Raw genomic sequence first — 144,179 nt, 5'->3', positions numbered from 1 at the left:
TAGGAGACTGTAAATTCTTTGAGGAAAAGAACTAGATTTATTTTTTTTTCTTTGAACTCCCAGTGCCTTGCACATAGTAAGTGTTTAATAAGTGCTTATTTAATTAAATGTTTGCCATTCTGTCATCTACACCTTCAACTTGCATCTACATGATCTGATGATCTAGAGATCATCACCTAATTTTTTAGATAGAGAAGGTCTAAAAATGAACAAAATTTCCTGATGCTTCCTAAGAGCCAAATAGCCAAATCTGATTTAACAATGATGGCTTCTGGCAAGAAAGAATCCTAAACAGAAAAGCCTTGTGAAAATGAACACTAGGCAGATGTAATGGGCCATCATCCCCACTTGTTACAAGGTTTCAGGAATACTTTTAAAGTGAAGTGGCATGTAACTGATTAGCATCTGACACATATTAGTTTAAGACTTTATGATACTGGCGTTTATGTAACAACATTGGTTACTACTGTTTCTGTTTAAGTAAAAGGTTAAAAAACAAAAATCAAAAAACAAAAAAAACTAAGAGAATGAGCCCCAGTTTTCAAAGTGAAATCTGAGGGCCCCTGCTGGTCTGTTGGTATATCCTTGGAAGATAATCATAAGGGTCCAGGAGAAAACAGCAACAGAACTAGAGCATCAGAAGATTTAGAGTTGGAAATACCTTAGACACTATCTAGTTAAAATACTTCAATTTACAAAGGATAAATGGGAATTGAAGTAAAATGACTTACTCAAAGTCACATAGGTAGTAAGCAGCAAAGCTCAAATAATTCACAGTCTTTTTACAAACAATGATGCCTTACAAATTTGTACAGTTAGTCTAGCTTGACAGATAGAAAACAAAGAATACCTAGGTTCCAAAGAGATCATAAAAAGGAGGTGGAGGGATCCACGTGAACAAAAATATTTGCAGCAGCTTTTTTTGTGTGGTGGCAAAGAATTGGAAATACAGGGATATCTATCCATTGGGGGATAGCTTAATAAGTTATAGAATATGAATATAATGGGATATTATTGTTCCATAAGAAATGATGAGTAGGATGCTTTCAGAAACATCTAAAAAGACGTTCATGAACTGAAAGTGAATAAAGTGAGCAGAACCAGGAGAACATTGTATACAGGAGCGGCAACAGTGTTCTAAGATCAACTATGATGGACCTAGCTCTTCTCAGCAATACAATGATACTAGATAATTCCAAAAGATTCATGATGGAACATTTATCCACATCTAGAGAAAGAACTATGGAATCTGAATGCAAATCAAAGCCTATTATTCTCACTTTTTGTTTTTTATTTTTTTCTTTTTCATGGTTTTTCCTTTTCTGATTCTTTTTTTTTTACATGATGAAATATGGAAATATGTTTAACATGATTGTTCATGTATAAACTATTGTATTACTTTACTGCCTTGAGGAAGGGGAAGGAAAAGGTGGAACAGTAAAATCTGGACATCAAAATCTTATAAAAATAAATGTTCATATTTAACCTATAACGGATTTCTTGCTATCTTAGGGAAGGGGGAGGCAAGGGAGGGAAAGGGAGAGTTTGGAACACAAAGTCTTAAAAAAATGAATGTTGAAAATCTATATCTACATGCATTTGGAAAAATAAAATACCATTAACATGATGCTAGGGAGAACACCTGGATTTGAATCCCAACTTAGACTATTCCAAATTGTGTTATTCCAAATTTGTGTTTCAACTGTATGATGAGATTAACAGTATTTATCTCCTAGTTGTTGAGAGAGTTAACTAAGCTAATTTAAGTAAAGCTCTTTAAAATCTTACATTTCTTTTATTCCAGTTTGAAGAAGACCTTTTCCCAACTTAGTACAAAGCCTAAAAATGAACTGATTTATTGGCATATAGTAATACTTACTTGGGACTGGGCAAATCAAACCACGCACCCTTACAGGTTGCAGCTATTAGACAACTACTGGAGCTATGATAAGAAGCAAAGCAAAGGGAAAGAAACCTATTGTGCAGAGGTAGAGAAGTTGCAAGAACAAGCTTTAAGGCAAAGAAATTTAAGATTAGACCTAATATACCTTCTATAAACAAATGTAAAAACTCCATTTAAAGAGAGCTCAGAAAATCTCATTTCTCACCTGAATGCACTACTCTTGACATTTCTTATTTACCCAACTTCCCTAATTACGTGAACCACTCATTCTCCCCCCCCCCCCATCCCCACCTTTTCAGCTTTCTTTTGTGTGCTGTCTTCCTCCTTAGAATATAAGCCCACTAAGGGAAGTGATTGTCTTTCTTTTTTCATATTTTTATCTCCAGTGCCTGGATTGAAAAATATTTGTTTGATGACTATATTAAGGTATGTCAAAGAAAAATCGGAAAGCCTTAATCCCTATTGTTTACTTCATAAAGTAACCTAAATCAAACTATAGCTAGTGCATCTGGAATCAAAAGAAAAACCTGTTTGAACTCCCTTTCTACTATGTGTGATGTTGGGGAAATCAGTTTCCCTCTCTGGGCCTATTTTTCTTTACCCATAATACTGTTCTCTAAATTCCAGACTCTAGTCTCTTCTTCACCTGTTCCTCTTGGAAGTAAATCTCTAGTTTCCTTCAAAATTCAATTTAAGTACCACCTTCTATTAGAAGTTCTCAATCTAAGGTGCATGAATTTGTTTTGAAAAATATTTTAGTATAATTAGTTTTTCTTATCTCTCTATATTTTATCTATTTAAAAATATCACCCCAATTCTATCTAAAGCATATCCAGCTCCTTCCAATTACTGTACCCTCCCTCCCCCCAAATATTATGTATTTTTAAAAATACTTATACTGCACATGTAATGTCTGAATTGTTAGGAGAGGACTAAAACCCCTTGTGTGAGGGCATGCTGAGCCCTTTTAAGGACTGTCCATTCACCTTTGGTGTCCACCTAAGCTATAGCATCCCATCCCAGTAAAATTGTCATGGCAGATAAGTTAAACCAGATTCATGTTAAGCAACAGGCCTCAAACTTAATGGTGAATTAAGGGGATATCTACCCTAAGCCTGTGAAGAGTTCTCTCTCTCTCTCTCTCTCTCTCTCTCTCTCTCTCTCTCTCTCTCTCTCTCTCTCTCTCTCTCTCTCTCTCACACACACACACACACACACACACACACACACACACACACAGAGTGAGAGAGAGATAAAAACAATTTGTCTGAATGTCCAATGATTAGAACTTGGTTGGACATCTAGTCACAAACATCATCCACTGCCTCCTCAGCCATGGCCATTCATCTTTATTTTTGGCCTTCCAACTATACTTTGATGATGCACTAAAAAAAAAAAATTGATTGAGTCTGAGGATTCTGGTAGAAGTCTATCTCACTTAAATCCCATTTGGATGCAAGTCAAGACATTCTTGGTCTTCTTTGAAAACAAGGATGAACAACTTTCTGCATCTACTTAATATGAGTACTTTATTATCTCCTCCATTAGAATGTAAACTCCACGGAGGAAGGAATTTATGACCAGAGGAGAATTAGAGATCATTATTGATCACAAAATAGAAGATTTTGATTACATCAAACTAAAAAGTTTCTGTACAAACAATACTAATGCAAACAAGATTAGAAGGGAAGTAACAAATTGGGAAAATATTTTTAAAAGTAAAGGTTCTGACAAAGGTCTCATTTCCAAAAATATATAGAGAACTGACCCTGATTTATAGGAAACCAAACCATTCTCCAATTGATAAATGGTCAAAGGATATGAACAGACAATTCTCAGATGATGAAATTGAAACTATTTCCACTCATATGAAAGAGTGTTCCAAATCACTACTGATCAGAGAAATGCAAATTAAAACAACTCTGAGATACCACTACACACCTGTCAGATTGGCTAAAATGACAGGAACAAATAATGATGAATGTTGGAGGGGATGTGGGAAAACTGGGACACTGATACATTGTTGGTGGAGTTGTGAAAGAATCCAGCCATTCTGGAGAGCAATTTGGAACTATGCCCAAAAAGTTGTCAAACTGTGCATACCCTTTGACCCAGCATTGCTGTTATTGGGATTATATCCCAAAGAAATAATAAAGAGTGGAAAGGGACCTGTATGTGCCAAAATGTTTGTGGCAGCTCTTTTTGTTGTAGCTAGAAACTGGAAGTTGAATGGATGTCCATCAGTGGGAGAATGGTTGGGTAAATTGTAGTATATGAAGGTTATGGAATATTATTGCTCTGTAAGAAATGACCAGCAGGAGGAATACAGAGAGGCTTGGAGAGACTTAAATCAACTGATGCTGAGGGAAATGAGCAGAACCAGAAGATCACTATACACTTCAACAACAATACTGTATGAGGATGTATTCTGATGGAAGTGGAAATCTTCAACATAAAGAAGAGCCAACTCACTTCCAGTTGATCAATGATGGACAGAAATAACTATACCCAGAGAAGGAACACTGGGAAGCGAATGTAAATTGTTAGCACTACTGTCTATCTACCCAGGTTACTTATATAACTAATATTTAATGTGCAACAAGAAAATGGTATTTACACACATATATTGTATCTAGGTTATATTGTAACACATGTAAAATGTATGGGATTACCTGCCATGGGGGGAGGGAGTGGAGGGAGGGAGGGAATAATTTGGAAAAATGAATAAAAAAAAAAAAAAAAAGAATGTAAACTCCACTAAGCAGGTTCTGTTCAGTTCCTTGTATCCCTAGAGCACACAATAGTTGCATAATAAGTGCCTTTTGTTTGAATTTTCTTCCCAAATGGGAGGAACTCTTAGTAATCTATCCTTTCTCTTCATTATAATGGAATGAGATCACAATTTTATGTTTTAATGATCGATCAAGTAATATTTTTAAAAATTTTTTATTTTATTAATTCTGAATTTTTCCCCTCCTTCCCTCCACCTCCTCCCCTAGATGGCAGGCATTCCCATACATATTAAGTATGTTATAGTATATTCTAGGTACAATATATATGTGCAGAACCAATTTTTTTTTGTTGTTGTTGCAAAGGAAGAATTGGATTCAAAAGGTAAAAATAACCTGGGGAGAAAAACAAAAAATGCTAACAGTTTACACTCATTTATTTCCCAGTGTTCCTTCTCTGGGTGTAGCTGATTCTGTCCATCATTGATCAATTGGAATTGGATTAGCTCTTCTCTATGTTGAAGATATCCACTTCCATCAGAATACATCCTCATGCAGTATTGTTGTTGAAGTGTATAATGATCTTCTGGGTTCTGCTCATTTCACTCAGCATCAGTTCATGTAAGTCTCTCCAGGCCTCTCTGTATTCCTCCAGTTGGTCATTTCTTACAGAGCAATAATATTCCATAGCATTCATATACCATAATTTACCCAACCATTCTCCAATTGATGGACATCCATTCATCTTCCAGTTTCTAGCTACTACAAAAAGAGCTGCTACAAACATTTTGGCACATACAGGTCTCAATCAAGTAATATTAAGAGAGCTTGGTTAACTTCTGAAGGCCCATCTATTTAATCACAGATCCACTGCCCAGAGGGAAGTTCTCTAGGGCCTAGACTTTGGGTATAAATTAATTAGACCTTAAACTTGAAAATAATTCAAGGGTTCTATCTCCTTGACAAAGAATTAAGTTAACCTACACCTATAAAGTGCTCTAACAATGTTGTTATTATGGACAAATATTACTACCTTCACCTATCTTCTAGGATTGTTGTGAATATCAAATGAGATAGTAACTAGAAAGCACCAATAAGTATTCTATAAATGTTAGCTATTTGCTATTATTTTGCAGATGGGGAAACTGAGGCTGGAGGACATTATAAACCTGACACCTAATAAGTGTCAAAGCCAGAATTCTAACCCATGTGTCCTAGCTATAAAACTCAAGCTCTCTATACCTGCAACCACCAAGAACCTTATAGTCCTAGGTATTCTAAATCTCAGAAATGAAACTTCCCAATTAAAACTGAAAAACAAAACAAAACTGGGTTAAGGGAACAAGATAGAGAGAATTGGAGGTAAGTTCCTATCTGTATACAGTCTTTTCCTAATCCAAAGAAAGATCTGTAGGTATAACATGTGTCCAACAAGAGCTTTATAAAAAAGGTCTTATTGAATCCCTCAAAAGAGGTGTGAGTATCCTGATAAAAGGAATGATAAATAAGTTAACTGTTAATAAGACTTTTTAAATTACCTAAGATGGTATTGTTGCTAAATAAGTGGATGATTAAGCAATTATAAATTGTACTAAGCTCTTTGCACCCACAGATGGTCTTAGGACAATTGGGAGTTGAAATATGGGAAGCAGCAAGGGCCAAAGCCAGAGGAGAACAATATACTCTATGACTTCAACAATGCAGTTGTTTTTTTTGTGTGTGTGTGTGTCTAAAAGGAAGCTGAACTCTTGAGCAACAGAAATACCACTGAACTTCCTAGAGAAAAGAATTTGAAAGAAATTGAAAATATCTCCTCCCACAGGTCATAGAGATAGGGAACTACTATGGCAGAGTATGGCATTCATTAGCAAAAAAGGTTTCTGTATGTTTCCATGTTTCTATTCATTCTTTTTCTTTGTCGGAAAGTAAGATTCATTTGTGAGAGGTGAGTGAGAAATGCCCAAAAGGACAAAAGGTATGAACAAAACATCTAAGTATGTCTATCCATACAGGAAAAAATATCCTTTGCTGGTGCTACAAATTACCTGGACTGTGCAGGTAAGAGGGTGGTAGCTAGGTGGCACAGTAGAGTGCCAGGCCTAGGATAAGGAAGATGAATCTTCCCGACTTCAAATCTAGCCTCAAACACTTATTAGCTCTATGACTCTGGACAAGTCACTTAACTCTTTGTGCCTCATTTTTCTCCTTTGTAAAACAAGCCAGAGAAGGAAATGGCAAACCAATGCAAGAAAACCCCAAATGGGATCATAGTGATTGAGATATGACTGAACAAAAAAATTAATAACAAAGCAGATGAAAAGAAGAGAAATCAACAGCTTGATAAAGCACTGGAAACGAAATTAGTAATATGTGAATTCAAATTCAGTCACAGATACCTGTGTGAATCTAGTCAAGTCACTAATTTCTTTCATTTTCCTTCATCTTCTCATCTAGAAAATGAAGATAATTATAGCATACATTTTGTAGGGTTCTTGGGGGTTAAAATGATTTGAAATTGAAAAATTGAAAATTTTAAATGTTATATAAGTGATAGATATTATTATTAATATTATTATTATGGAAACCCTAAGTGCTTTTTACTTGGGAGTGGCAGTCAGGATAATAAAAGCTTAAAGAGCTGAATAGGTTCCTGGAGAGGTGAGACAAAGAAACCAATTCTATACCTAAAATTTATGCATCTTGGGACTTCATTTATCCAGTTACAATGGATCATCCTTTATGACAATACTTTTTCTATTTTCCCAAGTGATAAAAAATGCCGGATTCCGGATTTTTTGCACTAAGAGTGAAAAATCAGCAATAATTAGTTAAATTGGACTGTGCCTTGTTCTGTGGATTAATACCATAACATTCTATCACCATGCTGTAATTTTCTCCTCCCTCCACTCAAATCCTTAAACAGCTCAATCATACCCTCTAGCAAACCTACCTAAATTCCTATATTACTCTACCAACTAACAGCATATCACAGGAAAGGAGCCAGGAAATAAGGAGGAAAGAGATGGGAAGGGATGTGGATGACATCTCCTTCCTCTTGTTTCAGTAAATTCAGATCTTTTATTTCACTTTAGAGAACACATATGCTTTTAAGCAATATATTCATTATAACAAAATTCCACTATAACCATGTAGCTTATACTCCTGTGGACTAATGTTCAAAATTGCTACCTCACACTATGTTCCATGTTCAGCCAATAAGGTAAAAAGAAGCAGCTATGTGGTAAAGTGAACAGAGTTGTGGACCTGGAGCCAAGAAGGCTTGGGCAAATGACTTAACTTCTTTGTTTGTCTCAATTTTCTCATCTATTAAATGGAGATAATGATAACAACTACCTCCCAAGGTTATTGTAAAAATAAAATGAGATTTTTTCCTTTCTTTTTAAAAAAATTTATTGAAGTTTTTTATTTCAAAACATATGCAAGGATGATTTTTCAACATTGACACTTTAAAAACCTTGTATTCCAATTTTTCCCTCCTCCCCCCACTCCTTCTCCTAGATGGCAAGTAATCCAATATATGTTACACATAGTAAAAATTATATGTTAAATCTAATATAGGCATATATATTTATATAGTTATCTTACTACACAAAAAAAATCAGGTAAAAAAGGAAAAAAATGAAAAAAAAATCCAAGCAAACCACAACAAAAAGAATAAAAATGCGATGTCGTGATTCACCCTCAGTTCCCACAGTCTTTTCTCTGGGTATAGATGGCTCTCATCATCACAAAATCATTGGAACTGGCTTGAATCATCTCATAAAATGAGATTTTAAAAACGCTTACAACTACCCTAAGACTTTTGGGACACCTGACATTTTGCACAGTGCTTTGTACTTTGATCCACTTTCCAACAGAAAGGTGGTGGACTGGGGTTACTGATCAGATATAGCTTTTTGATGTTGGCTAAAGTGGACATTTATTTTAATTGACTATGCATATTGTTTACAGTCTCTCTCTCTCTCTCTTTCTTTCTCTCTCTCTTTTTTTCTCTCTCTCTTTCTTTCTCTCTTTGAGCAAAAGAAATACCACTGAACTTCCTAGAGAAAAGAATTTGAAAGAAATTGAAAATATCTCCTCCCACAGGTCATAGAGATAGGGAACTACTATTGCTCCCTCCCTTTCTCTCTCCCTTTCTTTCTCCCTTTCTCTCCAAAAAAAAATAAAAAACACTATATAAATGTTGGTTCAATTTTTGCTATCATTCAAATGTTGCTATCATTAATTCTTTTTATCATTTCAATGATAGTCAACTCTAATCTTTTCTGAAATGAAGGGCACTTTCTAGCTCGGAAATATAGTCATTGATGATCAGGAATTGGTAATACAGAATCAGCAGGTTAACTGCCTCTCTTTCTTGACAGCAACCTTCTGACATAGGCACTACAAATATTAGCATCGGTGTTAACCTTTTCTGTGATGTTATTTTTTGCTTCAAGTTTATCCTCAAATAACAAATAAATAGACTATAATAAAGCTCCCTGAAAAGGCCACAGGAGAGCTTTCCTTACCCATAGGAAAAAAAAGAGGAAAGAATTTAGCATATAAGACTCAAACTAGTTTCTAGACTGCCCTAGTCTACCCCTGTAACAGTGTTAAGTATCCCCATAGTCTGCCACAGTCTCTTCTGTGGTATTTTTTGCCTCCCTTCCTCCCTCTGCTGGATTCTTCTCTCTTTAAAAAGAAAAAAAAGAAAAACAACAACCACAAAAACAAAACTGAACTGGATTCATCTCCTCTGGTCACAGGACAGCATCATTAACTATCAGTACAGCTTAGCTGACCAGCTCTTTTGCTTTGAGCTCATTGGCTTCACTAACTGATGGGTCAAAGCATAAGTACCCTGGTAATTTCTAGAACAGTAGTCTCTTGCCTGACAGCAAAGGGACTGTGTATTGTGGGCCCCACAGAGGATTGGGCTCCTTTCCAGTGCCATGAGAATGCTATTTAAACTAGGCATTTTAAAACTGGCTCCATTCTTTTCTAATTCTTTCTGATCACTAACCCTCTGAACAATACCCACTGATCATCTTACAGGCATCCTACTAGAAACAGTTACAAGATGGTGACAAATTCAAAATTCAAGTAGGGGAAAAAGAAGGGCACAGATATGTTTGTTTGCCCAGTGTTTTCGAATACAGGAGTTGAAGTAATGATGTGCCATTTGGGGGATGTCAATTTAACATTTGGAAAGTGTTAAGAATCTGATCAATTCAATAATCAGTCACAGTTCCAGAGGATGGGTAATGATTCATGTGACCTACTTCCTTACAGAAAAATGGTAGATTCGGGTTTAAGATATAACTCTCTGTCTGTCTCTATCTGTGTCTCTGTGTCTCTGTGTCTGTCTCTGTCTATCTCTGTCTCTGTCTCTGTCTCTCTCATTCTGTCTCTTTCCATCACAATGAGAACAGGAAAGAAGATAGCTTTTTGGTAATTAAAAATTTTTAATTTTTAAAAAAGAAAACTAATTTATAACCAAACTACCTGTCTTATATAGCTAGGTCATATTTACCTTGTCTATTGGAATAAAAAAAATAGGAGAAATAATGTCCCTCCAAGTTTTAAAGCCTCTTGATATCTGTAATCTATAAAGCTCTTTGTAATCTATACACAAGATATTTGAATGAATGATTGATTAGCCCTAGATTTTCTCACTTTACAGTGGTACATGAAGTATAGAATCCAGCTGTAGAGCTATTCTTTAGGTTTAGAAAGGTAGTATTTTCTCTTTCTTATTAATCAAATGATTTCCCTTTGGATAAGAAATCACAGCAAGTTAGTTAATTCATCCTTTCAAAGTCTTCCTCTAATCCTTTTGCTAAAAGACTTACTTGAGCAAAAGAATCTCCTTAGACTAAAAATTCGAACAGGCATCTACCATTTCAAATCTTTCTCTGCACTGTAACTTTACCACCATCATCAGCACCTTGGCAAGTGCAAACCCAGGTGTGAGACAAAAAGGGAACCAAAAGTTTTAATAGCTGACCTAGACAAAGGCTAAAAGAGAGAGTAGGGAGCCCTCTTGTGGCTCTGTAAAGTAATAAGCACTCATCCTACACTAGACAAATAAATGTTTAGGTTTTAGGATGATGGATTTTCAACCTGAAGACCCCTTACAGAGTATCAAGTCTAATCCCTTCATTTTACAAAAGAGGAAACTGAGGTCTAGGGATTAAGGAACTTGCTGAAAGTCACATAGGCTTCATTGGTAATAAGTGTTAGAAAGAATCTGTCTTCAGAACATATGTACTTTCTAGTTCAGTTTATCTTGCTTAAAATCAGAGTTCTACTAATCCTAGATAGAAATTCAGGAGGCATCTAGTACAACCCTTCTTTTGATTATGTATCAGTGGCCCCCTCTTGTTGTTGGGTTAAAATAAATCCTTAGTTTATCATTTAAAACTAGAATGACTCCCACATAACTTTCTATTCCTATTTGTTCGTATCTTGTACACAAACAGGATGTACATAGATACATATATACAGACATTTTATATGTATTTATATATGTGTGTGTATTATATATATTTATTTGTTGTATGTATCTGTTGTTTATGCTTATTATTTATGTTATTTGCATCAATTTTATGTACTTTATATGTACCTATTGTATATACCTATTTATATGCTTATATATATATATATACCTATGTTGTTGTTCTTTAGTCATGTCTGACTCGGTCATCCCATTTGGCATTTTCTTAGCAAAAATACTGGGAACTCCTCCAGTTCATTTTGCAGATAAAGACACTGAGGCAAATAGGATTAAGAGACTTGCCTAGAGTCACACAGCTAGTAGATTTGAACTCTGGAAGATTTGATTCCAAATCCAGTGCTCTATAAACTGCTCCACCTAGTTGACTCAAGCAGCTAATGTATGTAGCTATTGTGTTATTTCCCCTTAAGCAATTTGAGAGTAAGGACTATTTTTGCTTTTCTTTATATTTCCAAACATTTAACATAGTGCTTGGAACTTAAAGTTTGTTGCTGATGAGCAGGCTTATTTCAGAAAATCCTGGAAAGACTTACATGAATTGGTGCTGAATGAAGTGAGCAGAACCAGAACATAGTATACAGTACAAAGGATTTGATGATCAACTGTGATAGTCTTGGCTCTTCCCAGCAATACAGGAATCCAAGATAATTCCAATAGATTTGATCAAAATGCCATCTGCTCCAGAGAGAGAACTATGGTGACTCAATGCAGATAGAAGCATACTAATTTTTTTTATTTGGTTGGGGCTGAGACAATTGGGGTTAAGTGACTTGCCCAGAGTCACACAACTAGGAAGTGTTAAGTGATGAGGTCATATTTGAACTCAGGTCCTTGTGACTTCAGGGCTGGTGCTCTATCCACTGCACCACCTAGCTGCTCCTTTTTTTTTTTTTTTTACCTTTTTGTTTGCTTCTTTCTTGTGTTTTTTTCCCCTTTGTTCTGAATTTTCTTTCATAAAATGACTAACATGGAAACATGTTACATATTATTGTATATATATAACCTATATCCAAATTGCTTGCTGTCTTGGGGGGGAGGTAAGGGAAGAAGAAAGAAAAAAATTTTGGAATTGAAAATCTTACAAAACTTAATATTGAAAACTATTAATGTAATTGGAACAATAAAATACTATTGATTTAAAGGGAAAAAAGAAATGTTTGTTGCTTGCTTGATTATATTATATTCCTCCCCTTTGTGTTCTTTCTGCTTTAGTTAAACTTGCCTGCTGGTTATTATCAATAGAGAACATTCTGTCCTTCTCCTCCCTTCTAAGGTTCCTTCATTTCTGCAATGTATCCCTCCTTACCTTCTCATCTTGGCCTCTTAGAATTCCAGGTTTACTCTACAATATAGCTCAAGTGCTATCTTTTACATAAAACCTTTCCTACCTATTTGTTTATGCTCTCTCCTTCTTGAAATTACTTTACATTACTTCTCTCTTTCTCTTCTCTGTCTGTCTGTCTCTCTGTCTTTCTGTCTCTTTTCTCTGTCTCTGCCTTTGTGTGATATATATATATGCATATATATATATATATATATATATATATGCACACATATCTATCTATATATCTATTTAAACATATAGAAAGAGAGATATACATATGTACATACTGTATGCATATATTTTATGTTGTTCAATCATTTCAGTCATATTTCTTTGTGATGCCATTTGGGGTTTTTTGGGACTGGTTTGCCGTTTCCTTCTCTAGTTCTTTTTACAGATGAGGAAACTGAGACAAATAGGGTTAAGTGACTAGTCTCGGGTCACACAACTAGTGAGTGTCTTGAGGCTGAATTTTCACTCAGGTCCTCTGTCTATAGGCCTGGAGCTCTATTTACTATGTCACCTAATTATCTCATGTATGTACACACACACACACACACACACACACACACACACACATATACTTTGTATTTATTCATCTGTGTACAAGAAATCAAATAAAACCTCCTTAAAGTCAGGCATTGTTTCATTTCTTTCTTGGTATATTCAATACCATAGTAAGTGCCTAGTAAATGTTTATTGAGGTACAGAGGAGGCAGCAAAGTGGCACAGTGGCCAGAACTCCAGGCTTAGAATCAGAAAGACCCAAATTTAAATCTTGTCTTAGATACTTGCTATCTGTGTGAACCTAGGCAAATCATATAATCTATTTTAGCCTCAGTCTTCTGTGAAATAAGGGAGTTGAACTTCATGGTAACTTATTGCTCTGCCAAAAGTATTCTCTCTTGCTTCTAGAGAGTAGAACCTGGAGCAACGGCTATCAGTTGCACAGAGCCATATTTCTAATTATTAGAATTATCCAAAAGGGGAACAAACTGACTTAAGAGGTGGCAGGTTACCCATAACTGGAGCTCTTCAAGCAGAAGGTTGGATGATTATTTGTCAGGGATGCTCAAGGGAACCTCCTCTGTCCACAGGTCAGACTAGAGGCCTCTGTGGTTCGATAATTCTGTAAACTCAAAGGTTATTGACTTGCGCTAGGATACACAGAAACAGAGAGTGTTCATTTTTTCAGTCATCTCCAACCTTTTATGACCCCATTTGAGGTTTTCTTGGCAAAGATACTAGTATGGGTGGCCATTTCCTTCTCCAGTTCATTTCACAGATGAGGGAACTGAGGTAAGCAGGGTTAAGTGACTTGTCCAGGGTCACACAGCTAGTAAATATCTGAGGCTTGATTTGAACTAGAAAAATGAGCCTTCCTGACTCCAGACCTGGCACTCTAACCCATTGTACCATCTAGCTGCCTGATATACAATGGCCAAGATGAAATCATTTAACCCTATTCAGTACCACAAACAGCTCCTATGCATTATATATAATGCTAAGTATTTGGGGCTCAAAAATGAAAAATAATAAAGTCCTTGGTCTCAAAGAACTACGACAAGCAGGTCTCTTTCTGTTCTTCCAAACCAAATCTCCCAATCTCCATTGCTCACCAGGTGGCTATTCAATCACTATTTAATGATGGACAATAACAGAGGCAAATTTTCTCTCATCACAACCTAAGTAATAGAAATGAATACAATCCACCTTTTAACTGTCACTCTGGGGAAATGAAAAGAAAGAAGTGGATGGTGAGTGGAAAATTGTTCTAAGAAAGGACATAGTGGGAAGGAGCAGGCATTTAAAGCAAGGTTTTGAGAAGAGGGTACATGTACATGAATAACCACTGACAGCTATTATTTCATAATCATATTAATGCACAGAAAGAACCGCTGCCAAAGTTCCTTTTTAGTTGTTTTTAATTAGATTTTAAAAGAGGCCTTTTATTTTGTTATTATTCCTATTTGATAGGAAACAATATTGGGAAATAAATGACTATTAAGCAGTAACTGTGGGCCAAACTCATAAAAAAAAGAAGTAAGGAAAAAAGTGAGGAAGAAAGGAAGGAAGGAAAGGAGGAAAAAAAGAGAGAAAAGAAGGTAAGTAGGAATAAAAGGTAAGTAGGTAGTAAGTAGGAAGGGAGGCAGGTAAATAGGATGGAAGGAAGGAAGGTAGAAAGAAATGGAGGAAAGGATAGAGGGAGGAAGAAAGGGAGGAAGAGAGGAAGGGAGGGAGGGAGGGAAAGGAAGGAAAGAAAAAGAAGGAAGGAAGTGAGAGAATAAAGAAAAGAGGATAGAAGAAGGAAGGAAGGAAAAACTAAGAAATAGGGAGAGAAGGATAGAGAGAGGGAAGAGGAGAAACAGTAAGAAAAAGCAGTTCCGCAAAACTAATCAACACATCAAACAAGTACAAAAGTATATTCAATTTTCCAAGTCTCCCTGAAGAAGAAGGAAAAAAAAAAACTATTGCAATTTCTCTCATCTCTTCTTTGGACTAAACATGATCATTACAATTACAGTCTTCAGTTTTGTAGGGGGTTTTCTTTCCATTTAAATTTGTTGCTGCTATTGCTTATATTGTTTTTCTGGTTTTTGCTTTCTTCACTTTGCATTAGTTCATGTAAATCTTCACCATGTTTCTCTTTTTCCTCATAGTCATCATTTCTTAAAGCATAGTCAGATTTCACCATATTCTTGAACCACAATTTGTTTTTTATTGGAGGTGGTCTTCATTTGCATGGCAGCTATTGAAAATCAGTGTAGTTAGATTAAGAACAGGCAGTCCTGTGATCCCTAGCAGAATAATTAATGTTACTTCCACACTTTCTATCAACCCTTCCCTCTTCTCTCCTCTTTCTTTTTTTCCCACTCTTTCCATCCCCTCTTCCCTTCATTTTTCCTCTTTTTTTCTTCTCTCTTGCTCAGGTCTCAAAGTTGACACAGACTGAAACTAGACACAGACTAAAAAGCAGCAAGATCTAGTGGATAAACTGCTGGACAAAGAGTCAGATAAACCTAGCTGATCACAATCTCTCCTAGCCTCAGATTTTTCACTTTGTGTTATTCAGTCATTTTCTAGCTATGCCTGACTCTTCGTGACCCCATTTGAGGTTTTCTTGACAAAGATACTAAAGTGATTTGTCATTTCCTTCTTCAGTTCATTTAAAAAATGTTTTCAATAGTATTTTATTTTTTCAATTACATATAGAGATATTTTTCAACATTAATTTTTGTAATATTTTGAATTCCAAAATTTTTTTCTCCCTCTCTCCCTTACCTCTGCTCTCCCCAAGACAGCAAGCAATCCTGTATAGGTTATACATGTATAATCATTTATATATCATTATGTTAGTCATTTTGGGAAAGAAAAATCTGAACAAAAGGTAAAAATCATGAGAAAAAAAAAAAAACAAAAAATGGTGAAAATAATATGCTTTAATCCATGTTCACTCTCCATAGTTTTGTCTCTGAATGTGGATAACATTTTCTTTCTCAAGCCCATCAAATTGTCTTGGATCATCACATTGTTGAAAAGAGCTAAGTCTATCATAGGTGATCATCACATAATCTGGCTGTTACAGTGTACAGTGTTCTTCTGGTTCTGCTTACTTCACTCAGCATCAGTTCATGTAAGTCTTTCTGGGCTTTTATGAAATTAGCCTTCGTATCATTTATTTTATATATATATATATGTGTGTATGTATATGTGTATGTGTGTGTATCTTTTTATTTACAAGATATATTTATGGGTAATTTTTCAGAATTGACAATTGCAAAACCTTTTGTTCCAGTTTTTCCCCTCCTTCCCCCCACCCCTCCTCCAGCTTCTCATCATTTCTTATAGGATAATAGTATTCCATTACATTATATACCATAACTTATTCAGCATTCATTCAATTTCCAATTCCTGCAAAAAATTGTTACTACAAGCATTTTTGTACATGTGGGTCCTTTCCCCCCTTTTATCTCTTTGAGATATAGACCTAGTAGAGATATTGCTGGTCAAAGGGTACACATAGTATTATAGTCCTTTGGGCATAGTTCCAAATTTGTTGTCCAGAATGACCTTCAATTCTTTTTTTTCCTTTTTTTTTTTAATAGATGAAAAAACTAAGGCAGGATTAAATGACTTCTCAAAGGTCCCACAGCTACTAAGTATCTGATGCCAAATTTAAATTTAGATTTTCCTGACTCCAGGATTGGTGTTTTATCTATTGTATCATCTAACTGCAAAATAGTAATAATAATATTATACAATTTACTGACCAAGTTTATATGAAGAAGTATTTTTCAGCTCTTATATCACTATATAAGTTTAAGTAGATACAGATCAATCCTTTAATTTTCTTGATAAAGAAACCATTACAATAAATAAATACATATCCATATGTCTGTTGATTTTCTTCATATTTAAACATTTCCCTTTATTTCTTTTTGTTTTTGTTTTTTAGTGTTTTGTTTTGTTTTGTAAAAATATCTAGTGGCCCACATCTTATAAACTTCCTCTTCTTAGGCTACTTTTTATTCCTTTATTCTCCTGCTTTCCATCTTTTCTTTTCAATAAATTTAAGTTATAATGCTTTAAATTGCCTTTTAAACCATCATACATGTTAATATGGCAAGGAGCTCTGATTTCATGAGGAAATGTTCTCTGTGGTATACTGAAACCCATGAATAACTTAGTAAAGGTATAAAATGTTTTCCATACCTCAGAGAAGTTAAGTGATTACACAGAAGATGTCAATCAACAGGATTTATTAATTGTTTATTCTAGGCTACACATTCAAAAACAAAACAAGCTTCCATTCTGAAAGGCAACATGTACTTAGAGAGTTAGGAGACACACAGCCTGGGGAGGTAAAGTACTCTGTTCTCACTAAGGAACACCAATTCTGATCTAATGCAGACAAGGCTCAATCCTAAAAGAACCTGATCTATAAAAACTGGAAATCAGAATTTTTTCTCCAACTTTTCCATCTCATTCTCCCCATAGCACAGCTCTGTTCTCCAATGATTCTGGAAGTAAGAGTAAAGGTACTTTTACTACTTTGTTTCACTTAAATTACTCAGATTACCCTGAGTCAAGACTTTATCTCATGATGTCAGTGATCTTGGAATACAGAGGGTGAAGAACAACTCTGTGCAAAATCTCTTGAAGTTCATGTTGAGGGACTTTCCCAAAGTGGTTAATAGAATCCCTTTTAGAAAGTACTCTATGTACAAAATAGATCAGATATAGATAAGTACTTATTTCCTTCACCACAAAAGAAATGCTTCAAACCAACACAAAAGACTTATAAGCAGTCATTGGCACTTAAAACATGATACAGTAACCCATCACTCATTATGATCTTCCAGGAGAAAGTCTTCCAACCAGGAGGTGATACTAATGAGGAGTAATTTGGGGCTCTAAGCCGAGATGGATCAGCTCTTCTCCTCGTGGTCTGATTATCTCTCTCTCTTTCCCCAAAGTAGCCAAGGGTAGGTCCGGATAGCAAATGAATTTGCTACACAATGCTGTATCAAAACAAAGTCTTTATTGATAGTAAAGGGATAGACAGGCATTTGGCTTCCAGAAAGGCCAAACTCTTAATCATTTGTATCTCAAATTATCTCCTTTTAACCTTTTAACCTCTCCCAAGACAAGAATTTTTCTGTTATTATTTTTACCTTGAACTATCTCTTTTTTCACCTTATCAGTACTAATACTTAAAATTCCACATAGCATTGCTGAATGGTCATTTTACTTTCACCTAGGATCTGCACTCTGCAAAGCAAGTCATTCAAGCTCCATATTTACTCCTAAGCCAAGGAATGAGGTAGGTTTTCGCAATCCTTTTTTGTAATGTTCTCTCTAAAATGTATTGTTTGTTATCTGTTGAGATTTTCTTGGGGTCTCTGGGAGCAGCCTTCGTTTCAGTTCAGTAATCACCACACAAGTAGCCAGGGGTTAAAGTCCAAATCCTTTCTTATCTCCTTCAAAGTCTTCTCTCCTTCACTTGGGGCTAGGCTAGTTTTTCTGGAGGCCTATCTCTCTCCTTGGTTCCTAGAGCTTGAGCTCCCACATGCATTATCTGGCTTCTGAATCTTCCTGACTCTGCAAAAGTTTGTGCTTCAGCCTCCAGCCACCACAAAGGTGAAGGATGGAATGAATCTGTCTCAGATTCCAAGTGCTCCTAATAGGCTTATCCTTCTGGCCCAGAGAACTTCTAGTTTATATGCTACACACCAATCATTATATTACTAGGAAACCATTATTTGTTGTAAAATTAAATCAATGCTAAACTAGATTTAACCATTGTCTCCTCAATTCCACTTAGTATCTTGTTTCAAGTTCTAGCCCATAACATCTCCTTGTAGGATCAGATCAATCATAGTGAACCATGCTAAATTAGATAACTATTGTCTCTATCAATTCCACTGACTTAGTACCTTGTAAGAATCCTTTTTTTCAAGTTCAGAGTTCTGGCCCATAACACTTTTTTTCTATAGATTCTCCTAGAAGTGGTCTTTTGCTCTCCTATAAGAACTTGTTTCAGAGATCCCTTCCACTGGGCAACTTCTTTACCTAGACCCAGAAGTACCTAAAGTCTTGAACTTATAAAGTAGTCATCAAGGCCAGGGACATCCATTTCAAGATGATTGTTTAGTCATTTGTGTTCAAGGAAAAAAAAACCACAGAAGAAGCAAATTAGGATTTGAACTCCAGTCTTAGGTTCACCTAGACAAGCTTATATTCTCTCTGCCTTGTGTAAGCAGCAGTCACAGTTGCCAATAGGGGTAAGGGAGAGATAGTTTCTACACCTAAAAATCTAAGGAGATTTCAAAGCAAGCTGACAGGTTCAATAGATGGAAAGAGAAAGAACTTAATAGGACAGAGTAACTTCTTTTAAAGTGAGTTGAGTGAATGAATGCCTCTTCCTGGCTCAGTGGCCAATTTTCTTTAGCACAGAATTACCCTTCCCAGAATTACCTAGGGCACTAATGAAGGGTCTCTGTAACATCCTAAAGTACAATTCCTTCAGTGTTGAGCCAAAGCACATTTTCTAAGGAAGTGGATAGGCCACAGCTTCAAGAAAAGTGCATGCTTGGAATGCATTCCCTATCTCTTGGAATCCCTGATTACTTGAATGATTCAAGTGTCCCAAGAAGTCTTTCTTACCTACCTCTTCCCAGCTTCTTTTGCATTTCCTCTTCTAACTACCCTATATTTATTCTGTATACAATTTGCACATAACTGTAGATAAACATTGTCTCTCCCAGTAGAATATAAGCTTCTTGAGGGCACTTTAGTCTCTGTATTCTCACAATTTAGCCCAATCAGTAACTGGAAGATAGTAAGTGCTTAATGCTTGATTGATCTGGAAATCATCTTCATGTTGATGATAACTAAATACATAAGAACTAATATGGTTACTAAGAAAGAAAATATGGAGAAAAAAGAGGATCCAGGAAATGGCCTAGATCAGAGGTAGAATTTGAACCTAGGTTTTCCTCACTCCAAACTATGACTTTCTCCACTATACAACACTACTTTTATCATGCACAAGAAGAGTAAATTAAATAATGAAAGCAACCTTCTTTATTTTTGCTCTATTATGAAGCCATACTACTGAAAAAGTGTGAGTATAATATAGGAGGTGCATCTCTTTGAAATTTGAAGAAGTGAAGGTAACAAAAACAGACATATGAGATCTGAATATCAAAAATATCAAAAAGCCTAATAATGCAGCCTAAAGAGAAAAGGATTTGCCCAATGTAATCATATGCATATGGTGTTCCGCTTTCTAGCATCTAAATCCTCATATGACCAGCAGGAGAACTTTGGAGATGAAAGGTGGGGAACCCCAATTTGTACAAATGTATATTGCCTAATTGTTGCTTAGCCAACAGAAATGAGTATTTAGTTTAAAAGCATGAACTATCTAGAAGTAAAGTCTTTCATTAAAGGAAATCTGCTTTGGACTAGGAAGGTTGGTCTAAAAACATACCTCAGCAGAGGTGGAAAGAAGACATTACCATCTGGAGCTGAATGGCAAAAGAAACTTTTTACTTTGCATTTTCTTTGACTAAATGATACCACTACAAGAATTATATCCTCAAAGAGATCAAAGAAAGAAAAAATAACTCAAGTATTAAAATGTTTGTAGCAGCCCTTTTTGTAGTTGTAAAGAGCTGGAAACTAAGGGGGTATACATCAAATGGGAAACTGATGAATAAATTATCACAACTGTGTCATCAAAAATTATAAAAAACAGTTTCAGACCATAGGGAAATTTTATGAACTGATATACAGTGAAGTAAATAGAATCAAGTAAGCAATTTAGATAATAACATCAACATAAAGAAAAACAATTCTGAAAGATTTAAGAACTTTGACCAATTCAGGGAACACCCATGATTCCAGAAAAGTAATGATGAAGCTTATTATCTACCTCCTACCAGAGAGGTGATAGATTCAAGACACAGAATTAGACAGGTTTTTAATAAATGCTTATTAATTGAAAAGAAAAATAAAAAGAAAATAGAATTTGAACTGGCTTGAAGAGCTAACTGGCAAGAAGCTGCCACTGGTAGTTTAGTGAAGTATTGACTTGTAAAAGGGAAGTTTTACCTCTCTCTCTCTCTCTCTCTCTCTCTCTCTCTCTCTCTCTCTCTCTCTCTCTCTCTCTCTCTCTCTCTCTCTCTCTCTTTCTCTGTCTCTCTGTCTCTCTCTCTCTCCCTATTACCACTTGCTCCCTGGGAGACAGAAATCACTGAGTTCAATCAAAAGAGCAGAGTTGGAAAAATTTAGCAAATCCTATACTCAGGTTCTCTGCCCCTTCTTTTTTTTTTCTTTTTTTTTTTTTTCTCATTCTCAATAGTATTTTATTTTCCAATTACATGTAAAGATAGTTTTCAACATTCATTTTTGAAAGATTTTGAGTTCCAAATTTTTTCTCCCTCTTTCTGTTACTCTCTTCTCTCCAAGACACCAAGCAATATGATATTTCAGTCATTTTAGACATATTTCCATATTAGCCATATAGCCATTAGCCAAGGAAAAATCTGAACAAAAGGGGAAAAAACATGAGAAAGAAAAACCAAGCAAACAAACTAAAGGTGAAAGTAATATTCTTAGATCTGAATTCAGTCTCCGTAGTTCTTCCTCTGGATGCAGATGGCATTTTCCATCCCAAGTCTATTGGAAGTGTCTTGGATTATAGAAGATTGTAGTGGAACTAAATCTATCAAAGTTGATCACTATACAATATTGCTATTACTGTGCACAATGTTGTCTTGGTTTTGTTCACTTCAGTCAGCATCAGTTCATGTAAGTCTTTCCAGGTGACCCTTCTGAAAAAGTCCAGCACTACTATTTCAGCAGTAAAGAGAAATGGTCCAGTTCAAAACAGGAGCAGAGAAATAGCAGAGAATTAGTCTTGCTCAGCAACAAGGTCAGGACGAGTGATAGAGTAGTTCCTATCCAACAATGATGCTTCAACTACTGATGAACTTTTGTGTAGTTCATTCTTTTTTTTTTTTTTTAATTTTATAATTATAATTTTTTTTGACAGTACATATGCATGGGTAATTTTTTTTTTTAACAACATTATCTCTTGTACTCACTTCTGTTCCTAATTTTCCCCTCCTTTCCTCTACTCCCTCCCCTAGATGACAGGTATAAATGTTAAATGACATGTTAAATGTGTTATAGTATATCCTAAGTATGTGTACAAAACCGAATTTCTTATTGCACAGTATGTGTAGTTCATTCTTAAGGAAAAGAAAGGAAATCAAGGTTTAAAATTTCAAAATTGTGGATCATGTTTATATATTTTTTACACATATGCTTTGCTACAATGGTACTTTTACATTTGTATCCCCCAATCTCCCCCCACAGACAGTAATATGTTCTTTAATGGGAGAATTAATTGTAATAGCTGCCATTTCTTTAGGAATCTTGCAGGTAGTCCAGCAGTTTTCAGACAAAGTAATCAAAGCCATCTATAATCATATGACAAATGCTCTATTTTGAGCTATTAATGAGAGAAATGCAAATTAAAGTAACTCTGAGATACTACCTCAAATTTGTCAGATTGGCTAATATGACAGAAAAGGAAAATGATAAATGTTGGAGGGGATGTTGGGAAACTAAAACTACGATTGGTGAAGTTGTATGCTGATTCAACTATTCTGGAGAGCAATTTGTAATTATGCCCAAAGAGCTTTAAAACCATGCATACCTTTTGACCAAGCAATACCACTACTAGGTCTAAATCCCAAAGAGATGAAAAACAAAAAGGACCTATGTGAACAAAAATATTTATAGCAGCTCTTTTAGTGGTGGCAAAGAATTGGAAATTGAGGGAATGTCCATCAGTTGGGAAATGGCTGAACAAGTTGTTGTATATGATTGTGACAGATTAGTATTTTGCTATACAGAGTAACTAGGTGAGGCACCAGCCATACCCAATTGATGGGCATCTACTCATTTTCCAATTCTTTGCTACCACAAAAAGAGCTGCTACAAACATGACCTGCTGGGTCAAAGAGTATGCACAGTTTTATAGCCCTTTGGGCATGTTATGCCACAGTTCTCTTTTATTGTCCTAACTCAGTTTCCCTAATTATCCTGACTCAGTCCTGCCTGGGTTTCCCTGCTTCTCAGTTCTGTAAAACCTCCCTTCCTTCTTTATCAGAATATTTGATAAGGATAAAAGATCTTATGGTTTAGAATATCAGAATGCCTCTCCCCATCCCAAGCTATTAGAATGTCTGATACCATCTTATCAAGATGCCTTTCCCCATGTCCGGGGTGCCTCCCCCTGACTATGTCATCCCATCTCCTGTGGCTCACCTCACCCTGTCAGAGTCCTGTTCCACTCTCAGTAACCCCTCTCCGTCCCTGCCTCAGTTTACCCCCTGTATCTGAGCCACATGTATATATGTCTTTGAGAACTCTCATTGTTGGCCGGATTCTTAGAGACGATTGTCTCATTCAGCTCTGGGATCAAACCATGGATCCATTGGCCCCAGTAAATCTCTCCCTTTCAAATAATATATTAAATACTCTCTAATCTCTATCTTGCTCAGTTTCTCCAGCATTACAGGCATAGGTCCAGATTTCTCCCCTGAATTGTTGGATCATTTCACAACCTCACCAACAATGCATTAGTGTCCCAAATTACTTGCCTTCTCAATGGAGGGGGATGGAAAGAGACAGAATTTGGAACTCAAACTTCGAAGAAAAAAAAAAGAATGTTAAAATTGCTTTTACAAGTATTTTGGAAAAAACAAAATATTAAATAATATTTTTAAATGGTCTTCTTGCTTGCTACTTATCATGCTGAGTCTATCTCCCATAACATACCTCAGCACAGATCATTCTCCATTCCTAGAATGCTTCCCTTTCTTATCTGATTCCTTGAGGTCATTCATTGAGAAACCTCCTTTCTTCCCTCTTACTCATCTCACATAATTCAAGTGACTCTTTTTACTATCTCCTCCTTTATTTTTCTATCACATGAAAAGGGTGGCCCTTCTGGTCAAGACAAACACCCTCTATGTGTGCTGTTTATTCCTCCTCCTTCTGACTTCTCTAGCAAATTGCTGCAACTATCATCCTCACTCTTCTTCAATTTCTGTGTGTTTTTTGGCTCCTTCTTTAGCCTACAAACATGTTCATGCTCAAATCCCCTTCTTCTGAAAAGCACTCACACTACATCCAAACTTCTTGTGGTAGCACTCTACATCTCTCCTTCCTTCTCAGTCAAACTTTTGTTAATTTGTTTTTTGCTTTTGGAGGCAACTGAGGTTGAATGACTTGCCTGGGTTCACCCAGCTAGTATCTGAGATCAGATTTAAACTCTGGTCCTCTTGACTCCAGGATTGGTGCTCTGTCCACTGTGTGGACCTAGCTGTCCCTAACTCAACCAAACTTCCTGAATTTTTTTTTCCTCTTTTGCAGCCTCCCCTTCCTTTCCTCTCATTTTTTTCTAACCTCTCTTCACTTTGGCTCCCAATCTCATCATTCAACAAACCATATTTATATAAAACCATTTCTGAATTGCTTCCCCCTGATGTGGGTTGTCCTCCCTTTAAGAAACTAATCCTTTCAGAGAATGATGGGTTGTGCTCCCTTTGGGAAACTAATCCTTTCAATCTGATTTATTCCTCTCTGAATCAGCCCCTCCTAGCTAATGAATTATTAATTCAAGAAGCTAGGACCTTTGATTCACAAATCCTGTCAAAAGCACCCTTTTGAATTCTAATAGGAGATCTGGGCCTGTCCCAGCCCCCACTAGATCTGAGCCAACTTGGGATACCACCTACAAGCCCCTTTAGCTATAAAAGAGCCAAGCTGGAGCTCTCTCTTTGCAGAGGTTCCTAACACGGCAGCCTTATGCCTAGCTGCCAAGGATCTCTGTCCACTGGAATCCTATTTACAGTGCCCCTTTGTCTCTACCTTCACCTTTTCTAACTAGACTAACTTTACTTCCAAACCTCATAATAAACCTTTTTATCAATCTAGGTTTTCGGGCCTGTAAATTCCTTTACAGGAGACACTAGACTGCATTTAATTATGTATCCTTGCGCCAAACCAAAAGGGGTAACCATCCCTCACCTAACTCTCATCACCCCCATTAGGTCATCCCCATCTAGGTACCTCCCCCATATGTCTTTGTTCTTGTTTACCTATACAAAATCCTGTATCCACTATTCACTGCTGGATTCTTTGAGAGGAGAGTCTCGTTCAGCCCTGGGACCAAACTATAGATCCATTTGGTCCCAGTAAATCTCTCCATTTAATAGATACTGTATTGAATACTCTCCAATCTCTGTCTTGCTCAGTTTCTCCAGCATTACAATATCTCTAATATATATCGTCTTCTACTCATAAAGTTCAAGGTCCTTATCACTTCTCATTTGTACTGCTACAATAGGCTTCCAATTGGTCTCCCAGTCTCAAGTCTCTCCTTAATCAAATCCAGCCTCCACTCAGCTGCCTAGGTGTTGGTGGTTTTTTTCCCCTCTAAATTGTAGGTTTGAACATGAGCTTCAATGAGCTTCAGTGACTCCCTATTACTTCTAGAGTTAAATAGAAAGTATTGGATTTGGCATTTAAAGCTCTCAATGATCCTCCCTCCATTTACCATCTTTTCAACTTTCCATACTCTCCTCCACACATTCTAGAACTAAGTCACACTGGCCAATTAGAAGTCTTTCAAAAACACTCCATCTTTTGCCTTTTTATTGGTTGTCCACTAGGCTTAGTCTGGGTCTGCTCTAACCCCCAATTCTGAATTTTAGTTTCTTTACCTTCCTTCAGTACTCAGACTGCTGTGCCACAATTCTCTTTTATTGTCCTGACTCAATTTCCCTAAATTGTCCTGCCTCAGTTTCCTGAATTGTTCAGCCTCAGTTCTTAATTGTTCTGGTCAATCCTACAAAACCACCCTTCCCTCCTAATCATGATGATCCAGATAAGGAGAAAGACTTTCTATCTTAGACATCAGAATATCTGGTGCCTCTCCCCATTCTGTAGTCCCAATTTATCAGAATGCCTCCCCCCACCTTATCAGAACCAGATGTTCCCCTTCTTAGTGCTGTAACTCCTCCCCTGCCTTAGTCTACCCCTGTAGTTGAGCCACATATATACATATATCCTAGTCTTCCAAACTTCTAATGACTTCTTCTCTATCCTGTGATTATCATATATGTACTTGGTTATTGACATGTTGTTTCATTCATTAAAATGTACTCTCCTTGAGGGCAGGGTCTCTCTATAGACCCATCACTTAGAACATTCTTCAAGGATTATAAGCATACAAAGACAAGTATAGTTTTCGCCAAGAGATACAAGTATGCAAAGACAAGGAAAATTGAGCAAGGAGAGTCCATTGTTGCTTGAGAATATCTGAGAAGGGTTGCAGGAGGAAGAGAGTTGCAGAGAACGGAGGAAGAATTAAATTCTGACATAAGACAAGGATCCTCAGTGACTATGATGGAGGAAGAGCTCGTGCTAAGCTTGGAGAAAGGTTGTTCAAATACAAGAAATGGGGTATTAAATTCAGAGAATGACTAGTAGTCTGGTTTGACTTGAATATAGGTTTTGTAGAAGGGAAGATTGTGAAATAAATTTGGAAAGATAGGTTAAAGCCAGGTACATTGGAAGCAAAGCAGCTATATAGCTATATTAATTTGCTATGTGACTCTGGAAAAGTCACTACACTGTTGCCTGCCTCAGTTTCCTCATTTGTATAATGGAAATAATAGTAACATTTACCTCCCAGCATTGTTGTGAGGATAAGGATAGGAGGAAGGAAATTAGGAGACAAGGAAAAGAGAGAATAAACAAGTACTTACTAAGCATTTTGTTCAGACATCACAGTCCTGTCTTTTTCATGACCCCATTTGGGGTTTTCCTAGCAAAGATACTGGAGCAGTTTTGCCATTTCCTTCTCTAGATCATTTTTCAGATGGGGAAACCAATATTGGATATTGGATATCTGTGCCTACATGTTCCACTGTTGTACTGCTGAGTCATTTCAATCATGTCTGACTCTTTATGACCCCTTTTGGATTTTCTTGGTACCGGAGTGCTAATTGCTATTTGATACTGGATCACTTAGCCCTGTTTGCTTCAGTTTCCTATAATGTTCTGGAAAAGGAAATGGCAAACCATTCTAGTATCTTTGCAAAACAACAACAGCATCCAAATGAGGTTATGAAGAGTAGCACACAACTGAAAAATAACTCAACTACAAAAACAATGGGACACGAAGGTACAGGTATCCAATAAGGAATCAATGGTGCATGACTAGAGATATTAGGGTTGGGAATGCTGATTAAGAAGTCATCTATGAGGGGCAGCTAGGTGGCGCAGTGGATAGAGCACCAGCCCTGAAGTCAGGAGTACCCGAGTTCAAATCTGATCTCAGACACTTAACACTTCCATCTGTGTGACCCTGGGCAAGTCACTTGACCCCAATTGTCTCAGGAAAAAAAGAAAAAGAAGTTATCTTTGTAGGGATAGTATTTCAACTCATAGAAATTAGTGAGATCTTCCGGAAGAGAAGGCCCAGGATACACTTCTAGTATAGACTTACACTAAGAAGTAGAGGAATAATGATGGAGCAAAGGAAACTAAGAAAGATCCATCAGACTTGTAAGAAGAGAAGCAGAAGGCCTGGTATCATTGAAGCCAAGATGGAAGAAGCATCCATTAAGAAGAAGAGATCAACAGTATTTTATTTCTACTTAATAATATTTTATCTTTTTCAATTACATGTAAAAATAGTTTTCAACATATATTTTTGTACTTTTATAATTTTTTTTTACTCCTTCCTTCCTCCCTAACCTTCTCCCTCCCCAAGACAGCAATTAATCTGATATAGATTATACATGTACAATCATTTTAAACATATTCTTATATTAGTCATATGGTTAAAAAAAAATCAGAACTAAAGGGGAAAACAAAGAGAAAGAAAAAAAAGGAGGGGGATAGAATGCTTTGATCTGCATTTAGTCTCCATAGTTCTTTATCTGGTTGTGGATAGCATTTTCCATCACAAGTCTATTGGAATTCTCTTGAATCACTGTATTTCTAAGAAAAGCTAAGTTTAGCTTAATGGATCATCACATAATCTTGCTGTTACTGTGTACAGTGTTCTCCTGGTTCTTCTCAGTTCACTGAGCATCAGTTCATGTAAGTATTTCCAAATTTTTCTGAAATCTGCCTACTCATCATTTCTTCTTACCATAATATTCCATTATGTTCATGTACAGCTTATGCAGCTATTCCCCTATTGATGGGCATCCCCTCAGTTTCCAATTTCTTGCTATGACAAAAAGAGCTGCTACAAACATTTTTGCACATGTGGGTCCTTTCCCCTTTTTTATAATCTTTGTACTCAATAGTAGCACAAGATATTAAAAATATCAATGTTAACAAGTTCATTAAATAAGAAATCAAAACAGATGAGGACTAAAAAAAAGCTGTTAAGTTGATCAAATTGCTTGTCAACAAATTTGGAGAGAATAGTTTCAACAGAGTGGGTACTGTTGGAAGACAAATTGTATGGAGTTTCAGATTATAAGTTCAGAGAATGGTTAATCAATAGGGAAGAAATAGAGGCAGAAAATGCAGATAATTTTAGAACTGGCATCAAAATTGAAACTGAAACAAGATGATAACTCCAGAGGGTGGCCCAGTCAAAGTGAAAGTTTTTTTAAGGCTTATGTAAACCGGAACTTTTTTTTTTTTTTTGGAGGGGGGGAATTAGAGAAACTTGATGACATGAGAGGAAAGTGAGAGAAGGGGAAGAAGACATACAAACAGATAGAAACAGACTGAGAGTACTCTCCTGGAGGAGTTGGGGTACCAGTGGAAGGGTTGGCCTTAGCAAGAAGGGCCACCTTTTCCTCATACTAGAGGGAAGATGGGTAATGCATTTTGAGATGAGGAAAAAGAGCTCGTAATTGATAGCCAATTTGACAAGCATTTTATTTGCCTACTCTGTGAAGAACATTTTACAAGGCAATGGTGAAGAAACAAATCTTAGAAAAGACATAGTTGTAACCCCCACAATTCCTTTGAACTTATTTTTTGGTAGAAAATTTAAAAAACATTCACAGGTCTGGAGATGTAAGGAGCCCTGGAGGTCTTTGAAAATAACCCCTTCCTTTTACAAATGAAGAAACAGATCCAGAGAGGTTGCACAGTTAGTAAGCATCTGAGCCAGAATGCAAACCCAAATCTTCTAGTCAATAAGTCTATTTTTTATCCGTCTACATGACTAAAGCAATAGCACTTTAGTTTGTGGCATTATCTGTCTCTGACACTCTCTGCTTCCTCCCCACCCCATCTCATTATGAATCTAAAAAAAATGTCAGGAGTGAAATCATTAGACTTTTTACATTGCTGCTATTCTTCCTTTAAAAAAAATAATATTTTATTTTTTCTCAATTACATATAAAAACAATTTTAAGGTTTTTTAAATAAAATTTTGAGTTTCAAATTTCTCTTCCTCCCTTCTGTTCCCCCTCTCATTGAGAAGGCAAACAATTTGACTTAGATTATACAGGTGTAATCATGCAAAACACATTTCCTGCTGCGAAAAAAATATATACCAAAAAAATCAAGAAAGTAAAGAAAAAGTATCTTTCATTGACATTCAGTCTCCATCAGCTCTTTCTCTGGAGATGGACAAATGTTATTCTTCAAAAACACTTCCCAAAGATTGATACTGACAGCCAGATCCTGGAAATACAATATATGGAACTCGCTGATAACCAGTTTCCCAAATCTAGCAACCCTTCACAGATTCCACATGTTCACCTCAAAACAAAGCCATCTCAGAGATAGAAGGCTACCTATCCTATCACTGCAGAACACATTGTGAGAATTGTGAGAACTGGGCCAAAGGCAGTGAAAGGATTTGGGTAAAGAAAACTGAAGCCTTCTATTACAGGGAGAGCCTACAAAATCTAGGTTAATAGAATGGGGCAGCTAGATAGCACAATGAATAGAGAGTCAGACTTGGGATCAGAAAAACTCAAAATCTTGAATTCAAATCAGGCCTCAGAAACGTTCTAACTCAGTGGCCCTGGACAAATCACTAAATCCTATTTACCTGAGTTTCCTCATCTATAAAATGAGAAGGAAATTGCAAACTATTCAAGTATCTCTGCCAAGAAAATTCTAAAAGGGGTTGTGGAAAGTTGTTCATGACTGATGAACAACTAAACAACTGGGTAAATAGAATTCTAGGTCTCTTAGAAATACCTCTAAACCACTTGAACAAGAAATATAAGATATTCCTCCCATTTCTCACTGTAACATCATATGTGGCATGGAAAGAGTACTGCACCTAGAAGCAGAGATTTTTTAAATTGGGATGGAAATGGGGGATGGTCTGTAACTCAACTAAATCTATATATTTTTAATTTATGCATTTAAAAACTTTTTTTTTTCAAAAAGGGACTTTACCAGTTAGCCAAATATACCCAAGACACAAAAAAATTAATTCTGCTCTTGAGTCAGAGCACCTGGGTTCAAATTCTACCTGATTGCTCTACTTGTATAACATGGGATAAGTCATTTAATCTCTCTAGGTCTTGATTTTGTTACTTGTAAAATCAGTCAATTGGACTACTTGATCTCTGACTGCCTTCCAGCTGTCTATGTTCTCAAAGAGCTCATAGTCTAACAAGAGAGGCTACATGCAAATAACTATATACAAACAGGTTACACCTAGGTTATATTGGAGAGGACAGAAGTGCCATGAAAATTAAGGGAGATCAGGGTCACACCATAATTGGCTGACTCTGAGCTCTGCAGCTGTATAATGTGCCATCAAAGTAAAGAAAGATTTTCTATATATTTCCTTACTAGCATTTAAGGTTTTAAAAAAGCACATGAATACTTGATCACCCATTCAATGAAGAAAAACAGTAAAGACTGAATTATGGGTGAAAAAATCATCCATCTTTGTTGACTGGCTAAGTCAGACATAAAAACAGGTGATAATACTTTTTCTGGCCTTCCTGGTGACTGAGTATCTTCACTGATAGGGGGATTGGTCAGTCTGCACTGTGAAGGTGCAAATTCACATAGAACTAAATCCATAGTCTTCACTTCACAGGCAGGGCTTTCTCACCCACTGGACTTACCAGGACCGGAGAAACCATATCCTCAACATAGAAAAGTCAGAAATATGGTCTGAAAGAAAACAAAGAGTGAATTTATTTTGCCCAAAAACCCTGAGTGGCATTAAATTAACTAGATGGTCATGGAGAAAAATGGTTTAAAATATCATTAATTTCTGATTCATTATATCTAGTTTTTATGTACATTAAGGCCATATTGCACATTGCTCTATAAATTCATGTCATTTCTTGTTACCTCTAGAAAAGGGATTCTTAACCTGGGGTTCATTGACCCCCAAACAGTTTGTGGATAGATTTCAGTGGTCCATGAACTTTGATGGGAAAAAAATTTTAATTTCAGAATAATTGGTTTCCTTTCTTAATTTATATATATATATATATATATAAAATTATATCTAAGAAGTTCTTAGAGTTCACCAGACTATCAAAGTGGTCCATGATACATAAAAGGTTAAAGATTCCACCTCTTAGGGGGCAGCTAGGTGGCGCAGTGGATAGAGCACCAGCCCTGGTTCAGGAGGACCCGAGTTCAAATGTGGTCTCAAGACACTTAACACCTCCTAGCTGTGTGACTCTGGGCAAGTCACTTAACCCCAGCCTCAGAAAAAGAAAAAAAAAAAAAAAGATTCCACCTCTTGATTCAATATAAACCCTCTATTTGGCATTTTAAATACTCTACAATTTGGCCCTTTATTATCTTTCTAGTTTTCTTATATATTACTCTCCTCCACTCATTCAGCCATTCAGGTCTATTTGCTGTTTCTTACATATGTTGTTCCATCTTCTTCTTTAGATCTTTGTACTGGCTGTTCCCATGAATGCAATGCTTTGTGTCTCATTTCTGTTTTTTAGAAGTTGTGGCTTCTCTCAGGATACCTCAATTCCCATTAATTTAACTTATTGACAGCTGTGTGGAGGATGGAAGGTAATGGGAACAGAGAGTCAGGGAGACCAATTATAATGTAACTATAATAATTTAGGCAGGAGGTAATGAAAGTCCTAAATAAGATGATGGCTATATGAATGGATAAAATCCCCAAACACAAAGGACAGGAGAAAATTAAAAATGAAACCAATTCTTTGAGTGACTAGAAAGTTGGTGATATCCTTGCCCAAAAAGGGGATATTAGAATGATGAATAAATTTTGAGAAAAGGATGATGAATTTTATTTTCGACAGATTATGTCAGAAGTATTAAAGGAATATTCAGATTGGAAGGTATAAAATCAGATGAGATGTCAAGTTGTAAATAGAGATTTGGGAGTTGACTGCATAAATGATTGTAAATAAGCCTACTCAATGAGAATGCCAAGGGAAAGAGTAGAAAGAGAAGGGTAGAACAAAAAGCCTGAGGAACATCTAGGAAAGAGGAATAGTTGCTAAGGAAGAGAAGTCAGAGAAGAAGGAGGATTGTCTTGGAAGAAGCCAAGAGGAGTATGCAGCCAGAGATGTCATTTGATATTATCCAATGCTACAGAGAGATCAAGAAAAATGAAAGGAGGGAGCAGCTAGGTGGCGCAGTGGATAGAGTACCAGCCCTGAAGTCAGGACGACACGAGTTCAAATGTGGTCTCAGACACTTAACACTTCCTGGATGTGTGATTCTGGGCAAGTCACTTAACCCCAATTGCCTCAAAAAAAAAAAAAAAAAAAAAAAAAAAAAAAAAAGAAAAGAAAAATGAAAGGAAGGAGGAGAGAAGGAGGGAGAGGAGGAGAGGAGAAGATAATTGGATTTGGGCACAGAAACCATAAATTAGATAATAGACTATAAGGGAAGGGTGATGACACATTCAAAGAATATTCAGAATATTAGAAGTGGAAAGTGATAAGGTCAAAAGAGATAGCCCAAGATAAAAATAATTAATTAACCAGAAAATACTTGTCTTGAGAGAGGTTAAAGGAGATAATTTGAGATACAAATGATTAAGAGAAATTCCTGTCTTATTTACAAATATCTCCGAAACCTCTTGGATAACATCTCTGTGCAAACGTTGTTTTATGACTTTAGTTATGTATAAAAGGAATTTCTAAAAATGGAATCCTTGCACTTGGTTTATACCTGCCTTGTGCCCGCCAACTGGCGTCCCCTTGCCAGGCAGTTTGGCCTTTCTGGAGGCCAAATGCCTGTCTATCCCTTTACTATCAATAAAGACTTTGTTTTGATATAGCATTGAGTACCATTTGCTACTGGACCTGCCCTTGGTTACTTTGGGGAAAGAGAGAGGTCAATCAGATCTGGAGGAGAAGAGCTGATCCATCTCGGCTTAGAGCCCCAATTTCTCCTCATCAGAAAGGACCTTAGAAATCATGTAGTCCATCTCTCATTTGACAGATAGGAAAACTGAGATCTAGAGAAGAAAAATGAGTGAAATAGTTGATCAGAAAGAAAAGAAATTTTCAAATGAATTTGATGTAAAAACCAAAGGATATCAATTTTAAAATTTAAGCATTTATTTTTTTTTTGTTTTTTGTTTGTTTTTTAAATTCTCTTTTGATTGTTTTTAATTTTTTTTAGTAAATTTATTTATTTTTAATACACATTACTATGGAATCACATTGAGAGAAAAATCAAGCAAAAAGGGAAAAACTATGGGAGAGATAAAAAACCAGAAAAAAAGAAGACCACAGCAAGTGTTGATTTACATTAAGTCTCCTTGGTTCTTTTTCTGGACGCATATGGCATTTTCTGTCCAAAGTCTATTGAGATTGATTTGGATCAGTCTTTCATAGTTGATCATCACACATTTGCATTCAATTTTTTTAAAAAGATGTTCAAATAATACACAGTCTTAATCATCATGTTCTTTATCTCTGGACTTCTGCCTTAGACTCCAGAATAAAGGAGAAATCAACAGCTCTCTTTGCTCAAGCTGTGAATTTGGTCACTGGCCATTCAGAGCCCCAAATTAAGGTTTATTTTAGGCTCTAGTCAGGCTTTATAAGAGAGGCTCGAGCCATTGTGGGCAGACTTATTCTAAACCTTTGGAGTAGCATGAGCCTTTCACTATACCTCATTCCCATTTCCCTCTTTCTGAGTCATGAGGCCCTTCTGTCTTTACCATAGCTTTTCCCCTACTCTGGTTCTAAAGCCTACTTACTGCAGAGAAAAAAAGGGTCAGATAAATATATCAAGATAATGGTCATGATTATTTCACACAAAAGAAAACATTTTACTCATGCTGAGCAGCATAAGAGGTTTACAACCATCTTAACTCTTTGTGAAGCAGGTTTTATTTAGCTAATCCCAAATCTGGGATTAATGACACCATCTGAAATGTTTAAACCCAGAGGACTGTAGTGGTTTTTTTTTCCCCCCTAAGAAAATGGGCCAAATAATAGGATTCCATATTTCACAATGGTTATTCCTTTTTTACAGCTCTTTCTCTCTGTATGTGTATTTAAATATTATGGCATTATAAAGGAAACTAGAATTGATTGAGTCCACTCTGTATTTTGGAGGAAAACATGAGTTCCAGAAGGCAATGCATAGAAGCAGAGATATGGGCCATCTCCAGTCATACTGACTGGACACAAATGGCTCTGGAAAGGGTGAGGGTGGTGACTGCACAGCTCTGCCTCCCTTAAATCCAATTCATTTGCAGGTCGTAGTGTCACCTGCAAACAACAATAACAATTTCTGAGATCTAGGGATGGAAGGAAAGGCAGAGGTCTTCCACCCTCTTGTTTCATAGAAACCCAAGATGAGGTGATTTGCCTAAAGCCATATTGATGTAATCACCTCAGTGGGGATTTGAACACAGAGCTTCTGATTCTAGAACACACATACACACATAATTTATATATTTATGTATGTATATGTATATATATATATATATATATATATATATATATATATATATATATATATATATATATATATATATATTCCACTATTCCACTGTACTGTGTTGGTTTACAATAAAAACCTCCAGTATATCAAAGTCTTGTTACAAGTAGTATTATCTCAGTCTCATGTAAGCATTTACTTGGTGGCAGGAAGCAATGGAAAAAACAGCAGATTGTACCAAGAAATGAAATATCTTTAAATGAGTCATGAAACTCCCCAAGAACATCCCCCAATAATATCAATATTCTATAATTATGAGGTATCACAAGAGATTGACCAGAGTGGGTCCCGTTTCCCATTGCAGTTGTTATGTCTCACTGTTGTTTGGAGTAACAAGGTAGCACACTACATAGAGCACAGGGTCTGCAGTCAGGAAAACCCCTCTTCTTGAGTTTAAATTTGATACTTAATAGCTGTGTGACCCTGGAAAAGTCACTTAACCCTGTTTGTCTCAGTTTCCTTATCTGTAAAATGAGCTGGAGAAGAAAATGGTAAACCACACCAGTATCTTTGACAAGAAAATCCCAAATGAAGTTACAAAGAGTGAAATGACTGAATAACACTATTATTTGAGCATCAAAAGTGTGGTGAAAAGAACTTTAAATTTGGAAGCAGAAGCAGATTTGAATCCCTTTTCTACTAGTTACTGCTTATATTGCCTTGGACAACTAATCTCACTCTAAGCCTCAGTTTCCTTACCTGCAAAATGAAAGGATTAGATCAGAAAATATCTAAAGTTCCTTTTAGTGCTAAATACTATATTCTTCCTGGTATGTTAATAATGGAATCATTTCCATGGAGAACCAGAGGTTCAACAAAATCCTGACCTTTGGACTTTTAATAACATTTTACATTTAATTTAATTTTAATCACAACAGGCAGAAAGGACCTGCATGTAGGGAAGACAAACACTCTAAAATTGATATTGAACTACGTTTATTCAAGTCAACTAGCATCTATTAAGTGCCTACTGTATATAGATAAACTTGTTAAGTGTTGAGAGAAAGATACAAATTTTGGTGCATTAACTTTCTTCTGTGCTGAGAAAACTGGAAATTAGTATGGCAGAAACTAGGCAGGGACCCACACTTAACACCACATACTAAGATAAGATCAAAATGGGTCCATGATTTAGGCATGAAGAACGAGATCATAAATAGATTAGAGGAAATCGTCTACCTCTCAGACCTGTGGAGGAGGAAGGAATTTATGACCAAAGGAGAACTAGAGAACATTATTGATCACAAAATAGAAGATTTTGATTACATCAAACTAAAAAGGTTTTGTACAAACAAAACTAATGCAAACAAGATTAGAAGGGAAGTAACAAATTGGGAAAACATTTTTACAGTTAAAGATTCTGATAAAGGCCTCATCTCCAAAACATACAGAGAATTGACCCTAATTTGTAAGAAATCAAGCCATTCTCCAATTGATAAATGGTCAAAGGATATGAACAATTTTCAAATGATGAAATTGAAACTATTTCTACTCATATGAAAGAGTGTTCCAAATCACTATTGATCAGAGAAATGCAAATTAAGACAACTCTGAGATACCACTACACACCTGTCAGATTGGCTAAGATGACAGGAACAAATAACTATGAATGTTGGAGGGACTGTAGGAAAACTGGGACACTGATGCATTGTTGGTGGAGTTGTGAAAGAATCCAGCCATTCTGGAGAGCAATCTGGAACTGTGCCCAAAAAGTTATCAAACTGTGCATACCCTTTGATCCAGCAATGCTACTACTGGGCTTATATCCCAAGGAAATACTAAAGAAGGGAAAGGGACCTGTAAGTGCCAAAATGTTTGTGGCAGCCCTTTTCATAGTGGCTAGAAGCTGGAAGATGAATGGATGTCCATCAATTGGAGAATGGTTGGGTCAATTATGATATACGAATGTTATGGAATATTATTGTTCTGTAAGAAATGACCAACAGGAGGAATACAGAGAGGCTTGGAGAGAATTACATGAACTGATGCTGAATGAAATGAGCAGAACTAGAAGATCATTATACACTTCAACAATGATATGTATGAGGATGTATTCTGATGGAAGTGGATATCTTCGACAATGAGAAGAGCTAATCCAATTCCAATTGATCAATGATGGACAGAATCAGCTACACCCAGAGAAGGAACACTGGGAAATGAGTGTAAACTGTTAGCATCTTTTGTTTTTCTCCCCAGGTTATTTTTACCTTTTGAATCCAATTCTTCCTTTGCAACAACAACAACAACAAGATTCGGTTCTGCACATATATATTGTACCTAGAATATACTATAACATATTTAATATGTATGGGAATGCCTGCCATCTAGGGGAGGGGGTGGAGGGAAGGAGGGGGAAAATTCGGAAAAGAAGGGAATATAAGGGATAATGTTGTTAAAAAAAATACCTATGCATATATACTGTCAAAAATGTTATAATTATAAAATTAATAAAAAAAAAACCCAACTTTCTTCTGCTGTGAAATGGAGGAATGTAGACAATGATATCTCGGTTTTTTCCAGCTCTAATAACCTCTGCATCTATGATTCTAGTATCAGTAGAAGAGTTATAGGAGATAGTCTTTTTTGATAGGGTTAATGGGTTTGAATTGTGCCATCCATGCAATTATTTAGTTTCTCCAGAGCCCTAAGGTAGCTAGCCAGGGTTCAAAAGCCTGTGACTGTGAAAAGAATCTTCATGGGAAGCTAATAGGTTCCTGTAGGGTCTAAGCCCACAAAGTTGATGCTCCACAGTAGTATGTTCTAACTCACTGACCTAATCAGCCCACACTGTAATTATAATCTTGTCAATTAGCTTTTCTGCCTGATATGTCCAAGTAGATTCTTTAAAAGCAGGAACTGTCTGTTCTTATGTGCATCCCAAACATCCAGTTCTCTTCTGGGAACTCAATGAAATAAATACTTGACTGACTGATTTGCAAGTGCTCAGGGAATGCTAATAAGGCATGACAATTGAACATGAATGCATTACTTTCTTCCTCCCTTTCCCCTTTAGTATTTTATTTTTCCTGAATTACATATAAAATAATATTTAATATTTGTGTTTAAAACTCTGAGTTTCAGATTTTCTCCCTCCCTCCTTTACCTCTCATCGAGAAAACATGATGAAATCAATGCATCATTTAGTTCCTTTTAAGGTATAAATAAGTTTCTTCCTTTGCTTTACATTCCCTCAACACTTGTGTATATGTCCTCATCTCTTGCCTTTGCTTACTCTTTCTATTGGTTTTGTGTGTGTATGTATCTTGTTTCTCCATTTTGATCAAAAACTTCACGAAGCTAGAGACTATATCTTTTTCTTCTTTTGTGTCTCCTTTTTTACTTTATTTTTATCTCCCACCCATTTAAAAATATTTCATCCTGGGCCATTGTCAGTCATCTTGACTTTAGTCTTGCCACTGGAAGAAAGAGTGAGACTGATGAATTCGTGCAATGCTGTCTCACTTAAATCCAATTAATGGCATATCAAAACAGCAAGAATGAACAGCAACATTGACATATAAGGTTGCCTATAGATCATAGGTCTGGGGAAAGATGATTGGGTTGGATACATAAAAAGTACTCAGTAGATTTGTTGAATGGATGAATGAAAGAATGCCAGACTTGCAAAATCCAAATTGAAGAAAAACTACTAGGACAAACATTAGAATTATAATTTAAATGTTTGACTTAACAGCCACTGACAAAAGACAGATTCTAAAAGAGAATACTGATAATTAAAAAGGGAGATGAAAAAAGATTATCTCCCCCCAGACCTATTCCATGATATATCAAATTCTAGGATTTTTTTTTTTTCATCATGAATTCTTTGAAATGACTTGGACAGCTATTTATAATTTTAATGGGTTCCAATTTTTTACCTGTGAAATAAAGAATTCTAGTAGTATTCTGGAATTAGCTCAGGAAATCCAATGCTACAAATTAGGGCTGACTTTAATGTTTATTTTGGATGATTCAATTTAAGAAAATGATTGAGAAACTGATAATAGTAAATATTAAATTTATTTATTTTTATTTTTTATTAAAGCTTTTTATTTTCATAACATATGCATGGATAATTTTTCAATATTGTCCCTTGCAAAACCTTGTGTTCCAAATTCCTTTCCCCTTCCTTCACCCCCTCCCTTAGATGGCAAGTAATACAATATATATTAAACATGTTAAATCTAATATATATACACATTTATACAATTATTGTGCTGCACACACACTCAAAAAAAACCCTACCAGATGAAAAAGGAAAAAAAAATGAGAAAGAAATGAGAAAATGTAAGCAACAACAACAAAAAGAGTAAAAATACTATATTGTGATCCACACTCAGTTCCCATAATCCTCTCTCTGGGTGTAGATTGCTCTCTTCATTACTGAACTGGAATTGGTTTGAATCATTTCATTGTTGCAGAGGGCCACGTCCATCAGAATTGATCATTATACAGTATTGTTGTTGGAATATATAATGATCTCCTGGTCCTGCTCATTTCACTCAGCATCAGCTCATGTAAGTCTCTCTAAGCCTCTCTGTATTCCTCCTGTTGGTCATTTCTTACAGAACAATAATATTCCATAATATTCATATACCACAACTTATTCAGCCATTCTCCAATTGATGGGCATCTACTCAGTTTCTGGTTTCTAGTCACTACAAAAAGGGGTGCCACAAACATTCTTGCACATACAGGTCCCTTTCCCTTCTTTATTATTTCTTTGGGATATAAGCCCAGTAGTAGCACTGCTGGATCAAAGGGTATGCACAGTTTGATAACTTTTTGGGCATAATTCCATATTGCTCTCCAGAATGGTTGGATTCTTTCACAACTCCACCAACAATGTATCAGTGTCCCAGTTTTCCCACATCCCCTCCAACATTTGTCATTATTTGTTCCTGTCATCTTAACCAATCTGAGAGATGTCTAGTGATACCTCAGAGTTGTCTTAATTTGCATTTCTCTGAGCAATAGTGATTTAGAGCACCTTTTCATATGACTAGAAAGAGTTTCAATTTCTTCATTTGAAAATTGTCTGCTTGCAAAATGACTGTTTGGACATGTATACATATATTGTGTTTAACATATACTTTAACATATTTAACATGTATTGGTCAACCTGCCATTTAGGGGAAAGGAGGGAAAAAGTTGGAACAGAAGGTTTTGCAAGGACCAATGTTGAAAAATTACCCATGCTATATCTTGTAAATAAAAAGCTATAATAATTTTTTTAATTGCTCATATTCTTTGACCATTTATCAAATGGTTTAAATGCTTATAAATTTTTTTTTTTAAAGAATTACACATGTTTATTTTATTTCAGGTTGCTTGCTGTCTTAGGGAGGGAAGAGGAGGAAATAGGGAGAAAAATTTGGAACACAAGGTTTTGCAAAAATAAATAGTGAAAATTATTTTTGCATGTATATAAAAATACAATACTATTTTTAAAATAATATAAAATATTAAATACTGTGCTTCAACTTTTCCTCAATTTCTTTTTAGTTTTATTTACCTAATATTAAGTTATGAACTCTTTTTAAAAAATCTAAAGTTCTCTAAAACACTTTTAATTTTCCTTTTCATTACGAATCCTTCTTTCTTGCTATTCCTTTTATTGAAAACTGTGGAGTAGTACTTAAAGTGACAGTATAGTTTCTATAAACTGACACCATGTATTTTGATCCAGTGTCCCAGCACTATCCCTATTTTTTAAAAATTAAGTTTATAATTATAATTTTTTGACAGTACATATGCATGAGTAATTTTTTTTACAACATTATCCCTTATATTCATTTTTCCAATTTTTCCCCTCCCTCTCTCTACTCCCTCCCCTAAATGACAAGCAATCCCATAAATATTGACCTGGAAATTATCTTAAAAAAACCTGTTAGTTACAAATCCTTATTAAAGATTTCCCTTTCGAAATTGGGACACTAATACATTGCTGGTGGAGTTGTGAAAGAATCCAGCCATTCTGGAGAGCAATCTGGAATTATGCCCAAAAAGTTATCAAACTGTGCATACCCTTTGATCCAGCAGCGCTACTACTGGGATTATATCCCAAAGAAATAATAAAGAAGGGAAAGAGACATATATGTGCCAAAATGTTTGTGGCAGCTCTTTTTGTTGTAGCTAGAAACTGGAAGATGAATGGATGTCCATCAGTTGGAGAATGGTTGGGTAAATTGTGGTATATGAAGGTTATGGAATATTATTGCTCGGTAAGAAATGACCAGCAGGAGGAATATAGAGAGGCCTGGAGAGACTTAAATCAACTGATGCTGAGTGAAATGAGCAGAACCAGAAGATCACTGTACACTTCAACAACAATACTGTATGAGGATGTATTCTGATGGAAGTGGAAATCTTCAACATAAAGAAGATCCAACTCACTTCCAGTTGATCAATGATGGACAGAGGTAGCTACACCCAGAGAAGAAACACTGGGAGGGGAATGAAAATTGTTAGCACTAATATCTGTCTGCCCAGGTTGCATGTACCTTTGGATTCTAATGTTTATTGTGCAACAAGAAAATGATATTCACACACATGTATTGTATCTAGACTATATTGTAACACATGTAAAATGTATGGTATTGCCTGTCGTCGGGGGGAGGGAATAGAGGGAGGGGGGGTAATTTGGAAAAATGAATACAAGGGATAATATTATAAATATATATATATATATATATATATATATATATATATATATATATATATATATAATAAAAAAAAATAAAAAAAAAATAAAAAAATAAAAAAATAAAAAGATTTCCCTTTCTTTCCAGAATAAAATAAAAATTCCCTTCCCCAAATCCCTACTCTTCCCATCCTCCCCATAAAAATCCTATTAAATGGAACTGAAAGCTGCTGAACTTTAAGGAATTTGTTCTCTTCTTTTTTTTGTTTATGAGAAGCTATTGAAAACGCCAAAACAAAAGAAAATATTAACATTATTGGTAAAAAGAACAAAGCTATGACATTTCTTGGACTTTGAGTCCTCCTCAACATTATGCATATATTGGAAGAAGGCATTTTCTTTTTTAATTTATTATTTATTTTTAAAACTCATATAAAAAAATGTTTTGAGTTCTAGATTATCTCCCTTCCTCTTACTCCTCTTCCATGCATCAAGAAGACAACAAAATTTGACATCAATTATACATGTGAAATTATGTAAAACATTTCTATATTAACCATGTTGCAAAAAATAAAAAACAAAACAAGAAAAATAAAGAAGGTGAAAAAATTTTGCTTTGATCTTCATTCAGACTCCAGTGTTTTTTTCCCTGGGGGTGTATAGCATTTTTCATCACAAATCCTTCAGAACTGTTTTGGATCTGTCAATTAGAATAGCTATCATTCATACAATTGATCATCCACAATATTGTTGTTACTTTGAAATCTCTTAGTTCTGCTCATTTCACTTTGCATTGGTTCACATAAGTCTTCCCAGGTTTGTCTGAAACTATCCTTATTCATCTTTTCTTTTAGCACAATAGGATTCCATTACAATCATATACCTACAACTAGTTCAGCCAATTAATGAGGATCCCATAATTTCCAACTCTTTGCTACCATAAAAAGAGCTGCTAGAAATATTTTTTTTGCCAAGAAAATTCCAAATGGAGTCACAAAGAATCAGAAATGAATGAAACAACTGAACTACAACATGTACTATACATTGTGTTCAGTGCTTTTTACAGAGCAACCCTGAGAGATGGGTGCTATTATTATGCCCATTTTACAGCTGAAGAAACTGAGGCACAGTGGATAAGTGAATTGCTTAAGGTCACACAGCTAAGGCACTGAGGATTAGTCTTCCTGACTTTGTCACCCATATGATACACTGCATCTGTACTCTTTTATTCCCTTGTTATTCCCTTACCTCCTCCCTCCCCAAGACAGCAAGCAATCTGATACAGATTAAATATGTTGATGGAGGAGACTGGAATTGTTGTCATTGGAGTCTTCTGGACACTTGGGTTCTTTATTTTTAATCAATGGCCTTTGATATATAAGATCATGGAAGGCATAAAAGGCCAAGTGCTTCTGTAATAATTTTTGAAATCTTTTCCCTATTTCCTCACTCACCATGAATAATCCTCAAACTTTGAATTCCAGGTCCTGCCTTCCAATCTCTCCCTTCAATGTCTGGTCCTCTTTGACCCAGATAAGAAATCTTTAAAAGAGGCAGCTGGGTGGTACAGTACATAGAGCACCAGCCCTGAAGTCTTGGAGGACCTGAGTTATTAAAATCTGTTCCCAGCTATGTGACCCTGGGCAAGTTACTTAACCCCAAATGCCTTAGCAAAAAAAAAAAAAAAAAAAAAAAAAAAAAAAAAAATCATTAAAAATCCATGGTGTTTTACTAGCACCCCTTTCCTTTGGGAACTCCAATGCTTCTATTTATCTGACTGCTCCTTTTTATTGTGAGTATTTCCCTTCAGTAGATCTGCCTTGGGGACTCTGGGGGCCACCATCTTGTGCTGTGCTTTGTTTGAGGTACCCTGTCCTTTCTTGTTCCACAACTAGGAATGAGTAGAACCTCACTCAGACACTACATTAAAACATGAGCACCTCTTCTGTATTTTAAAATCAAATCCAAGACTCTTCTTCAACTTCTTCTGTGAACTCCTTGAACACCAGAGCTGATTTGTTTTAATTTTTTAATTTTTGGGGGCCTTCCTTTTTATTTTCAGCATTTAATAGTGTCTGGCACATAGTTGGCACTTAATGAATGTCAGCTGTTTGACTGACTCCTGGAAGGCTTTCTTGATCTTAGCCACCAGTGCCCTTCCTTATATTAATTTTATATTTTCTTTTGCATATAATTATATATATGTGTGTGTGTATGTATATATATGCTATGTATGGTTACATACATTACATATGTATATTTATATTGTATATGTATATGCTATCTCAATAGGATTGTAAATCCTTGATTCCAATTCTTTTTAAGTCTTTTTATCCCCACAGTCTAGCATAGAATAGATGATGATGTTCTGACTAGAGGGTATGGTTGGAGTGCTGATGGAATTGTTCCCTGAGACAAGCAGGAAAGGGCACTGATGGGGATCAGTTTGTTCTTACAGTCCCTCTCTCTAAAGAAGTCTATCATAGTTGATCATCATCCAATCTTATTGTTGCTATGTACAACGTTTTCTTGCTTCTGCTTGCTTCACTCAGCATCAAGCCCAATTTCTTTCTAAGCAAACTGTTAGAATAAGAAGTGGGGAGACTACCACTAAATGATTTTTGGAAGAGGGATCTTCTACACATTTTCAGGTAAAAAGTAATCTTACCCAGAGTGGGGAATGGGGCAGTAGGGAATATTGTCAATGACCCATGAGTCCGTTTGACCACAAACTTTCCCTGCTCTTTCCCAAGGGAGCATCAAAAGATTCCGATTGTGAGCTTCTAGTCAGTGGCTGAAATTTCTCCCCATGTAAACTCTCAGCACCCTGTACCAAGAAGCTCTCCAAATCCACCTTGCTTTGGCTTGGGAGAATGAGCTTTGCAGCCTCTAATTAAGAGGAAGAACAACGATGAGAACACATATAAATCCCTGGAATAGGCTTATAGGAAAAGCCAGGTCAGCCTCAGTGGAAGATGACTGAATCTTGTATATATTGAAGGATCTGTGATTTCACCAGGATGGGTCCTGCCTTTCCACACCCTCTATGAGTCTCGTCCCTATTTCCTCATAAACTTCCTTGTGCTGGGGGTGGATCAGACATGTACTGAGTCACCTTATTGACTGGTTCCCAATGAATGGGTCTGTCTCCAAGATAGTTGGTGACTGGGAGTCAGAGAGGACAGGCTCTTATCAGAAAAGTTGCCATTCCTTGTGGCTTATAGGCAAGCTGAGACTTATCCTTGCTTTGTCTCTCTCTGTCTCTTTCTCTCCATTGCTGTCTATCTCTCTCTCTCCTACTCTCCCACCATCATAACTGTAGCCTTTCAAAACAAAGTGCAACATGTTTAACCTTTATCAGACTGCTTGTTGTCTTGAGAAGGAGAAAGGGAAGAAGAGAAGGAGAAAATTTGGAACATAATGTTTTGCAAAGGTAAATGTTGAAAACTATCTTTGTATATATTTGAAAAAATAAAATGTTATTAAAATAAAGTGCAAAAGAGAAAGGAGATAGTTTTTCTCCTTCTTGCCCCACTCTTTCAGGAACAGAAAATGCCAAATGGCAGAAGTATTTGACAAATTACCTGTATTTGCCCAGGTGGCCTCAGAGTGCTGTTCAGTTGCATTTTTTTTGAACAAAAGTTCCTGAGAGCAGTCTTTTCACGGAAGTTGGAAAAGTTCCAAGAGATAAAGAGTTCCTGATTATTTCAGCCCCTGCCTTCTAGAGGGAGAAGATACTTTCAGGAATCTAAAATACTAAAGTCATGTCACAATAGGGCTAATTTTAGCATTGTTTAGCCCCTTGGATGTTGCAGATTTAACATGAAGGGAGAATTGTTCAATAACTTTACAAAGTATGACTACCTTCAAGGACTAGGGGGAAGAAATTTAATAAGTCTTAAAGGGCTATGTGACTGTTTCATAATTCTGTTTTTATGCTCTTCTAAGAATCCTCTGAATCATGTGTTTTCTGTAGGAAGTGAAATTAAGGTTAACCCTTCCATAATACCAATGTTGTATACTAAGTACTTATGCAGATTTTATAGGCTTTTGGGGAAAACTAGTTGCAAGCTACACTTAACTTTTTATTCAAGAGATTTCCTCCAGAGTTTCTAAGATAGAATCAAGTTACAGAAAAGAGCTGACTACTTGGGGTCAGCACACAGGATCAAATTTGTGCTTGGGGAGCTCTGGGTTTATTCTGATACATTGAGGACTCCATGACTTCATCACCATGAATACTTTTCTTTCATACTCTCAGCCTATGTAATCTTGTGTCTTTCCTCCTAAGGGGAATGCTCTGAGGATATGCTTAACATATAGATAGAGATGTTCTGGCTCTTTTAACATCTTGGAAATATCATCATATTTTGATGAGTTTGCCTCATTCTTGATACCATGTCTCAGAACACCTTTTTTTTTTTTTTTTTTTTTTTGATCATTGCAATCTTACTCTGCTATCCTGGGTGAAAGAGAAACAACACAGATATAGAATATTGTATTTCGACTTCAAGACTGTTAGGGGAAATAAATGGGTATTGTTGACTAAGGACCGGGAAAACATGGCAGAAGTTTGAGGTAACGGGTCTTGGGTAAGAGTCCTTTAAATGGGCAGACACAGTGCAACAGGAGATTTGAGTGGCCCAGAAGTAATCTCTATGAGTATAGGACTGCCTTGTGGGTGGGATCCTGCCCATATTGAGATAGCTTCATAATGGGTGACAATTCTCTCGCTGGTTGGCTGTGTGGGTGACCTCATAGGACCTTTATAAGCCCACTGCAGGCAGCAAGTCGCTCTCTTTAACCTGGCACTCTTTAACCTGGCTCCCTAACCTGAGGTAGCCAAGCCAAGCTTATGGATAGCCGAGAGGTAAGGAGTTTGGTAGAGAACACATGGGTCTTCAGACCAGGTGTTCACTAGGGAGCTGGCAAGTCAGGGCATTATGTGATTAGGTATATTAAAGGCTTTTAAGATTACATGTGGCTGTCCTTGAGTGCGCTACTGGTTATTAAACTATAGATTCAAGAGATCGTGGCCAGAGATCTTTGAAGACCTCAGAGGAGGCGAGCCGGGTAGAGTTGACACTGCAAAGGTCAGTGATCAAAGGTACTCTGTTGGGCCTAGGGCAGACTAGTAATTGTAACTGCCAGGAGGGCATGTTACAAATGGCGCCCAATGTGGGGCGCCAAAATGCTGGAACTCTATCTTCCCAGAAATCAGCTGGAGTCAGGATCACTAAATGTCTTTATTCTTGATCTTTTACGGTCAAGGTCAGGGGCTTAGGCCTAGCAACCTCACACACACCTTCCTTCCTCAAACGCCCGGAGAGACTGACCCCTCGTCTGTGTCACAATTCCTCTTCCTCCTCCTACTCCTCCCACACACGTCACTTCCCCCTCTTTGTCCCACCAATCAAGTCAGCACAGAACGGCTGGGGAGGGTCAACCTTCAAACAAGTTAATAGGAAACTGTCCAATTGGCAATTAGTCTCATGTGCTTCATTATCCATGTGCATTGCTCAGTTCTAGCCCTTTACAGGTTTCAATCTCAGTTCTGTTACTTACAACATATATGATGTTAGACAAGTCATTTTGTCTCTATAATCTTTAGTTTCCTCATGTACAAAATGAGGGGAGAGAGCTGAAGGACCTTAAGTTCTTTCTAGCCCTAAACTTAATTCTTTCCAATTACATGTAAAGATACTTTTTAACATTCATTTTTGTAAGACTTTGTGTTTCATATTTTTTCCCTCTCTTCCTTACCTTCCCCCTCCCCAAGACAGCAAGCAATCCGATATAGGTTAAACATGTTGATGGATGAGGCAAAATTATGATATCCTTCACCTAGAATTGTCTTGTGAGATGATCCATTTTAAAAGTTAGATATGGTGCAGGAGGCTTCCATTATTAAATAGAAATGGCACATTCAAGGATTGATTGCCATTCATGAAGAGATTCCTAATCTTGCCAGAGGCTGAACAGGCTCCAGTCCCAGCTCTGATGTCTCACCTTCTTGGCTAGTGCAATGGGCTCAAATACAAGAACTTGGCTTTTGAAGAATGACATTCTGTCTGGTTCACCTGCCTATTAATCTTTTTTTTTTTTTTTTCCCCCCCTGTGGCTGGGGTTAAGTGACTTGCCCAGGGTCACACAGCTAGGAAGTGTTAAGTGTCTGAGACCAGATTTGAACTCAGGTCCTTCTGAATTCAAGGCTGGTGCTCTATCCACTGTGCCACCTAGCTGCCCCACCAGCAGGGACTTTCCAAAGACCAGAAGACTCTTTTCAATAACAACTCAGGACCTTCCAACATGTCAGAAGACTAGTGTTTGACCAACAGTTTCCTAGGGTCCAAGAAAGTTATGGAAGACAATTAGGCAGTAGTGATTCTTGGTAGTGAGGGGTATTGCACCAGCAAATGAATCTTATTGCAGCACATTACAGATTGGAGTTGGGGGGAGGAAGGAAGTGGAGCAATTACATTCTTATTACCTTTCTAACAATATGAATCTAGCTGATAATCATCAATACATGGTGGATTAATTATTCATACATTATCTTAACAGCATTAATTTACATGACTTAAATTTAATTCCTATTTAATTCACTAATACAATCTTGATATCCATCAAAATCACCATAAATTAAATAAATACTTATTAATTTGAGTAATTAATTTGATCAACATTATCACAGGATTAAAAATTTGAAATTGGAGGAAACGGGGAATGTTATATCTTATTTTCTAATGATATGGGGATGGTGAAAATATCTTTGTAAAACTACAGCAAATGTCACTTTACCTGGAAAAAAAGGGTGATCTTTTGTCAACTTGGTAGCAATCTTGAATTCATGGGAGAAGGTGAGGGAATGTCTTTAAAAAGCCCCTGCAGAAGGTAGAAGCCCTTTGCCTCTAAAGGGGCAAAGAATTAGCATCATTCCCTGGTGGGACTCTCAAGGGAGGGGAGGTTCAGGTTGGTGATCAAGTAGGTGATAATAGTGTGTCTAAGTAGTGACTCAAGCCTCAGGATTGATTACATGTAAGGGTCATATGACTTCTTGCCTACTTTGTTATCAATGATCTTGACACTATGGGGATTAGGGACTGGGTAAAAATGTCATTTGCAGGGTAACCCTTATAATCATAGTAATATTCCTGCTCATAGTCAGTGCTTGGTATCAGGATATCCTCTGTGAATTGCTTCAATATCATGCCCACTACATAGACTACATTTCTTCAGAGGGCTATTTCATTATCTTTTAATCTTTTTTTCCTTTTATTTGCTCTAAGTTCCTTCTCCAGTGCTTCCTATATGGGGTCCCTTCAAACCCCCAAAATAGTTTTAAAGCCTTTAACTAATGGAAAGTCCCCTAGATTTTTAAGACATTGTCTCCAAGAGGTGGGGTGTGGAAGGAGAAATGTTTGTTTCATGTAGGCTGGGCTACTTTCTCTTTACATTAATGATTGAAATTATCAATAAGATTTCACCCTTCTGAGAGATTTCTGTTAAAATGACTGTTGTAGGTTCTTGGTCACTTGAGGTATAAAAAAGGCCAAACCTTTGAGGATCACATTCCTCAGACTTAATGGAATCCCCACTGATACTTGAACTAGAATATTGTTCAGACCAGGTGTTGCTTGCCATGACAAATGTGGAAGAAGGCATTTCTGTTCACTTCGGTCATTATTGTGTCTCTGTTGAATTTTCTCTTATTAATAAGTAAACTACTTTTACTGGATGTTACATGGCTTTTGCCTGGGCTAAAGCATCCCTAAAATCTATTCAGACCTCCTTCTAGACAAATTTGAGGATTTCTGGTCTTTATTTTCCATCATATCTATACCAGACAGTATTGAAAACCTTTTAAAAATTCTCTATTCTCTGTCTCTGTGGAATGGTATTTTCTTTTTGGTTCTTCTGACTCAAACACTTTGTGTTTTCTCTTCTTCTTCCTCTGGTCCTTCAACATGTTAATTTTCTGACTTACATGAAATATGCTGAGTGAAATGAGCAGAAACAAGAGAACATTGTACATAGTAACAGCAAGATTATGTGGAGATCAATTGTGAAGGACTTGGCTATTCTCAGCAATGCAATGATTCAAGGCAATTCCAATAGACTTGGGATGGAAAATGTCATCTGCATCTAGAAAGAGAACTGTGAAGACTGGATGTGGATCAAAGCACAGCATTTTCACCTTTGTTTGCTTGTTTTTTCTAATGCTTGTTTGTTGTTTTTTTCCCTCTTAGTCTGCTTTTTCTTGTGCAACATGACAAATATGGAAATATGCTTAAAAGGATGACACATTTAACCTATATTAGATTGCTTACTGCCTTGGGGAGGGGGGAAATAAGAAAGGGAGGGAGAAAAATTAGGAACTCAAAATCTTACAAAAGTAAATATTGAAAACTATCTTTACACATATTTGGAAAAAATAAAAAAAAACTATTGAGGAAAAAATGTTAATTTTCTTAGGCTCAATCCACTTCTTTCCCATAAGGCTCATCAATTCTCATATCTCTGATTATCTTTAAGATGAGTATTTGGAAAAACTAGTTTATGGTTTTCTAGAAAGTCTTTATAATATATGTGTACATATATGTTTATATATACATACAAAAATAACACATAGAGAGGAGTCATTTTTTTACTCCTCTCTATTACTTCATTCCTCATCCCTTCCCATTCAATCTGTTGCCAAGGCCTGCCAGCACCTCAAACCTGAATTATTGAAATAGCTTGCAATGGGACTTCCTATCTTAAATCTCTTTCCACTCCAATTTATCCTCCATATTTTAGCTGTCAAAATGATATTTCTATAACTCAGGACTGAGCAAGTTACTCCTCCTATTCAATAAACTCTAGTTGATAAATTCCCTATTGCCTCCATTTAAAGCTCTTCACAACCCAGTGCCTTCCTCCCTTTTCAGTCTTCTTATAGCCAACTTTTTAATATGTACTCTGAAGTAACCTTTTTCCATGAACCTCCCCTTCACTTGGCTCTGGCTGTCTCCCATGCCTGGAATGCTTTCCCTAATCATTTTCACCAGTTTCTCTGGTTTTAAGTCTCATCTTCTAAAGAAGCTTGTCCCAACCCCTTTTAATTTTAGAGCCTTCCCTTTGTTATATATTTTTCCCATACATAGTTTGAGCATCTTCACTTGCTTGTTGTCTCCATTAGATTGTGAGCACTCTGAGAACAAGAATTATCCTTTACTTCTTTTTTTATACAATTCCTGCTATATAGTAGACACTTAATGTTTATTGGCTGACATATAGTGTCCCAAAAGTCTTATTGTCATTTAAAGATCCTAAAGCTATATATATATATACATACATCTTTGGGTGTGTATATGTATATGTTCTATGTGTATTTGTACATTTTGGACCTGAAACTTTTTGAAGCATTTCTGTGAAGATTCCTAGGATAGAGAAACAGGAATGAGGGGAGTCAAGAACACAGAATTTTTGAGCTATTGTCTAAAAATTTTTGCTTTATTATAGACCCATGTGGGCAGGTGCAGGGATTTGAGAGTATAGTATCTCTCTGATAACAGAGATCTGGCCTTGAACAGAAGAAATGACATTTTCAGACTTGATTTGACTTTCAGTTTTACTGTAGATGCCTTTTTTTAAAATCTCAGTACAGTCCTCCTACTTTTGTAAGCAGTTCCCTTACCTCAGAAAAATGACCCATTGATTAATTCCCAGGTATTATTTCCTACTTCTAATCCATCAGAAATAGCTGAATGATCAAATGAGCAATTCCTTTAATTTAAATGGAGGCAATAGGGAATTTATCAACTAGAGTTTATTGAATAGGAGGAGTAACTTGCTCAATCCTAAGTTATAGAAATATCATTTTGACAGCTAAAATATGGAGGATAAATTGGAGTGGAAAGAGATCTAAGATAGGAAGTCCCATTGCAAGCTATTTCAATAATTCAGGTTTGAGGTGCTGGCAGGCCTTGGCAACAGATTGAATGGGAAGGGATGAGGAATGAAGTAATAGAGAGGAGTAAAAAAATGACTCCTCTCTATGTGTTATTTTTGTATGTATATATAAACATATATGTACACATATAAAGACTTTCTAGAAAACCATAAACTAGTTTTTCCAAATAATCATCTTAAAGATAATCAGAGATATGAGAATTGATGAGCCTTATGGGAAAGAAGTGGATTGAGCCTAAGAAAATTAACATTTTTTCCTCAATAGTTTTTTTTTTATTTTTTCCAAATATGTATAAAGATAGTTTTCAATATTTACTTTTGTAAGATTTTGAGTTTCTAATTTTTCTCCCTCCCTTTCTTATTTCCCCCCTCCCCAAGGCAGTAAGCAATCTAATATAGGTTAAATGTGTCATCCTTTTAAGCATATTTCCATATTTGTCATGTTGCACAAGAAAAAGCAGACTAAGAGGGGAAAAAAACATTAGAAAGAACAAGCAAACAAAGGTGAAAATGCTGTGCTTTGATCCACATCCAGTCTTCACAGTTCTCTTTCTAGATGCAGATGACATTTTCCATCCCAAGTCTATTGGAATTGCCTTGAATCATTGCATTGCTGAGAATAGCCAAGTCCTTCACAATTGATCTCCACATAATCTTGCTGTTACTATGTACAATGTTCTCTTGTTTTTGCTCATTTCACTCAGCATATTTCATGTAAGTCAGAAAATTAACATGTTGAAGGACCAGAGGAAGAAGAAGAGAAAACACAAAGTGTTTGAGTCAGAAGAACCAAAAAGAACCATTCCACAGAGACAGAGAATAGAGAATTTTTAAAAGGTTTTCAATACAGTCTGATATAGATATGATGGAAAATAAAGATCAGAAATCCTCAAATTTGTCTAGAAGGAGGTCCGAATAGATTTTAGGAATGCTTTAGCCCAGGCAAGCATTCTTCCACTCTCACATTAATGGGTCACAGCCCCTAGGACAGCTAGCTGACTGATCCTCCCCTCAGGATAATATAGATTTGTGAGTGGTTTTTTAGTATTATCAGTCATGAACTTATATATCTGATAAATTCCCTGTTGATTGATTCCCATGTTGATAGACTTAATTAGCTTTTAGAAAAATATATCTATATCAGACTGCTTGCTGTCTTGGGGAAGGGAGAGTTAAGAGATAAAAAAATGGAACTCAAAATCTTACAAAAATTAACACTGAAAACTATTTTTACATGTAATTGGAAAAATAAAATACTACTGAAATTTTTTTAAAGCGTCATCTACCTAATGTAGGGCAGCTAGGCAGTGCAGTGAATAGAGCAAAGAGCTGGAAATCAGGAAGACTCAATTTCCTAAGTTCAAATCTAACTTCAGACACTTCTTAGCTATGTGGTCCTACCAAGCAAGTCACTTAACCTTGGAGGCCTCAGTTTCCCTATCTGTAAAATGAGCTGAAGAAGGAAACAACAAACTACTCCAGTATCTCTGCCAAGAAAACTCCAGATGGAGTCACAAAGTGTTGGCCATGACAGAAAATCAGCAACAAATAGTAAAAATAGTTGGGGTACACCACCTCTCAGATTGGCTAAGATGACAAGAAAAGATAATAAATGTTTGGAGGGGATGTGGGAAAATGGACACTAATGCATTGTTGGTAAAGTTGTGAACTGATCCAACCATTCTGGAGAGCAATCTGGAACTATGTCCAAAGGGCTATCAAACTGTGCATACCTTTGACCCATTACTGGGTCTGAATCCCAAGGAAATCAAAAAAAGAGGGAAAAGGACCCACACTGTACAAAAATGTTTATAGCTGCTCTTTTTGTGGCAGCAAAGAATTGGAAAATGAGTAGATACCCATCATTTGGGAATGACTGAACAAGCTGTGGTATATGAAGGTAATGGAATATTATTGTTCTATAAAAAATAATGAACAAACTGATTATAGAAAGGCCTGGGAAGATTTACCTAAACTGATGCTGAGTGAAACAAGCAGAACCAGGAATACATTGTACACAGTTAACAGCAAGAATGTGCAATGATCAACTATGAAAGACTTGGCTCTTCTCAATAGTTCAGTCATCCAAAGCAATCCCAATAGATTTTGGACAGAAAATGCCATCTGCAACCAGAGAAAGAACTAAAAAGATTGAGTGTAAACCAACATATGCTATGTTCACTTCTTTTTTGTTTTTTTAATCTCTCCCATGGTTTTTTCCCTTTGCTCTGATTTTTCTCTCCCAACTTGATTCATAAAGCCATGTGTATTAAAAATAAATAAATTTACTACAATTTAAAAAAATTAGTTGGGATACAAAAACATGCTCTTCAAAATTCCAATCCCTAGGCAGGGTGGGCTCAAGTTTAGGGAACACAAAGAATAAAAGAGATCACTTCCTTTTCTTTGATTATAGAATCCTCATGAAGTTCCCCTCTGAAATGTGTATGTAGCTTTCCACAGGGATCCTTGAAGGCCTTATAAAGATCTAAAACTGTTTTCACTTGGTTAGTCCATTTTGTGCTCAAATCCCAATACAAATGCTGCAACTGCTCTTTAGGTGATGCTGGAGACAGACACTCATGCTAAGTCTAGATCTTTCAACTGTTCCAAATTCATAAGATCATTTTCTGTCAAATGTAGATGGTGGTTCAAGAGGAAGGAGACAGAAACTCACCTTCCCCATCCCCACTGATTCCTTTTCAGTGACTTGTCTGGTGCTGGTTCACTTCAAAAATGGCCTCCTGCTGGAATACTAAATTATGAACTGGCTCACTGTTCAGCACAAGCTCTATAACTAACATGTTTTTCTTTTTTTTGGTCTATTTCTTTCTTTTATTGTTATTATTATTATCATCATTATTATTAAAGCTTTATATTAAAGCATATGCATGGGTAATTTTTCCAACATTGACCCATTGTTCCAAATTTTCTCCTCCTTCCCCCCACCCCCTCCCCTAGCTAGCAGGTAGTCCAATACATGTTAAATATCTTGGAATACATGTTAAATCCAATATATGTATACATATTTAAACAGTTGTCTTGTACAACTAGCATTTTCAACCAATCATGTTTCCTCTACTGTGATCTATCTGCTTTCATTTAGTTGGTACTTACCTTTAGACCTTTGATTGATTACAAAGAGGTCTCCAGAAATTATTCACACCTAGTGTATATTCCTTTGATGGACTGAAGCAATTGAGGCAAGGTAATTCAATTAAAAAGGCACCTTTTGATAAACATTATCAGGATGCATCAGAATAAAAAATGATTTTATTAGGTATATTAATTGGGATTGAGGGGTGTGGGATGTCCTGCTTTCTCATGGAAAAAAAAAAGATCTAAAACAACATATGAAAGGCAGTACTAAAAGAATGCAATGATAAACAAAGATGCTTTAAAAGTTAAACAACTGAGGAATAAAAATAGAAATTAAACTGTCATTAATAAATCTAATAGGTTAGAAATGACCTTAAAGTAAATCATAAATATCTATAATAGCAAAGAAAACAAACTTTCAAAAGTTTCTTTGATAGAACCAACTCCTATAAGTGATTACAGATGTCTGGGAAAGGCAGTATGACCTGGTGTGGATAGAGCATTGAACCTGGAGTTAGAATGTCCTGGATTCAAATCCCACCTCAGACATTGACTTGCTGGAGTTACAACCATAGATAGCCCCAACCTCCAAGGAAAACTGGGTTTGAGAATTGAAAATGACCCAGCAATCCAAAACCCATCTTGCACACCTAAAAAAAGATCCTTGCCTCCTTCCCTCCTGCATAACATTAGCAGTAGAAATCTCATGCAAGACAACTGTCTCCCTGCCCCTGTCTTTGATACATCCCCTTACAAACAGTTGCAAATATGTCAGATAAGGAAGCAAGCTAACCTGCTTCCTGGTTTCTGTCAGACTCTATAAAAAGCCCTATGTGCTTTTGTTTAGGGCCACGTGCTTTGGATGTGAATCCCTTGTGGCCAAAGTTGACTTTAATAAATTCTCCAATTAAAAATTAATATTTCTCAACTTGACGAGGGAAGCCCCCAAACACTCTCTCTCTGACTTTGGGAATGAGCCATGAGGTAAAGCACTTGAAGCTCCTTAAAGGAGAGAGTGTCCTTCCACCCTGCCTCTGTGAGAGACTGACCCAGGGAATCAGATAAAGTGGTTTATCTAGGTGGGGCTGGTTGAGTCCAGAGCTAAAGAATTCCAACCCTATTCAATTGAAGATCTATTCAATTCCAGCTCAAGCTGAAACTCAGCTTGTAGATAAAAAAGCCAACTTGGAACAACTCCTTGCAGAGGAGCTAACGTGCCATCCTTGGCACAGCAAGCCTCTGCCCTCTGGGATGATATTCTCTTCCAGTGCTACCCTCTCTTTATCTCCCCACCTATTTCCCTAAAGAGACTTTATGCCCCTCTGTCGGGATTTCTCTCCTAGAAACTTTACTTCTCTGCCAGGACTCCTCCACTACTTTACTTCCCTGTTGGGACTTTGCCACTAAGGAATTCAGCCCTCCTATTCACGCATAGCAAAGGTTGACTTCCCAATCCCCATAATAAACCTCTTATCAATCTAGGTTTTCGGGTCTGTAAATTCCTTTACAGAGAATCTCTGTGCCACCAGAAGGGAGTCCCCCAAACTCCCTACCCTTACGCCAAATCCCAAGGAGTGTAGGGGAGCCAAATCTCTCCATTTGGTTCCCTGAACCCCAAACCTGCCACTCACCTCATCATTTAACTCCCTGACTACCAGGAACCCTAATCTCATTTTGGTTCCCTGACTACCCTAAACCTAAATCTCATCAAACTCATCTCCATATACTGGCACAACAAAGTGTCTGTCTCTCACTCCATCTAAGCCCAAGTATCAGCAATTTTCTTTTCTATAAAAGGGAATAACAGTAGAAACAAAGAACAGAGCAAAGGAAGGGTTTATTGTTTAACAGTAGCAGCCAGGGCCAAAAGCTACTGGCCAGAACAAAAACAATCTTTTCCTGCTTTATACTCTTCCTCCCCCACTTTTGTGGAAAGAAGGGAGACAAAAAACTCAAGAGTTGTTCAGTTACTGGGAGTAATTTCCTTCTCCACAGGGAGGCAAGGAAGAAGGAAATTGTCTGGGAAGTGGGGATGGGAGGGAAGCAGGGAGGAATGCCTTATCTCACCCACCATTAGCAACATCCTCATCAACAACAACAGCAGCTGCAACAACGGAGGTTCATCATGGTCTTTTTAGAAGAGGAAGGCTGGGGAACAAGAAACCCAGACACTTGGGGCTCCTGCCCACAAGAGAAAACAGTCTTTTGGACCATCAACTAACAGACTATGCAACGCTGATTGCCCAATCTTATTTCTTTCTCCAAGAAATCTTAAGACCCTCCCAGAAGTTCCAGTTTTTAAATGTCTCTAATTGGCCAGCTTCCAAGGCTTGAGCATCTCATGATTTCATGAAACACTAGTATATCATGTATGTAAATATATATTTACACACATATGTGCATGTGTGTTTACATTTACACACATATGAGTGTGTATACACACACACACACACACATATATATAAATTTATGTATGAGTTAGGAATTTAGAAGTTCCAAACTTATTGGATAGAAAATGGCCTGTATCAGAGATCAGATTGCAAAAACTGCAGAGAAACTAGAGTATTTTGATAAGGGATTCAATTATATGATCATTTTATAGAGATCTGATTGAAGAAGGGGAGAAAACTGACAGGACTTGGAAGTCAACTGCCAGGAAACTGCAGATTTAAAAAAGATAACCTAAAACAAATACCAGATTATTCATAATAAAGCTCTGGGTAAATTTGCTTCCTTTATTTATAATGTTTGAAAAGAGACAGCAGTTAAAAGGTTATCCTGACTGAGATCTAATTCTCCCAGAAAAGCACTGAGAATGTTGCAGGTACTAACATTGAATGGGTAATGTTTCTAATTCTATAATAGCCAAGTAACTTACCTAGTCTAAAAATGCAGGATGGTCTCCCTTCTAAGAGGGATTCAAGAGATGCTTCTTCACATATAAAGTTAGGAGAATAGAAAATATGCTCAATCTGGCTTCACATTACAGCTCTGCCATTTGATACAAATCTTTTTGTTTCTCTGGGTCTCAGTTTTTTCATCTGTAAAATATTATTGGACTAGATGAATTTTAAAGTCCCTTTAAAATGATGGCTAAGCCATTGTTAATGATCTTTACAAGGGTTTAGGGCAAACAGTAGCCTAGGTTTTTAAAATGGGAGGAAGAAAAAAATTGATTTTTAAAATTAGAGGCCAATAAATTTCATTCTTGGGAAATTTTTAGAATTTACTATTAAACACATGTCTAGTGAAAGAAACAATGATCAAAAAGAGCCTGTGCAGCCTTATTTAGAGTTATGCTATATTTATTTTATTTTCTGATAGATTTACTAAACTGGAAATTAAGTAATACTATAGGTATAGTTTACCTAGATTTAGTAAAGTTTTGATAAAGTGTTTGGTCACGTCCAACTTTTTGTGACCCCCCCCCCATTTGGGGTTTGCTTGGCAAAGATATTGGAGTGATTTTTTGTTTCCTTTTTCAGTTCATTTTTAAAAGATGAGGAAATTGAGGCAAATAGGATTGAGTAACTTTCCCAGGGTCACACAGCTAAGTGTTTGAGGTAGGATTTGAACTTGGGAAGACTCATCTTCCTGACTCCAGGCCCACTGTGGCACCTAACTGTTCTTTGATAAAGGATCCTCAGGTTATTGTGATAAAGATGAACAGAGGTAGGTTAAATCAATTAGTTTTCACTTTTTGGACCAGTTCTTAAGAAAAAAAAATTGAGCAAGGGTCACCAATATATTATTATATAAGTATTCATAATATATAACAATATACTGGGGACCCTTGCTCAATGTGTATAGTAACACAATGTTTGTTATACATTTATTTCTGCAGTGACATTTTATATCAGAAAACATACACCAAAATAGATATTTCAAAAGGATAAGAAAATGAAATATTTATTAAATGAATGGTATAAAACCTCATTGTTTTCCCTAAAATATTAATATTTTTAGGGAGAATAATGTGCTTTTTGTTTTTTAAATCCCTATCCCTATCTATGTCCTGGGGGATAAAAGGACTTTGAACATAATAGTGATTATTCAGTTAATCTGAATAAAGTGGATAATAAAGCAAATGCATCTTTTTCAGGCATTTTTTTATTTAAAGATGCATACATCAATACATAAATAACTATTAGCAAACACAATTTCCAGCAGAAATTTTTTAAAAATGAAGCAAACTTTCTTTGTTTTCAATTCAATAGAAACATTTCAGAATAAATTCATTCTTTAGGTGGTAAGTTTAATGGACAGACAGCATTGTACCTCAAATTTCTATTAATGTTTGGATAGTTTAGTTGTGTTTCTGTACAAAATAGTAAGGGGGACAGTTTGATTAGATCATAGAGTGCAGGAAGTAAGATTAGGATAGCACAAAATTTGACTGTAAATATTGCTTAAATGCCCCCAACAAGGGGTTTATATATAATTCTAGAAGCTATATATAGCAATAAGGAGTTTTGGCTGAGAGGGAGAAGGATGGGGACATGACATGGTCATATATGCACATTAGAAAAATTATTTTGGCCACTACTATGCAGAGCAGGGCTTCTTTGGCTTTTTTTGTTTTTGTTAACTTGTTTTGATTTTTTTTTTATAGCTTTTTATTTACAAGATATATGCATGGGTAATTTTTCAGGATTGACAATTGCAAAACCTTTTGTTCCAACTTTTCCTCTCCTTCCCTCCATCCCCTCTTCCAGATGGCAGGTAAATCAATACACCAAAAATGTTAAAGTATATGTTAAATACAATATATGTATACATGTCCATACAGTTACTTTGCTGCACAAGAAGAACTGGACTTTGAAATAATATAAAATTAACCTGAGAATGAAATAAAAAATGCAGACGGACAAAAGCAGAGGGATTGGAAATGCTATGGAGTGGTTCACACTCATTTCCCAGAGTTCTTCGCTGGGTGTAGCTGGTTTTATTCATTATTGAACAAATGGAACTGATTTGGTTCATCCCATTGTTGAAGAGAACCGCATCCATCAGAGTTGGTCATCACATAGTATTGTTGTTGAAGTATAATGATCTCCTGGTCCTCAGAGCAGGCCTTCTTAAACATTTTCCACTTGTGACCCTTTTTCTCCCAAGATAGTTTTAAGCAACCTCAAATATATATCATATAAAATCAGCATACAAATCAAAGATTTATTGATTTTAAAAATGCTAATTTTACGACCCTACATTCAGTTTTGAGATCCCATATGGAGTTGTGGCCTACAGTTGAAGTAGCTGTAGTGTAGAGGAGAGTTTAGAAAAAGGGGGAAGACCAGGGATTAAGCTATACTTGATGTGGGGGATGATGAAGACTTGGTAACTATGTTAATGCAGAAAGTGGGACAGATTCAAGCGATATTGTAGTCCCCATACTTTGAAAACCATTGCACTAAAGGAGAGTAAAATTAGGTAGATGAGAAGTCCAGCTACTTGGTCTGATGTTAATTTCTACACTGGGGTATACAAGGGAGCTGTACTTAACTCAGTGCTGTTGATAGCTGGAAATAATATGTTTCCAGTCCAGTACCTAGAGCCATCATCCTAGGAAGCAACCCAACCCTGTGGAGATGCATCCGGGCAACTGTTCATGTAGATGCTATAGCCACAGCTACTGAACACTCAGGGGGACAAAAAAAAAAAAAAAAAGGATATAATTTTATTCACGGAAATGGCATCAAAGAAAAGGCATTGCCATCTATATTGTTACACTACCACTAGAAGTCATGGGACCTTTCCCTCTGACTTGCAGTTGAAACCTTCCACATGTGTTTTATCCATTAGAATGGAAACTCTATGACAGCAAGGATAGTCTTTACTTTTCTATTTGTATCCTCAAAACTTAGCACTTGGTAAATACTTAATAGATTTTTCCTCCTCACTTACTCAGAAGGGCAAAAAGAGAATTCACATCTAGTTTGGCAAAAGCACAAAACAGAGATTTAGCTAACATTCTGGACAACACTGATGGGATTCACAAAGATCTTGGTAAGCTAGAACAATGGACCAAATGTATATGATAAAAATCTTACACATTTCAAACTTTAAAACTCAACTGTCAAATGCAAGATGGGAGAATTGCTTCTTTTTATTTTTAATCTATAGTTATCTTTATCCATTTTATTTATAATGGTTTTAATTTCCTTGCCACCAACACACTTTTCATAAATAGGATTCTCGCTTTGGGATCAAATACTTTTCTTTTTTGGACTTTCATTTTTTCCAGTTACATGTAAATATGGTTTTCAACATTTGTTCTGTAAGATTTTAAGTTGCAATTTTTTCTCCCTTCCTGGGGAACCACTTTAGACAACAATTTGGGGGAGAGGGACACCTTTCAGTGTCCAGAAGCTCAATAGAAATCAGTGTGATATAACAATTATGAAGTTCGATGCAATTAAGTGAAAAGAGCATCAAGGAATAATGGAGAGAGAATTCACTGTGATATATTCTAATTATCAGGAGTGTTACATTGAGTTTTGGGGTCACATCTTGGGAAGAATGCCCAGAGGAGGGCAAGCAGACTAAGGAAAGTTCTGATGCTCCATATGAAGTTCAATGGAAGTAACGGGGGGGGGGGGGGGGGGGTATTTCATTTGAAGAACTTGGGAGTGGGGAGGGAAGACATGATAGCTGTCTTAAAAAATTCAAAAAGCTTTTAACAGAAGAGAATTTAGTCTTATTCTATTTGGTCAAAGAACTAAAAGCAAGAAGTTTGATGATTCCAAAATAAAAAATGGAATGGGCTACCTTTGGAGATAGTGTGTTTCCCCTTATTTTGTGATCTGCAAACAAAGGTTGGTCATTTGTAAAACATTTGGGTGAGGGAGGAGCATTCTTTCTTTTTTTTTTTTTAAGGTATAAGTTGGTCTATATTCCAACTTCTTAAACTTAAAATAACTTAAAGTTCATGACCCCATATGGGATCTCATAACTGAATGGGGTGGGGGAGAAATGTCATGAAATTATGATCAGTAAATGGTTTGACTTATATACTTATTATGCATACCTATATATCCAGAATAATGTAAAAATTTCCCAGGTAAATTAGGGTTGAGAGTGGAGAAAATTTAAGAAGCCCTAGTCTAGATGACCTCTAAGTCTCTTTCAGTTTCCAGATTCTATGAAATACTAAAAATGTGATATATGTGATGCTTGGGTGATTTACAAAGTTTAGACAAGCACTGTCCTGGAGGATTTAGGTCAGAAGTAATGTCCTACAATCAAAAGAATTAGAGACCTCCTGTCTAATTATCTCATTTTTAGGAATTAGGAATTCCTAATTAGGAAACTGGGGCCCATAAGAGGTATGCAACTGAACATGCTTCACAGTTTTGTTTTGCTTTTTAAATGAAAAGTGCTGGTCCAGAACTGAATTTGCCTTGAAATACAACTTTATCCTAGCTCTTTACCAAAAACTAGTTTAGAGATTTTCCCATGATAAGTCAGTCCCTACAGGATAATTTCTTCTTTTATTCCAGGGATCAGTGGGTCAGCTGAATTAAACATTTATTCCTGATGGTGTAATAGACAGAAGAAAACAATAAATCTGGAGTCCTAAAACCTGGGTTCAAATCACAACTTTTCCTGTATGGTTTGGGAAAAAAAGTAAAACACTTGGGCTTCTCCTCTGTGAAGTAAAGGACCTGACCAGGTGATCTTAAATGTATCCATTCAATGAAGTTTTCATCTCAAGCAACAAATTTTAAAAGATGCAGGCTTGAGTGAAACTTTTTATTTCTATGAATAATTATCTAGAACTTAGATGTCATTTAATTTACAACTCTTTGTTCTTTCTTGGGCACCAAAATTCTGTTTAATATTAATTAGAATTTCAATTATATTCTGCCTGAAAGAGAACCAAAATCTCTTTAAGAAAATATACTATCAGGGCAGCTAGGAGGCACAGTGGATCAAGCACCAGCCCTTAAGTCAGGAGAATCTGAGTTCAAACCTGGGCTCAGACATTCAACATTTCCTAGCTGTGTGACCCTGGGCAAGTCACTTAACCCCAAGTTTTTCTCAAAAAATAAACCAAAAAAAAGTATATGATCCTTACAATTTTCCTCTACATAATCCACATAAATAACCACAATATAAAATAATGCCTTGCTTAATACCAAAGGGAAATACAAACAAAATGTTGTGTGTGAAGTCTGAGGGCAGTAAAAGTCATTACTGGGAAATCAAAGACAGTTTTGTGGAGAAGGTGGTACTTTTTTCAAGCTTTTTGTTTTCAAAATACATGCATAGTTTTCAACATTCACCCTTGAAAAACTTTGTATTCGAGGGAGGGAAGGGAGAAGAAAATTTGGAAAATGAATATAAGGGATAATGTTATAAAAAAAATTACTCATGCATATGTACTGTCAAAAAAATTTTTATAATTATAAAATTAATTTAAAAAAACACAATAGCGCAGTGATTCAAGGCAATTCTAATAGATTTAGGATGAAAAATGCCACTCACATTCAGAGAGAGAACTATGGAGAATATGGATTGAACCATAGTATTTTCACCTGTTTTTGGTTTGTTTCTTTTTTTATTTCTTGTGGGTTGTTTGGTTGTTTTTTTTTTTTTTCCCCATTTTGGTCTGATTTTTCTTGCACAGCATGACATATATGGAAACACATTTAAAAGAATAGCATGCATTTAATCTATATCAAATTGCTTGCTGTCCTGGGGAGAAGGAAATAAGGGAAAATATTCCATAACATTCATATACCATAATTTACCCAACCATTCTCCATTTGATGGACATCCATTCATTTTCCAGTTTCTAGCCACTACAAAAAGGGCTGCCACAAACATTTTGGTACATACAGGTCCCTTTCCCTTCTTTAGTATTTCCTTGGGATATAAGCCCAGTAGTAGTATGGCTGGGTCAAAGAGTATGCACAGTTTGATAACTTTTTGGGCATAATTCCAGATTGCTCTCCAGAATGGTTATATCTGTTCACAGTTCCACCAACAATGCATCAGTGTCCCAGTTTTCCCACATCCCCTCCAACATTCATCCTTATTTGTTCCTGTTAGCCAATCTGACATGTGTGTAGTGGTATCTCAGAGTTGTTTTAATTTGCATTTCTCTGATCAATAGTGATTTAGAACACCTTTTCATATGACTAGAAATAGTTTCAATTTCATCATCTGAAAATTGTCTGTTCATATCCTTTGACCATTTATCAATTGGAGAATGGCTTGATTTCTTATAAATTATTGTCAGTTCTCTGTATATTTTGGAGATGAGGCCTTTATCAGAACCTTTAACTGTAAAAATGTTTTCCCAATTTGTTACTTCCCCTCTAATCTTGTTTGCATTAGTTTTGTTTGTACAAAAACTTTTTAATTTGATGTAATCAAAATTTTCTATTTTATGATCAATAATGATCTCTAGTTCTCCTTTGGTCACAAATTCCTTCCTCCTCCACAAGTCTGAGAGGTAGACTATTCTCTGTTCCCCTAATTTATTTATGATTTCATTCTTTATGCCTAAATCATGGGCCCATTTTGATCTTATCTTAGTATGTGGTGTTAAGTGTGGGTCCATGCCTAGTTTTTGCCATACTAATTTCTAGTTTTCCCTGCAGTTTTTGTCAAATAATGAATTCTTATCCCAAAAGTTGGGATCTTTGGGTTTGTCAAACACTAGATTGCTATTTTTATTCATTATCTTGTCCTGTGAACCTAACCTATTCCAGTGATCAACTAATCTATTTCTTAGCCAATACCAAATGGTTTTGGTGACTGCTATTTTATAATATAGTTTTAGATCAGGTACAGCTAGGCCACCTTCATTTGATTTTTTTTTTTAAATTCCCTTGAAATTCTCCACCTTTTGTTCTTCCATATGAATTTTGTTATTTTTTCTACGTCATTAAAATAGTTTCTTGGGATTCTGATTGGTATGGCACTAAATAAATAATTAGTTTAGGGAGTATTGTCATCTTAATTATATTCACTCATCCTATCCATGAGCACTTAATATTTTTTGAATTATTTAAATCTAACTTTATTTTTGTGGCAAGTGCTTTGTAATTTTGCTCATATAATTCCTGACTTTCCTTTGGTAGATATGTTCCCAAATATTTTATACTATCGACAGTTATTTTGAATAAAATTTCTCTTTGTATCTCTTGCTGTTGGATTTTGTTGGTAATGTATAAAAATGCTGAGGATTCATGTGGATTTATTTTGTATCCTGCAACTTTGCTAAAGTTATGAATTCTTTTTTTTTTTTTTTTTTTTTTACCTGAGGCTGGGGTTAAGTGACTTGCCCAGGATCATACAGCTGGGAAGTGTTAAGTGTCTGAGACCACATTTAAACTCGAGTCCTCCTGAATTCAAGGCTGGTGCTCTATCCACTGTGCCACCTAGCTGCCCCTATGAATTATTTCTAATAGCTTTTTAGCAGATCTTTGGGGTTCTCTAAGTATACCATCATATCATCTGCAAAGAGTGATAGTTTGGTTTCCTCATTACCTACTCTTAATTCCTTTAATCTCTTTCTTGACTCATTGCCGAGGGCTAGCATTTCTAATACAATATTGAATAGTAATGGTGATAGTGGGCAACCTTGTTTCACTCCTGATCTTACTGAGAAAGGTTCCAGTTTATCGCCATTACATATGATGTTTACTGATGGTTTTAAATATATGCTCCTGATTATTTTAAGGAATAGTCCATTTATTCCTATACTCTCAAATGTTTTTAGTAGGAATGGATGTTGGATTTTGTCAAATGCTTTTTCTGTATCTATTGAGATGATCATATGGTTTTTGTTAATTTGGTTATTGATATAGTCAATTATGCTAATAGTTTTCCTAATATTGAACAGCCCTCCATTCCTGGTATAAATCCTACTTGGTCATAGTGTATTATCCTGGGGATGATTTTCTGTAGTCTTTTTGCTAATATTTTATTTAAGATTTTAGCATCAATATTCATTAGGGAGATTGGTCTATAATTTTCTTTCTCTGTTTTCAACCTACTTGGTTTAGGTATCAGTACCATATCTGTGTCATAAAAGGAATTTGGTAGGACTCCTTCAATCCCTATTTTTCCAAATAGTTTATATAGCATTGTAGTTAGTTGTTCTTTAAATGTTTGGTAGAATTCACATGTAAACACATCTGGTCCTGGGGATTTTTTCTTAGGGAGTTGGTTAATAGCTTGTTCTGTTTCTTTTTCTGAAATGGGACTATTTAGATTATTTACTTCTTCCTCTGTTAATCTGGGCAAGCAATATTTTTGAAGGTATTCTTCCATTTCATTTAAGTTATTGAGCTTATTGGCATAAAGTTGGGCAAAGTAATTATTGTTCTAATTGCCTCTTCATTAGTAGTGAGTTCTCCCTTTTCATTTTTAAGACTAAAATTTGCTTTTCCTCTTTCCTTTTTTTAATCAGATTTACTAAGGGTTTGTCTATTTTGTTGGGTTTTTTTCATAGAAACAACTCAGTTTTATTAATTCAGTAGTTTTTTATTTTAAATTTTATTAATCTCTCCTTTTATTTTTAGAATTTCAAGTTTTGTGTTTATCTGGGGGTTTTTAATTTGTTCCTTTTCTAGCATTTTTAGTTGTAAGCCCAATTCATTGACCTTCTCTTTCTCTATTTTATGCAAGTAGGCCTCTAGAGATATAAAATTTCCCCTTATTACTGCTTTGGCTATATAGCACACATTTTGGTATGATGTCTCATTATTATCATTTTCTTGGGTGAAGTTATTATGTGTATGATTTGCTGTTTCACCCAATCATTCTTTAGTATGAGATTATTTAGTTTCCAATTATTTTTTGGTCTATTTTCCCCTGGCTTTTTATTGAATATAATTTTCATTGCATCATGGTCTGAAAAGGATGCATTTACTATTTCTGCCTCACTGCATTTGATTTTGAGGTTTTTATGTCCTAATATATGGTCAATTTTTATATAGGTTCCATGAACTGCTGAGAAGAAAGTGTACTCCTTTCTGTCTCCATTTAGTTTTCTCCAAAGATCTATCATACCAAACTTTTCTAGTATTCTATTTACTTCTTTGACTTCTTTCTTATTTTGTGGTTTGATTTATCTAATTCTGAGTGTAAGGTTGAGATCTCCCACTATTATAGTTTTGCTGTCTATTTCTTCTTGCAGCTCTCTTAATTTCTCTTTTAAGAATTTAGATGCTGGGGCAGCTAGGTGGTGCAGTGGATAGAGCACCAGCCTTGAATTCAGGAGGACCCGAGTTCAAATCTGGTCTCGGACACTTAACACTTCCTAGCTATGTGACCCTAGTGAAGTCACTTAACCCCAGCCTCAGAAAAAAAAAAAAAAGAATTTAGATGCTGTACCATATTGATACTGCTTCATTATCTATGCTACCCTTTAGCAAGATATAATGCCCTTATCTCTTTTAATTAGATTAATTTTTGCTTTTGCTTGATCTGAGATGAGGATGGCTACCCCTGCTTTTTTTGGCTTTACCTGAAGCATAATAGATTCTGCTCCAACCTTTTACCTTTATTCTGTATGTATCACCCTGTTTCAGGTGTGTTTCTTATAAACAACATATTGTAGGATTCTGGCTTTTAATCCAGTCTGCTAACTGCTTCCTCTTCATGGGGAAGTTTACCCCATTGACATTTTTGGTTAAAATGACTAATTCTGTATTGCTTGCCATCATGTTAACCCCTGCTTGTGCTTTTCTCCTTTCCTTCCCCTTTATCCCCCTCCTCAGTATTAAACTTGTGAGTACCACTTGCTTTTCACAGCCCTCCCTTTTTAGTAATCCAATATATGTTAAACATGTGCAATTCTTCTACACATAGCTCCACAATTATGCTGCATAAGAAAAATCAGATCAAGAAGGAAAAAAGAGAAAGAAAACAACAAAAACAGTGAAAATATCACATTCAGTCCCTACAATCTTCTCTCTGGGTGTAGATGGCTCTCTCCATCACAAGACCACTGAAACTGGCCTGAACCATCTCATTGCTGAAAAAAACCACATCTATCAGAATTGATCATCACATAATCTTGTCGTGCATAATGATCTCCTGGTTTTGCTCACTTCACTCAGTATCAGTTCATCCAGGTCTCTCCAGGCTTCTCTGAAATCATCCTGTTGGTCATTTCTTACAGAACAATATTCCATAATATTCATATACCATAACTTATTCAGTTACTCTCCAATGGATGGGCATCCACTGAGAAAGCAATATTTTGAGTTGAACTTGCTGGAACACTATCTTCCCAGAAATCAGCAGGAGTCAGGACCACTAAACGTGTTTATTCTAGATCTTTACCGTCACCTCCAACGCCAGATCACGAGTGCGAGTGAGCATGAGTTCCACCACCCAAGTTTCTCTACTCCTCCCAAACAAGTCACTTCCCCCTCTTTGTCCCACCAATCAAGTCAGCACAGAACAGCTGGGAAGGGTCAACCTTCAAACAAGTTAATAGGGAACCGTCCAATTGGCAATTAGTCTCACGTGCTTCATTATCCAAGTGCATTGCTCAGTTCTTGAACTAGTAATAGATTGCAGGAATATGAAATAGGACAAACAATAGCATGGAGGCAAGAAAGAGGATGTGCACAAGGGCAAAGTTGTAGTTTTGTTTGACAATAGAGAACCAGCTGAACATATCCAAATGCATAGGGGCCTTAAATGCCTGGGAAAGAATGCTTTTGTTTTCTATAAAAACAGTGGATGAGTCTAAGACCAGATCTGTTCATAAAAATAATCTGGCAGTAAGGTAAAGGATGGAAGGTTTGAAAGAAAAGGTAATAGAAAAAAAATAGAAAAGGCTGTATATTGGGGAGGATAATGAGGTGTTAACAGTGGGGATAAAGAGATGGGAAAGGATTTGAGACTGCAGAGGTGGACTAGATAGTAATTCAATATGAGAGGAAAACATAATACAGAGGATCCAAATATGGAAGACTGCCACTGATGGAATAGGGTTTTGGGGGAAATTTAGTTGGGGAAAGCTGATAGTCAAGATATATGAGATTAGGGTTTAAACTAATGATAATATGGATGAGTCATTTATATATGGAGTCAATGGATATAGCAAGAGAGATGAAATTGCTCTCTTCTCCACCCCCCAAAATAGGTTGGAGAAAAGCTCATTGTAAATAGCATTTTTTAACCAACCTTGAGTCATATATATATATATATATATATATATACCTGGAACTACTGATTTAAAAAATCAACAAGGTTCAAGGTAAATTAGAAAAATGTTCTGCTCCAGCCTGAGAGAAAAACAAGAGTGAATTTGAATAATTAATGTTCAGGTAATTGATCACATCCAAGTGTATTTCTTGAAATGGCATATAGGAAAAAGAAGCTAAGTTTGTAGGGGAGGGGGTGGAAATCATTGTAGGCAGATAAAAGTTATAAAATACAACTTGGCTAAATATATTACTTCATTGTTAATTAGTTAGGATTGCCAAGTATAATCTTAATTGAAAAGATGAGACATCCCATGCTTTCTTTAAGACTATTTTAAATTACCTCTCATCTATCCTTTTTGTAAGGGTGTATGAAAGAACAATGTAGGAAGGAAGGAAAAAGAAAGTTAAGGGCAAAGAAAAAACAGCTCATTACCAGGGAAGTTAGTCTAGAGCTTATTAGGAAAATAGATAACATCTTATTTTAAAAAGATTTATTTGTTCTTTATTCTGGAATAGGTCTATAACGTGAGGCAGCTAATGCTGTAACATGCAAGAGAATTAGATTGAAGTGTACACAAGTCAAAAAAAAAAGACAAAGGCTGGAAGTAAGATTTTCATTAACTTTTCCCATTTCTGGGAGCACTAAATGAGTACAGTAAGGAAGAAATGTCTCAGAAGTTCAGTTTCTTAAACTAGTAACTATTATTAAATAGATATATAAAGATGAAAGCAAAGGTACCACTCAATGCTTTAATGCAACGTTTCTTTTTAAAATCTTGTTTTGTCATTTTCTTTTCATGTTAGCAGGTCAATTATAATTAATATTTACACTATAGGTTTTGCAAGGCTATTTAAAACGTTAACATTTCCTTGAATGAGCTACAACTTTTTCTATGTCTGAGAAGAGTTTAATCATTTGGTTGACACAGTTCAGAGTCCAGAAGAGCATCTACAAATGGTACTGGTTACCTGAATTAGTAGCATACATTTCCGCAAGAAGGAAATTACCTCCTTGTAAGCAAGTATGTGTGCCTTGCAAATTTAAACCTAAAAAAAGAAAGCCACAGTGCTTAATAAGTACTGATAAAATGAAAGTATGTTTTAAGCCATATTTCCAAGTTCACTTTGCAAAACCTAATTTAACCCCAAAACAAGAAATCACTGAATGTAACCAATATAAAATAAAAATATTGCTATCATGACTTACACCCCCCCAATATATATGCACATTTATATATGTGTACATATATATGTATACACCCACATACATCATTATGGCATATTATATAATGAATAAAAGGAAACTTTAAGACTTGAGCCCCTGCCCTCAAGAAGCTTTCAGTTCATCTTGACAATTTCTCCATTACTTATAATAAGACAAGGTAAAAAATTTAAGGAACCCTCTTTACCACACTATTCACATTATTTACCATATGAGATACTAGAGTAATAGTTTGCTATTTCCTTCTTCAACGAAGGCAAAAGGGGTTAAGTTATTTGCTCAGGATCACACAGCTAGGAAGTAACTGAGGCTACCTTCGAACTCAGAAAAAAAAGTCTTCCTGACTTCAGGGTCAGCATTCTATCTATTGCACCACCTGAAAGCCCCAAATTATATCAGTAGCTAATAAAAAGAGCACTTTTTGGAATCCTGAGAAGTGGGTCCAGTTCAGCTGTACCATTTATTTACTGAGCAGATGAATGACTCCAAGCAAAACATATAATTACTCTGAGCCTCAGTTTCTTCAACAAAAGGGGGATAGTATTATAAAAATCTACACTTCCAAGGACTGTCTTCAGCCTTGAAAAAGAAATGTCCTTAAGTCATAAAGTACTGTATAGTTCTTTAGCAACCTATTTTCAAAATAGATCTTCGGCAAATTCAAGTTTTCTATCAGGACATTATTCCAAACTCAAGTGAAAACAAGTGAATAAGCCAAACAGCTCAGTCTGCATATGAAAGCCAGATAATTTTAGGCTCTCAAAATTTTTGGGGAGTTACACAGCCCTGTGTAACTTCATAGGTTTAAAAAGTTCAAATTCTAGTCCAACCTCCTCATTTTAAGAGATGAGAAAATCAAGACCAAGTTCATACTAGTAATAAGGAGCAGGTCTTTTGAGTGGTCCTCCATGGTATCCCTACTGTGCAACACTGCCTCTTATTCCCAATACAGAAGGCATCCAATGAGAAACTTCCCTCTCCCAATGAAGCCTTCTACTTACTATCCCACACACTGTATCATCATTTATTTAACATGCATGCCTATTAAGGCATTTAACATTAATCCTGAACAAGCTTAGCTATCTAACTTTCTGGTTCTCATGGAGATCAGAATCAGCAAACCAGAGGTACCACAGAATTCTTCAGGATGGATGTCATATTGCAGAAAAGATAGCTGATAGCCTGACAATGATAGAGATGGCCAGAATATTTTAAGTGTGTGTGCAAAATTACATTACCATTCAGTTCAAAGCCTAGATATTTAAAATGATAACCTTGTAATTATATGAATTTATATATAATATATGAATTATATATAATATCTTAAAAAAGTCACTGAAATGTATAATGCATTTCAAAAAGTTTTCTGTCAACAAAGCTTATAATTAACACAGTTCTGGCATTAAAAGTGGTCATAACTGCAACCATGGACAGTCTACTTCGCTATAATAACTAATATTTGATATAGATTTTTAAGACTTGCAAAGAGCAAAAATATGTATTCATTTCATTTGACCATCAACAATAACCCTGAGTTAAGTATTACAGTTGTTAGCATCTCCATTTCAAAGATGAAGAAAACGGGAGAAAAAGTAATTAAAGACAAAATAAGGATCAGGAGATTGTGGAGGAGGAAGGAATTTGAGTCCAAAGCAGAACTAGAGATCATTATTGATCACAAAATAGAAAATTTTGATTATATCAAATTGAAAAGTTTTTGCACAAACAAAACTAATGCAAACAAGATTAGAAGGGAAGTAACAAATTGGGAAAACATTTTTACAGTTAAAGGTTCTGATAAAGGCCTCATCTCCAAAATATACAGAGAATTGACTTTAATTTATAAGAAATTAAGCCATTCTTCAATTGATAAATGGTCAAAGGATATGAACAATTTTCAGATAATGAAATTAAAACTATTTCCACTCATATGAAAGAGTGTTCCAAATCACTATTGATCAGAGGAATGCAAATTAAGATAACTCTGAGATACCATTACACACCTGTCAGATTGGCTAAGATGACAGGAACAAATGATGAATGTTGGAGGGGATGTGGGAAAACTGGGACACTGATGCATTGTTGGTGGAGTTGTGAAAGAATCCGGCCATTCTGGAGAGAAATCTGGAATTATGCCCAAAAAGTTTTCAAAATGTGCATACCCTTTGATCCAGCAATGCTACTACTGGGCTTATATCCTAAGGAAATACTAAAGAAGTTAAAAGGACCTGTATGTGCCAAAATGTTTGCGGCAGCCCTTTTTGTAGTGGCTAGAAACTGGAAAATGAATGGATGTCCATCAATTGGAGAATGGTTGAGTATATGGTATATGAATGTTATGGAATATTATTGTTCTGTAAGAAATGACCAACAGGAGAAATACAGAGAGGCTTGGAGAGACTTACATCAACCGATGCTGAGTGAAATGAACAGAACCCAGAAGATCACTATACACTTCAACAATGATACTGTATGAGGATGTATTCTGATGGAAGTGGATATCTTCAACAAAGAGAAGGTCTAATTCAGATCCAATTGATCAATGATGGACAGAATCAGCTACTCCCAGAAAAGGAACACTGGGAAATGAGTATAAACTGTGATTGGAGTCAGGATCTTGTGGACTCCAGGTCAGGCATCTGTTCCTTTCCCTCTACCTTTTTAAACTGTGTTTCCCCATCCTATATGGAGTTTTGTAATTCAATGTATTAGATCAGAATTACTAAGAACGAGATGCCCTCCAATTCATATTTTTCCCTTCCCCCCTACTACACCTCCAATATTCTCAGTAACTAAACAGTATCAAGTTACTTAACATCATCTATTTCCTCTTTCCCTTTCCTTAGTTTAGAGGTAAATTTCTGGTGCATGGGCTCACTCTTATCAATAAATTCATAAATTATTCAGTTAAAAATTCCAGAACCTCTTTGGTACTACTACAGTTAAAAAATATAACAAAACAGAATAGTGAAAAACACACACCAAGAGACTTAAGCATATTTTTGGAAAACTTTATTTCTGCTCAAAAAGAGAGAGAAAGAGAGAGAGAGAGAGAGAGAAACCTATCCTTCATGAGAAAATGGATTACAAATGACATGTCTAGGATTTCACCTGCCTTATGGTAGAGCATCACTTACTGCTGACCAGAGGTCAGAGGTCCCACTGATGACAAAAACTCAAAAGTTTTGAAAACAGATTTATACATAGTTATAGAAGGGAATTTTAGCATTTTGGGAAATATTTCCAACTAACACTCAAAAGGGACAACTTGGTTAGCAAAACAGTAGATACAGATCAGGTGGGTTATCCAAAAGTTTGGAAACAATGATGTCACCTTTAACATAATGAAGATGCTAAAGAGTCAAAGTGGTTTTGTACATCAAGAAATAGGCCCGCAAAATACAATTAAGCCTTGTTACAATTTGTAATTTTCCTTTGCTTGAGAGATTCTAGTCTCAATAATAGCTTACAAATCTACTTTGCAATGTTTACAATGGAAACAAAATTAGCCATAGAGTTGATGGTACACACACACACACACACACACACACACACACACACACACACACACACCCCTCCAAAAGACTTCAAAGATTAGTCTGACATTCTTATTAACAAAAATATATAACAATAGCCAAAGAAAAACTTAATTCAGTCTAAAGATTTCGCTTCTGGTCAAGTGATGGTTATTTATTTCTATGAGACTCACTACTAATCACAGTATGTCTTGTCAGATAACTACACATCATTGGTTTGGTTTTCTTTTCTTTTGTAACTGCTTCTTCTCTGTTTTGTTTTGTTTTTCCACTGTGCAGGCCAGCAATATGTCCAGAAATAAAGAGCCAACTTAAGAATGGCTTCAGTTTTTCAATAATTTAGTTTTTACTGATTAACTGATCTCAGGCAGATGAAGGTCACAATCTCTCAAAGTCCTGGATTGTACCTAGTCTGTTAGTGTTAGTCTTTGATTTGCAAATTGCTTGTAGTAGAGAAAAATGCAAAAATCTTGATCCACAATAGATAGAATATAGAAATCTTGATCCACTATTCATCTTTTACCTGCCCTATCTCTATCAATGTTAACTTTCTAAACAAATCATGTAAAATCTGGGATATATTTTAAAATAAATATACATTATAGTTTCTACATTACGAACCAGGCTTAAAAATGAGGTAATGAAACTCAATTGATTACATCTTTTATCATTCTGGAAACGGCTTATTTATATGATGCTGAAAAAAGAATATTCCTTAGTCTTCTTCAAATGCTTAGGTTGACTTATGCATAATTATGTAAAAATTCTTTAAGCTTTGTTGGATAGTCTGTCATCACCCCAGTTGCTCCCAAATCAAAAGCTTTTTTGTATTCGTTCTCTTCATTTAGTACCCACACATATACCTAAAAGCAGAGGAATAAGCAAAGATGTAAAAAACCGAGCATACTTCACCTTCACATAATAGCACTTATCCATTACAATCCCAATGCATTTGGTTAGAAATGTACAAAGTTTAAGAAATTCATAACCATTCAGAAAAATTCAATCTCAATACCAACTGGAAGTGTGCACCTCCACCCTCCCTCTTGCCCATTCCCACCTTTATATGTATGAAAATCTAACTTCAGATAATACATCTCCTATTCCCAACTCCTCCACATTCCAAAATAAATTTCCACTAAATCTTCACTAAAGAGATGGTAGAACACCTAAAGCCTTCTTCAGCCAACCATTTAGCAAGCCAGCAGCATCAAAGGCAGGGGCAGAAGTGAAAAAACAAAAACCCTTTCCCTTAACCCCATTTCTCTGAATTACCATCTCTCAGGCAGCAAGGTGGCGCCACAGGGCACATAATGCTGGGCCTGGAATGGAGACAACTTCAAATCTGACCCAACATTAGCCAAGTGACGCTGGGCAAGTCATTTTAGCCTGTTTACCTCAGTTTCCTCATCTGTAAAATGAGCTGCAGAAGCAAACCTCCAAATGGAGCCCCAGAGAACAGGCTGGGCCTGGAAAGGCTCAACAGTCCCAACTCAGCTGCCAGCCCATCACCTCCCCTCTTTCTAACAGGCATCAGACTGGTCTCTTCAACATCACAAATAACCTTTTACCCAATAAATCTAATACCTTCGTTTCCATTTTCATCTTCCTTATTATTTCTGGAGCATCTGACACTCTCATCACTATGTTCCTACCCTTTCCTTCCTTGGCTTCTGCAAAGCACCTTCCCCTTTCACTCTTTTTCCTCCCCCCTTCTCCCCCTTCTCTCTCCTTCATCCTCTTTTCTCCTCTTCCTTCCTCTCTCCTTCTTCCTCTTCTCTCTTCTCATCCCTCCAGTACTGTGACTAACTCCTCTCCCTACTTCTCTTACTCCTTCTCCTAAATATACCATCCCCCAAGGCTACCCAGCAATCTCATGGCTTCATCCTCAATCCATAGCTTTAGAAATCACCCTTTTTCTGAGTTCCAACTATGAAATATCTCTAGCTGGATGTCCCTCAAACATCTTAACCTTAACATACCTAAAGACAAATTCATTATCTTCTAAAATTTGCTCCCCTCCCTACCGTCCTTTATTTCTATAGCTAGCAGCATCATTCTCCTAATCCAAGTGTTTGCAAAACTTGGTATTATTTTTGACTAGACCCCCTCTACATTTAATCAGTTGCCACTTGTGTCAATTATATCTGTACAAGGCTGTTAAGCATCAATCCATTACCACTGTTACTATCCTAGTTGAGACTTATTATCTCATCTATATACCTGTCTAGTGCAATAGCCTCCCAGCTAATCTTCCTGCCAAAATGAATTGACAATGAAAAAATCTGATTGTGTCTCTTTTCCCCCACTTTGGTTCCTCTCAGAACCTTCATTTAAGCAGGGCCCTGGACTGGCCTCTTCTCATCCCCTCTCTCTAGGCCATACTCCAAGCGTTCTCTTCCATGGTTCTACTAGATGTCTTTGCTTCCCACCCCAGCTTATCCCTGCTTTCAGCTTCCTTTTATACATTGTCTTTCCTTATTAGATTGAACATAATCATATTGAGGCCCAGGATTTGCTTTTTTTTCTTCTTCAATTTGTGTTCCTAGCACTTAGAAACTTCAAAAGCTCTGCAATATCCAGTCTTAAGGAAGTTGTTTGGCTCACTGAGAAAGTAGATGACTTGCCCAGGTTTGACCAGTCTGCATTGCCACAAGCTGAAATCCTCTTCCTTCAAAGTTTCCCTTGTGAGTTACCTCCTCCATGAACTCTTCCCTATAACTTTCCCCTCTGTCATTGTATTCTTTCAAATTTGGTCTAGACTCTTACTAGCTTCAGTTTCCTCATCAGTAAAAGGGGATAACAATAGCATCTACCTGTAAGGTGTTGTGAAGATGAAATGAGATAATGATTATAAAGTACTTAGCAGGTAGTAGGTATTACATAAATGTTAGCTATTATTACTACTTTTTATTTGTTTGTGTGCATTGTGGATTAAAAATTCCTTGCAGGAAGGCATTATTTTGTTTTGCATCTTTGTATTCTTAGCATCAGCATTTGCCTTAGCAGGCAAATTTTCATAAATGATGTGAAATCCAAAATCAATCCAAAGTTCTTGACCCTTGGCTAAAATTAGCCATACTAAATAAAGTTTAAATAATAATAAAAATAAAGCTATCCTGTCTATAAGGACATAATTAGAAACCAGCCTTTGTATATTTTCTAGAAATATACCTGAATGCCTCGGGCAGTGAGGTGGTCAAATAAGGCTTTCCTCATTAGCAACCTATAAGGAGAAAAACAGAATAACATTTAGGACATAATCTTTAACCCAACATTTCCCTGGTATCTGCCCAATGGCATATGATCTCAAAAAAATCAAACTCATTAAGCAACTACTATCAATACTGGGGACACTATGTATATATACTACTATGGTAATGGGAGGAAACCACATATGTCCTCAAAAGCAACATTTTTAAAAAGTCACATTGGCGTGGGCAAGGGCAGAAGCAGCAATGAATCTGAAGGGAGTTGGTGAAGGTCAAGCCTTCACTCAGTCCTGACCATCTATGTAAAGAAAACAGCACCAGCTTAAGATTCCTTGTCACAAATGCTGAGACTCCCTTCTACATTATCTCAAATCTTGGAAAACTTGAAGTTTCCATCCCCTGGACCCTCTCTAGCTCTTGCTACTCTGACTGGATGCATCATGAGAAAAACCAATCCCTCTTCTCATTGTTTGAACTAGAGTGGGAAGAGATATATTACTGGCCTTCCAAGTTTTCAAAGAGAAAGTTATGGCAAATACTGGGGTGTATTTGTATTCTAACTCACTCATATTATGGGTCAAAATGGGCCTCTTACAGTCTACCTTGAGAAACCACCTCCCACTGATGTTTCAATGAGAAAACCTGTTCTTAGTTCTATACACACCTGACTTACAAATGAACTTTTGGAACATATCATGTGTCTCTGAAATTAGAGACTTCCTGCATAAAGAAATATGCACCTGTATTTCAAGGCCAAGCACATTAATCAGAGGAAGTGAGATGTTCACAAATTAGCAGTTAAATGAGTATAACATTTGTCATTTATACTTTTCTTCTCAATTGAAATGATAAACAACCAAAGGCTACTTGAAAAGCTAGTGAAAGAGCGGCTATTTAAGCTGAACATGACAGATCAATATTAATTCAAATATTTTAAAATAAAATTGGATTCTAGATTACAGAGAAAAAGCAGATTAAGGGAACCCTCCAAGGTCCTGTGAAAGGAACACTAAGCAAACATTTGCTACTTCAAGAACCAGGGATAATTTTTAAACAAAACAAAGCATAATTGCTTTACAGTATTTATCTAAAACAAAGTCAAGTTATCCTACAAATGGAGGATTTCTTTGCAAATTAAAATAACTCTTATGTTATCACCTCATATCTCTCAGATTGGCAAACAGAACAAATAAGGAAATGATAGATGTTGGAAGGGGTATGGGGAAATTGGGATACTAATACATGCTGGTGGAGTTGTGAACTAATTTAATCATTCTAGAAAGCAATTTGAAACGATCCCCAAAGGGCTATAAAACTGCACACTTTTTGATCCAGCAATACAACTACTAGGTCTATATCCCAAAGACATTAAAAAAAAAAAAAAAAAAAGGGGGGGGGAGGACAAAAATATTTATAGCAGCTTTTTTTTTGTGGTGGCCAAGAATTGGACATAAAAGGAATGGCTAAACAAATTTGTGGTATATGATTGTAATGGAATATTATTGTGCTATAAAAAATGATAAGCAAGATGATTTCAGAAAAACTGGAAGAGATATATATGAACTGATATGCAGTGAATGGGAACTAGGAGAATTTATTCAGAATAAAGTAATAGTGTTCAATGAAGACCTGTGAGTGACTTAACTATTCTTAGCAATGCAATGATCCAAGAAAATCCCAAAGCACCAATGATTAAGCATACTATGCACTTAGAAAGAACTATTTTAATTTTGTTTGAATTAATGTTTGTTTGAAATATTGTTTCAATATAGACTGAAGCATGTTAACTTTTCACTCTTTTTCTTTTATTCAAATCTCAAAATGACTAATTTGGAAATAAATTTTTAAAAGGAGGCCTTAGAGAAACTTGTTTCAAAATTCTTTTCACAATTACTATTACTAATTGCATTTCTCCCTAGTTTATATTCTATTATCTCTCTTTCACCCTGTCCGTCCTCAAAAGTGTTTTGCTACTAACCATGCCCTCCTCCAATAAACCCTTTCTCCTATCACCACCTTCCTTTTTTCCATCCTATAAGACAAGATAGATCTCTAGATTTATATTGTATGTATATTATTCTCTCTTTGAGTCAATTCTGATGACAGTAAGGTTTACTCATTCTCCCTCCTCTGTCCTCTATCCCTCCACTGTAAAAGCTTTTTCTTGTCTCCTTTATGGCAGATAAATTATGCCATTTTATTTCTCCCTTTCAGTACATTCTTAATTTTATTTGTTTTAGATATTATCCCTTCATATTCAACTCATACCTGTGCCCTCTGTCTATATAATACTCTAACTGCCTTAATGAGAAAATTCCTAAGTCACAAGTATCATCTTTCCATGTAGAAATGTAAATAGATAAACCTTAAGACTCTTATGATTTCCCTTTTTTGATTACCTCCTTATGCTTCTCCTAAGTTCTATATTTGAAAATCATATTTTTTATTTCATCACGAATGCTTTAAAGTCCTTTGTTTCACTGAATTTCCACCTTTTCTCCTGAAGAATTCTTATGCTCACTTTTGCTGGGTGGGTATTCTTGGTTGTAATCCTAGCTCTATTGCTCTCCAGAATATAATATTCCAATCCCTCTGATTCTTTAATGTAGAAGCTATTAACTCTTGTGTTATCACACTGGGGCTCCACTATAATTGAATTGTTTTTTTTCTGGATGCTTCCAATATTTTCCCCTTGACCTGGGAATTCCACAATTTGGCTATAATATTTCTGGGAGTTTTTAATCTCGGAAGCTCTTTCAGGAGGTCATTGGTGGATTCTTTTAATTTCTATTTTACCTTCTGGTTCTAGAAAATCAGTCAGTTTTCCTTGTTAATTTCTTGAAAAATGATGTTTGGGCTCTTTTTTTTTATCATGGCTTTTAGGTGGACCAATAATTTTAAATTTCTGTCTCCTGGATCTATCAGATCAGTTGTTTTCCCAATGAAATACTTCACATTGTTTTCTATTTTTTCATTTTTTTGGTCCCTTTTATTGTTTCTTGATTTGATATGGTCAGCTGAGGGACTGTGCTAAACTACCACTCTGGTGCAACCAACCTTTCCTGCTGACCTTCTAAGTCATCTTCAGTTGGAAAATGGTTCCACTTCTTTTTTTTGTGGGTTGTAATATTCTAAAATTTGTTTAGTTGTTTTTTAAAGAAATTTGGAGAGGTTTTTGGGAAAGCTCTGAGTCCCTGCCTTTACTCCACCACCTCTTTGAAATACTTTTTAGTTTAAAATCATCTTCATTTCCAAATGCAATGCATACAAGAATATTTAATAGAAAATTTATTGAGTGAGCCAATTTTTTAGAAAAAATTAAAATTTTTACCTGTCAGCCAGCCAGATGAGAAATTTTTGACTCCTTGATATGCTCTGTGGTTCCTTTAGTCTGAGAAAAAAAAAAAAAAAAAAAAACAAAATTGAAGCTACAAATTAACAACACAGCAATGAACAAAACAACCTCTATATCCCTCATTTCCCCATTCCTTATCTCTGCTCCCAGGAAGCATTCTCTAAAGCTATAATTAATGCTGATTTCAGGTTAACTTTCTGTTGCCAGAGTCCAAGAGTAAAAGGGTGAGAAGGGGTGGGGAGAAGGAAAATCTATAATTCAGACTGTTTCTGTCCTTTCCTCACTTTCTTTTTTACTAGTACTTTTTTCTATAGTATTCCAATATAATTCAGGTGCTTTATTCCAGTAAGAGAGAGATTTGTTTTACCAACCCGGTAAAATTAGTACTAGAACTTTCTGTTATTTTCTTTTTCAGTATAAGACTCTTTGGAAGGTGCTTCCTATTCTTGCTAGTTTATCTCATTATTTTCACCACTAAGCCGTTTTCTTCTACTTCCCAGATGCCATTGTTCTGACTAAAAAGAAACATATTATCTTCCAAACTATTATATAAATTGAGACAACCATCTGTATCAGCATATCATGGATTCCATTCTCAGTCATTCTCCCCTAATTGCACTTCTTTTCTATCTGTGATTCTTGAACTTTAGAATTTTTTAGCGGCCTAGTCACCTACTAGGCCCTCCTCTTTCTGCATCAACTCATCTTTTATTATGTTTCTCTATAAATCCAGTTTTTCTAAAATACTCTTGCATAGTTCGCTCACTCCCTCAAACTTCCATTTTTTCTCAGCCAGTTCAACCCACCTGGCCCCAAATTGGAGCTCCCCTTCCTTTTGAAGGAATGATTCACCCTATTCTCCTTTAAGAGATTTTGTAGCTCAAACTCAAACTAGCAAATTAAATACAATTAGGGTCTTGTGTTAGAAATCCTTGTAATTGTTCACTGAACTACTAAAAATACTTAAGTCTCCAAATTTACACTGTTTCTCCACTCAACACACAATCATTTCTTGGAAAGAAAAATCTATCTGGTCTCACTGCTTCTAAAGAGAACACTCAGAAATACTCATTTAAAAGAATAAAGATTCTATTCTGTGCTAAAGGAAAGCAGCCAATCACAGGAGCAGGTGGTTAGTACCAATTTAAAAATACACCATGAAGGGAGCAGTTTTCTTTTGTGTGGAGGGTCTGGCTACCCAAGAGGAAACATGCTAATGAATATGAGAATAAACAAAAAAACAAATTGGAAAAATGAAACCATAGGTAAGTAAATACAACAGCATTCACTAATACTTTTTAAAGGAATACTGCATACATAGTATATTTGTTATTTTTGTGTTTCTGCTTTGGGGTTGATACAAAATTTAATACAGGTAAAATCCCAACATAACAATTCTGTAATCACTTCAAGTTCTTTTGTTACACATTGGTAGATATCACATTCCCAGTCTGCAGGACCTTGAGATAGAGCTGATCTGTTTCTTCAAAAAGCAAGGCTTTGTATTCAGCAGGGGACTTGGGGAGGTATCACATACACACCTTCCCTACCCTTTTCTTTCTCCAAGCTTCAGATCTTTTTGGTAGTTGTTTTGGTGGGTGATTTGAGAATCTGATAAACTTTTCTGGTGAGGCTGTTGGGATGTTTGAAGTGAAAAAGGATGAGTAACATTGAAGGGGCCAGTGCTACTTGATGGCAGGATAAGACCCCATATTTATATTTTAACACATCCACCTCTGCCCCCCACAATCACTTTTTGCAAACATTAATAATAATAATAACTCATCTTAACCTGTAAGGCTTACAAAAGCTTTGCTCACAAAAAACTAGTGAGGCAGATAGATAATACAAGTATTATCCCCCACATTTTACAGATGATGAAATTAAGTCACAGACAAGAGAAGTGACTTGAATAGGGTCACATCATTTATATCAAAGCTAGAACTGGAATCCAGAGTTTCTGACTCCAAGAATCAGGTGCTTTAAGTCAAAGCATCTCTTCTCCTTCCCTCTTGTCCTACTTACAAAGTATACAGCACAAACACAAACGTAAAAATGACCATTAACTTGGAAGCACACTAAGCATTTATTGTACTCAAATAATTTACTATGATCAGTTAAGTAGAGTAATTTTGTATCAATATGAGTCACAGTAGAACATGGAAATGGGCTTGTATACAAAGTTTTCCTTTGTAATAGTATTGATTTTTATGGGATTTTACCTGCAACTCTCCTGTCATTATAATGATAAATCACAAAAACAAAACAGGGTAGCCACTTACTTCAATATTATAGAAGGCATTGGAATTTCAAAAAACTGCTCACAGATGGGCACAAAAGGCAAGAGGCCAGTGTAGAATAGGCCAAGAATGAGCAGAACACGTTGTAGACTGAAGAGAATGGGGATATCTGAATTCTACAAAACACACATGTATAATATTATGCATTATTTCACAACTACTTAACAAGACAGGCCTACAGGTAATCCTTAAAATTTCATATCAAAGCTTAATACAAGTATTTTTTCAGTTATAAACAAGATTCTTACAAACATTCATACAATGGCTGGCTCATGGGATACTGACGTTACCCAAGGCATTGGGTCCCTTCTTCTGGCAGATATGGCCCAGAGATGTCTATGATTGAAGCCATTGCTACAGGGAGAAACATTCCCCAAGCCCACTACATGCCCTTCTAACTTCATGCTACTTATTGACTACTTATATGGAAGTTAAGGTTCTCTAAGCCAGCCCACAAAAGCTTATACCGTAAAATAACCAAAATATTGTATAATTACCATGAAATGAACAATTAAGTAGTATGCTTATGTAGCCATGGTATATATTTGTTGATTGCCAATAAAAGCTATCCAGTGAATTAGAATAAAATATATGACTGAATTACACAATATGTTGACAACCTATTTTACAATGTTGTCAAAAAACAGAAATTAAAAAAAGCACAAGGTAATTAATCAGGTCAGATTTCTTGGGCAAAATAACCTGAAACACTTATTCCTGAAATGTTTGGGGGCACTGCAGTTTGTAATTTTTGCTAAAAATTGTGGATGTCTGAAAATAATTAATTAGAGATCTGGGTTTTTTAGTAAAAATTTTCCCAAATCAGAGGCTTCTAATTCATAATAATAGGACTGAAACTGGGCTAGGTCTGCTTTTTCTCTGTTATTATCCCTCTTCCTGAGCTTCGGGGGACACCTGATATCTCCTTCACCAGCACTCACATGTGTGGGTGAATGTGCACGAATACACACACACACACAATCTCTCTCTCTCTCTTACTCTATCCCTCTCCCCTCCCGTTCACTGTTTGTCATGTGTATCATATTCAAGTCAGAAAAGGCCTAAGAAGAAATCTAAGACTTCTGGCTTTTCACTTTAGCTTTTCCCTACAAGGAGGCCTTCTCAAAATTGTAATCTTTAGTATTTTAGTTTTCTACTTGGGATGGGGAGGTGGGGGTCCCACTGTATTCCATTCTGTATGCCTAAACCACATACTTTTTTTTTCTGACCAGAAACTATTCAGTTGATAGAAAGCCTTTTCAATTTATTTGACAGGCTATAGGGAAAGAAGGAAGAGATAATTTAGGCTACAAAGCTTAATTCAAAATTCCCTTTCAATTCCAATTGAACAGGAAACTTTTAATTAAAGCAAACATCTAAGGGACAGATGTGAACAAGCAAATGGTTCTTAAAAAGCTAAGTCTCACTAGATATTCATTTGTGTATCAAGAATTATGAAATTAACTTAAAAATGTATGGCCTCCATCATTAGGCTCAAGGCCTTCACCTTTAAGAAAAATATCTCTGCTGCTGACCCATTGCTTCCACCTAGTTCTATGCTGTTGTTTTTTCTACGTAAGTATCAGAACAGCAACTGCTCTGGAAGCACTAGAAAAAAAGAAAAATAACTAATCTTTCACAGGCACAATAACAAAAGAAGTGAATAATTCTGGTTTCAGGAGGGAGCTTACCTCTTTGTGACACTTTTCTACAATTTCATATTTGGCATTGCCCCACACTGTCAAGTGTTCTCGTTTATACTGAGTTACCAACTCTGAAACCTGCATTGGAAAAATCAAAACCTTACATACTTGTCCAATTCAATTACACTATTTTCCTTTTTAAAAAAGACTTCATCACCAAGCAACTCTACTTTAGAGTATAAGAATGGATCTAAAATGAAACCTGAAACACCAAACAATGTAACTTGAGATTTTCTCACAAACCAAAAATTACCTACATTTCTCATTTTTCTAACCCATTAAAAACAAAATGTAAATTCTTAGCTAACAGGTTGTAAACTGCAGCAACATAAGTCAATGATTTAAACTGCAAGCAGCCAAGTCTTTGTCATAACTCTAGGGAATCATCTTTCCATTTGGGTTGTAAAGTCTGATGCAACACAGCTAGAGGAAGTAATAAAATTCATAATAAAAAAGATACCTTCTTAATCAGCAGATTGTTGTTGACTTTGATATCAATGTTTACTGGAGTGTGAGGAAAAGCCTCAAAAACTTCCTTCAGTAATGGAATTCGTTTATCTTCTCCTTCACTTTGGCTTCCTGAAAAAATTAAAAATTATACCATGTAATGCAATGGCAGCTGGTCCTACAGATCAGAGGGAAGTAATCCTGCTCAATTATGCTAGATATAAGTAAGCCTCAATTATATTAAAGTTAGTTCACTTAAAAAAACAAACAAACAAACAAAAAACCCCACAGGTACTATATTGGGACTGATTGGATGATGTATTTCACAATATTGAGTCACATGATCCCTGTTTCCAGAACTGGGACCTGGGGGAAGATCATTTACTCTCTGGAGGAATGAACTTTGAACCTGAGATACAGGAAGTGTGGTTACATCCTTTTAGTCTATCCAATGAGAAGGCTCGAGTCCTTTGCCTTTTAAACCCTGGACAAGTGGAAGCTGGCCAGGTTCCAGGAGCACATGGTGGGACTTGGGATGGCTCCCAGGTGTGTCTGGGCCTCTCCCTGCAGAGATTAAATGTTTTCTCCTGGTACCGATGATGCCTCTGATTAGTTAATTGGATTGGGAAGGGGGTCTTCCACCAACCCCTCCCACACACTACCAGATCCATTATCTATCTTGTTTATTAGAAAAAAGGCAAGCTTTTAAGGTTTCTCTAAAATATCTTACTACCAAAATTCTTGTTCTAAAATGTCATCAATTTTTTCTTATGTTATTGAGGCTAACAACTCAATGTTCAAATAAGGTAACAAGATAAGTTAGGCTGTTTTCTGAGGGAAAAAAAATTCATGAAAAACTAGAAGCTTCTCCCACTTGATACTTGTGTTTCTGAGGAATATTCTTAAGTTTTACTTTCTCACAGACCTTCAGACTATGTTCATTTACGCAACCATTATGAACCAGATCAGTTATGTTCCCTTTCCTGTCTGTACAGCCCTTTTAATCCATCTCAAATCCTAAAGCAAATGAAAATGTTCATTTTTTTTTTTTTGGTTACAGATCTACAAAGCCCACTAATTAGTGTTCTTAAAAGAGAAGCAGCAGATGAATGAGAAAAGGTTGATCTCTATTTTGGGGTATCTGAAAATTATGTAAAATCTAACTTGATAACAGTTAACATTTATATAAGACTGAGTACCAAGTGCTTTAAAATTGTTATCTCATTTGATCCTTACAATAAAGTTGGAAGGGGAGTGCTATTATTATCCCCATTTTACAGATGAGGAAACTTAGGCAAAGAAGAAATGACTTGCTCAGAGAGTATGTGAGGCTGGATTTGAATTTACGCCCTCCAGACTCCCAAGTCCAGAGCTTTAATCACTGAATCACTTCAGCTGCCTACAATTTAAATTTTCAATTGATATGCACTAGATATAAATAATATAAAATTAGCATAACAACCAAACATAATTCCTACAGGATGTGAATCAAGGTCCCTAGAACATTAAGTAAGGTGGGATCCAGGGTAAGCATTAGGAATGAGAGAAAAAAAAATGTGAATTAAACAAAGATCAAAAGAATGATTGAGGGATTAACTGCAGTAACATTAAAGAATGGAGGTACATGGGAAGAAAAAGGTACCTTCAAAGGAGGAAGAGAATTTAGAACAAAATTTTAAAAATAAATGTTAAAAATTATTTTTACATGTAACTGAGGAAAAACAATGTACTAAATAATTTTTTTAAAGAAAAAGTTGTGTTTAAATTAAATAAATGTTAAATGAAAAGCTATCTAGGTCAGCAGAAAATCTAAGAGAGTTAAGCAAAGTAGACACACAAGGAACTCACGTACCAACTTAAAGAGTTTTTAAAGATGGATTAAGAACATGAAAGCAGGGACAGATCAGAATAGTATCAGGAACACAAAAGCTGGAGAGGAAATTTTTTTTTAGTTGGGAAAAAGGCACAAAGAAGGGACAGGATCAGCATTTGGGATTGGGAGTGGGGAGGGAGGATGAATAATGAATGAGGAAAGAAAGCAAAGCTATTTAAACTTATTAAAAAAATTTTTTTTAGGCCAAGCAGGATGGTCCTAGAATTAGAAATGATACAACTACCCCCCTTCCCAAAAAAGAGGATTATAAAGAGTTGAAACTGTTAAGAGGATTTTCAGGGTCCTCACTATAGCAACAGCCCAAATAAGCTAGAACAGGATACAGAGAGAAAGGAGGTAAACTGGCCTAGATGAGTTCCAACCACTACTCAGATGGGCCTCTGTCCTAGGGTGCTGGAAAAACTTGGAACCTTTGCCCTAGCTGTACCCCAGGCCTGGAATATTCTTCCTCTTTATTTTCATCTCCTAGGTTCCCCAGCTTCCTTCAGGTCTCAGAGAAGTCCCACTATCTGCAAGAAGCCCTTCCTGGTCCTCCTTAATCTAAGACTACCCCTATTTTATCTGTTTATTTTTCTTGTGTGTACATAATAGTTTGCATGATGTAGACCTTTAGGCAGCTAGGTGACAAAATGAATTGAGTGCTAGGGCTAGGCTTAGGAAGGCTTTCTTGTGTGAGCCTGAATACCTACATGTTATCTCCTCTACTACTGAAAGACAGGAGGTGCAATGGATGTAGTCCTGGACCTGGAATCAGAAAGACTCAACAACAAATTAGACTGGAAGGAAGCCACTTTATCTGCATAATCTGCACTTTGCCTTCTCCATAAGACATTTGCTGACATTCAGATTATGCATTATGACTAGCAAAGGGCCCACCGCCACACACTACCGAGAGGCAGAAAATACAGAGATCAAAAACTGACCAAAAATGGTTAACAGAAAACTAGGCATACTCAGGGGCTGCAGACTCCAGGAGCTACAGTTAAAGGCAGGCCAAAGCCCCATACCACATTTTAGTTCCACCCAGTGCTTCGTAGGGCTAGTAGTTTAAATTATAAAAGGACTAGCCTGGGGGAATAGGGGAAAGAGGGAACAGAGAATAGGACCACGGACAGGTAGGAGGAAGTGAAAATGTTTTCTGGAGTTTAAACTACTAGCAGCAAGCTTTCCATTTCTGCCTTGTTGTTAAAGATAGTTTTATATATATATTTTTAATTCTAGAGTTCCATTATAGCATTTTAAAACTTAAAATATTAATTTTAATTAGACTTTTGTGGGTAAAAGTGCTTGCTGCACTTTAAATGGGAAAAATCTTAAATCTGAAGGAAAAGTTAGCAATTAGGACAGTAGGGTTTTAGGTGACTGTCCAAGGAGGGACTTTTGCTTGGGGGAGGGGAGGAAAAAGAAGACGGTGAATTGGAAAAAATTTAACTGATCTCTGGGAAAAACAGAAAATGAGAACACTTTTAAGTTTATTTTTATTTATTCATATTTTCTCCACTTTCTTGAGCCTAGACACTAAAAATAAATAAAATAAATTAGACACAGATTTAACCTAACCTTAGATACTGAGGAACTAGTATGCCAACACAGAATCAGCACCCAGTGCTCTGAGCTAGGCTAGTAGCTTAAGAACACCCAGAGCAGATCCTTACTCTGAACCCCAGGCCCAAGTCAACAGCTAAAGATTTTCTCAGAGGGACCAAGAGCCCAAACTCAGTGCCCAGACTCTGAGCTAAGCCTATATCTATCTATCTATCTATCTATCTATCTATCTATCTATCTATCTATCTATCTATCTATCTATCTATCTATGATGCTGAATTCTGCCTGAGCATGGACCAGCAGTTTAGGGTCTGGAGCATAGACTCAGGATAGACTTAAATCTCCCAAAGCAGAGTTTGCTTAGTCCCTCAACCTGAAAAACAACACAGAATGGGAGTCTCTCAGAGGGTCTGGGATGATAAATTTAACTGCCTGAGTTCCCAGCTAAACCAGTAATTTCAGATTGACCAGACTAGATGACCAGACAAAAGCTTATCCTGAAAAGAAACAACTAACACAGGGCCCAAGAATGCCCAAGACATAAACCCTGAAAAGGAAAACAATTCCAAAACATTTAGAAGCAAAATCTAAAAGTAAAACAATTTTTGCCTTCGAGATCACATAAAATTCCTAGAAAAAGTAAGTTTTTCAAAGAGTTGAAAAATGAAGCAAGTGACAGAGGAAAGAAATGGAAGAGAGCCTTGGAAAGAGAATTAATGGCTTGGCATAAAAAGTACAAAACCTTACTCACCAAATAGCAAATAATGAGTCCATGAGGCAAACAAGTATTAAAACAAAGTCAAAAGATTAAAAAAAAAATAGAATAAAACAAAAGTATCACATAGCAATAACAACTAATCTGCAAAACAGACCAGAGAGATAATTTTACAATGTAATTTTAGAATTACCTGAAAGCCACGACCAACAAGAGTCTGGATATCATAATTAAAGTAATTGTGAAAGAAATAAAGGTAAGCAGTTTCATGAAGAAGTGTTCCAATCAGACTAATTTAATTTCCTATTTTGCCAGGTTTAACTAGGCTGGTAGACCAGAAGAATACTGTAAATATAATTTACCTTGATTTCAGCAAAGCATCCAATAGTCAGACAAGGTGAAAAGATGTAGGCAAGAGATCCACTTAGACCCTAGATCTCTTAGAATCAAAGAACAAAAAGAAAATAGAAAGAATCTGAAGCAGGTTGTGGTCCCTTTAAGAAACTGTATTTCCTATTGATCTGTGATGCCTTTCAGATTCCCAGCCCCTCCTGGCTGAGGCATATCCTCCCCAGACAAATTGTCTTTCCTGGATGCCAAAGTCTTTGAATCAATTACAAATCTTGGTCGAAAAGCATCCCTTTGAATTCTAATAGGAGGTCCGGACTCTCCCAAGCCCCTACTAGGTCTGAGCCAACTTGGGCATCGCAGCCCCAATAGTCTACCCAATATAATAGCTTCCCATCAACTGAAGTCTTTGCAGATGGACTTTGGCAGCTCCCTTTGCTGCCAGGACCTTATGTCCACTGAGAACTGTATTCTCAGTGCAAAACTCCATTTTCCATAGATCTGCCTGCTGAAATAATATTCTTTTCCAGTGTTATCCTCTCTTTATCCTCATCTGTTTCTCTAACCAGACTTTATGCTTCTCTAGAGGGATTTCTAACCTTACTTCCAATGCCCATAATACACCTCTTTTATCAATCTAGATTTTCAGGTCTGTAAATTCCTTTACAGAGAAACTCTGCACTGCCAGAAGGGAGTCCCCAAAATTCCCTGCCCTTACACCAAATCCTAAGGGGTTGCAGGGGAGCCAAACCTCTCCATTTGGTTCCCTGAACCCAAAACCTGCCACTAGATCTTACCATTTAACTCCCTGACCACCAGAAACCCTAATTTCATTTTGATTCCCTAAATCTAGATCTTATCATATTCACTTGTCTACTTCTGAAAGAAACCTCAAAATGATAAATCCTAGGAACAATAAAGCCAAAATCCAGAACTTTCAGGTCAAAGAAAAATATTACAAGCAGTCAGGAAGAATTTAAGTATGAAGGAAGGAACCATAGTCAGGACTACACAAGATTAAGGTGCATCAAAACTTACAGTAAAGAACCACCTATTCAGCAAAAACTACAGGGAAAAACTAGACTTTTAATGCAACTGAGGACTTCCAAGTATTCCTGATAAAAGACCAAAGCTGATTATAAACTTTGAAAAAATAAACAAAGAAGTAAAGAGAAATATAAAAAGTAGCTGTAACTCTGGAAACTCAAAACTGCCCATTCCCATTTCATTTTGCCTGAGGATGTACAGATTGCCATCCATGGAGTGCTGCAGAATATGTCTTGTAGGGTTGTCTAGGGCACCATAGGCCTTTGGCTAAGGCAAACACTATTGGGAAATGGATATGAGAGAGCAACATTGGTGGAGGTTCTTTGCAAAGTATCCCTGACCAAGAGGGAACTACCATCATGGAGGTATAGTTCTGGTTTTTGCATTGTAAGTATTTACTATGTTTTGACCTGTTTCTCATATGTATGAAACTAAATAAGACTATTTATGCTTATATAGGGTGGGGTTTTGAGGGAGGATTATGATTTGAAAATTGTCTTTTACAATGCTCTCAAAGATACTGCCATGCATACTATTATTCCTCCCCTTCTCCCATCCTCTTCTGAACCTCTTGGGATCCATCTTTTCACCAGGTCGTCAACTGCTATGGGCAAATACAGGTGTTCTGACCATCTGTTCTATCAACTCGAACATATGAGAGAGCTTCTGCCCCTGAACCTTCTTTGATGAAGAAGCTTATAGAACAGCACAGGGCTCACTAGGAACAGATGATTCAGGAGTAAAGATCCCTCACAGAGGCAATCCCCATTTGGAGAATTCTCACTCCACAATGCAATAGTAAGGATGATAATTACTAAATGGCTTTTGTTTGGTAGCCTGCAAAGGTCAAAAACAAGTAATAAAATTTAAAGTTCAATTAAATAATCAAATTCATGGAGCTTTTCTTGAGTATGAATTATGTTGAATGAATACATTGTATGAGGACTTGAAGGATATCTAAAGCTATACAATCCATTATCCATTTCCCCATAATTCAATTCTTTTATTTTCTTAAAATTTAGTAGGGAAGCAAGGATAAGACATATACTCAAATGAATATAATACATAGTATGTAAAAGAACCACAATGTAGCATCAGATTTCAAAGGAGAAAGGGATCACTTTTGTCTGGGAACCAGAAAATATTTCATGAAGGAAAACAACACTTTTATAGGTCCTGAAGAGACACAAACTATGTATTTTTAAATAAACCCCTATCCTCAAGGAGTTTATATATTAGAGAACAGAGATATTGATGGGGGTTAAGGTCCCTCTAAGATTCCTTTCTGATCCCCAACCCCCAAGGCTGACCTTTGATTTACAAATCCTGGTCATCAGGGCTTTCCCAGCCCCCACCAGATCTGAGCTAACTTGGGTTTTCCCAATCCTCACAAACAGTTTCTTCCTTATCTAAAAACCCATTGAATTCTATTCAATGCTAACCCTGGCTGAAACAGCCAGGAGCCTGGGACTCCACCCACCTTTAAGATCACCAAGAGCCCCCATTATAAAAAGGGGCAACTCTGGAGTCCACTCTTTGCAGAAGTCCCAAACATGGCATCCTTACGCTGGTCATGTCAAGGATTTCTGCCCACTGGAGCCACCCTGGCTCTAGTGGTTTCCTACCTTTTAATCTTACTTCCAAACCCCATAATATACCTTTTTATCAATCTAGGTTTTCAGGCCTGTAAATTCCTTTACAGGGGACTCTGTACCGTCACTAGACTTCATTTAACTATGTATCCTTGTGCCAAACCAAAAGGGATTCCCTCTTTCCTAACTCTTATCAATATCTTGTTAATATGCAAGTGAACACATTGCTAGGCTGTTATTCAGCATTTCTTCTGTGACTATATTCACTAATATAATTAAATCTGAAATGTATGAAGTATTTTTCTATCTTTCAATCTTTATTTTCCAATTTTTTCAAAGTTCAATCTATCTTTCAATCATTTCTCTGTTCTCAGGAATACCAGAACTTGGTATCAACCAACATCACTCACTTTAAAAATAAACACATGTTTTTATCGGGAGAATAGAGGATACACTTATTTGTCCACTTTATATTTATTCTATATAGGTTTTTATATGTATTCATACTTAAGAGAAGAAATTGTTTCATTCATATATTCTCAGGGTCTTGCAGAAGTACCAAGCACATATGTAAGACTTATAAGATTGACTGATTTTTTTTCTTTCTTCATCAAGCACTCTTCCAGTCTCAATTTTGTCTCCCAAAGTATCCCTATTAGGAAGAGAATTCATTGAATTGCCAACATGACATTCAATTTATTTGACAATGAAGGTTCTCCCTGTAAGTTAAATTTGGCATGTGGGTACATTGATTGTTAAGCAAAACTGGATAGAATGAACCAATGCTCTCAAGGCTTATTTCTAGTCAAACAGCAAGTTTCACTGCAGAAACAAGAGATCCCAGTCTAATAACTGGGCTAACACATGAGGCTCCACCCAAAGTCACTGACAACTTCTTATCTACACTACTAGAATCATTATTGAGCAAATATTTATTTCTGTTTTTAAATACTAAAGAACTAATTAACTTAATTACTATAATTAATGTAAATCTGTAATTAAAGAACTGTAATTAATGAAACAAATGTTTAAGAAAACAGTGGAAAACATTACCTTTTTGAAAAGTTACCTCCAATTTGCCAAGGTAAGGGGGGAGTTCCTTTAAAAGATAAAGACAATATTAGCTTTAGGAAAATGAAGCAATTGATCTAATTTCAAATAAGATGCAAAGTAATTTAGCAAAATATAACAAATCTTTAATAATAAATTATATTTATGTATACTTAGCACCTCTCAGAAAAATTTCCCTAAAGATTACTTCTGTTTACCAATGAAAACAATCTATAGTACTAACAGAAAATTGTTAGTTTAACTGTTAATAAAAGGACAGAAATTGTTAATACCAAATGTCACATGATTCTTGTAATGTCAGAATTTCAGTAATATCCTTATATTCCTACTCTTAAGATATTTCCTCTTGATTAGGTTGAATTGAATCACACTATGGGTGACTTAACCCTCCCAGGGAACTTGTCTTGTGAGGAGCCTTGCTCAAGATGAATCTCAGCTTCTAATAGTCTTTGCTCCCTTCCACCAGGATTCATGGCATGAAGGGCAAAAGAGTCATAATAAAGTGGCTTATCTCATACCCAGATTTCTGCAACTAGAATCTCATGATCCAGTCTTGCTATCTCATCCATCTTTTCCCCGCCTTCTCCTAAAGCTACCTCTCTCCCCTCTTTCTCTCTTTTGGATGGAGGGAGGAAGCAAATGGGGTCATCATACAGCTACTAAAATCCAAGTGTTTGAGGCCACATTTGAATTCAGAGCCTCCTTACTCCACAGCTGATGCTCTACCCATTATACTATCTAGCTGCCTTTACCTGTTATTCTCAATTAAAGATGCCTAATTCTTCAACTCCTGGCTCTGATTTATTTCAGGACTTGACAATATTATTAAAAGTTGATCTCCCCCCCCCCTTTTAGTAGTTAAGAACTAAAAATCAAAAGAAGGTATCATCTGATTGTAACCTATCTGAGCACTTCAAAAAATTAGATAAAGAAATTATACATTTTATTTTAGAGAATAAAGTAATTTTCATTACATTAAAAAATAATTTATTCCCCCCAGCTACATGTAGAAAACATTTTTTTAACATGTACATTCATGTTTTTGTTTTTTAAATATATTTCCTAAAGAATCATGTTGGGAGAAGAAAATCTAAACAAAAGGGAAAAATCACAAGAGGAAAAAAAAAAACAAGAAAAAGGAAAAAAAATAATAAACATAGCATGTTCTTCATAATTCTCCCTCATGATGGGATGGTGTTTTCCATGCAGAATGTATTGGGATTGCCTTAGATCACTGAAAAGAACCAAGTCTGTCATAGCTGATCATCACATACATTAAATTATTTTAAAAACTTTTTAAAACAAATTTTGTTTTAGAGAATATGGCAATTTTCATTAAATCATCTCTTTTTAAAGAATTTACAATTGTTCACTTAAGTTAGAGAACATTAGGAAGGTGTCAGTTATATATTACCTTCCCACTGCTATTTACAGACCTTTGCTCTGCCAAGATCATGATCAATGAACAACTTTTCCAACCTGTGTAGTTCACAAGGTCTAATTAAATCAATCATTTTTGGATTCTTAATTCTAAAATTTATCAACCTCTATGACATTCTCCTATACTCCTCTGTGACTTTATCACTAAACTTAAAGCACCTTTTCATTCCTGTTCTGTCATTATTCTCGATGACTTAACTATCTTCACAACAATCTGAACTTTCAGATCCTTCACCTAGTTCCCTTTCATCTACTTCTATCACTTACTGAATTAGTGCCAATCCTGGACCTTGTCGATGAGATGTGAGAAAATAGTAATTCCTGAGAAAGCCTAAGGTTACCTGGCTTTAGGAATGCTACAAACAAAGCTGGCCAATCAACAACAGTAATTTAATACTAATTCTGAGGGTCAGTGAACTATAGACCTCAGTGATGGGAACTACCCTATCTTCCTACCACTCCTCAGTTGTACCCCTTAAACCATAACATTAGCATTATCAACCTAACCTTTGTTTCTCTTTCCTACAAAATTATCTCTTTGATTCTTCTTTTCTAGATGCCCTGGAATTAGCCCACTGTCAAGCAGCATCATTTCTTCTTGCTTCTGCCTCTCTGCGAAACTCCTTTGGAACTTGTTGGATCCATGGTTTGGTCCCAGGGCTGAATGAGACAATTGTCTCCAAGAGTCCAGCAAACAATGTGAGTTATATATATATGTGGCTCAGACACAGGGGGTAGACCGAGGCAGGGGCAGAGTCAGAGTGCTAAGAGCGGGAACGGGACTCTGACAGGATGGGGTGAGCATAATGGGAGGCACCCCGGAGACAGGACAAGTGCTTTTGACCATTATTTTCTAGTGATAGTGTTGAGAAGAAAGATATTCCAGCAAGATTAGGGTCGCCTGGTCAGTGTCATGGGTTTGGTGAAAGAATTCACACACTCAGTCTTCATGACCATCACGCTCTGTGTTCTAGTCAACCTCTGGATTAATTTTCTCCTTTTATAATTTTAGGAGCAAAAATTTACAGCTAAAGGAATCTTAGAGGTCATCTGATGCAACTCTCTTCAGAGGTCACCAAGGCCCAGAAACAGATACCCTGCTCATCACCCAGGTTACAAACAGCCTCCAGGGGCAGCTCTTCTAGCATTCTCTGACTCATTAACCTTCCATTGCTCCTACCACACCAATATAGAAAATACTGTTTGAATCTACCTTGTTGTGGCTGGAAATTGGCTGACCTCAGATATGCAACAAAGGAAGCTGCAAGTGCTTGGATCCCACCCCCAAGACAATTGGTATAGCAGAGGTTTGTGGTTTCCCAAATGTTAAAAGTTCATGCTTTACCCTTTGGATCTAGTACTGTCTCTATTGGGTCTGTATCCCAAAGAGATGATAAAAAAGGAAAAATGACCCATGTGCAACTCTTTTTGTAATGGCAAGGAACTAGAAACTGAGTGGATTATTATGAGTTGGGGAATGACTGAATAAGTTATAGCATATGAATGTTATGGAATATTATTGTTCTATAAGAAACTGTTGAGGTTCAGAAGGAGACCTCAAAAGGTTAGGATCACAGACCAGTGTTACAAGATGTTTCAAAAGAATATGTACGCTTATTCTCCAATTGATAAAATGGTTAAAGGATAAGAACAGACAATTTTCAGATGAAGAAATTGAAACTATTTTCAGTCATATGAAAAGGTTCTCTAAATCACTATTGAGCAGAGAAATGCAAATTAAGACAACTCTGAGATATCACTACACACCTGTCAGATTGGCTAAGAGGACAGGAAAAGATTGTAAAGGGCTAGAACTGAGCAAATGCACTTGGATAATGGAGCAGTGAGACTAATTGCCAATTGGACGGTTCCCTATTAACTTGTTTGAAGGTTGACCCTCCCCTGCTATTCCGTGCTGACTTGATTGGTGGGACATAGAGGGGGAAGTGACGTGTGTGGGAGAAGTAGGAGGACGAAGAGGAAATTGAGACACTCTCTCTTGGAGTTGGAGGGAGGAAGGTGTGTGTGGAGATTGCTAGATTTAATCCCCTGACCTTGACTGTGAAAAATCAAGAATAAAGACGTTTAGTGATCTTGACTCGGGCTGATTTCTTGGAAGACAGAGTTCCAGCAAAAGATAATGACGAATGTTAGAGGAGATGCGGGAAACATGGATACATTGTTGGTGGAATTGTAAACGAATCCAACCATTCTGGAGAACAATTTGGAACTATGCTCAAAAAGTTATCAAACTGTACATACCCTTTGATCCAGCAGTGTTACTACTGGGCTTATATCCCAAAGAGAACTTAAAGAAGGGAAAAGGACCCACATGTGTAAAAATGTTTGTGGCAGCTCTTTTTGTAGTGGCTAGAAACTGGAAAATGAATGGATGCCCATCAGTTGGAGATTGGCTGAATAAATTGTGGTATATGAATGTTATGGAATATTAGTGTTCTAAAAGAAATGACCAGCAGGATGATTTCAGAGAGGCCTGGAGAGACTTACATGAACTGATGCTGTTGTGCCACAGTTCTTTTTTTATTATCCTGGCTCAGTTTCCCTAATTGTTCTGCCTCAGTTTATAATTGTTCTGCTCAATCCTGCAAAACCACACCTTTCTTTTAATCATCAGAATATTTGATAAGGATAAAAGATCTTATATTTTAGAATATCAGAATGCCTCTCCACATCCCAAGGTATTAGAATGAGGAGGAAACCCCAAAATTCTGAAAAATCCTTAAAGGAGAAAACCTCCTTGGACTCTGCCTCAAGGAGGGGACTCTACCCTAAGCACAAACAGTTTCATCTTTGTTATCTGGCTCAGTCTGGAAACCCATTGAATTCAATTCAAATTCTAAATCTGGCTGAAACCTAGCCAGGAGCCAACCTGGGACTCCACCCACAAAAGAGCCAAGCTGGAGCCCTCTCTTTGCAGAGATTCCAAACATGGCAGCCTTATATTGGCATGCTAAAGGATCTCTGTCCACTGGAATCCTGGTTCCAGTGCCTTTTAATCTCTATCTTCAACTTTACTAACTAGACTTTACTTCCAAACCCCATAATAAACCTCTTTTATCAATCTAGGTTTTTGGGTCTGCAAATTCTTTTACAGGGGACTCTTGCACTGCTACTAGACCTCATTTAACTCTGTATTCTTGTGCCAAATTTAAAGGGGTTGCAGGGGAGTTCTATTTGACTCCCTGTACCCCAAACCTGCCACTAGACTTGAATTAAACCTAAATTCATTTAGGTACCCCCAATTCTAAACCTCATCAAGAATATCAGATACTGTCTTATCAAGATGCCTCTCCCTGTCTCCAGGGTGCCTCCCATTATGCTCACCCCACCCTGTCAGAGTCCCGTTCCTGCTCTTAGCACTCTGACTCTGCCCCTGCCTCGGTCCACCCCCTGTGTCTGAGCCACATATACATATATAGAACTCACATTGTTTGCTGGACTCTTGGAGACCATTGTCTCATTCAGCCCTGGGACCAAACCATGGATCCATTTGGTCCCAGTAAATCTCTCCCTTTCAAATAAAATATTAAATACTCTCTAATCTCTATCTTGCCTCAGTTTCTCCAGCATTACAATTCCAAGTGAAATGAGCAGAACCAGGAGATCATCATATATGGCATCAAGACTATATGATGATCAATTCTGATAGATGTGGCTCTCTTCAGTACTGAAATGATTCAAACCAGTTCCACTTGTTCAATGATGAAGAAAGCCATCTACACCAGAGAGAGAACTGTGGGAACAGAGTATGGAATACAACATAGTATTCTCGCTCTCTCTTGTTGTTTGGTTGCATTTTGTTTTCCTTCTCAGTTTTTCTTTTTCTTCCTTGTTGATCTGATTTTTCTTGTGCAATAAGATAATTGTATAAATATGTATACATATATTGGATCTAACATATATTTTAACATATTTAACATGTATTGGACTACCTGTTAGCTAGGGGAAGAGGTGAAGAAAAAATATGCAACAAAAGTTATGCAAGGGTCAATGCTGGAAAAATTACCCATGCATATGCTTTGTAAATAAAAAGCTTTAATTTAAAAAAAAAAAAAAAGAATTTGCAGACTTGAACCATCTCCAAGTCAAGGGTCAAAGTTTATTGTAATTGTAACACCAATTGAAGCTGGCCAAGTTCCAAAAGGATTTAGTAAAGAACCAGGAACCAAGGAGACAAATTTATCCAGTTGTCACTGATATGTTAATTTTATGGCCCAGAGGTAGAATTGAGGAGTGGTCTCAGGAATTCGGTTATCACTATTCTGTCTACAGGTTGAAGGGAAACAAGGAAAGAGTATATCCCTAGATTCTTCCCTATTCTCACTCCCCTCCATCCTATTCAAGTGCTAAATTATGTCAATTCTAACCACAATACTTCTACTAGCTGCCTTCCTCCTCTTCACTCACAAACCCTAAATTCCTTTTTAGACCCTTAGCCCTTGTCACCTTAACTAATGGGACAACTATCGTACTCTCCTGTTTTCCCTTCTACAACCTACTTTTCTCCTTAATATTTATTTATATATATATATATCTTGCTAAAACAGTTCTGACTGTGGAAAAGGTGAAGAACTTACATATCAAGCAAATATTGATCAGAGACTGTTAGCCAAATTAATTGAAGTCTTAAAGGCATCGGTTTCAGCTTCTCCAGAAGCATGTGATTTTAGAAAACACCTGGACTACATTCCATTGTCCAAAGAAGGATACATGGTAAAGGAAGCTACGCATCATCTTATCTACTGCAATTCCACTGACCAAACAGGGGAATAGAGACTTATGTAACCAATCACACCATATACAGGGTAGGATTTTGGGGATTCTTATTAATAGAATTTCTTAATCATAACAGGCACTTACTAAATGTGAGTGCTGAATTTATTAAGTACCATATTCAAGGCATTTAACCAGATGTGAAGGGATATGGAGAATATCAACCTTTCAGGGGTCAATTGGGAAAGCCTTTGCTAAGGAAGTGGCACCTAAGCTGAGTCTTGAGAGAAGACAAAAGATTCTGAAATGCAAAGATGAGGAAGGATGGCACTGAATGCAAATGACAGATTAAAGTATAAACACAAAGATGCTGGCAATAGCCTGTTAAGTTCAGGAAACAACTATCAGCCGGGTTTGTCAGGAAGTTAAAAGTATAGGTTCCTACAGGATAAAGTAATTATATTCCAGATGATTTTTTTCTTCTCATTTTTTCCCCAATTCACTCCTTAAAAGCCTTCACTAAAGCTAAAGTCATGCCATCCCAAAGCATTTGCTCTGAATGCATTTCTACTTACACAGTACTTCAGGTCAGAGATGTTCACATTTACTCCAGTTGATCTCTTCAGATTCCCATCGTGGGATACGACCACTTGTTCATCTTTTGTGATATGGCAATCCAGTTCCAACATATCAGTTCCCATATTAACTGCACTGAAGCCAAAAACAAACAAACCAAAAAATGAGCCTGGAAACCCCAAGAGTTTAAGCAAGCATTATAAAACATCTAAGTATTCATTTGCCTCAGATATAATGTAAGTGTGTTAAACTGGCTACTATGACAGAAAAGGAAAATGATAAATGCTGGAGAACATATGGGAAAATTGGGACATTTAATATGTTGTTAGTAGAGTTGTGAACTGATCCAACCACTTTGGAGAGTAATTTGGAATTCTGTAAAAAGGATAATCAAACTGTGCCTACCCTTTAACTCACTTTAATACCACTACTAGGCCTGTATTCAAAATATTTATATTAGTTTTTTTGGTGGTGGAAAAAGAATTGGAAATTGTGGGGATGCCTATCAATTGGAGAATGGGTAACCAAGTTGTGATACATGAATGTAATGGAATACTATTATGCTCTAAAAAATGATGAGCAGGTGGATTTCAGAAAAACCTGGATTTATATGAACTGATACTGAGAAGAACTTGGAGAACACTGTACACAATTCAGCAGCACTGTTTGATGATGATTAACTATGACTGACTTAGCTCTTCTCAGCAATACAATACTCCAAAACAATTCCAGAAGACTCATTACAGAAAGTTCTATCCATATCCAGAGGAAAAAACTATTTAGTCTAATATAGATCAAAGCATATATTTTACTTTTTTTTCCTCATAGTTTTTTCCTTTTTTTCTGATTTTTCGTTCACAATACCACTAAGATGGTTAATATAAAGTATAATACAATATAATATAAATATAATAAAATATAATATAAAGTATACTTTATATATGTGTATAAACGACATCAGATTACTTGCTGTCTTGGGGAAGGGAAAGGAAGAAAAACGTGGAACTCAAAATCTTACACAAATGAATATTAAAAACTATCCATGTAATTGGAAAAAAATTACTATTAAATGCTAAAAGAAAGGAAGAAAGAAATGTTATGCCACAGTTTTCTTTTATTGTTCTGCCTCAGTTTTCCTAAATTTTTCTGCCTCAGTTCCTTGAATTGTTCTGCCTTAATCCCCCTGGTTGTAAACCCTCTTCCTGGCCACTAGGACTGAGATAATTAGGGCTGGGAGCCCTGACCATTAGCATTTCATAGGCAAATGAGTGACTGGGAGATATGTTTGCATATCTCTTGATCCAGACTTTCTGTCTCTAGTGACTACCCCCTTCACTCCCAATTTATCAGAATTTATGGTCCTACTCCCAACCTGTCAGAACCAAATTGATGGTCCCTTCCTGGAAATTCCTGAACTCACCAATGTTTAGACTCTACCCCTTGCAAAGGCAAGCCATATATAAATCATTGGAATCTCACATTTGATGCTGAAGAAAGTTCAAGTCAGCTCTGGAGGGAATAATAAATTCTGATCTGCACCTCCCGCCCCTGAAAATCTCTCCCTTTCAGAAACCCAAATAAACTATTAAAAACTCTAATCTCTATCTTGCCTCAGTTTCTCTGGCATTACAGAAACTTGTTCATATGCATCCTTGTCCCTTTTTTATGATCTCTTTGAGACACAGATCTAGTAGTAGTATTGTTGGATCATATATTGTTTGATTACCTTTTAAGCATCTCTAAACTGCTCTTCAAAATGGTTGGATCAGTTCACAATAAGGCAGATATTTTTACTTTTTTGGGGGGAGAGGGTCTTTTTTGGTTTTTCCCTTTTTGGTCTTTTTCTTCTTTCACAACATGATTAATATAGAAATATATTTTCATGATTGCATCCATATAACCTATTGCCATATTGGGGAGGAGGAAAGGAGAACTGGAATTCAAACTCTTCTAAAAATGGAAAAAATGAAATATGCTTTACAATAAATAGATAAAGATCTGCCTTTCTTCAAATATCCAAAAAAGAATATTTCAAGAGTGAATTAAAATGGTGAAAAATAAAAGTACTATACACCTGTCTGGTAATACTCAAATAACACTATGATAGCCTATAGACTATTTTACTTATTTAAATATTAATTGAATTGACAACAGAGGAATTTTTAAATTCAACTTCATCATTTACTTTTCATCTCTTCTTAAATGAAACAAACAAAAAACTTTCAGACCTGGTCCTTGCTTAGTTTAAGCTTTATTGGTAAAATACAGTATGAACACAAATAACTAGGAAATTTAAGTTGGGAGAGGATTCTGACCTATTCATCTTATCAATCCCGTTATTTGCCTGATAAAAAAAACCCTACCCATTGAATTAAATCCAATCTCCTATGGAAACAGTATAGTATAATGGAAAGAGGAACCAGGCTCTAGGGAACCAGGTATCAAATCCTATCTTTCCTGCTAAATACCTGTAAGACTGAACAAGGCACTTAATCTCCTTGGGTCTCAGTTTCCTAATCTGTAAAATGAGGAAACTGGACTAGATTGCTTCTGAGCTTTCTTCTATGTCTAGAGCTATAATCCTCCATCTATCAAATAAAAGCCCTTGACAGAAAATAGTTAATTTTTAATATGATAGAAATTAACAACAATACATGTAATATGGACTGCTACTCTGTTAAATGATTCAGGCAATGTCAGAATTTCACTAATGTTCTTATATTCTTACTCTTAAGATATTTACTTTTCATTAGGTTGAGCTGAACCATATTTTAGGTCCCCTCAACCCAGGGATGTTGCTTTGTAAGGAGACTAGCTAAAGCTGGATTTCAGCTTTTAGTGTCTTTGTCCCCTTCCACTGGGATTCATAGAAAGGCAAAACAGACAGAATAAAGTGGCTTTCCTTACCCAATTAGCCAATGGCCAATAGGATCTCATGACCAGACCTTGCCTTCTCACCCATCTCCCTCCCTCTCTCCTAAAATTATAAAAACTTTTCCATGGATGTCTTTGGTTGGAAAAATCCAATGGACATCTCCCAGAGTGACAGGTTTTACAAACCTGTTATGTTGGTTAAAGCTGTTTTATTCCTCAATTCATGGCTGTGGATTTTTTTTTTTTTTTCAGGATTTGACATTCTCCATGTAGGTACAATCTACATTTCCAGATTTATCTTCTGGAAAATACCTCCAAGAAGGCAAATAGAGCACTGAGTTTAGAATCAGGAAAACTCATCTTTCAGAGTTCAAATGTAGTTTCAGATACTTATTAGCTGTGTGACCCTGGGCAAGTTACTTAACCCTATTTGCCTTAGTTTCTCATATGTAAATTGAGTTGGAGAAGGAAATAATCTAATACCTTTTTCAAAAAAACATTTTAAGAAGGGCTTTCACTCATGCTTACTTCACTCACACTTCAACTTAACCTCTGAATTTTTCTTGCCTTTCCAGCAGCCCTGATTATTATCCTATTCCCCACCTATACCTCACCTCCCTCTTTCAGTTCCAGTTTATATTATCTTCCCATTAGAATGCCAGCTTCCTGTTTGCTATTATTTATAACCCTCTTTTTCTATAGCTCCCACAACATATAGCGATCATACCACAGTGTCTCAAACAGCAAAATTATGTATTCATTAAATATTCCAATGGCACTATTATGGATACTCTATCAGTATGGATTAGAAATGTTCTATGTTTTTTCTATTACTTTTAATAAACATACATAAAACATGCTGTATGCTCTCAATTCTTTAATATTTTGTAGCTAATAGTATGACATAGGAGTAATATCTATCCCACAGAGGCTAGACTAGTTTTCCATCAAAAAGTAATGAAATCATTCTTAGAACTTAACTGGTCCAGGGGACTAAGGCTGAACTGAATGACATAGCTTCTGAGTCACCTAAATATAGATAACTGTCAGGAGCCAGGACTTCTTCTGACTAGCACATTGCCATGACAAATGCCACAGAGAGACTGTGCCCAAACAAATCAATACCGTATGCTTGGTAAATACCCCTTCCATGCCATTGCTGTGTAAACCTCATTTTGATATTTAAGTGACTCATTTCATTCCAGAACCAGAACCAAAAAACTATGAATGAGATGAGGTGAGATCTTTCAAGACAGTTGTGAAAATCGAGTAAGGCTTCATCTACTTCAGAGTTTGAGTAGGCCTGAAGGACTCTGAACATTGAGTCAAGGGCATAATTGCATTCCCCTCTCATGATACCTCCTCCCTATTTCAGCTAAATATGGGCAACTATGTACTTATTGGCCAAGTTCAATTTAATGGGCAGATCTCACGTTTAGAATGTAAGACTCTCAGCCAATGAGGATGAGGGTCAGTGGTGGGAGGGGGCGTTTTGCGTAAGGCCCTTCTCTTGAGAATGTACAATAAACTTTGCTTTTCTCTAGAGCTCTCTCCAGCTTTTTTATTAAATGGTGACTCCTCACCATTTCCGTACCACACAACTATCCTGAACTAGGCTTGACCTAGCAATATTTAGGATGATTGGGTAGGAGTAGATTGGAATGACTTCATAGTTGAAATGTGGAGGAAGGAGAACTAATAGTGATGTGGGTGGTGTACACAACAAATGATAATAGGCACTAAAAATTGGAGTTCAATCATGTGAAGAATTCATAATTCATAAGAATTTGCCATTCTCTTTGGCAAAAGGTGGATTTATTCAGAGAAAAGGTTACAGACAAAATGAAGGGATACAAGTGATACCAGGAATGATAAATTTGAAATAGAATAGGAGAGCATATGAAAGACAAATTCCTCAATGAAATTCAGTAGAAAGGGAGCATATCCCAGGAGGTTGGGGCATATTCTTAGCTGGCAGGATAAATCGTACAAAGGACTTAGCATCTCAAAAAAAAAAGTTAACTTTAAGAAATGAGGTTGAGAAGCATAATGGAGTTAGGGGATACAATGTGGAATGAGGGGGGGGGGGGGAGACCGTGGCCAATTGACCCAAAGGCAGCCACATGATGAACCATAAGTAGATTTTAAAGGGAAAATTTAACCTTGGACATGACTGGGATTTCTGACAGGGGATGGCAAGGGGAGACTGCTGGAGATCTCTACAGAGGTTTCAGGGGTTTGACATAACTTGGATTTGGGACTGGATAACCTCCTCAGAAGGAGGGATCATGAAGTTAAACTGATCTCTATCAGTGCCTTCTCCCTGCCTGCCTCATGGATCAATTTTTTATCAATTCCTCTGTTAAAGACTTCATAGGATACTGGAAAATGGAAGCCCTTTAAACCTAAGGCAATCAAAGAAAGTTCATTCTTTAATTCCTTCTGCCTCTGGCATCTGGCTAAAAAATAAAAACAAAAACAAAACCACCCCAAGTCAGGATTTCCCCCCCTCCAGTTTGATTTTTCCTTGGGAGATTGGATCACCCCTAACTCAATAAGAAAGAGACAAAGGGGAGAGTCGCTCCTCCTCCCCTAGTCCAAGCAGGTTCTTGGTAGTTTGTCCTTAGTTCTGAAATGACTTGACTTGCAAATGAACTAGATTAAGTGAGGCAGGGCTGTGCAAAATCATCAGTCTCACTCTTCTTCTCCAGTCCTTGGAGTCCAAAAGATGTAGGTCAGGAGGACTGGAAATGGCCTCAGATGAAAGAGGAGACAAAGCCTTTTTAAGCTAAGGCCTTTCCCAGACCAGTTATCAGAGGCAACACCCTTTCATTGACTTAAAGCTAGGTAAAAACTGAGACAAAAGATGACCTAGTTTGAATCAATATGGGAAAGGCTCCAAAGAGCCTAGAAAGATAATCTGAAGCCAAGGTATGCTGCAATAAAGGCCCAACTGAAGTTGGGTATCATGAATTCAACTTCTCAGACAGTTGAGAGATTTTGTCAGGGTTCAGAAAGGATGCCAATGTGCCTAATTCCCTGTTAAAGGAGGAAAAATGACTCCAGGATTTCTGTAAGGGAGGCATGTAATTGAGTGTATTTTAAGGTAGAGAATCTATTGCGCAATGGAGGTAAAGGCAGAATCTAAATGCGGCAGTGAGCAGAAAGGAGTGAATACTTGCAATGTGTGGCATAGCATGAGAAGAGAAGGAACAATTTGTACCTTCTAGACCCGGGTGAAGAACCAAGGCCTACAGGATCATTTGCATAACCAACCACAAGCAATGATAAGCTGGAAGCTAGGTAGAACCACCTTCTACTGCATGAGTTCTGTAAATTTATAATTTTGTAAGGGCTTCAAATTGTTATAAATGGCTCTTGGCAAAAAAAAGATTCCTCACCTCCTGTTCTAGACAGTGGGGATGCAGTATCATTAGAAGGGGCAGAGGTCTCAGTGCTGTTTACTGAATGAGATGAGGTGAGATCTTTCAAGACAGTTGTGAAAATCGAGTAAGGCTTCATCTACTTCAGTGTTTGAGTAGGCCTGAAGGACTCTGAAGATGAGTCAAGGGCATAACTGAGTCCCTTCCCATGATGTCATTTTCTCCTTATTTCAGCCAAATATGGGCAACTATATACTTATTGGTCAAGTTCAATTTCATGGGTAGATCTCACATTTAGAATGTAAGACTCTCAGCCAATGAGGATGAGAGTCAGTGGTGAGAGGGGGTGTTTTGCATTAGGGATTAAAGGTGCTGTCCTGCCCACAGGAGGCGCTTCCTTGCTCGAAGGGCATGTCACCCTTCTCACAAGAATGTATAATAAACTTTGCTTTTCTCTATTGCTCTCTCCAGCTTTATTAAATGGTGATCCCTCACCATTTCCGTACCACACATCTACTAAATAAGAGGACTATAAGAGCAAGGGGTCTGGGATCAAAAGATTTGTTCATTATGGAGCTCAGAGGGTACAATGAAAGATGGGGGTAGGGAAGATATAGATGATGTAAGGCAGAGAAGGGGTGGAACAGGAAGTCATAAATTGTTTTCTGTCTTACAGTAACTGAGTCAAGAGACTCTACTGGGATAAAAGTGAGTAGCATGTGATTAATGAAGCTTGGTCACCAAGAAGTGTTACAGAGGGCATGGCCTTAGGCTTGAGTCTGGGTCTGCTATTACAATTGCTCTTCCTCAAGGCTGACTGGGAGAGAAGGAAAGAAGGTGGGATTTGGAAAGTGGGGCAAGGAGAGGAAAGCCTGCTGTGATAGGCAGCTTCTTGGCTGGTGGGCCAGAGAACTGGTTTAACACAAGTTTGAGTAAAAAACCTGCCTCTGGGACAAGTTGAATGCAAAGTCCCTTATTAGAAATTACTATTATCCATATTGAGGACAGAGAAAAAGTTCTCTGTTTCTCAGAGAAGTGATCCATGATATGCAAGTGAACTGGATTTAAGTGAGGGAGGGCTGTGCGAAGTCCAGCTTCTTCACAGCTATCTGGGTCTAGTGGCCAGATAGAGGTCAAGATGGCCCCTCAGATCCCTTACTAGAGATGACTTATCCATATTGAGGACTGTTAACTGTATTAGTCATCATCTGTTCTGTGGTCCTGATGTGAAAATGCCTAAAAGATCATAACACTTATGATTTATTTTTCTTTTCTTTTTTTTTCCCCCCCTTTTTCTGAGGCTGGGGTTAAGTGACTTGCCCAGGGTCACACAGCTAGGAAGTGTTAAGTGTCTGAGACCAGATTTGAACTCGGGTCCTCCTGAATTCAGGGCTGGTGCTCTATCCACTGTACCACCTAGCTGCCCCTATGATTTCTTTTTCAAGGTTAGGGCCTTAACCGTCTAGCCTTCCCATCTCCCCAAGTGTTTGAAGCTCAAGAGTAATAAACAAGGAGGAAAACAAGCCAAGTGCTTGCTGAGCAAGTAAGGAGATAGGCGAGAGTACCTACAAGTGTAGACCAATATGCCTTCCAGTTCTGGGAAAATTCAAGAATATATCATAACAAACATGGCTAATGTGATGAGGTATATCCAAATGCTGAGGTCTAGCTAATGGATACCTAAATAATATTATGATTAATTGAGGTCTAGTGGCAGGTTCGGGGTACAGGGAGTCAAACAGAGCTCCTCTGCAATCCCCTTGGATTCGGCGCAAGGATACAAAGTTAAATGAGTTCTAGTGCCGGCGCAAGAATCCTCTGTAAAAGAATTTACAGGCCCGAAAACCTAGATTGATAAAAAAACACACCAAAAGTGGTGGACAGTCTGTGATGCAAAGCAGGGTGCTAGCATGTTTCAACTCTCTGCCAAGAGATGATTCCAGCTTGGCTCTTTTATTTGCTTGAAGGGGCCTATGGGTGGAGTCCCAGAACCGACCAGGTGAAGGTTGGGAAATCTGAGCAGATCATTAGAATGGGGGCTGGGTACAGCCCAAATTAACTCAACTCAGATACAGATCTCTCCCCTTGGAATAAAAAGGGTGGTTTTGACCAGATCTTGTAAATCAAAGGTCAGTTGGAGATCAGAAAAGGCATCTTAAAGGGGCTACCACCCTCATCAAATTTATGTCTAGAAAAAAAAGTGGCAATTACAAAAAGCCAGCAGTGCTTCATCATAAACAGATAACATCAGATTGACCTTTTCTTTTTTTTTCCCTCTTGAGGAAGCTGAGATTAAGTCACTTGCCTAGGATCCACACAGAAAGCAACTGTTAAGTGTCTGAGACCGGATTTGAGTTTAGATCCACCTGATTTCAGGACTGGTAATCTATTCATTGTATCATATAGCTGTCCCCCACCCACATTTTCTTTTTTAATATGTTCAACTAGTATATCAGATGACATACATATATATACACACACACACATGCATATATGTCATACATTATATATAGATTTATACCTTGATTTCAGTAAGGTACTATAAAGTATCTCATTATTTTTTGTAGAAAAATATGGTGAAAAATGGACCAGATGTTAACATAAATGGATGGATTTGTAGTTGCTTGTATGACTTGATCCGTTGAACTTTTATCCCTATAATTACCATGTGATTTCATTTCTTACTACTAAGAAGATTCATTTTCAAGTAACTTGAATTTTATTCTCTGCTTGCATCAATTATTGGTAGCCTTTAGAGGTCAATCTGAATTTAACCTTAAGTAAAACCCAGGGTTGTGTTGAATTTGGGGTTGTGTTGAAGAGGGAAAGAAACCGATTCCTTTACTGAAGCTGTGTTCCCTTTAAGATTATCACTCTTAAAGATTGTGTCCCCTTTCTGATCTCAGAGATCAGGATCTTCTGGGATCCAACAAGTCTAGAGACACAGCCCATCCTCCCAAGATAAGAGAAGCAATACTATTCAGGAGCAAATCAACTCCCACAGAAATTCTAAATTCTCATTCAATTGAGGTATCCTGGTCTGATCAGCAGACACAGTCTCAGGTTCTATTAAGATATGCCTTGCAGAAGGCCTAAGGTAGCTAGTCCAGAGCCTAGGACTCTGCTCGATGATTCTCTCAGGGTAAAACTCTTCAAATTATTTCCCTAATAGGTCTTTGCCATTATAGAAGTCAGTCCCTTGGCAAACTGGTTTATATCCAATAATAAACTTTTATTTTGCAACTAATAATTCGGGAATAAGTAAATTCTTTCACTTTAAACCTGCGGCCAATTAAAGGGGATATTTAACAGCTCTCTTATTTTAAAGGATTGAAACTCTTAAATGGTATGCTTGAATCAGACAACCGGGCACTTAAGGCTAATGACCTTTTCAATATAAGAAAATGACTCTATTAGCATATGTTTGGGAAAATGGCCCTTCTCACCACAGATGCGGGCTCAGTGTTTGGGGTTAAGATAACTGTAGGGAAGGATTAGAGGGTGAGGTGACAGGGAAGTAATAGTAATGCTTAAAAAAAAAAAAAAAAAAAAAAAAAAAAAGTCTACTTTTTTTTTTTTTTAAGATTTAAACAAAGCAGAGATTATCCCTTTTTTTGATTTGATTTTTTTTTAATGTCATGCACCCCTTCTTCAGTCTATTCAAGCCTACACCTCCCTTTCTCAAAATGTTTTTAAATGTGTAAGACACATCACATTACAAAGGAAACCAATTATACTGAAATTCTGTTACTGGCATTTAAAAAAATTCATAGGCCCCTGGTTAAATACTTCCACTAGAGATTTATTTACTATGAGCAAGATGTATAGCCAATAAAGTTATGTTGTCATTGTTTAAATCTAAAGTATGATGAATATCTTAGAATCCTTGCTTTGAATAACTTTGCAGTAATATCTTTAAAATGTAGCTAAATTATTTTTCTAATTAACAGCATGTTTCCTACTAGTGAAGTAACAAAGTCAAACCAACAGCTAGTATATCTAGGACAGTTTGAGAAGCTAATGTAATTTGAGGATAATCACCAAATCTGACTCTCATCACTTGGCTTGTGGGATCTAGGTTTATCACGTAATCTTTTTTGATCTCAAATTTCTTCACTTGTATATGAAGGTTATTAAATGTATATATTTAATAACAAATACATCTAATATATTTAATTTAAAAGTGTTTAATATAAATATATATTAGATATAAATTGAATCTATGATATCTAATTCATGAATTTGACACTGTCAAAAATGAGACATTACTATATTTTAAAAAAACTTTGTTATCACTCTGGCCTTTAGGGAAGGCAAAAGCAAGAAAGAGCTGTTACCAGGGAAGAAAAAAAATGCAGAGTTTTCAAATTAAACTCTATTTAAATGTAATACTGTAACTTTATTAATCAAATGTTCTCAAGAGGGTTACATAAAATAAACAGATCTGTGGCTAGTATTGACTGAAAACAAAAAAAGCATCTCCAATTGTTAATAACCTTGATTGTGTGCCAACTTGTAATCCTAGCTGCTACAAATACAATTTGCTTCCTTCTTTCATGCTCAAAGTCAACTACTGTAAGGACCAAGGTGCTATATGGGTATTCAGATATACTCACCTGCCCTACAACCTAGTTTTATTAGCTCTAATGTAACAGGATCCTTGTTACATTATTCCACTACTGTCTAGTTCCACACTTAGCATGTGGAGGGATCTCTCCTCTTTAACTGCCTTCAGCTAATAATGTCTTTCCTCTTTAGCTCCCAATTCCTTTTTTTTTTTTTTTTCTTGGAGGAGGGGACTGGGAGACTGAATCCTTCTCTCATCCTGGTGGCATGGATACTTCCAAATATTGACCCCAATCGTTATAATCATAAATTAACCTTTCCTTCTTTCTCTCCTCCCCTTTCTCTTTCTCTTCATTTCTTTCCATCTACTGTCTCCCCTTTCTCTCCGTGTGTGTGTGTGTGTGTGTGTGTGTGTGTGTGTATCTGTCTGTCTGTATACTGCACTAATTCACCTATCCTTAGGCAGCCTGGTTGCCTTGTGCTCCTGGGAGCTTTTTTTTTGTGTCAAACTTATTTTTGTGTCAAACTTACTGGACACCCAAGGGGTTTTAGCTGTACTATAGCTCAGAACAACTGAACTCCAATGCTCCCCCAGCCTCAACCTACTCAGTAGCAGAGATCCCAAGCATGGATCCCTAGACCTGGCTTCTCCAATCCATTAAAAAATTTTTTTAAATTTCGAGGTAAAAGTCTTGAGGTTAAGGAAACCAGATGAGAGGTAAAGGAGGGGGTGCTTATCTGGAGAAATGGATGTAGGAACTATAAGGCTTAGACTATTTGTGTGAGTGGAGAGAGGGAGTGCTTGACTCTGAGTGTAGAAATCTGGATGTGTAGATGATGACCCACATTCATGTGAAGAATAAACTCTGGGAAGCCTTAAGTATAAAGTGTCTACTTTAATCACAATTTAGACTTATTTACATTTGAATACAGAAACTTTAACTACAAGGTAGTTTTAAGAAGGACTACTCTAGAAGCTTGGGGAATCAGTAAAGGACTTTTTTTGTTATGATTTTTTAAGAGCCAAAGATTTTAAGAGCAGGAAGAGAATAAGGGAGTATTTCTTCAGCATGAGGACATCCAGAAGTAGCACAAGGGATGAAGCAAGGTGGTCATGAGTCACCAGAGTTTATTGTTGTTCTTCATCTCCAAGAGGACCAAAATGATATCACTCTGTAATAGTCAAGTTACAGTGTATCTAATTGTGGCTGATCAGACCAACAGGAGCTTGGAAGGTTCTATTGACCAATATATCAGGCACACATATACACATATTGAAGAAAGGAAGATCTGAGGCAGAGAGAAGATCAATGAGAGGACTATGTCCAGGTAAAAAGTAAAAGCCTGATAGAGTCACGATGGCTAAGAGAAGAGAAGGATACAGAAACTGTAAGACTTAGCAACTGATTGGATACATAAGGAGAGTGAGAGATTTGCTCTGAGGTTCTAACTTACCTCTAATATTCTAAATAACAATGTTATTAAGCATATATTTTGGCAACTACAAACAGTTGGTCAGCCACTTATTATCATCTGATGATGATTCTTTTTCATTTCAGATTCCTTATCACCAAAACCCCAGCACCTTTCAATCAACATACAATTATTAAATACCTGCAGTGTGAGATATATTGTACAGATTCAAAAATCCCACTTACTCCTGATGCCCTGGGCAGACAGACAGGTGGCACAATAAATAGAATTATCTTCCTGAGTTCAAATCAGGCCTCAGACACTAGCTGTGTGGCCCTGGGCAAGTCACTGAATCCTGTTTACCTCGTTTTCTCATCTGCAAAATGAGCTGGAGAGGAAAATGGCAAACCATCCCAATATCTTAGCCAAGAAAGCCCCTCAAATGAAGTCACAGATGGTTGGACACAAATGAACAACAAAAATTCTTGATGAAAAAGATCTTAAATCTTATTGTGGGAAGATTAACAATGCCCTAAACATATCAAAGATTCTAAATCTGATTGTTATTCATAAAATAGATGTTGCTTCTTCCATCTTACTAATCTAGAAATAACTTAAGTCATCACATGAACTAATACTCAATCACTCAACTTTGCATCACACTTTCACATAAATTATCTGGCTTCAAGTTCACATCTACTCCCTGTGAGGTAAGTAATTATTCCCAATAGACAGAAGAGGAAACAAGCTCAGACAGGTTAAGTGATTCAATCAGGGTTAGACCAGCTCTTCTGACTCCTTTTCCCCCTTCTCCCCCAAAAAAGGCCTAGCTCTTCCCTGACCTAATGCACAATAAAAGCAGACAAAGAGTAAAGTAGACAGGAAGGCTGTTTACCTCCTCTTCTGACATTCTGATAACTCTAAACTTTTAACTTCCAAGAGGGGAAAGATTATTGCATAATTCAGGGCTTGTAATTATAGAACCTAGGAAATATACCAAAAATGCTAAGGAAAAGTAAAAACAAAATAAAAGTCTTCAATATGGTGAAATTTGAGTCTGAAGATCACTCAATCACAAAGCAAAGAGATGAATACAGAAAAAAAAAAAACAAAACTGAAATTTAAGGCCATTTTATTTATATTTATGGAGAATTTTGAAGCCAGTAAATTATAATCTTTCAAAAAAATATATATATCTTCAAAGTCATAAGGAACCTAAAATAGTAATTTCCTTTTTTTGAGGCACTAGAATAAAATTCAAAGATAAGAAATCCAAAAAGCTATACAAAGATTTACAGAGAAGGCTATATATAATTCTTTTTTTTTTTTTACACTTACGATTTGATTTGAATAACAGTACTACTAAAGAAGAAAAAATGTGCCCTTTTAAAGAAAATGTTTTACTCAGAAGTGCTATGTCTAGCAAGAAGAAAAAGAAAAAACCAAATTAGATGCTTTTTTATGACTGGGAAGAATTTCAAATGATAATTTTCAAAAAGCCAAATTCTAATCATTACAACACTTGTCATTTAAAATCTGCTGTCTTTACAAATTTCTTAACTACAATGGTTTTAGTTTATATTCATAGGGACCAGTTTTGGGTAAGAACTTCAGAGAAATAAGTTTGTAAAAAATATTTTTACAGAATATTGAAATTATTCAAAGAGAAAGATAGCACAATTTCCAAAGAAATGTCAACAATAATTTGACACTTAAAAATCAACACAAAGATATCACACTTCTTTTCCAAAGATAATGAGAATTTAACCAAAATAACTTAAATATTTTTGGACCACAGGCCATTTCATATGAATACAGGACTACAATTTCATAATGATGAAATCACATGGTCTTGAAATAAATACTGTAAATGGAGTCATTTAAAACTGTTTTCCATGGTGCAATGACCAAAGGGGAACTGCTTAATTTTATAGAAGAAACAGAGAACTTAAAAATGTAGGGGAAAAATATATTTTTAAGAGAAGCTTTGGAGAACAGAAAAGTAGAACCATTGGACCAAGTAAGGAAACAGACACAAAAAGGGGAAATCATTTGAAAGGAAAAAGGTCATTAAATAGGCCAAAGAGAAAACCAGAAATAAAATCCAGATTTCCTGGAAATACCTACTTGTATAAATCCACATAGACTCAAACAATTGTGCAATATATTCTTCATATAGATAAAGCATTTTCTTTCAAGTGGTTTTAAAAAAATTTTTAATACACTTTTGGTATTTAGAGCAAAAGAAAATCTTATTAGATTGATAGTAACCATTTAGTCAATTAAGACAAGCAACAACATACTCATACAACAGACTTCATTTCAGTTTCCTCTTTCTGCTTCCCTGTGAAGTTCTTAGAAACATATACACTATGATTTATCTTTTCAAAAGAGACTATACAAATAAACTCTCAAAAGACTAAAAGATCTGGGAAGGGCTCAAAGGACTAGAGACACCCATCTCTATAAATTCATTAGTCTGAAAGACATACAACATAATCTTTTAAAAAACATATTGCTTTAATTCTTTCTCTGAGAGTAACTGGCATCAAACAATTTGTTCATAGTTATGTTTGCTTTCAGCTTGAAAAACTGTAGTTTTTTTAAATGGAGTCTTATTAAACAAACTTAAGACAAAAAGGATCATAAAATTAATCACATGAAAATAAAAAAAAGTTTTGTATACATAAAACCTAACAAAATTAGAAGAGAAATGGTAAAATGAGAAAAATATTTTAAATAAATCAAATATCACCAATAAAATTCCAATATCCAAATTATGCAGAGAATTGACACAACTGTATAAAAACCCAAATCAGTCATTCCCTACTAAAAATGATGAAGGAATATGAACAAATAATTTTCAAAAAAAGGTTTGCAAAAAAACTATGGAGGACCACTTTAAAGTATAATACAAATCTTTTGTTTAAGAGAAAATGGAAATCAAAACATCTCTTGAGATCTTACTATGCCATGAATACTGGTAAAAATGAAAACATTAACAATTAATGTTAAACTGGCTGTAACAAGAAAAGCACATTGAAGAATTGTGGCAGAACTGTGAAGTTGCCAGCTATTTTAAATTTCAAGCTGGAAGCATGCAACAAAAGTGATTAAATTGTACAAATCTTTTGACCCAGGGACTGTCAGATGGCACAGTGGATAGAAAACTGGCCCTGAATTCAGGCGGGCCTGAGTTCAAATTCAACCTTAGACACTTAATATTAAGTGTGTGATCCTGGGCAAGTCACTTAACTCCATTTGACTCATTGAAACAAACAAATCCATTAACTCACCAATCTCACTTCTAGACACAAACTCAAAGAAGTCAAAAGCATTAGCAAAGTTCTAATAAATACCAAAGTCTCTATAATGTAACTAGAAACAAAATGAGTGTTAGATTAGGAAATGGAGTGTTCACTTCCAGTTGATCAATGATGGACAGAAACAACTATACCCAGAGAAGGAACACTGGGAAATGAATGTAAATTGTTAGCACTACTATCTATCTACCCAGGTTACTTACACCTTCGGAATCTAATACTTAATGTGCAACAAGAAAATGGGATTTACACACATATATTGTATCTAGGTTATATTGTAACACATGTAAAATGTATGGGATTGCCTGTCATCTAGGAAAGAGAGTAGAGGGAGGGAGGGGATAATTTGGAAAAATGAATACAAGGGATAATGTTATAAAAAAAAAATTACTCATGCATATATAGTGTCAAAAAATTTATAATTATAAAATAAATAAAATTAAAAAATTAATTAAAAAAGGAAATGGAGTGTTTAATATAAAACAAAACAAAAAAACTATGGTATCTGAAGATAGTGAAATGGTATTGCACAATAACAAATAGTGAATATAAATAAGGACTTCAAAGAAACATAAAAAGATTTCTACAAAATGATGTGATATGAAATTTAAAAAAATGAGAACAATTTTACACAATGACTATGACAATACAAAAATCATTAAAAGGAAGTTTGAACTAAGAATTACTAAATAAAGAATTGGAAATACAAATGAATGCTCTGGAGAAAATATAATGAAACACTTCCCTCTCACAGAAGGGAAGTAGAAGACTACTAAAACATTAAACCAATTAAGTTGCAAGGTATGGTCTTCCTATTGAGCATTTTTATTTAATTATTTTTCTTTGTCACAAACAGGGATTAGTGGGGAAAAGGAAGAAAGCGACTGATTTAAAGACACAGGAGATCAATTTTAAAGAAACTTTAAAAAGTATAAAAACAGCACCATCACATAACTTGTTTCCTCAGTTAAGGCAATTGTCTTCTACTAAAGGCATATGTGACATAGAAATATCTTTTTACATACTTACTGTCGAAAGGCTGCCATTGTGTTCTCCAAGTTCTCTCCAGCACCTATAGAAACACCAAATAAATGATCACTAATTCATTTTACTAATATAAAAGTACACTTCTTGTCTAAATTGCTGTATTTTAAGAACATAAATCCAACTTGTCCAAGGACATTATATAATGTCATCAAAATGCAACCTAACTCAAAATACACTATTTTAAGAGGTTAATGTTTATTGAGCTTTGTTTCTTGAGCTGTCTTCAGGAGCAAGCAATGTTTAAGCCATGTCCCAAAGCAACTTGAGCAGACAGAATGACTAAAATATCCTCTAAAGATCCAGTAACTCATTCTTGCTTTCTTGGGAAAGAAGCAATGACAAAGAAGATGGCTTATACCAGAGCAAAAACTTAAATACCAAATGTTTAATAGAATTAGGCACAGAAGAAGAAAAAAAAATCAGTCTAAAACTAAAATGACAATAGTTTTACAGATAATATATACAATAGCCTCATAAAATGAAAATCCATGAAAGCTAGCAAAATATTTAAAAACTAAAAGACTAACACAAAGATTTGGGAAAACATTCTGGAAACCTAATAGAAATAGGAAAACAACTTCTCTATAGCAAGAACACATACAAAGTTTTACTTCCTTCGGGAAAATTATATTGAATGAGTTCATAGGTTATTACTTCAAAGTGCATATATAAGTGCATTAAATGACCATTTAAACTACTTTTTTTCTGTTGCTTGTAGTTTTTAAAGAATCTAAAAAATACTATAATACAATTCAAATGCAAGTTTCACCTAATTAAGAAGTTTTCATAAGACAAAATCCCCACAATTCTAACAATGGATAATAGAGAGTAGAATGTGGAAAGAAGATAATTTCAATTTGGGTCTTCCTCCAATTGACAACAGAAAAGATTATAAAATTAAAGGAGCAATAATCCCTAACTATATGGATTCAGTATATTATATTATATCACAATCATCTACTATAATCTGATAAGTCATTTCCAAATTGATGAGCCTCCACTCAATTTCCAATTCTTTGCAACCACAAAAAGTCCTACTATAAATATTTTTGTACATAAAAGTCATTTTCCATTTTCTTTTATCTCTTTGGGATATAGGCCTGGCAGTGGAATTGCTGGATAAAGGTATATGTACAGTTTTATGTAGCTATGTGGGGCATTGTTCCAAAATGGTGAGTATACAACTCCACTAACACAGCATTTGTAAATCTACTTTAAAAAAAATTAATTTTTAAGTTCTATTTTAAATTTATTTAACATTTCCCCCCAGCTACATGCAAAACAATTATTTTTACATTTGTTTTTAAGATTTTTGAGCTCTAGGTTCTCTCCCTTATTCCCACCTACAATTGAGAAACCACATATGAAGTTATTCCAAACATTTCTATAAATCAAGGTGTGAAAGAAAACAGATTTCCCACCCTACTGAAAATAAAAACAAAAGAAAAAGTTAAAAGAGAGCGTGAGCTTGAGCTTGAGCATGAGCTTGAGCTTGAGCCAGTCCATATTCAGATTCAATCAGTTCCTTCTCTAGGTATGGGTAGGATTTTTCATTGTAAAACCTTCAGAGTAGTTGTAGATGATTATACTACTGAGAATAACAGTCATTTACAACTGGTCATCCCAGAACATTGCTATTCCTTTGTAAACAGTACCTTTCATTTTGTTCATGAAGGACTTTTTTCCTTTTTTCCTGAGTCTCTCCTGCTCATCATTTTCCGAAGAACAATAATATTCTACCAGAGAAACTTGCTTTGAAAACTTTTATAATTACTTTTGCTAATTGCATTTTCCCCCACTTAATCTCTCCTTTCACCCTGTCCCTCTCCTCAAAAGTATTTTCCTAGTGACCACTCCCTCTCTTCTCACCCTTCCCATATCCCATTCCCTTCCTATTTTCTAAACTCCTATTGAGTAGGTGCTATTTCCTATTTCAGCCAATTCGGATGACAATAAGATTCACTCCCTCTCCCTCTCCCTCTCCTTCCCTTCCCTTCCCCTCCAATGTAAAAGCTTCTTCTTGCCTTTTTTTTTCATGACAGATAATTGCCATTATGAGAACATGTGAACTTACTTTTTTTTTTTTTTTTTTTTTTTTTTAAGGCTGGGGTTAAGTGACTTGCCCAAGGTCACACAGCTAGTAAGTGTTAAGTGTCTGCGACCAGATTTGAACTTGGGTCCTCCTGCATTCAAGGCTGGTGCTCTATCCACTGTGCCACCTAGCTGCCCCGAACCTACTTTCCAACACTTATCATTTTCTTTTTTCTGCCATGTTAGGCAATCTGACAGATGAGGTAATACCTCAAGAGTTTTTTTAATTTACATTTTTCTAATAGTGATTTAGAGCATTTTATATGAATATTAATATCTTTTCTTTCTTCCTTTGAAAACTGTCCATTCATATCCTTTGACCATTTATCAAGTGAGGGGAATGGTTCTTATTTCTATAAATTTGGTTCAATTCCCTAAATATTTGAGAAATTAGGTCTTTTATCAAAGAAACTTGCTATAAAGTATTTCCTAGTTTTCTGACTTCCTTCTAATTTTGCATTGGTTTTGTTTGTGCAAAACCTTTTTAATTTTCTGCAATCAAAATTCTCTTTAATTCTTGTTTGATCATAAACTCTTCTATTACCCATATATCTGAGAGATAAATTTTCCATTCCCTTCCCCCCAGTTTATGTCACCTTTTATGTCTAAATCATTTACCCATTTTGACATTACTCTTATATATGGTGTGAAATCTTGGTTTATACCTAGAAGCTAAGACAAACTACTTGTCAATTTTTCCAGCAATTTTTGTCAAATAGTGAGCTCTTGCCCTCAAATTTTTGATCTTTGAGTATCTTTGGAAGTGCTAAATAAGTGAGGAAGAGAAAAAGATTTTGGAGAATGATAATGATTCAGTTTTGGACATGTTGAATTTAAGATGCATATGGAAAATTCAGTATGAAATGTCCAAAAAATGAGTAGTTGAAAATGTAGGACTGGAGAAGGAAAGGTTATTTATGGCTGGATAAATAGATCTGAGACTCATTTGCATAACAAAAAGGACTGATAACAATTGTAGGTAGAAAAATCATAAAGTATATATTGCCATAGAATCATAGTACCATGGTAAAGTAAATAGATTTAGACCCACCAATCAAATTGTTTACCATCCTTTCATTTTAATAAATGAGGAAAGTGAGGTATTAAATGACTTACCCACCTTCATACAACTAGTGTCTAGGGTATTATCTGAAGCTAGAACATTCTGTCTTAAATTCAGTATTCTACTCACTATAGCATGATCTTTGTCTAGTTCAAGTTATTCCAAATAAGATAAATCTCCAGAAGTGCTAAAGAGGGTTTTAAGCATTGTAAAAAGGTAGAAAAAGAACAGGAAAAATAAATAAACATTGTTTTTGGTGATAAAAGAGTCATTCAGGATTCTTGGAGGAGGTTCCATTATAGAGAAAATTAGATTACATGGAGCTGATGAAATAAAGGCATGGAATAATGACTAGAGAGCCAGGCTTGAAGTCATAAAGATCTTCATTCAGGTCTTGATGATGATCAAGTGTCCAGGTACAGGGTTAACTCTTTAAGAAGGTACCAATCTACATTAGTAAATGGAGCTTTCTCTCCTGGAAGTTATTTATACAAATGAAATCACAGGTCCAAACTCAATGCCCTAATGATAATTCTATAAGGGGAAAGAGAAACAAGTAAAAGAAGGGCAAGAGAGAGAGAAACAAGAAACAGAAAGAGAAAGAAGGGAATGAGGGGGAGGAGAAAGGAAGAGATAGAGATAGAGAAAGAGAGAGGGGAGGGGGAAAAAGAAGAGAAAAGAGGGAGAGGAAGGGAGAGACAAAAGTCAGAGACCCAATACAGACACAGACACAGACGGGATGGAGTGGGGAAGAGTAATTTGGGACTTGAGAGGTTAGATTAGGTTTAAATATAGTTGGCTAGCTCACACCCACATACTAGATAAATCACCAGGCCTAAGTTAAGAAGACTGAGTTTCAAATCTGGCCTCAAGACAACCTACTACATTTATGACCACTAACTTCTGTTTCCCTTAGTTTCTTCATTTGTAAAAGGAAGCATCTACATTCCATGGTGGTTATTAGAATAAATGTGATGATAATTGTAAAAGTGCTTAGCACAGTGCCTGGGCACTCTTATGCTTGTTTTCTTATGCTGTGTGTTATCAATCTATATAGATATATATGCACGTATGTTTATAAAATATGTATAAATATTTGTATATATGTATATATATTTGGTCAACAAAAGATGGGGTAATAAAAGATGGTTGTATTGCCTAATTGAGGTCAGAAAGCATAAATTTGTAGTGGATGCTTTTCAGGTGATTTAATAATTTCTATCTGTGTTTGGTGATTCCCAAGTAGATGCAGATTGTATGCGTTACTCAAGGTTCAGGAGTAGCAGAACAAAAACAACAACAGGAGAAAGGGAGAATCAAATGTGGAGGAGAATGCAGAAGTGAAATGGCAGACTATAAGCAAGAAAGAAAGGAAAGGTAGAAAAAGAACGGCTAAAAAAAGAATTAAGGGGTGACTAATGGATCAAAGAGAAGTCAAATTAAAATTTAGGAAGTGGGAACTAACAGTATGAGAAATAAAACAATTTCATGATAGGTCTAAATCTAAGCAATTTACCTGATTCCATTTCTACTCCAAAATGTTTCTTGTATTTAACTCTTGGTTCCCATTCACACTGCCCTTACTCAGTTCCATGTGTATACTTTTTTATACATAAATTGTTATAACCTATTTATAACAATTATAATTATAATAATTATAACAATTTATAATTATTCTGAATTTCCTTAACAGAGTTGTTTGTTTTTCAATCATTTTTCAGTTGTGTCCAACTCCTCATGACCCCATTTGGGGTTTTCTTGACAGAGATACCAGAGTGGTTTGCCATTTCTTTCTCCAGTTCCTTTTAGAGATGAGGAAATTGAGGCAGACAAGGTTATGTGAATTGCCCAGGGTCACACAACAAATGAGTGTCTGAGACCAGATTTGAACTCAGGAAGATGAAGGTTCATAACTTCAGGCTCCACTCTCTATCCATTTGCCACCCAGCTGTCAAAGTACTAATCCAAAAATAACAATAATACTAGACACTTGTTTTCAAAGTGCTTTCACACACATATTTTTTTCATTTGATCTTCACAATAACACCAGGATACAAGTTGAGATAATCATACTGTATTCCTTTTATAAATGAAGAAAATGAGGCTAAGAGATAAAGTAATTTATTGAAAATAACAATTGCATTATTAATCTCCCCGGGTTGTGTGAGGAAAAATGCTTTGTGGATTCTGAAGTATTATAAGAATACAAGGTATTGTGACTTAGTGCCCTCAGTTCCAATCAAGTTACCCTTTTCTTTTTTTACTGCTCACTCTTATTCAATCCTTTTTCTGTCCTTGGTCTAGTAGTTTCATTTACCTACAATTTCCAAATTCTATTCACCTATCTGTAGCTCAAAGCCTTCCTCCTTTGTAAGGCCCAAGAGTCTTTGATTTTAAAGATTATTTCACCTGAAGCTAATCTCTGATGGCTCTCTCCTCTGAACTCCTACTAGTCTCCTAATTAATATTTTATAGTTTAGTTCGAAATTGTCCTCTTGTGTTATGGAGGTTAGTCACCCTATTTATGACAGGGTGGGGGCAGAGGAGGGAAGAGCCTGCTCTGACAACCACAAGACCTTTTGACAGATACCAGCTATGTGACTCTGGATAAGCCACTCAGTTACCCAGTATTCTGGGTAACTGCCTGAGATACTAAGAGAAAAGAAGCTGCTGCTCTGCTCTGATAGAGCCAGTCTCCTCATCAATAAAATAACAGGTTGGGCATAATGCCATGCAAACCTTCCAATGGGCAAGAACCACATCTTCTAGCAGCCTTCAGTGTGTGGCGCAAATAGCAGCAGATTAGATTTGGTGAGGGGAAGAAAAAGGAGGGAGAAGAGATGAGGAATAATTTTTAACTAGAAAATTTACATACCAATATTCACTTATATTCTTCTTTTAGCTATGACTCATTCAATACATAAGACAACTGCTATTAAGATCCTTCTTCCTATTAACAAATTTAATAATGGAAATTTCATAGCTAGCCCTCCATGAGGTTCCTAAAAAATACAGTCAATATCAGCTAGAGACAAATACATTTTTCCTCTTTAAATTTAAAAATGAAACTCATTAGTTCTTATTCACACACACTTATTTACATTTGTAGTGAAGCCAGTTGTGGTCCCTTTAAGAAACTGTATTTCTTATTGATCTGTGATTTCTTTCAGATTCCCAGCCCCTCCTGGCTGAGGCATATCCTTCCAGACAAGTTCTCTTTCCCGGATGCCAGAGCCTTTTATTCAATTACAAATCCTGGTCAAAAAGCATCCCTTTGAATTCCAATAGGAGATCCGGACTGTCCCAACCGGCACTGAGTCTGACCTGCTCACCACACCAGCTCCCACTAAGACACTCAATATAAAAGAGTCAAACTAAAATCCTCTCTTTGCAGAGATTCCAAACATGCCATGCCATGCCATGCTTGGGATGCCAAGGCCTCTGTCCACTGGAATATTCTTTTCTAGTGCCACCCTCTCTTTACCCTCACCTATTTCCCTGACCAGACTTTATGCTTCTCTGTCAGGATTTCTAACCTTATTTCCAATCTCCATAATAAACCTCTTTTATCAATCTAGGTTTTTGGGTCTGTGACTTCTTTTACAGAGAACCTCCACGACATCAGAAGGGAGTCCCCAAAACTCCCTATCCTTGCGCCAAATCCCAAGGGGAGCCAAACCTCTCCATTTGGTTCCCAAACCTCAAACCTGCCACTAGGTCTTATTATTTAAATCCCTGAACACCAGAAACCTTAATCTCATTTTGGCTCTCTAAATCTAGATCTTATCAGTAGCATCTTAAAGTTTGATAAACAAAATTAATGCTGCAAATTACTTTACACTGAGAATCTGGATAGTAACTAGGCTATGAATTTAAAAGTCTGCCATTCTTCAAGGAAATATTTGTCTTTTTTCTTTCATGAAATATCTTGGAATTTCCTTCATTCTAAATAATTCGTAATAATTCATACACCACTCCCAACAATTTTTTCCTGTGAAGGTCACAAACAGTGCCTAACTATGAATAATAGTAAATACTGTTAAAAACAATGTAGAAGTGATTCCTATTATGGGATATATACTGCAGCCAAATAAGTTTCCATGCTGACCCTCACATAATTTATACATTCCTGCCTCCATTCTTTTGCACATGTCCTCTTTATTTTCTTTAATGAGGCAAATATTACTCAAATTTTGGAGAAAGTCTTCCCTTGAATAGCCCCAATTTTGCACCCTCATTCCCAATATGCTTAGATATTCTACACAAAAGTATAGTCAAAAATGCCCCAGACTTGGACTAGGGACTCATGAGATCAAGGTTTGCTTCCTATCTCTCCCTATTACTCTTAGAAGACCACAGGGGAGACTCCTTAGTTCTCTAGGCCTCAATTTCCTCATCTGGTAAAAGGGATTAATAATACTTTTTCAATGTTGTTATACTGGAAAAGTGCTTTGTAAATCATAAAGCACTCTCTACACTAGTGGGCTGTTAGGAAGACTGCATTTACTTGTAGATAAAGAGCGGCCCATTATAAAAGGGTCTTAAATCCTTTGTGTATACTCAGAATCTCCTAACTACATTTAGATTTCCATTTGAGGGTAGATACCATATATCCTACTCTCTTGTATCTTTCTCATAGGAATATAATGGACTTTCACCAAGTTGATTATGGAACTACTGAATATTCAGAAAACAATGTTATAACTTATAGTCATAGAAACACAGTCCATCACTATCAGTAAAATCATTATGAAATATGGACAACTTTAAATATATGCACCTGCTTGTAAATACAGATGCCTGCAGGAGCACATTGACTTAGAAAACCACATATTTACATTGTCTATATCATAGTGTTTTTTTTAAATTCTTTAATTATTTCATAATTACATTTTAATCTGGTTTGGACCTCACTGAGAAGTGTTTTTAAATATGATTTAAATAAGTGTGTGGGAATAAAGAGAATTAATTATTTATGGCATGTGAGCAGTGTATTTGACACTTCTGGCCTATAGCACAGAGATTTAAAGATGTGCCCTTAGTTACACAGCCAATAAGTACACATGAGGACTTGGATCCACATCATCTTGACACCAGGACTAGTAGTCTTTCTATCCACCACTTCCTACTGCTTCTCTTTCTGTGACAGTGGTATCTAAATCAATCTAGAAATAAAATTATTTATTAGGGGTAGCTAGATGATGCAATGGATAGAGCATCAACCAAGAAGTCAGGACCTGGGTTCAAATCTGACTTCAGACACTTAACACTTCCTAGTTGTGTGACCCTGGGCAAGTCACTTAACCCCAATTGCCTCATCAAAAACAAATAAAACAAAATTATTAATAGCATATAAACTAGATCAAATAGAAAACAATCCTCTTTTCCATTACAGAATTCATTATCTTTCTACCAAAACTCACCCTCTTTTCTCATTTCCCAGTTTCTTGAAAGCACTACATACTTGCAGTAATCCAGATTTGAAACCTTAAGTTATATCAAAGTTTTATAAATTCTTCTTCTCTAGCTCAGTTTCCTCACTTTGAACAATGAGGATAATATACTCTATCATTAATAACTGGGATAAGAATCAAATGGGATAGTATTTGTAAAGCGCTATGCAAACCTTAAAGTACTGTACTATAAAAATGACGACTATTATCAATATCTTCTCTCCCCTTGATGGTCACCAACATAGTGCAGGCCAGTTCCATTAACTTCTCCCCTAAAGCCACCTAATCATTCTCCCTTCTTTCAATCCCTCCTCCACTTAGCAGCCAAATAGATATTCCTAAAGCCCAAATCTGGCCATGCCATTGAACCTGCTCGAAAATGTTTAGTTGCTCCCCCTCACTTCAAGGATCAAATACAAACTCTTCTATTTGACATTTAAAACCTCTCATAACTTGGCTTACATTGTTCTAGGGCTTGTTATTTTCCTTGAGCCATTCTGTGCTCCATCAAGTCAAATCTGCCTATTTGCTATTCCTCATAGGTGGCATTCTATGTGAAATTTCTGTCTTGTACATGTTGTCCCGCCTAAATTATACTCCCTCCCTATCTTTCTCTACTTCTCATATACTATAGCTTCTTCCAAAGCTCAGATCCAGTATCACTCCTCTTTTAAGGCCTTTCCTGACTTTACTCCCAACTTCTTCCTAGAAACTACAAACCCTTCACTGTGCCCCCCTCCCAACTATGTATTTATTTATTTTGTATGTATTTTACATTTGTCTGTGATTTCTGGTTCCCTCTCACAACAGAATGTAAGTCCTTTGAGGACAGGGTCACTTTTCTTCTGGTCTTTATATCTTTAGTGCCTAGTATAATACTTGGCAAATATTAAGTTCTCAATATATAGTCGTTAGTTGTTTTTTTTTTCCAGAAAAGTATGGAACAGTCTCAAATCAGAAGTACAAGACTTTTTGTTTCCTTATTATAACACATAAGCATTAAAACCGAATCTTTTGAAAAAACAAACATAAGAACATGACTTTTTTTTCCTTGAATCTTCTCCAAAGATATCACAAAGAGATCAAAGTCAACAACACACAATCCTTTTGCTCTTTAGGCTAAAGCTTCCCTCCTCTCCAAAATGAGGATTTGTTTTTGGAAGCGTCCTTAAAATACTTACAGACTTCTTTTGGTAGGATTAAAGAGTAAAAATTTGAAAGGTTGGAAGCATAACATGATTCCATTCTTTCTCAACCCAAAAATAAAGTTAAAGCAGATAGTATCTAGCCCACCTTTATACAGGTTCAAATTATACATTTCACATGTATAATTAACATTTCAACTTCACTTTTACCCAGCATGGGAGACATCTGCAACCTAGAAATCAGTCAAAGGTTTTCACTGGACAAAAAAAAAGTAATGACTCTTACTACAGAGTAAATCAAGTTTTTCTTTGGCACTCTTTTCATCTCTTACTAGGCAGTCTCTAATTTTTGATCAATGGTCTTGGTAGAACTATGAATTCCATTACAGCATCTGGCTTTTAAATATCCTTTCAAAATGAAACACTATCATTAAATCTTGGTTGTGAGTTCCTATCCCAGATACTCAATACACAAAAGATGCAAAGTGTTAAATTACACTGTTTTTTAGACTATATTTGTTGCATAACTTGGGGCTTCTCTGTGTAGGTATGATTTAGGAGGAATTCATATGGCATCTTACTATAAATACCTTCAAGATCATTACACAGGACAATAAACCTATTCTCTAGGTCAACAGAAATAGCAAGACACATGAAATAGTGAGTTCAGTTACTCATTTTTGAATATTACTATGTTATATAGCTATCCAGTGGTTCTGAGTTATATCTTGCCACTGGACCCCCTCTGGAGGGGAAAGTGAGGCAACTTGCACAGCCCTCCCTCACTTAAATCCAATTCACTTGCATGTCATGGCATCATCTCCCTGATGTCTTGGTCCTCTTCCAGAGGAAGGGCTAACAACAACAAAAAATATACCTACACTTATTATAAATAATTAATGAGTAAGTATATACTCGTGGGACTTCACAAGCATACCATGTTCTGCATACATTCTAATTTAATTCAATCAACACTGTGAGCTATGTAGATTCAAATCCAGGTCTCTTTCTACTACATCAACATTATTTTTCAAATTATATAATTTGAAACCAATGGAGGAAAAGTGTTCATGCTTATGAAGAAACAGTGTTTTAGAAATAAATACCAGCAGTCTGAGGTGATGAAATAAATAGCAAACTAAAAAGTCGGAAACTTGTTTTCTAGTCCCAGTTCTCTGATTAACTAGCTGTGTGCTTAACTAGTTTGGTCAGTTACTCAACCCCTCCTTTCATGTTTGAGCTTTCTCATCTGTGAAATGAGGGGGAGAGTAATACCAAAGACCCAAATTTATATTCAAACCAATCATTCTTATCATCTTTTTTAATGTTGTACTTATTGCAAATATATTCTGGCTCTACAATTCAATTATCTTAGTTCCAAAACTTTAAAAAGCTTAAAATTTACTTTTCTTAGTATAAAAATGTAATTGCACATAAGAATAACTGCCATTTATAGAGCATTTTACAATTTACAAAGTGTTCTGAAAATTCTCATTTCCTTCTATTACAACCTAATAAGGTAGACAGTATAGCTGACTCCAATTCTAGGTTTTTTTTTCCTCTTACTACACTCCAGCCCTGAATATCTTACATATATAGGATTTTAACAACAGCAGCAATCATCCCCATTTAAATAATGCCAACGATGTGTCAGAAACTATTTTAAGCACTTCACAAATACCTCATTTGACCCTTACAAAAACCCCAGGAGGTCAATATTACTATTATCCTCCTTATCCAATTGAGGAAACTGAGGAAGGCATTGGTTAAGTGAATTGTCTGATATTACACAGCTAGTAAGTGGCCAGATGCCCAATTTGAACTGAGATCTTCCTTATTCCAGGCCCAGCACTCCGTTTGTTATAACATATATCATAAACATATCATTTTATTTGATGAAAACATCTTTTATATCATTTTAGGTCTAAAATAAATAATTTTTGGTCTAACACTTTCTTTTTATGTTTTTTTTTAAATGTATCAACACCACCAGTTAATCATTTTAATATTTTCTTCTGATCTTCCTTATTCCCAACAGGATAATCATCAATGAACACTGATTATAGAGCAAAAAAGACTCAATCATATAGGGTTGATATTTAGTGCAGAAGATGAGGCAATAGTGTTTCTTTAACTTCTACGGTTTAGTCATTAAGAGTATACACCACACCTACTAGAAAGAAAATAAACTGAGCCAAATCAGGGGTAGTTAACAACTGTGAATAGTGAAAAACTTTATTCTCTACCTCACCAGGAATAAACTAGAATAAAGATGAAATCCACCTTTAGATTAAGACTTTTTCTTTTTGTACCCCTATTATTTAACTCAGTACCTGACATATAATGAACACTTGTTGCCTGACTGCTGATAGTTCCACCATTTTGAAGCTTAGGTTTGCCCCAATCCTTTGGACTCATAGATGTAAAAATTCAAATTTAAATGATAAAGTTCTACGAGGCCAGAACCCGGCCTTAAAGTTAATCTCTTAACTATACTTAACTTCAGTGAATGGCCTGGTGCCAGTGGGTGCCAGGGTTATATTTGTTGTAGCACCTTGAACAGCTCCAGGGGCACAAACGTTTAAGTTCTTTCAAGGCAGGAATTTTGGCTTTTTGTCTTTGCTTGGAAGCTGATCACTTTAAAAAGATTTGCTGAATCCAGTATACATCGTTTTGAAAGGTCTCTGAAGAAGCTAACTAGAAAGATTTAAAGGTGAAGTATCCAGGCCTGCTTCTGTTAATGTGAGGTCTTTTCCTATAAGATCAGAGCTCCTTTGAGGGCCTGAGAGACTGTCCGGTCCAATCCGTAGACTTTACTGTGAAGGAAGCCGAGGCCCAGGGAGCTAAATGACTTCCCCAGTCACACAGGTAGTGAGTGTCAGGGAGAAATCTGAACCCCCGTACACGGAATCCTTCCGGCTACCCCATTACTCCTCCCAGGGTTCAAGGTCGGGCTGTAGGGAGCGGGTGGGAGCCCAGAGAGCACGACTTCTTTCCCTGGCCCTGCAAAGACGCTGCTTACAATGACCTTGAAAAAGTCATCCCTGCTGAGCCCTCACTTCCCACTCCAGGTTGGTGCTCTGAGAGACTGGCGCCGGAATCCATGGTTACAGGTAGGTGCCCGGGTGGACTGGCTGCCTCACGCCTTCGGCCCTCGGTCCCTTCCGCAGCACCCAAACGAGCCTGGAGGATCCCATCAGAGCCAAAGGCTATTTCCAGATTCGCCACTGGTGACCCTGCGATCCCCCTCTTCCCTGGGATACTCCTCGATGATCACCTCCGCACTCCGCTGCAGGGACGTCCCCGATTCCCCAGGCTCGCGGCTCATCCCCCAGCTTCGAATCCTTACTTTAAAGGGACCCCGAACATACGCTGTCTAGAACGCCCCCACAAACCTCCACCTGAGAGAGCGCCCAGATATGGCGCCCTAGTGTCTTTCATCCTTACGGGATTTCTGCATGCCCCACTAGTCGTCATTACGGCGCTCCGACGCCCCCCACTAGGGACCCAAAACAAACATTCCGGCCCACAGTCCCTCCCGCTGGTCCCACTTTCCCACGAAGCATCCCTCCCCCAAGCACGACTCGCGTTACAGCCATCCGATAGCCCCCACCATGCGGCCCCAGTGAGGCACCCTGGGTCCTCCTGGCGGGACCTTCGTTACAGCGCCCCCACGTCCCCGGGGAAATCCTTAAGGCGACCCCGTGCATTAGCGCCCATTTCCCTGTGGAGACCCCCGCCCTTCGTTACCCCGCCGCAGCAGCAGCTCCCAGGAGACCTTACATCGACGCTCCCGCCTCTCCACGCCCCAGCCCCGGCTCCAACGCCTCTCTGGCCCCGGGAGGGGCCGTCCCTCCGCACCCTCTCCCCCCACTGCACGCCGTCCCCGACGCCGCGCTCACCTCCGCGGTGAGAGATGTGTTTACTGAGGAATCGCTGCTTCTTCCTCTGGTGTAGCAGAGTCGGGTACTTGAGCAGCAGTAACGAGGTCATCACATAGCCCCCCAAGGTGGATAGCAGATAAATCGCCGCCGAGGTCGACATTGCTGCTGCTTGGGTGGAGAGGGCCGTGCCCTTCCAGTACAGCTCTAGCTCCCGTCCCGCGGCCCTGAGAGCTAGGAAACGGAGGTAGCAGCACCCAAGAGACCCGGCAGCTCCGTCGGCTGCTCGAGGTCTGCTCGCCCCCAGCCGGAGCCCGAGCTCTAATACACTTGTCGGCGCAGAACCTACTGCGCAAGCGCGGCCAGGCCGGAGACGGGGAGGGGGGGGGTAACAAAGGGGTCCCAATGCGCAAGCGTACATGGGTTACTCGAGGGACGCTTCTCTAGGGCATCCGTCTCCCACCTGCCGGAGTGAAGTCTCTGGGAAGGCATATGAGCAAACCCCTCCCCCCCAGATGGACGAAGGTTGGAAATCTGCCACTTCCTAGATCGGAAAGCACGATTAAAAGGCCAACCAAGATAATTATAAATGTAATTTAAATAATAATCATTAAATGCCTCAGATGTTATAAGTACTATAAGGAATATTAAGATAAACCCCAGGGCATACCTTCCCACTGCCTTTTTACAAAAGCAAAAGGGCTATTTACAGAATCAGAAACATAGTGACCGTAAGAGCTGAAAAGGATCTTAGAAAATCCATTTCACCTGAATAAAGCCCACAATGATGAACACTTATCTAAAAGCTAGTTATATTCACAGCAGGTGGCCAGAAAGTGAAAGTGGGTTTTATTAAATCGTCCAGCCCAATCAGCAATACACATAAATTTGAGAAAACATAAAAAACAGAAAAAAAAAAAACAAACAGAAAAGATGCTTTAAAAAAGTTACAGGAAACTCCAGGGAATGCTTGGATCCCACTCAGGTCTTGGGTACATCCAAAGCTTGTGTTTTTGATTCCAAAAATCTGAATGTTTGATCATAACTTGAATGTTTATTCTTATTGATCTAACCTGGAAATTGGCTCTCTCTACAGATTGAGTGGACTAAGTTGGTTGGACTACTACTACCAGCAATTCATGTGCTTGTCTAATATATGTGAACCTCAAAGAGGTCCAGCTCTCTTCTCTACCAAATGATCAAGTACATTTCTTACTAAAATTTTAAAAAATCGAAAGTGGAAGCCTAGGTAAAGTATTTCGCAGACACTCAAAATGTCAAGAATTCAAAAAGCAGAAACTTTAATAGCTAACTGGCAATAAAATATATATATATATATATAGACAGGGAAAATGAGATCTTTTAAAATGGAATGATCACACCCCCCCCCCCTGAAATTAGGTAAGTTAAACAAGTGGAGCAGTTCAGAATTTGAGGAATCATTTACAAAAGACTAAGCCAGTAAGGTTGTTTTTTTTGTTTGTTTTTTTAAACACGTGTCAAAGACAGTAAGGAATCTAGCTACAGACACAATGGGATTAATAAATAATCCCTTAGAGATGTAGAGATGAAATGAATTCTTAATCTTGGGTTTTAATAGGTTAGACATATGGAGTCTTCCACTCCTCTACTGCCATTTATAGCAGACAAATAAATCTTCAGATAAAGATAGTGGCCTGCAATTTAGGACATAGGTTCCAATAATGACTGAAATATGACTGAGCAAGTCACTGTATACTTCTGGGTCCTTTTCCTTATCTAGATAATTAAGGATCTTTATTTTTAAGGACTAAATTCTTTGTTAGATTAGATATACATATCCAGAAGAGAAAATACAGGGGCTTTCTTTTAGGCCTGATTCCACTATTGATACTGATTATCTCCACCCTCAACTAGTTTACCCTTTCTTAGGCAGCCTGGGTGCCTACAATATTGTAGTAGACACAACCAATCAGCTTCAGCCCACAGCAGCTCAGAATTCTGCAGATTGCTAGCACATCTAGTCCAGTTAAGCATTTTCTGAAGTCCTTCCAGCTTTAAAATGTCTAGTTTTCTACACAAATAAGTTCATAGATTGTTGTAATTTTAATCAACTAATCCTGCATAACTTGATCACTGTAGGCACATGAAGTCTACCTAAGAATTGTGTAGTGGTTCCAAATATGATGTTGGCACACTTAGGAATTACCGATATAATTCTCAAACCTTTGTGATCAATAGACAGGTTAGTCTCACTAAAGTACTTAGCAAGTAGAAGAAATAAAAAGCTTCACTGAAGAGTGAAGTATATAAAGCATATTGGCTGAAAAGTAATGTGGCTTCTCCAAGCTGCACCTGACTAATCTGCTTGCTGAGCCTGTGAATAAGAGGAAAGGCAAGATTTAAACTTCAGAAAACATTACAAATTGGCAACTAGGTGGTCAGGAGTCAGGAGTACCTGAGTTCTAAATCGGCTTTAGGCACTTGGTAGCTAGATGTGTGACTCTGCCCAAGTCACTTAATCCCAACAGCCTCCAAAAACAACAAAAAAGTCTAAATGTGCAGAAAGACAATTGTTTCAAGCATAAGAAAATTAAGGCATTTAGGAAGAAAAAATATACTTTTTGCACTAGATCTAGGAACATCAATTGACACAAAAATTATCATTTAAAAATTTTCATCTATTTTTATTTTCTTTGTCTTTGTGGATAAAAAAATGTGCCACACCAAGTGCACCTCACTTAGTCTTCCAAAGCATTATTAAATTTTAATATTTTCAGTGTTATTGAACAAAAACAATGACCAAGAATGGAATTTAGAAATCAATTTATAGTATTTCCTGGAAAAATCACTCAATAACCAATGGACAAAAAAAGCAAATAAAACTTGATTGGAAGAGTAAATTTTTTTAAAAAAGCACATTACCCTAACCTTGTCCAGGTCATAAACTCATTGATTTGATGCTGAAAGGGGTCTTAGAAGTGATCTTGTCAGCCCTGAAGTCAGAAGGACTTCCTCAGAAGGACCTGAGTTCAAATCCAACCTCAGACAGACACTTAACACTTCCTAGCTATGTGACCTTGCTGGGTAAGTCACTTATCCCTAACCATCTCTGTAAAAAAATAAATAAATAAAAGAAGTGATCTTGTCCAACTCTCTCATTTTATAGAGATGGAAGTCCAGAAAAGATTCAGTGACTAATAAGTGACAGTTAATAAAGTAGTAGAAATCAGGACTTGAACCTAGGGTTCTCACTGCCAAGTTCAATTTTTGTTCCACTAGGAGGGCCAGGACTGGAATGTTCAGTACAATTTTGATCACCACAACCTAGAAAAGACAAAAAAACACTGCAGACAGCTTAAGAGGAAATGATAATGGTTGATTTGATATGATGGATGACATAAACCTTAAGGTAAGGTATAAACAGTCTAACTTATAATGTATTGTGTTGGTATATTAGATATACCTATCATCCAGAAGAGAAAATGAAGGGGCTTCTTTTAGGCCTGATTCCACTATTGATAACAGAAGCTTTAATCTGATTTATCTCCAACTCTCAAATAGTTTACCCTTTCTTAGGCAGCCTGGGTGCCTCAATTTTCAAGGGCTCACCATACTGGGTTCAGAAAGTAGACAAAACTAATCAGCTTCAGCCCACAGCAGCTCAGTACTTCTCGCTAAAAACAATTTCAGTTTCTGTACTTGAATGGGTTTTTCTTTTTTTGAATTGCTCATGAATTTAACGTCAACCAACCTTCAGATGATGAAAGCTTTGAAGTTAGCTAATATAATCCTCTTCTGGCATTGGACTCACATTCAAAGCCTTTCTACTATGACAGAACCTATATGGTGAAGGCCATCAAGTTTTGAAATCCAAGGATCACTGTTTGCTACAATAAGGCACTGGAGTAAATATAAATGCTCTTAATAAATATCCATTACTAGGAAAGTAGAGAATAAAAATCTATTTAATATTTTTATAAGAAAATCATAGCATCTTTAGATAGTACCGTTTTATTACTTAGTAGGCAAATAAAAATTTGACTTGAAAAAACATGGTTAGGGTGAATCTTTAGGCTTCTTCATCAAATCTCAGAATATCAGAACTAAAGGATTATTGGAATTATTATTGGAAATTATTGGAAGTATTATTGGAAATAAGTAAACCTTGGGCAAATAAAGAGTGTTATTTTATACATAATATAACTTTTTGTTGTTTTTCAGTCATTTCTGAATCTCCTTGCCTATTTGGGGTTTTCCTGGAAGAGATAATGAAATGATTTTGCTATTTTCTTTTCCAACTCATTTTATAAAAGAGGAAACTGAAGGAAACAGGGTTAAGTGACTTGACCAGGGTCACATAGCAGGTATCTGAGGACAGACTTGAACTCATGAATATGAGTCTTCCAGATTCTAGGTTTAGCATTCTACCCAATTTGACAACTCTAACCTCAAAAAACAACAAAAGATAGTACAGGTTGATAATGGATTAAAAAAAAAAAAAAAAAAAAAAAAAAAAAAAAAAAACACTTGGCCAAATTAATGGTTTATTCTCTTCCATAGAAGAGATGAGAAATTATGGGAATAAGAACAAAAATGGGATAGAAAGAACGATGACTTTGAATAAAGAAAACCAGGGTTTGAATCCCTGTTCTGCTACTTCTTCCCAGTTTAGGTCTGAGCTTTCTCATCTGTAAAATGAGGAAGTTGGATTAAATAGCCATTAAGATTCCCTTCACTTTAAATCTATGATCCACATCTCTACCCTTTTTTGAGGTGATTGTAAAATAGAAATTTCCCATATCTCAAACACATAAAGGAATCATAGTCAATTCTTAAGTTTATATGTTCTTATTATAGTAAAAAATTTCCTAGCACTTTCCCCTCTAAGCTCCCCTTCCTCCCAATTCACTTTTTACTGAGGGCTTTTGATTTTACCTTAAGATCCTTTTTTCTGAAATTTCTATATTTTTGTCTCAGGAAACACCTATTTTTAAAGTACAGAATAAATGGATTCAACTTTCAAAAAGCCAATTTACATTCAATGTTTAAAAAATACATCTATTTATTCGTTTATTATTCTCTCTGGAAGTTAAGATATTGAAGAATGTCTTTTGGGGTTTATGTAGTGCAACAATAGAATGTATCTTTCAATCAACAAGCATTTAAACATCAAGTATGTACCAGGAACTATGCTAAAGCATTGAGGATACAAAGAAAATTAAATAAATATATGTTCTCAAGGACCTCAAATTCTAATGGGGAAGATAATATGAAAATAAGTAGGTACATGCAAGATTTGAAGGATAGAAAGCAATGTTAAAGGCACTAGAAGCTAGGGCCATGACAAAAAAAAAAAATCTGGAGGATTTGAGTTGACTCTCAAAAAGAAGCAGAGGTGAAGGAGGAGTGAATTCTAAGCACAAGGGAGAGCCAGTGAAAAGGCAAAGAAATAGAAGATGAATTGTCATAAGTAGGCCATGCAGTTGAATCATAAATGTATGAAGGGGAGTAAAGCATAAGAAGACTAGAAAGATAACATGGGACCAAATCATAAATTTCATAAAAAAGTATTAGTTTTTCTTTTTTTCTTTTTTTGTTATAAGGCAAAAAAAAAAAATTGCAAAAAAAGTCATTTCTATAGGCCCAATGCACAATAAAAACAACTTGTTAAAACAACCTATCAAGTTGTTTAAGGATTAAAAAATTAACAACTTTCCTCATTGTTTAAATGTATAATAAATGCTACTAGCAGAATAATCTGGAATTAAAAAAGAACTAAAGTGAATTCCAATTATCAGAGAAAAATATGAAAAAGTTATATTAATTTTAAACAGGATTAAAGTTCCACCAAATACCAAGAGTAATACCAAAAATGACAAGAACACTAGGAATATTATTTGCCCAATAGACACACACTTCCAAAGACCTTTAACTTTCATTTTATGTAAACTGCTGGTAATAAAGAATAAATTAAAAAAAAAAATTCTAGCTATCCCACAAAAAAAATCTAGTGCCTAAGATATACAGGTTCCTCTCTCTAGAGAGGAAGGATACACACAATAATCCTCACCTGTTTAGTTCCTCTTTACTTAATGAAGGCACAGTTATTATATAAGGAAAAAAAAAAATACGCCTAGCAAAATTATTGGCTTTGAAAAAAAATTTTGCCTAATTACATATTTTTTTCTTGTAGTTTAAAAAAATGCACTAATGTTATTAGTAATTAGTATTAGTATTAGTAATGTTTCTCCCCATTCAAGAAAACCTGCTTTTAAAAACATGGAAAGTAGCCTGGCAAAAATTAGGGCTAGATAAACACCATTATCTATCACAAAATAAGTTCAGACCGGATATATAACCTAAATATCAAAAACTGTTTATCATTTAAAAGATTATTTGCAATTAGAAAGAGGTATCTTGGACAATCTTGGCTAGGAAAAATACATGAATTAGAGATGATTTGAGGATTAAATGAAAGATTTCAATGACAAAAAATTTGAAGACTTTGAAGACAACTAACTCTGAGATTCTAACTTATTATATCCATAAATTTGGCAAAGATGACATAAGATAAAATTATAATGTTGGGGGCCTTGTGCAAAGGTATGAACATTAATTCATTGACAGTAGAGCTAAGAATTGTCTCCAAAGTTCTGGCAAACAGTTTGGAATTATATGGAAAAAATTCACTGCGCCAGAGGTTGTCAAACTCACTCACACTCACTGATAAGCCACAATATTCCTTCTCTTCTGCCACCAAGTATGAACTCAACATTAAAATGCAATTGGGAAATATTTAAAAAATAAATAAAAAACAAATAATGTTAATATGTAGTTTTCCAAGTCAATACGTAGCTCATGGGAATCCTTTTATGTACAGTTTAATGGCAGCCGTTTCTATTTGAATTAGATACCACTAGACTAAACTATATCATCATTTGACATAGCAATACCACTACTAATGGAATATTATTCTGTCCTGGTTTTCTTGGCAGAGGTACTGTAATACAACTGAGGCAAACAGGGTGAAGTGACTTACTCAAGGTCACACAGCTAGTAAGTGTCTGAGACCAGATTTGATCTCAGGAAAAGAAGTCTTACTGACTTAGGTGACTCCAGATACCAAAACTCTATCCACTGAGCCACCTAGCTCTACTCTAAGGAATATTACACCATAAAAATGACAAGAAAATCTCACAAAATTGTAAAGATGTTATGAACTAATATAGAACAAGAGAACCATTTACACAACCACTCGACAGTGTCACAAAAGAAAAAATTTAAATGCCCCAGAACTCTGTAATCAATGCAGTGCCCAATTGTGATTGCAGAGGATGCTTCTTCTTGCCTAGGCAACGAAGTGGTAGCAATATATACAGAAAAAGGCATATATTTTCAGATATAGCTAATATGGTGCTAATTAGAATTTCCTGACTGTACTCATTTGGTATATAGAAAGCTTCTACTTGGGGGATAAGAGAAAGATTGGGAAATGACAATTTTTTAAAAGGAAAAAGCAATAATAAAACAAGAAAAAAGGATAATTTAATTTTGCTGGTATCTAGGGCTGTTCATTTATGCTGAAAAGGTTATCAAATAAGTCTGTCACATCAGCACCTCTATCTTTATTCATACCTACTATCAAGAGTTAAGATTCTATGTCTCAATGAATGGCACAAATGTCAAAAATATAATTTTATGTTAACATTTTAGATTAATATGATTATTTCAATAGATTTCAGTGCCTGTTTTAGAAACTGGTCCATCTATGGTCCAAGAATGTAATAGTCTGAAAAAAACAAAACAACTCCCATATAAAAAGCTTTAACGGATAAAATAACATTAATAAATTAGTATTTAATTTAAGAAGCTAAACCATCTTTCATTCTTACCAGATTAATCTTACCAAATTTTACTCTATTTTGAGGAAATCTTTAATAGCTAAGTCTTGACAAAAATCCCAGTCCAAACATCTATTTTATCCAATACTAGGATTATCTTTCATCTTTCAACATTTGGGGATGCAAATTCAAATACAGAAGATAACGTTTTAATGTAGAACACTGAAACACATAGAAGGAAATAAGAGGGATTAATAGTAATAACAGTATCTTTCTTGTTCCTTTTGAGAACATCCAATTTTTATTAGGAAGGTGAATTGTATTCCCAATAAATAGCAACAAGATTCCCAAAAAATGGAATAATTACTGTCCAGATGTTAACCCTTGTAATTAAAAGCCATGTTGAGTTGAAAAAGGAGTTTAAGAATAGGATTGATCAGCTTGGAAAACACTACTGTGTAACTGCTTTAAGAACCCCTCGGATAACCTTGTAGCTCATTAACTGCACATTTTCTTTGGGAGGAAAACAAGGTCCACGATCAGTCACATAAGCATAAGGGAACCGTAGTACCCACAATCCATCAGGTGGAAGGGTGATTTCCTGCTTCTCAGGATAGAATACTGGACAAGGTGGTGGACCTGGTTGAACCTGGAAAAAAAAATGTAAAGAAAATACCTTATATTTCTCAAAAAAATCATTTAACAATACACATCAGTGGCACAAGATTCTAAAGAGTTAACCACAGGACTTGAAAAACATGTACCTAAACAGATATGTTTGCAGCTCTAAAATTATACTTATCCAATCTACTTGGCTTATAATAGTCTATCTGACCTATATGGTCTATAATATATTTTAAATTGCAATAAGTATACTCTTTCCCTAGAGATATAAAATTTAAGCCCCAATCCCTGAATTATCATATTTTAATATGATGAATTGATTGAGTAAACCAACACACTTTAATTCTTCTTTTCAGAAATCAATGCTATCTCAAAAAGTTTAAGTTTTGCCTGACATTATAGAATGAACATAAAATGCATCCTGTAACTTGTTGCTCAATGAATTACTTTTATATTATATTAAAACAAAATGTTTGTTGGTGTGATCAAAAGGCGCATCAGTATCCTTTTCCCTTCCTTACCTGAGGTGTTAATATTATTTGTAAAGGAGCATCAGGAACCACAATAAAAAGCCTCATAAGTTGAGCATAGTGCGGTTTTAGTCCTCGACCCTGAGATGATGACAGAATATATAAGGGCATATCACTATTGAGGGCTTTGATTGCAGATTCCTTTGGCCCGCTTCCCATTACTTTCATCACTTTGTCAGGGCCAGAGCACATGAACCTCCGACCACGAGAGTCTTCATATTCAAAGCCCACAAAAGCTCTAGCTATGTCATCTCGCCGCCTTCCTCTTCCCATGACAACTGAACTTCTCTTTCCAGGAACAGCCTTATTTGGAGCTGGCCAAGAGTTTGTGTCTAAGTCTCCTTCATCTTCAGATCTTGTCCTGATGACAATGTCCCAAGGCATAAGATAATTTGTTCCTGGAATGAAACCCTGTTGGTCTAAGCCAGTGTGAAAGTTATAAGACTTAGCAGGGCCTAGTTTGACCAAAGACCAGCTGGAAAATTTGGGTAAAAGACCTTTAGGACAATTTGAATGTAGCATGCCTGGGAGATATTCAACTGTGGATGCCTGACGATCAACCAAATTTGGACGTTTCTCAGTTTTTACTTCCCCTTGTCCATGAGCTTCAGGGTTGTCTCCTCCTGCTTGTGGATCAGCTGGATATGTGCCTAAGCTGTCAGTGGACTGACCAAGACTCAATGCTAAACTCAGACTTGTGCTGTCTCCTTGGGTTTGAGGTTCTTTTTCTTTAAGTTTCTCAGCATCTGTATCTGGAGGGGCAGGTGATGATTCATTTTTGGCAGGAGCAGGATCAGGGGTACTTGGCTCAAATATTGGGAAATTGATATGATCCAATTTTCCACAACATTTTTCTTCTAGAAGCTATGAAAAATGCAAAACAATCTTTTACTTCAGACAACAAAATCCATCATTTATGCCAAATAACCGACTAACTATAATTTAACATTCATGAACATTAAACAATGTCAAAATGAGCACTTTTTACTATAAGCATATATAACCATATCAACATAATTATCACATCTTCTCTCTCCTACAGCAGGAGTTTTCTATGAAAACTATGATACATTTACTATCTATAATGATATAAAGGAAAAGCAAATGAAAATGACAAAGAAGCCTAATGAATGCTTAAAGGAAATAACTACAAATTGGTCTAATGCTTCATACTCAAATGATCTAATCAATTTGGATATTCCCTCCAAACATGCAGACTGAAATCCATCCATACCTGTGTGACTCCTGTCCTCCCACTATAATTTAATTTTTATTACTATCTTTTAACAACACCTGAACTTCCCATATGTTCTTCCCATCTAAGAGAGCCATGCTTCATAACATGGCTTTTTGGGGGGGAAAGGGAGAAGGGGAGGAAGAAGAAAAAAACAAGTTAGCATAATCAAATATTTAGGGAAAAAAATCCAGCATTGTATGCAATATTTCATGTCTTGGAACTCCCTCCCCCAGCCTCTGCAAAAAAATAAACAAAAATATTTTATACACTGACATATATTAATTTAAATGTATTTAGTTAATAGGCTATATTGTAGTAGTTCAATTTTAATTTTTTAAATTAATTATTCTTTAATTATCTGGTATTCAGAAAACAAATGAAAATGAACATGAAGTAACTACCTGATAAAAGTCATAATTTGCTGCTTTGATATCAAAGGGGTCATCTCGAGGTGCTTGTTTCCTTCCACAGTTACAGGCACCAGTGGACCGAGCTCTGCTGTTGTGATACAAGACAGGAGGATTTCTGTCAGCTTCCGGCTTTTCTCCTATAACAAATCAATGGGCATGATTTACTTCACAAATACCAAGAAAAAAAATCAAGTTTAATCTACATTCTACTATTTCCAACCCCAGAACTCTGAAATATATGGCAGAAGAAACTGAAAAAGAACATTTTTTAAAAAGCAACTTTTTTAAAGTTTAAATATCTAAGGATTTTTGTAAATATTCCCTGTTGATTATTAACATCACATTGATCAAGAACATTTAACCCAGTGCTTTGTTGGAAGTATGTGCTCAATAAAGATTTCTTGAATGATTACACCCGATTATATGATCAAATTAAGTTAGATTTCAATACGTTCTCTTCATAGCCATAGTTAGAATTTAGTTTACAAGTTTTAATTCCATTTCCTGGTTACCATTTACTAATCCACCCACATTCCTAAGACTAGAGTCTCATATTTTAATATTGGGAACATTACTGATGGATATACTAAGTTCTGTCTGAGGAAAAAATTCCTGCCTCTTTCTAAATAAGTAGGACTTTCTTATGAACCAAAACAAAAACTCAGGAGAAACAAAGTGACTTCAAACGATAAAGAAAATTTAGACTACCTGATTTAGGTAGGGAGTGAAATTTATGTACACAGTGTTGATCTGTTAAGCTCCTCTCCTCACAGAGTTGGTGGCCATTGCTCCAAAATTTGTAGCAGTCCTCATGCAGCTGCATGGCGTACTTGTGGAAGGCGGGGCCCCGGGCATGTTGACTGTAGACCCGAAGAGCCTGGGCAAGCTGATTCTTATGGACAGTCATTGTGTAATTATGGGGCAGATTGGACTGGTAGGCACTGTGGGCCATGGGCAAGGCTTTCTGGCACCGGTTTTCTGAGAACTTGGTATCAATATCCAAAAAACCCTCCAGAACTTTGATGCTGCTTAAAATCTTGGAGGTAATTTCTCCTGTGGGAGAAGCGGGATCTTCCTCTTTCCCATCAATGGCTACTTCATATAGTTTTGAAGCAGCTGCAATCCACTTCTGATAGGTGGGGAGTTCAAAGTGGGAAGGCTGCGGGTTCCTGCCCACGCTGTCATCAAACCCCTTCTTGCTCAGCACCAGCTCCACGTGCTGCCACAGAAATTCCCGGAGGGTGAAATCCACGAGCTGGCCCGACGAGGAGCCGGAGCTGCCGCTATTCTCGATGTGGAAGGACAGCTGTTGTCGGCTGTGCTGTCTCATCACCTGGTATCGCCGCGGGCCAGAGAGGGGCGCCGGGACCAACAGGGACTCGGGGTCTTTCACCGTGCAGTGGCTCCGAAGCTGGTCCAGCAACATGCCCACGGGGTCTTCCTCCTGCCCCCCCGGGACAATGTACACGAAGGCCTGGTTGGCAGGAACGGTGAAGAGGCAGTTGATACTCTGATTGGTCAGGACTCGGCTCTTGCGGAAAATGCGGTAGATCTGGTCCTCCAGGGCATGCTGGAGCCTCCTTTTGGGAGAGTGCTTCTTGGGTTTATCTGGATGGGCTGGGTCTTGGTTCCGGGGAGGGTCCACCTTGAGCGCCCCATTGAGTTGAAAGAGAAAGAGGAGTCTGGGCGGGCAAGGGCGGCAGTTTAGCTTCCAGTCCTTGCCCACCGGGCAGTCCTTGATGGCAGTCTTGAGCAGGGGCAGCACCTTTTGCCTCAATCCATCCAGAGCTCGGAAGACCCGGTCGTAAGTGATATCGAAGGAGCAGGTGGGGTGGACCAAGAGCAGGATGTGACAGACGGAGAAGAGGTAGAGGAGGCTGAGGCACTGCAGCTTCTCTTGGTGCTTCCAGAACTCGTGGGCTTCGGCGTGAGGCAGAGCCGAGAGGCCCCCTCCCACCTCCCCGCTCTGCAGGGCCCGGCAGGCCCGGAGCAGCTGCGAGTTGTCACAGATGGACGTCAGCAGCAGGTACAGGACTTTGCTTTCTTGGTTGTAGTAGGCCTGGAGGAGGCTGTAGTCCTGCGAGGTCGGGTCCTCCTTGGTCGTTTCGGGGGCTGCCGCGCTCGCCCGCGCCGACTCCCCGCCGCCAGCCCCGGCGTCCCCGGCCCCGCCGGCCTCCCCCACCGTTCCGGCCTCGGCGCCCGATCCTGGCCCGGGCTCCGCCGGGTCCTGACAGCGAAACAGGGGGAAGACCTGCCGGTCGCACACGGTGTTCACCAGCGAGAACTTCTCGGAGCTGAGGCGCAGCGCCGTCTTGCCGAAGATTCCCACCACGCAGATCTCATCCTCCCGCCACGGCGGCTCCGCCCCGCCCGTTCCGCCGCCGCTGCCGCCGCCGCTGCCCTCCGCCGGCGACCCTGCGGGGCTCGCAGCGCCGGCCCCGGCCGCTGCCCCGAGCAGCAGCTCCCGCAGGCTGACCGGGCCCGCCATGATGCCGCGCCGCTGGCCCGCTCCTTCCGGTCCGGGTCCGTCAGGACACCCTTCCGGCTCCCGGAGCGCTGTCAACCCTACTTCCGGTCCGCTCTCCATCAGTCTCCCCGGGGCTCGCCGCTAGTCTTCTCCCCCTTTCCTTTGGAGAGCTGAATGTAGCTCGGCCGGGGAGAGAACTTATGTCCCCTTTCATCCGTCATTCGGCTCTCCCGTGAGGAGCCTGGCACCCTCCTGGCCTGTGGGGAATGTGACTGTGAGCGCTCATTCCCAGGCAAGAGCAGTGTCGGGGGGAAATGACGGTGTTGTGCCAGAGATGGAGATGAAGATAACGGGGATGATGCTGAGAACCGAGAGCTTTCAGTGATCAAATTTTAATAATAATTCTCTCTATAGATATAGCTATAAGAATCACTAACTGTATACTTCCTGAGGACCAGACACTGCATTAAGTGCTTTGCAAATAGTCTCATTCGGTCTTCCCAACAACCCTGGAGAGTAGTTATTCTTATCGCTCTTTAGGAAAGGAGGCAAGAACGTTAACTGACTTGCCCACGCTCACCCCACTAGCAAGTGTCTAAAATGTCTGAATGCTGCCCTCCTGATTTCAGGCCCATCTCTCTACCCACAGCCACCCCTTCTCCCCGTTTGGCAACGGAGGAAACTGAGGAATAAAGATACCCGGCCAGCCCCGACCGGAGGGGCGTCAGACATCAAGCAGCCTGTTGTCGCTAGCTCCTCCGACGTGTGGAGGGGGATGATATGTAAGAAGATTGGAAAAGTAGGGAAAAACCAAGTTAAAATGACAAACGGACTTTTTATTTGATCCTGGAGGTAAAAGGGAGTCAGTGGAGCTGAAATAGTGGAGACATGTACTTTAGGGAAATCACACTTGTGATTTAGACAAGGGTAGATGGTGTCAGGGAGAGACGAGACAGGAATACCAATAAGGAAATTATTGCAATAATGCAGGAAAGAGATATGCTTGGGTATACTTGTGTGATAGTAGCCATGTGCATGGAGAGAAGAGGGCTGTTATGATGGCAAAAATGATAAGTTTTGACCAAAGAAGAACCAATATGTGGGGTGCAAAATAGTGAGAAATTGAAAATGACCCTGAGGTTGCAAGCCTGAGTGACAGGGAGAATCACAATGTTCACAAGAGAAAACCTGGGAAGAGGAGAGGATTTGGTGGCAAGGATCATGAGTTCTGTTTTGGACATATTGAGTTCAAAA

At 36.6% G+C, this 144,179-nt stretch overlaps 2 protein-coding genes across 3 annotated transcripts; both read right to left on the bottom strand.

The window, feature by feature from the left end:
- Positions 1 to 73,079: 73,079 nt before the first annotated feature.
- Positions 73,080 to 130,189, bottom strand: GDPD1 (glycerophosphodiester phosphodiesterase domain containing 1). Of its 2 annotated transcripts, none has more exons than XM_074261956.1 (10): positions 129,856 to 130,189; positions 116,184 to 116,226; positions 99,595 to 99,730; positions 92,828 to 92,873; positions 84,647 to 84,765; positions 84,175 to 84,264; positions 82,466 to 82,599; positions 80,160 to 80,219; positions 76,791 to 76,842; positions 73,080 to 74,479 (listed from the first exon to the last, which is right to left on the bottom strand). In XM_074261956.1, the coding sequence occupies exons 1-10, from the start codon at positions 129,995 to 129,997 to the stop codon at positions 74,360 to 74,362; spliced, it is 942 nt and encodes a 313-aa protein (XP_074118057.1). In that variant the 5' UTR covers positions 129,998 to 130,189; the 3' UTR covers positions 73,080 to 74,359. The 2 variants fall into 2 exon arrangements, 1 of the variants encoding a protein (XP_074118057.1); XR_012481266.1 differs by lacking the exon at positions 73,080 to 74,479 and adding an exon at positions 81,725 to 81,816 and having other exon boundaries at positions 76,785 to 76,842.
- A 7,739-nt stretch (positions 130,190 to 137,928) lies between these two features.
- SMG8 (SMG8 nonsense mediated mRNA decay factor) lies at positions 137,929 to 142,971 on the bottom strand. Its single transcript, XM_074261951.1, has 4 exons — positions 141,167 to 142,971; positions 140,450 to 140,595; positions 138,803 to 139,675; positions 137,929 to 138,306 (listed from the first exon to the last, which is right to left on the bottom strand). Exons 1-4 carry the CDS (start codon positions 142,944 to 142,946, stop codon positions 138,109 to 138,111), a joined length of 2,997 nt encoding a protein of 998 aa, XP_074118052.1. The 5' UTR covers positions 142,947 to 142,971; the 3' UTR covers positions 137,929 to 138,108.
- Positions 142,972 to 144,179: the final 1,208 nt, after the last annotated feature.

This window comes from Sminthopsis crassicaudata, chromosome 4 (genome assembly GCF_048593235.1).
Source record: "Sminthopsis crassicaudata isolate SCR6 chromosome 4, ASM4859323v1, whole genome shotgun sequence".
Classification (NCBI taxonomy): Eukaryota; Metazoa; Chordata; class Mammalia; order Dasyuromorphia; family Dasyuridae; genus Sminthopsis; species Sminthopsis crassicaudata.
Note: the sequence above shows the minus strand (reverse complement) of the source record. Positions and strands in the feature narration are given on the sequence as shown.

What these genes read in the sequence shown, in the direction of transcription:
- GDPD1 (XM_074261956.1), bottom strand. Translation starts at nt 129,997, where the DNA reads ATGTCGACCTCGGCGGCGATTTATCTGCTATCCACCTTGGGGGGCTAT. An exon ending in ACACATCTCTCACCGCGGAG is followed by an intron (nt 116,227 to 129,855) that starts GTGAGCGCGGCG and finishes GTGTTTCTATAG; the next exon opens with GTGCTGGAGAGAACTTGGAG. An exon ending in ATGCCTTCTATAATATTGAA is followed by an intron (nt 80,220 to 82,465) that starts GTAAGTGGCTAC and finishes TTTTTTTCTCAG; the next exon opens with ACTAAAGGAACCACAGAGCA.
- SMG8 (XM_074261951.1), bottom strand. Translation starts at nt 142,946, where the DNA reads ATGGCGGGCCCGGTCAGCCTGCGGGAGCTGCTGCTCGGGGCAGCGGCC. An exon ending in CAAATTATGACTTTTATCAG is followed by an intron (nt 139,676 to 140,449) that starts GTAGTTACTTCA and finishes CATTTTTCATAG; the next exon opens with CTTCTAGAAGAAAAATGTTG. An exon ending in AAATAATATTAACACCTCAG is followed by an intron (nt 138,307 to 138,802) that starts GTAAGGAAGGGA and finishes TTTTTTTTCCAG; the next exon opens with GTTCAACCAGGTCCACCACC.